The sequence below is a fragment of the Oryza sativa genome, chromosome 3 (assembly GCF_034140825.1).
Source record: "Oryza sativa Japonica Group chromosome 3, ASM3414082v1".
NCBI lineage: Eukaryota > Viridiplantae > Streptophyta > Magnoliopsida > Poales > Poaceae > Oryza > Oryza sativa.
The window spans coordinates 3,167,460-3,304,920 of record NC_089037.1 but is presented as its reverse complement, the minus strand read 5'-3'; the positions used below and the strand labels follow the sequence as shown (position 1 = coordinate 3,304,920).

The 137,461-nt window shown below is 42.2% G+C and overlaps 18 protein-coding genes, 3 long non-coding RNA genes and 1 other non-coding gene across 50 annotated transcripts in view; 10 read left to right on the top strand and 12 right to left on the bottom strand.

The window, feature by feature from the left end:
* Positions 1–4,732: 4,732 nt before the first annotated feature.
* LOC112938383 (small nucleolar RNA Z247) lies at positions 4,733–4,871 on the bottom strand. Its single transcript, XR_003241582.1, has one exon. It is a non-coding gene; the product is annotated as a small nucleolar RNA Z247 (small nucleolar RNA).
* A 13,634-nt stretch (positions 4,872–18,505) lies between these two features.
* LOC4331703 (sulfate transporter 3.1) lies at positions 18,506–24,297 on the top strand. The gene is made up of 10 exons (XM_015777714.3): positions 18,506–18,994; positions 19,094–19,473; positions 20,496–20,561; positions 22,245–22,358; positions 22,471–22,587; positions 22,692–22,818; positions 22,890–23,367; positions 23,472–23,557; positions 23,655–23,731; positions 23,844–24,297. The coding sequence occupies exons 1-10, from the start codon at positions 18,655–18,657 to the stop codon at positions 24,030–24,032; spliced, it is 1,974 nt and encodes a 657-aa protein (XP_015633200.1). The 5' UTR covers positions 18,506–18,654; the 3' UTR covers positions 24,033–24,297.
* A 512-nt stretch (positions 24,298–24,809) lies between these two features.
* Positions 24,810–34,714, bottom strand: LOC4331702 (protein NETWORKED 1D). Its single transcript, XM_026024013.2, has 4 exons — positions 34,375–34,714; positions 28,671–33,073; positions 26,319–28,283; positions 24,810–26,156 (listed from the first exon to the last, which is right to left on the bottom strand). The coding sequence occupies exons 1-4, from the start codon at positions 34,478–34,480 to the stop codon at positions 25,038–25,040; spliced, it is 7,593 nt and encodes a 2,530-aa protein (XP_025879798.1). The 5' UTR covers positions 34,481–34,714; the 3' UTR covers positions 24,810–25,037.
* A 2,923-nt stretch (positions 34,715–37,637) lies between these two features.
* LOC4331701 (uncharacterized) lies at positions 37,638–41,784 on the bottom strand. The gene is made up of 5 exons (XM_066308603.1): positions 41,723–41,784; positions 41,543–41,613; positions 40,892–41,097; positions 38,306–38,395; positions 37,638–38,212 (listed from the first exon to the last, which is right to left on the bottom strand). The coding sequence occupies exons 3-5, from the start codon at positions 41,093–41,095 to the stop codon at positions 38,009–38,011; spliced, it is 498 nt and encodes a 165-aa protein (XP_066164700.1). The 5' UTR covers positions 41,096–41,097; positions 41,543–41,613; positions 41,723–41,784; the 3' UTR covers positions 37,638–38,008.
* Positions 41,785–43,716: 1,932 nt separating this feature from the next.
* Positions 43,717–44,252, top strand: LOC112938218 (uncharacterized). The gene is made up of 2 exons (XR_003241268.2): positions 43,717–43,912; positions 44,017–44,252. It is a non-coding gene; the product is annotated as an uncharacterized lncRNA (long non-coding RNA).
* Positions 44,253–52,909: 8,657 nt separating this feature from the next.
* On the top strand, positions 52,910–53,814 carry LOC4331700 (uncharacterized). The gene has a single exon (XM_015776950.3). It carries the CDS (start codon positions 52,976–52,978, stop codon positions 53,627–53,629), a length of 654 nt encoding a protein of 217 aa, XP_015632436.2. The 5' UTR covers positions 52,910–52,975; the 3' UTR covers positions 53,630–53,814.
* Positions 53,815–54,846: 1,032 nt separating this feature from the next.
* LOC4331699 (type I inositol polyphosphate 5-phosphatase 4) lies at positions 54,847–66,552 on the top strand. 12 transcript variants are annotated; one of them, XM_066308599.1, is made up of 21 exons: positions 54,847–55,032; positions 56,613–56,697; positions 56,792–56,865; positions 56,980–57,131; positions 59,592–59,852; positions 60,795–61,132; positions 61,305–61,587; positions 61,668–61,726; positions 62,171–62,621; positions 62,730–62,826; positions 63,047–63,118; positions 63,218–63,305; positions 63,387–63,494; positions 63,597–64,097; positions 64,211–64,346; positions 64,473–64,663; positions 64,762–64,870; positions 65,149–65,297; positions 65,380–65,689; positions 65,771–65,911; positions 66,012–66,552. In XM_066308599.1, the coding sequence occupies exons 9-19, from the start codon at positions 62,586–62,588 to the stop codon at positions 65,624–65,626; spliced, it is 1,734 nt and encodes a 577-aa protein (XP_066164696.1). In that variant the 5' UTR covers positions 54,847–55,032; positions 56,613–56,697; positions 56,792–56,865; positions 56,980–57,131; positions 59,592–59,852; positions 60,795–61,132; positions 61,305–61,587; positions 61,668–61,726; positions 62,171–62,585; the 3' UTR covers positions 65,627–65,689; positions 65,771–65,911; positions 66,012–66,552. The 12 variants fall into 12 exon arrangements, with proteins under 12 accessions (XP_066164696.1, XP_066164697.1, XP_066164695.1 ...); XM_066308600.1 differs by having other exon boundaries at positions 56,768–56,865; XM_066308598.1 differs by having other exon boundaries at positions 55,727–56,697.
* Positions 66,553–75,572: 9,020 nt separating this feature from the next.
* Positions 75,573–79,780, top strand: LOC4331698 (probable RNA helicase SDE3). Its single transcript, XM_015772279.3, has 6 exons — positions 75,573–75,682; positions 75,799–75,893; positions 76,282–77,072; positions 77,146–77,307; positions 77,422–78,873; positions 78,985–79,780. Exons 3-6 carry the CDS (start codon positions 76,290–76,292, stop codon positions 79,465–79,467), a joined length of 2,880 nt encoding a protein of 959 aa, XP_015627765.1. The 5' UTR covers positions 75,573–75,682; positions 75,799–75,893; positions 76,282–76,289; the 3' UTR covers positions 79,468–79,780.
* Positions 79,781–82,364: 2,584 nt separating this feature from the next.
* LOC9266275 (uncharacterized) lies at positions 82,365–83,275 on the top strand. The gene has a single exon (XM_015774656.3). The coding sequence runs from the start codon at positions 82,561–82,563 to the stop codon at positions 82,843–82,845; it is 285 nt and encodes a 94-aa protein (XP_015630142.1). The 5' UTR covers positions 82,365–82,560; the 3' UTR covers positions 82,846–83,275.
* Positions 83,276–84,098: 823 nt separating this feature from the next.
* LOC4331697 (uncharacterized) lies at positions 84,099–86,720 on the bottom strand. The gene is made up of 4 exons (XM_015775990.3): positions 86,510–86,720; positions 86,290–86,418; positions 84,546–86,130; positions 84,099–84,459 (listed from the first exon to the last, which is right to left on the bottom strand). Exon 3 carries the CDS (start codon positions 86,032–86,034, stop codon positions 85,474–85,476), a length of 561 nt encoding a protein of 186 aa, XP_015631476.1. The 5' UTR covers positions 86,035–86,130; positions 86,290–86,418; positions 86,510–86,720; the 3' UTR covers positions 84,099–84,459; positions 84,546–85,473.
* Positions 86,721–87,336: 616 nt separating this feature from the next.
* Positions 87,337–94,284, bottom strand: LOC4331696 (serine/threonine-protein kinase EDR1). Its single transcript, XM_015776108.3, has 13 exons — positions 93,691–94,284; positions 92,457–92,879; positions 91,891–91,991; positions 89,987–91,248; positions 89,761–89,801; positions 89,581–89,649; positions 89,351–89,451; positions 88,935–89,013; positions 88,758–88,856; positions 88,601–88,669; positions 88,459–88,508; positions 88,039–88,215; positions 87,337–87,930 (listed from the first exon to the last, which is right to left on the bottom strand). The coding sequence occupies exons 1-13, from the start codon at positions 94,132–94,134 to the stop codon at positions 87,792–87,794; spliced, it is 3,054 nt and encodes a 1,017-aa protein (XP_015631594.1). The 5' UTR covers positions 94,135–94,284; the 3' UTR covers positions 87,337–87,791.
* A 1,806-nt stretch (positions 94,285–96,090) lies between these two features.
* On the bottom strand, positions 96,091–96,423 carry LOC136355730 (uncharacterized). The gene is made up of 2 exons (XR_010740044.1): positions 96,285–96,423; positions 96,091–96,185 (listed from the first exon to the last, which is right to left on the bottom strand). It is a non-coding gene; the product is annotated as an uncharacterized lncRNA (long non-coding RNA).
* A 554-nt stretch (positions 96,424–96,977) lies between these two features.
* LOC136355729 (uncharacterized) lies at positions 96,978–98,017 on the bottom strand. 2 transcript variants are annotated; one of them, XR_010740043.1, is made up of 2 exons: positions 97,873–98,017; positions 96,978–97,714 (listed from the first exon to the last, which is right to left on the bottom strand). It is a non-coding gene; the product is annotated as an uncharacterized lncRNA (long non-coding RNA). The 2 variants fall into 2 exon arrangements; XR_010740042.1 differs by having other exon boundaries at positions 96,978–97,725; positions 97,873–98,008.
* A 965-nt stretch (positions 98,018–98,982) lies between these two features.
* Positions 98,983–99,890, top strand: LOC4331694 (uncharacterized). The gene has a single exon (XM_015776180.3). It carries the CDS (start codon positions 99,071–99,073, stop codon positions 99,557–99,559), a length of 489 nt encoding a protein of 162 aa, XP_015631666.1. The 5' UTR covers positions 98,983–99,070; the 3' UTR covers positions 99,560–99,890.
* A 1,330-nt stretch (positions 99,891–101,220) lies between these two features.
* On the bottom strand, positions 101,221–103,587 carry LOC4331693 (uncharacterized). Of its 4 annotated transcripts, none has more exons than XM_015776182.3 (5): positions 103,396–103,587; positions 103,190–103,227; positions 102,411–102,455; positions 102,133–102,301; positions 101,221–102,036 (listed from the first exon to the last, which is right to left on the bottom strand). In XM_015776182.3, exons 4-5 carry the CDS (start codon positions 102,236–102,238, stop codon positions 101,894–101,896), a joined length of 249 nt encoding a protein of 82 aa, XP_015631668.1. In that variant the 5' UTR covers positions 102,239–102,301; positions 102,411–102,455; positions 103,190–103,227; positions 103,396–103,587; the 3' UTR covers positions 101,221–101,893. The 4 variants fall into 4 exon arrangements, with proteins under 4 accessions (XP_015631668.1, XP_015631669.1, XP_066164687.1 ...); XM_015776183.3 differs by having other exon boundaries at positions 103,211–103,227; XM_066308590.1 differs by having other exon boundaries at positions 102,133–102,455.
* Positions 103,588–106,084: 2,497 nt separating this feature from the next.
* LOC4331692 (pentatricopeptide repeat-containing protein At2g30780) lies at positions 106,085–108,900 on the bottom strand. 4 transcript variants are annotated; one of them, XM_066308589.1, is made up of 4 exons: positions 108,597–108,900; positions 107,365–108,209; positions 107,148–107,282; positions 106,085–106,550 (listed from the first exon to the last, which is right to left on the bottom strand). In XM_066308589.1, the coding sequence occupies exons 1-3, from the start codon at positions 108,831–108,833 to the stop codon at positions 107,276–107,278; spliced, it is 1,089 nt and encodes a 362-aa protein (XP_066164686.1). In that variant the 5' UTR covers positions 108,834–108,900; the 3' UTR covers positions 106,085–106,550; positions 107,148–107,275. The 4 variants fall into 4 exon arrangements, with proteins under 4 accessions (XP_066164686.1, XP_015628451.1, XP_015628452.1 ...); XM_026023724.2 differs by having other exon boundaries at positions 106,313–106,553; XM_015772965.3 differs by having other exon boundaries at positions 106,085–106,553; positions 107,148–108,209.
* An 801-nt stretch (positions 108,901–109,701) lies between these two features.
* Positions 109,702–111,147, top strand: LOC4331691 (late embryogenesis abundant protein D-34). The gene is made up of 3 exons (XM_015773597.3): positions 109,702–110,121; positions 110,208–110,525; positions 110,611–111,147. The coding sequence occupies exons 1-3, from the start codon at positions 109,774–109,776 to the stop codon at positions 110,773–110,775; spliced, it is 831 nt and encodes a 276-aa protein (XP_015629083.1). The 5' UTR covers positions 109,702–109,773; the 3' UTR covers positions 110,776–111,147.
* Positions 111,148–116,123: 4,976 nt separating this feature from the next.
* Positions 116,124–117,492, top strand: LOC4331690 (transcription repressor OFP12). The gene has a single exon (XM_015776448.3). It carries the CDS (start codon positions 116,238–116,240, stop codon positions 116,880–116,882), a length of 645 nt encoding a protein of 214 aa, XP_015631934.1. The 5' UTR covers positions 116,124–116,237; the 3' UTR covers positions 116,883–117,492.
* Positions 117,493–119,275: 1,783 nt separating this feature from the next.
* Positions 119,276–125,613, bottom strand: LOC4331689 (uncharacterized). The gene is made up of 3 exons (XM_015776447.3): positions 124,838–125,613; positions 121,136–121,443; positions 119,276–119,910 (listed from the first exon to the last, which is right to left on the bottom strand). Exons 1-3 carry the CDS (start codon positions 125,578–125,580, stop codon positions 119,558–119,560), a joined length of 1,404 nt encoding a protein of 467 aa, XP_015631933.1. The 5' UTR covers positions 125,581–125,613; the 3' UTR covers positions 119,276–119,557.
* A 1,279-nt stretch (positions 125,614–126,892) lies between these two features.
* LOC4331688 (probable serine/threonine-protein kinase PBL16) lies at positions 126,893–130,682 on the bottom strand. Of its 2 annotated transcripts, XM_066308588.1 has the most exons (7): positions 130,367–130,682; positions 129,681–129,858; positions 128,917–129,233; positions 128,654–128,789; positions 128,138–128,274; positions 127,717–127,840; positions 126,893–127,459 (listed from the first exon to the last, which is right to left on the bottom strand). In XM_066308588.1, exons 2-7 carry the CDS (start codon positions 129,745–129,747, stop codon positions 127,110–127,112), a joined length of 1,131 nt encoding a protein of 376 aa, XP_066164685.1. In that variant the 5' UTR covers positions 129,748–129,858; positions 130,367–130,682; the 3' UTR covers positions 126,893–127,109. The 2 variants fall into 2 exon arrangements, with proteins under 2 accessions (XP_066164685.1, XP_015629878.1); XM_015774392.3 differs by lacking the exon at positions 129,681–129,858.
* LOC4331687 (subtilisin-like protease SBT3.18) overlaps positions 130,604–137,461 on the top strand; it is a 13,602-nt gene continuing 6,744 nt past the window's right edge. Inside the window, exons 1-8 of one of the 10 annotated variants that reach the window (XM_066308584.1) lie at positions 130,604–130,746; positions 132,863–132,957; positions 133,247–133,651; positions 133,759–133,941; positions 134,054–134,116; positions 135,503–135,594; positions 135,886–135,983; positions 136,092–136,253. In XM_066308584.1, coding sequence (XP_066164681.1) covers positions 133,930–133,941; positions 134,054–134,116; positions 135,503–135,594; positions 135,886–135,983; positions 136,092–136,253 — 427 coding nt within the window. In that variant the 5' untranslated portion in view covers positions 130,604–130,746; positions 132,863–132,957; positions 133,247–133,651; positions 133,759–133,929. Of the gene's footprint in view, positions 130,747–130,820; positions 131,275–132,858; positions 132,958–133,246; positions 133,956–134,048; positions 134,117–134,202; positions 135,404–135,502; positions 135,595–135,885; positions 135,984–136,091; positions 136,254–136,971; positions 137,128–137,461 lie in introns of those variants that run through there. The other 9 variants (XM_066308587.1, XM_066308585.1, XM_066308586.1 and 6 more) reach the window with 9 other exon arrangements.
* The window catches only part of LOC9271906 (pentatricopeptide repeat-containing protein At3g28660), a 2,185-nt gene continuing 1,765 nt past the window's right edge, over positions 137,042–137,461 (bottom strand). Inside the window, exon 1 of the mRNA XM_015774391.3 lies at positions 137,042–137,461. This exon is cut by the window's right edge and continues 1,765 nt beyond it. Coding sequence (XP_015629877.1) covers positions 137,408–137,461 — 54 coding nt within the window. The 3' untranslated portion in view covers positions 137,042–137,407.

Here is a 137,461-nt window from a genome sequence, read left to right as displayed (position 1 = left end):
CGGTCTCCCGGTGAGGAGCCCCACGCTCCGTCACTATCTTTACCACATTTACAGCTTGGACTAGCTCTATTACAATGGTCTCAGTTTAAACCAGCTACACTTGCAATCTGTTGCACTTTGGACTAGCTTTGCTGTGTGTCAGTCATCACCACCATCGACCAGCACCGTTGATTGGATGCTTGCCGCTCGCCATAAACTCCATTTCCATCCTCTCTACAAGGAGGTCATGTGGTACCTGGAAGGGCCAACAGCAAACCATGCGTTCTTGCATCAAAATCAATGGGAGTGGATGGGTGCATCTTGCAGCTCCAAACTGGTGAGCTCCATCAAGGCGCTCCGCCAGGAATATCTCCTAGTGTGACTTGTCGAACCGCTGCCCATTGTGGAGATGGAGGATGAAGATGGTGGGAGGCACAATTTGGGCTGTACAGAGCTTAAGCTCAAGGCGGGTTCCACAAGGGGGAGCCGTGGAGAAGACCTCCATAATCTTGCTACCAACCTGCTCTTGCACATCCACGAGCATGCTGCTGCTTTACCCTCTTGCTCCCTTGCTATTTGCACCTGCTCCTCCACAAGCCTACCACTTTCTTGTTCATGCTCCAGAATGAGCCACCACCGCTATCATGCTCCTGCTCTCTCCAGATCAAGTGCAAGGCACACCAAACTTGGGGGATGGTTGCTCTTAACATGCTGATGCGGTTCGAGCAGAGTTAGAGGCAAGTGTAGGAGATCAGCATTTAGCAGTGCAAGATAGGTGGAGGTATCAAACATCAGAGGTTCAGAAGCGTTCAACCCTCTCGGGCCGCACCTTTGTTAATCTTATATTAGCGATAATAACCACCGTTGTGGGTTACAGAGATCGGCGCAGGTGGATGGATAGATATGCTCCTATTCTGTTACAACAAACTCAATCTAGCCTTATCTAATCATATCTATCCATCTAACCATGCCGTGTGCATCACACAAATACATATCACATGTTTAACACCCTCCCTTAATCATAACTTTCCTAAGTTAAGATTGTACTTAAAATTCTCCAACTGTCGAACTGACAAAGCCTTTGTAAAACCATCTGCAACTTGATCTCCTGTAGGCACAAAATCAATTTCTAACAATTTCCTTGAAACTCTTTCTCGAACAAAATGATAATCAACCTCTATGTGTTTAGTTCTGGCATGAAACACAGGATTAGCAGAAAGATACTTAGCTCCTAAATTATCACACCACAACTTTGCCATAGATGGACTCTCAACTTGCAATTCTGCCAATAAAGTCTGTACCCACATAATCTCTGCTGTAGCATTAGCCAAAGCTTTATATTCTGACTCTGTACTAGATCTAGAAACAGTAGCTTGTTTCCGTGCACTCCATGACACAAGATTATCTCCTAAGAATACTGCAAAACCTCCTGTAGATCTCCTGTCATCTAGGGAACCAGCCCAATCTGCATCTGAATAAGCACTTACTAACATAGATCTAGACTTGCTTAACTTAAGTCCAAGTCTAGTACATTGCTTCAAATATCTTAAAATTCTCTTAACAGCTGCCCAATGGTGTGTAGTTGGAGCATGTAAAAATTGACAAACCTTATTTACAGGAAAAGCAATATCAGGCCTAGTCAATGTTAGATACTGTAAAGCACCAACTACACTTCTATAATGTGTTGCATCATTTGGTCCTAAAGGATCTCCTTCATTTATAGACAATTTCTCACTTGTAGACAGGGGTGTACTAACCGGTTTGCAGTCAAACATATTTACTCTTCTCAACAAATCATTGACATATTTATCTTGAGTAAGAACTATACCACCAGACACTTTAGTTACCTCAATACCAAGAAAGTAATGAAGATCTCCAAGATCCTTCAGAGCAAACTCCTTTTGTAAATCCCGAAGCAAGGCTGGAACAGCTTCCTGTCTAGAACTGGTGACAATAATATCATCAACATAAATGAGTACAAATATAATCAAATCTCCTTTGTTATAAAAGAACAAAGAAGTATCAGCCTTGGACCCTTGGAATCCCATATCATATAACTTCTTGCTAAGCCTAGAGTACCAAGCTCTAGGTGCCTGCTTTAAGCCATATAAAGCTTTATCAAGCTTGCACACATACCCTGGCAAAGAACTGTCCTCATAACCTGGTGGTTGTTTCATATACACTTCTTCTTCGAGAACTCCATGAAGAAAAGCATTCTGAACATCTAACTGTCTCATACACCATCCTTTAGAGACAGCAATGGAAAGAATAATCCTGATTGTAGCAGCTTTAACAACAGGACTAAAAGTATCTTCATAATCTATGCCATATCTTTGCTTAAACCCTTTTGCAACTAAGCGAGCTTTATATCTGTCTAGACTCCCATCTTGTTTCCTTTTAATTTTATACACCCACTTACAGTCTATAACATTTCTACCTTTCTGAGGTGGAACTAAATGCCAGGTCTTATTATTTTGTAAAGCCATAAACTCTGCATCCATAGCTTTTTTCCAATTATTATCTTTTAAAGCGTCATCTAAATTTTCTGGCTCTCCAGTAACAGTGAGAAAAGTAGTCCTATATTTAACTGTACCATCAGTATAAACTTTTTCCTTACGAATGCCACTTTGCAACCTCGTAGCCGGTCTAGATATTACATGGTGCTGTTGTTGCTGTGTATCTACCTCCCCTGCAACAGAAGCATCAAGAGACGTGGATGGCTCCTGTGAGTTAGAGGAAGCAGTAGGAGACGTGGCATCTGGAGATTGCATGGCCACGGGTGAGTGCGCCGGTGTGAGCTCGACATGCAACCGATCAGGAGAGCAGGAGGACTCTGCGGTGGCCTCCACACGACGCTGGAGGACGCTCGAAGACGCTGCGTCAGAGGTGTGAGGGGAGTCAGCCGCTGGATCTTTCGTGGCAGCTGTGGCTGCGTCCGCACCATCTGGAGCTGCATTATTTGCTGCCGAATTTTCCTGTAGCGATAATTCATCTCCAGAAATTTGATTAGCAGGATTAGTAGGAACATTAGCCACAGTGGTACTCATTTGTTGCACCCCAGGAATAATAGGAATATCAAGATGGGATGGCAATAATAAAATTTCAGAACGCAATTTTGCACCGGCATTGGGATGAAGTGAGGCAAAGGGGAAAACATTCTCATCAAAAATTACATCATGGGAGATGTAAACGCGACCGGTGGAAGGATCTAGACATTTGAACCCCTTATGAAGGGGACTGTAACCTAGAAAGGTACATTGTTTGGAACGGAACTGTAATTTGCGAGCATTATATGGTCGGAGATGAGGCCAACATGCACACCCAAATACACGAAGAAGATTATAGTCAGGAGTTTGTTTAAACAGACGTTCCAAAGGCGTTGCATATTTCAAGAGTCTGCTAGGAGTACGATTAATGAGATAAACAGCAGAAGTAAAAGCCTCATCCCAAAACTTTAATGGCATAGATGAGTAAGCAAGAAGAGCAAGACCCATTTCTACAATATGCCTATGTTTTCTTTCAGCTGAGCCATTTTGCTGGTGTGTGTGAGGACAAGACACATGATGAGTAATACCTATTTTGGTAAAGAAGGAATTAAGTTTCTCATATTCTCCTCCCCAGTCAGATTGCATTGCTAGGATTTTTCTGTTAAACAATCGTTCAACAAGAGCCTGAAACTCATGGAACTTTTGGATAACTTCAGATTTAAACTTAATTAAATAAATCCAAGTAAACTTGCTGAAATCATCAATAAAACTCACATAATACTGTTTGCCTCCAACAGAAGTGGGGGCAGGACCCCAAACATCAGAATAAATAAGTTCCAAAGGATGACTAGATATACTAGATGATATAGAATAAGGCAATTGATGACTCTTTGCCTTTTGACAAGCATCACACACAGACTATTTATTAGACTCAACTAAACATGGGAGATTATTTTTGCTAATGACCTTCTCTACAATTGGAGAGGAGGGATGACTGAGACGACTGTGCCACCTTTCAAAAGATGGCTTGGAGACTCCATAAACTTCTTTGGTTGAGTGTGCATGTGGCGGTGTAGATGGAAGAGCATAGAGACAACCACGGCAGGGCCCCCTAAGCAGAAGTTTCTTCGTGGCCAGATCCTTAAGATTGAAATATTTAGAATATAGTTCCATAAAGGCAGAATTATCAGAAACAAGACGTTGAGCAGAAACTAAATTTTTGTTAGCCTTAGGAACATGTAAAATATTGCGTAAATGAATATCACGACTGGGGGTTTTAACAATAGAGTGACCAATATGGCTAATTTCCATACCTGCACCGCTAGCGGTATGCACTTGATCATGTCCTTTGTAGTGATCACGAACGATGAGCTTCTCCAACTCTCCTGTCACATGATCAGTTGCCCCAGTATCCACATACCAGTTGGTATCGATACCATAGGAGGTGGCTGCAGAACCTGCATACTTCTCATCTGGAACAAAATCCTCATCATAACGATACCAACAGTTGATTACTGTATGTCCTCGCTTGTAACATAGCTGGCACTTGGGCCTAGTGTCGACGCCACCTCCTTGACGTCCTCCATTGAAGCCGCCATTCCCGCGACCACCCTTGCCGCGGTTTGCGCTGTTGTTGCCTCCATTGCCGCCGCGTCCACGGTTGTTCCCACCGCGTCCGCGTTGGCCTCCGTTGCCGCCGGTGGTGCCGCACCCTCGATTCGCCAGGTTTGCTGACGACTCACCGCCGTGACGGAGATTGTTGCACTGCTCAAAGCTGAGCAGTTGAGAGAAAGCCTCCCCGAAGGACATCGGCTCAGATTTGCCGACGATTGAGGAGATCACCGGTTCATACGTGTCGTCGAGGCCGGCAATGATGTAGGAGATGAGATCTTCGTTGTCGACGACCTTGCCAGCCGCCGTCATGTCATCACCAAGTGCTCTCATCTTGGCGACATATTCTGTGATGGAGAGATCGCCCTTTTTGGTGTTGGAGAGAGCGATCCGAGTGTTGATGAAGCGTGCCCTTGTCATGGAGGTATACATCTCCTCCAGCATGCTCCAGGCGGTAGCTGCAGTGCCGCAGGTGGCCACCTGCGCCAGAACATCTCTGGACAGGGTGCTCAGTAGAAGCCCTAGGATCTGCTGATCCGTAGCCACCCATTCATCGTAGGCGGGATTAGCCACCCTGGTGGCCTTGTCGCCTTCCTTCTCGCCTGGCACGGAGATGGTGATGGCCGGCGCTGCTGTGGTGCCAGTGAGATGCCCTTCAAGACGAGCTCCTCTCACCGACGCCAGGACTTGCGCTTTCCATAGCGCATAGTTGTTTTTGGCTAATTTCTCTGAGATTGTGTTTCCTCCGAAAGGATTAGTGGCTGCCATCTTGGACGACGAGCTGGCCATAGATTGGATCGGGATTTGTTTAGTGGAAAGGCTCTGATACCATATCAAACATCAGAGGTTCAGAAGCGTTCAACCCTCTCGGGCCGCACCTTTGTTAATCTTATATTAGCGATAATAACCACCGCTGTGGGTTACAGAGATCGGCGCAGGTGGATGGATAGATATGCTCCTATTCTGTTACAACAAACTCAATCTAGCCTTATCTAATCATATCTATCCATCTAACCATGCCGTGTGCATCACACAAATACATATCACATGTTTAACAGGAGGCAGCGTCGTGCAGTCCTAGCAACACAGAAGGGAGCTGGTCGGGGGCAGGTGAAGGGATAATGGTGCCGGAGTTAAAAGAGGAGATGGGATAAGGTGGACCAAAGTGCAACACTTGGTAAGCTTACTTGGTGTAAAGTGAAAACACTATAGTAGGCCTAGTCCAAGTTGCAAATAAGTGGCCTAATATGCAATTCACTCCCATTTAAATTTTGGCCGCAACCTATGGGGGCTCTGTGGCTAACTGTCTGCTGCACCTCGATATCAGACTTTCCTATGGGCTTTATTGATAGGTAGTGTGGAGAAAAAAGGCCCATATGTCCGTTAATATGGTTGCTAGACTGGGCTATATGCTCTTGAAGATGCACCTAAATTGGGCCGTAAGAGAAGCCCATGTTATTGGGGAATAAGTTCATCTGAGGTCCCTTAACTTGTCAACGAATCCGATTTTCATCCTTCAATCGGAAAACCAGATACAATAGGTCTCTCAACTATTAAAACCAGTGCAGAAAAGGTCCCTCAGTGGTTTAGATGGCGGTTTTGGCTGACGTGGCACTTATGTGGCTAGTTTGACTCGGTCTTCATCTGACGTGTCGTGGATGTGGCGCTTACGTGGCAGTTCGATCCAGAAAAATAATAAAACCCGTGGGACCCACATGTCAGTTTTAGACAAAATAATAAAAAATAGTGGGGCTCACGTGGGGCCCACATGTCATTCCCCCTGGGTTTCCTCCTCTCTCCCCATCTCCCCTCTCTCTCACGCAAGGTTCGGCGACCAGAGTAGAAGCACCACCTCGGCACGTCCGCTGGCGACGGCGACAGCGATGGCGACACGCCCTTGCCGCCGGGCTTGGCCAGCGCTGCCCCCGACTTGTACTCATCGCCGTGGCCGCGCACAATAAGCTCCTGCAGATGCCTCCTTGCCGTGGCCGCCCATGTGCATCCGCAGGTTGTCGTCGCGCTTGAAGCCCTTGCTGTACACGCTGCAGAAGTGCACGTGCGGCGCCAGGATCTTGTCCTTCTTGATCCGGACCACCTAGTAGGAGCCCCGCGGCGAGATGTGCTCACCGTCGGCGTTGGCGCCCTCGTCGACGTCGCTGCTATCGTGCTTGCCGTCCACGTCGTTGCCGCCGCGGTGGTTCTTGGAGATGGAGACGAGCTGCATGACGCGAGCGTGGCCGTGCGGCAGAGCGCGGGTCGCGGCCTCGGCAGTGCGGCCGGCCGGCGTTATATGGTGTTAGGCTAAAAAACACGTAAGCTTAATCGGTCCTTGCGCTCGACGGATCGAAGATCTCCTGCCTCTACCTGCGCCGCCGCGCCGATCTCCATCGCCGCCGCCGACTGCGACCAGCGGCGCCGCACACACTCCCCCCTCCTACTCCTTGCGCCGGGCCCAAGTGGCGTCTTCTCGGCCTCGACTAATCTGATTTTGTGGCATTGCGAGGGAGAGAAAGGGTTGTGTGTTCTAGCGAAGTGAAAGTTTTGGAGCTAGGGCTAAAGAGGGGAGCGCGGTAGCAGTCGGAGCAGGAGCAGGAACGTGCTCGCTGGTGACCTCCTCCTCCGGCCACCTCCGCCGCCGCCGCCGCTCCGCCCGCCTCTCTGCTCCGCCGCGGCCTGCCGACTCACCTCCTCGCCCAGCGCTCCTGCCGGCCGCCGAACCTTGCATGAGAGAGATGAAGAGAGAGGAGGAAGAAGAGGGGGTGAGCATGACACGTGGGGCCCATGTGGGCCCCACCATTTTTTATTATTTTGTGTGTAAAACTGACATTTGGGTCCCACAGGTTTTATTATTTTTCCGGATCGAATTGCCACGTAAGCGCCACGTCAATGACACGTCAGATGAAGACCGAGTCAAACTAGCCACATAAGCGTCACGTCAACCAAAACCGCCATCTAAACAGACGAGGGACCTTTTCTGCACCGGTTTTGATAGTTGGGGGATCTGTTATAGAGAAAATCCCTTATATACCCCTGAAATTTTTCCTAATCCCTTCTATACCCCTGAATTTTGCTTACTTCCTTATATACCCCCAAAATTTGATTTTGATCCCTTGCATACCCCTCCCGTCAGTTGACCGTTAGTTGACCGTGTATTTTCTATAAAAATGACCATTTTACCCTTGGATGAACAAAGAAATTCATGAATTACATTATTAAAAATATAAAAGCTTCTCGCATGAGACTATTATAGTTATGAGTTTGTTGTGCGATGCATTATTTATCCCAAAAAAATATTTTTAGATAATGAAATAAAAAAAATACGTATTTATTTTTTAAAAAAAAGGTCATAAAAATGAGGAGCATTCATATAAAGATAGGTATACCAATGTTCACAACATTTTTTTTATGAATGCTCCTGATAAAAAAATCCATTGTCCTATTAAAATTTCAAATAAAATTTTTAATTTTTTACATTTATTTTATTTTCAAAATTTATGTCAAAATTTTCTGCACTAATTATTTAGTCTCATTAGTTTTATAAAATGCACACGATGTGCACTCAAACAAAATTTTCAATTATTTTTGAAGCTTATATTTAAACCTAAAGCATCAAGGGCAAAAAAGACATTTGCAACCAAACGTAACAGTAAAATGATGGAAAATGTAACGGTAGGGGCATGGAAGGGATCAAATTGAAATTTCAGGGGTACAGAAGGGATCGGGTAAATTTTAGGGGTATGAAAGGGATTGAGTGAGTTTTCAGGGGTACACAGGGAATTTACTCATCTGTTATATCTGGTTTTTCGGTTGAAGGATGAAAATTGGATTCGTTGACAAGTTAAGGGACCTCAAATGAACTTATTCCTATATTTTTCGAGATATTTTCGGCCCATAGCGGCGCAACACAGGGGGAAAGCTCGCCGGCTTTCGCTTTATTCCGACTGATCATCATCGACCAGATATTCATCAATCATCATCATCATCATCATCATCAGATATACAGTTGAAAAAACATGAAATCATCACAGCTAGTGGAGCATCGGTGGTGATGCAGTTGACGCTTGCAATTAGCAAATCAAATGCTGCTGCGCAAGTCAACCGCCATTATCTCCCCATTAATTAGCTTTCTTCTCCTTCTTCTTCTTCTTCCTCCTCCCCCACCACGGACCACAGTGCGCTGAAAACGCCGCGCGTTCATCGATGCTTCAGTTTCAGAGAAAAAGAAGCTCTCCTTTTTGGTCACTTGCCATCTCACCTTTCTGCCAATAATTAACTAGTGGCTTCAATGATCCACCATGGACTGGCCCGCCATATATATGGAGAGATTCCCAGACCACATTTGGGTGCAGTTCTCGATCTTACTGACATACTGATCGATCGATCGATCAGGTGATTTTCAGATAGCTTGTCAGGTTTCTGATGGAATGCTTGAGAGTTCAGAAACATTCCTGCTTGTTTGTCACCATGCACACATTAGCTAGTAGTCTAGTAACAAATGTGAGGCTACTATTTTACCATACATTCCTGTCTACCAGAGTACAGACAGTGAGAACGTACTATGCCCATCTGGCCATCTAGTCATCTTGGTGGCTTAGCTGGAATTTGTCTGTGGTTTCCGGTGTCCATGGAGTTTTGCTGTCCAAGAATGTGTCACCCTCTTCCTCCTCTTCTTCACCAATCTATGTGGCTTGGGCTAGCTGGAGAGTGTTCTTTCGCGCCTTTTTTGGCTGTGGCCGAGAATGCAGCGACGGTGCGTGGCCATGGCTGCGTGGCGCGAGCGAATGGTCGAGTGGACGTCGGTGGCAGCCGTCTGGTCCTACCGGCGTCCGGAGCTTGAGGAGGAGGGGGGAGCAACCGGGCCCTTTCTGACAGCAACCGGTTCAAAAACCAAATGCGAAGAAACGGTTGCTGTTTATCTGCTACTGCTTCTTTCTGACAGAAATGGAGCAGATTCCGGGCTTGAAATGGCCATCTTTTTTACCTGCATCTCTACCAACAGTTTCTGAGATGAGATAAAGAGCCATCGGTTTCAGAATCCAGGAAGAGGATCGATGTCGTTGGGGTGCAGCAACAATTGCAATGTAATGTCACTGTGTGTCAGTTCAGATAACTTTTGCTCAAACAGATGTTGCTCTCTCTCTCTCTCACTCATTCTCTGCATCTCACATTACTAGCTAGCTAGCTTGGTTCTTGAAATGACCAGTGAACTGTTGTTTGTTTTGTATAAACGGGTTTGCATTGCACGCAATCGTTTTCGGCGTAGAGACGTGGAGGGAAGGATATGATGGCCGTCGTGATCTGATTCAGTTGGTGGAGAAAAGAAAGAAGCCAAATCTCTGCATGAGACTATGAGAGTGTGGGTATACTTCTGATGAACAGGGAGTTGTTGCTGTTTGTCGACGCAATCTACAGGAGTCGCCATTGAAAATCTCACCCTTTTCTTGCTCAATTATGCAGCCAACAAATAATTTGTGTCCGGATCTTGTTCCACAACTGCATGATATATATGATGGGCTATAGAGCTGACCTCCTAATAAACTGAAGAACCTATATATTTAGGCTTCAGTGGAGAATGTTTTTCTTTTCTTTTTCTGGATGAGACATTCGGTGGAGAATGTCGTGTGCAGTAGAAACAGTTTCAATGGCCTGAAACCCAGGCAGTACAATAATACGAGCCGAAAAGGAGTTTTGATTCACCAGGAACCACAATTCTGTGTGATGGTAGGTATAATACAGTTTCAGTGTTGATATTATGATATATATGCTGTTCAGCATATCTGAACTTAGCACTTCCAACAGTTCTGCATGGACCTATGCAAAAGATTCTCTGGTGCTTTGCAAAAACATGTTTCCTTAGAAAATCTTCAGAAAAATATCACCAAGTAGTTACATACTTCTATTTTTAAAAAATAAAATAAAATAAGAGATAGCAAAGCTCTGTTGCTTCCTTTCAGTTATCCAAAAGTGACTTCTTTACAACTTACTATTAACATGATGGTGTAAATTAAAGGTCAACAGAAGAATGCATAGTTGACATACTTCGGCAGGCAAATGATTCCTCCAAAAGGGAAAAAAAGAGAAAAAATGAAAACAAAAGATAAAATAAGATAGGATACGTTGAGATGTAGAGGCTGGATTGGTTTAAATTATTTTTTAAAAAAGAAAAAAAGTGGTAGAACTAGAACAAAAGCTCTTGAACAACCACTCTACTCTCTCTCCTTTTCGTAGATGAAGAGGGTGTGAGCTCTGCTTGTCCAGGTCTCACTCTTTTTTTTTTCTTTTCTGACTTTTGACCTTATGAGGCCAAAGCCCTTTCTGATTCAAGTGCAACCGGGGAAGGCAATACTCTGCCTTGTCTAACTTCTCACTTTTCCATCTAATGGAACATTCATCCAATGTTGATGTTTCATTTCAGGAGTCATTAGTCCAAATTGCTCACTGGTTAATCATGCCAGCTTATGTACTACTACCTCTGCATTTTATAATATGACGTAGTTGACTTTTTAAAATTGTTTGATGATTTTTTTTCTTTAATTATTGGTGCAAATAGAAAAATGTACTAGACATGGTTAAAGTATTTTTGATGGTAAATCTGGTTGCACTATTTTTTTAATTAGGTAATTAAATAAATATTGTTGATTAAAGATTGAGGAAAAAAAGACGAGTGCATCATACATATAAAAAATAGAGGTTGCAGTGCTAAAAAGCGTACTAGATAAGTACTAAAAATTTCGTAATAAACTGATTTTATCTAGTTAAATCAAAGGTTGATGAACTCTTACTAACACTTATGTGTCATATTGTGAATACATCTAGATTTCCTATGATTTCATCTAGTTAAATCAAACACAGTTGATACCATAGTTTCTAGTAATAGCTTTATAGAACAATTTAATATGGTTGTAGCATTGCTCTTTTAAAAACTGAATCAAAAGTATTTTTGTGTACTGTGGAGACCGGGAGTTTCTTCCATTAACTGAAAAGTAATGCCAAACTATGTAGAAGTAGAACCGTTTTCTAAAAAGTCATGCCGACCAATGTAGAAACTGAGGATGAAAGTGGTGGAGGAACTGCTCCATTTGCTGATGCATCTCCTCATCTAAACAAAAGGTGCATACACCTTCAGGACATGCACCATTGCCACCATTCAACTTTTGTAATTGACATGGATCTTTCTGGGTGACCTATCCACATGATAAACGAATTCAGCCTGCATGAGAGTTTTTCTGAGGAAGGTTGTAACTTGGAAGGTTCTACTGCGACACTCACCCACTCCAGGTTCTTTTCTTCATTTATAGATAGAAGTACTGAAAAATACATACATATAGAGCATGTTAAAATATGTTTACCTAAATTTTTATGTGAAAGTAAACGCATAATTTTTTTTGATTACAATTGCTTTTATGGTACAGATGTATATTACTGTATTTAGATACAGAAATATTATTGCACACATTTGCATTCTAGACCTTTTTTGCAAATATATTTCAAAATGCTCTAGATGTATGTAATTTTGATGATTCTTAGTAAAATATCGTGCAAAAATCTAGAGTGGTCGTGGCTACACTTGAGTTCAAAAATTATATTAGTATGTACTTCACGTTGCAAATAGATTGTACAGAGTGACGATATATTAATTGGAAGAAGCACTCCAATCACCTGTTGGCATAGTGGTGGAGTCGTGTGTGCATGATTTTACCTATCAAAAATTCAAATGCCAGTGTCCACAAATAAAACCATATGCATCTTTAGTTGCTGCATAGTCTATAAGTAATATTATCACAGTGACACTGTTGACTTTATTTTTTTTAACTTTGACCATTATTTTTCTATTAGAATTTAATGATAATATCTAATAAAATTATAACATTGTTAGGTCCCATTCGTTTCTACTAAAAAGAGGGGATGAAATTTTGGATACACATGGCATGCTTTTCAAACTACTAAACGGTGCGTTTCGTGCGAAAACTTTCTATATGAAAGTTACTCTAAAATATCATATTAATCCATTTTTCAAGTTTGTAATAATTAAAACTCAATTAATCAAACGTTATTATCACCTCGTTTTGTGTGAAATACTTAATCTTTATCTTCATCTTCAGGAGATTCAAACACCACCTTAAACAACCTATAAAGAAAGATCTACCTATAGGAATTTATGTTTTTAAACTAAATATTTTGAGAGATATTGGTGGTTACAGTTTTAAAAGTTTGACTGAACAATTAACAATATCATCATGTATTCAAATAGGGAGGTGTACTTCCTCTGTCCAAAAGAACTGATATATCGTTGTAACACCATCAAATTGGACGTAAGCCAGATCCTGTGCAATATGCATTGAACCTGGTGGGTGATTAGGAGTTCAAACAAATTCTCTACCATCGGTCAGGAGAGGGTTGTTCAGTTGCACCAAACATATATATGATAATCGTGATGAAATCAGCACGTAACACGTCGACAGAGAATAATTCAACGTACAAAAAAGAAAAGGTAAATTCACTGAAACTGAAAGTACGACAGTATTCCATCTTTTCGTCTCAACAACCAAATGCCCCTCTGCATATCGATTCAGTCACCCCACACACATTTCTGACGATTCTTCTTCGCAAGGTGACACCTGCTTCTGCTCCAAAACAATCTAGCAGCAGGCACCCGTGTCTAGCTAAAGCAGACGGCGGGCGAGAATCTAAACACGAAGAACACAGCAAAATCCAGCGAGAAGTGGAGGAGATGAAATGGCAGCCGAGCACTCGTCGCCGATCCAAAAAAAAAGAAGAAAAAGGCAAGCTAAAGCGAGCAAGAATCCTGCAATGTGCTACTGCTCATATCGCTGTCTCCGATGACTCAGTTCGTTCTTGCATTGCCACACATGCTCCCACTGACAAAAATAACGTCAAGCAGCAAAGCAAAGCAGCAGCAATAGCATATCCTCGTGGAGATGTGAACCTGCACTTCTTTAGGACTCGCCGCGATGATGATTCAGATATGCTTGAATAATGCCGAGATGCTTTGTGCCATGCATTTCTGTTCATCATCCAAGAGACGAGATCAATTGGTTTTCTGAGAATGCTACTAACTTATTGTCCTGAGTTCCATGGAGGGGAATATTTTGTGGGCCTTGTAAATTGGATACCAAAATGACCGGCAAAACCGTATTTCTTTCAGATTTAATCTGGATACGAAGATATAAAGATAGGTTGGAAATTGTCAATACTTTCTTGGGCGATGGACAACTCTGAATTTCATTTCCAGAAACCAGAAGTTAATATCGAAATTACAAGAGCTGCTTCTCTTGACGTCTTGTCAGAGTGGACACTTGTCTGATCATTGAGATCAGTGGTTGTACTCTAATCCTTATCAACGACAAGATTTTCAAGAGTTTTATGGGGCTCAAATTGTTCAGTTTTTCTTCTGAAACTGCAACACTTTCTGCATTCCAAATAAGCCAAGACATCAGTGGCTTGGACCAGTAACTTCTTTCTGCAAGCAAAGATGAGTTTGGATTCGTGAGTTGATCCATGGGACCATCCATGGAGATGTTGGTGTGTGGCCGTTTGCAGTTGCGTTCTACTCCCAACCACCCTACAAAAGGTCCTAAGGAGCTTTTAATAGATACAACTTCTTCTAAAATCTTCAGCTCCTCTACACGATCCAGATTCTAACATAAATTATTCTAAAAATTTGTAATTATGAAATTTATAAAAAATAAACTAGAAACAAGAAGCTGCAAAACCCAACTTTTTATATATTGTAGTTGTGAAATTTAGAAAATAAACTACAAACAAGAAGCTATAAAATCCAACTTTTCTATATTCTCATCAACTAGTTTCTCGCCCACTACTTCTCAAAACTTGAACTCCCCCAACAGGGTCAAAAGCTAGTGAGTGCCCTGTTGCTTCTGGCACACCTGCTTTTGTGTGCAAACACTGAGTAATTATCCATGTCCTGTCAAACTGATTTTATTAGCATCCCTGATCTTGATTCTGGAAGCCTCTCTTGATTTGATTAGAAAAGGCACTATAGCTTGAAATGAAGGGAACCGGCCACTAACATGAGCAGTTCAGGAACCTTCTTCTTGGGAACTTATTGTAGTAGTATTTATCAGTAATAAACCTAAAGTTAGTATGTTGGAAGGTAGAATTTTTATCTGAAAGTAGCTAAGGTTGGCAAGGGAACCAACTCCACAGATGCAGTTGAATGTGTGATTAGGCCTTGTGTGAGTGACCAGGTCAATGATGTCAGTTCTTGTGTAGGCACCATGCTATTAGGTTCTGAATTTCTGATAATAAAGTTTTCTGTAAAGAACCTCTTGATCTGCCTTGATACTACATCCAAAGAAAATAGTACTACCTTTTGGTTAGTTTAATTCTTACATTACCTTTTGCCATCATTCAGAACCTTCGGTCAGCACAATTGTTTACTGGTACTGTACCTCATGATTCAGGTGTCTCCAGTCACTGTAACCATTTCTCTGAATTTAACATACTGAGCAGCAGAAACATATCTGGATTGGGAATTCTGACCAGTTTCTACCTAAGAGCAAAAAGTAGGCTATAAGCCGGCTAAATGCTGAGTTGGAGGAAAGAAGAGAGGAGAGAGAGGAGAAGCGGGTTGTAAACTAACAGCCGGCTTGGACACAAGAACCAAGAAACTCTGTGAGAGAGACAAGTGGGCCATGTATTAATTGTGAAGAGCTAACTATTATATGGGTAGGCTGAGAGAAGACTATAAAGAACCTTATAGCCAGCAGATCGGCTGTATTATTAGCCTTGCACTAAGCAGTAATTATTAATTAATTACCCTGCCTAACTTTCTGTTTATGGTGACAAAGTGTGCAGCAGAATTTCTGACAGGAACAGCTCCTGTGATTCTCAGCATGGCACCTCTGATTTGGGGCCTGTTTAGTTCACAATTTTTTTTTCCAAAAACATAACATCAAATGTTTGGACACATGTATGGAGTATTAAATATAGATAAAAACAAAAAACTAATTGCACAGTTAGAAGGGAAATCGCGAGACGAATCTTTTGAGTCTAATTAATCCATGATTAACCATAAGTGCTACAGTAACCCACATGTGCTAATGACGGATTAATTAGGCTCAAAAGATTCGTCTCGCGGTTTCCAGACGAGTTATGAAATTAGTTTTCTCATTTGTATCCGAAAACCTCTTCCGATATCTAGTCAAACGTTCGATGTGACATCCAAAAATTTTCTTTTCCCCACCTAAACAGGTCCTTGATGTGGTAGATGCGTGCAGCCATTTGTGTTGTGATTTGTGAACAATAATTCAGTTATTTCCTCTGAGCTCTGGTCAGAGAGGTCAACGCCTTAGTGCAGCTTTGACCCGCTGATAAGCTGATACGCGTCTAATTAGCTCTTTCGGTGGCGTACACGCGCTGCGCTGCGTATCTGCATCACACTGACCTGTTGCCTTGCACAACGAGCTAACTGATAATTGAGCTAAACAATTAATTCAATCATTCAACCCAAGAATTCAAATCGAAAATGTTTTTGACGCTTTCAAATTTCTAAAATAGCAGGCATTTCGCTATCTATTAATTTAATTAGTGACGTGGAATCGCGTACACCATAACAGGTACTACACACGTTTCAATTACTTATCATTTTTTTTCCTAAGTTAAACATTACTATTTTTATCAACTCATTTAAAAATTTATAGTTTACTAGCATGCGAATTGTGTACTTATAAAATATTGCTAATAGTGAATACTAAAACTCTGTAATTATAGTTTATCATGATGTTAAACTCGGTAATTTTCTTAAAAAATAATATTTAAAGATACTCATGTTTAACTTGGAAAAGACTAAAACAATGAGTAATTTGAAACATAGTGTAAAAATGGTTAGGGTGTGTTTAAGTTGTTTTGGTGTAAAGTTTTTGAAGTATATGGACACACATTTGAAGTATTAAACGTGGACTAATAACAAAACAAATTACAGATTCCGCCTGTAAACTGCGAGATGAATTTATTAAGCCTAATTAAGTCGTCATTAGCAAATGTTTACTTTAGCATCACATTGTCAAATCATGGCGTAATTAAGTTTAAAATATTTGTTTCGCAATTTACATACAAACTGTACAATTGGTTTTTTTTTTCCACATTTAATACTTTCATGTATATGTTCAAATATTTGATGTGACGTTTTTGGCCAAAATTTTTTAAGAATCTAAACAAGGCCTGGCCGATGAACAAATCTTCTAGGGCCTCAATTATTAGGTTTCTGGGCCCGATGCACGTGCACTCATGCAGGGTGGTCAATGATTCGATTAAGACGTCGATCGGTCGCTGGGGCTAATCTCCAATCTCTTGTGGTGTTTTTGGGAGGTCAAGAAGGCAACGCAACGAGTGCAGCAACTGTGGCCACTAGCTGAGCCCAGCTTAAGCTAGCTTTGCCTGCCACTGTGTTGGATACCCACACACTTTGGATGATCAAATTAATCATCATCATTATCATTGTCATTATCATCATACTGCCACTAATTTAAAAGGCGTTTCCAACTGGGGCAGCAGCCACTGATCTTGAGAAAAGGTTAATACGTGTTTGTGCGTCTTAATTGTTGGATTAGTGGGTGTTTAGGCCACGTCGATCCGTGCCGTCTCCTGGGAAGATACTCTAATTAAATGGTCTTTTGGTAGTTATTAGTTAATTGATTTTGTTGTGTGGATTGCATTGGCCTAGCTTTCAGAAAGAGTATCTAGATTAGTGCTCTTTTCTTTGGCTCGATCTGGCCGCAGGATCGCTACATGACGTATACATATATATACACCTTGTCTTTCATTTTTTTTAAAAAAAAATAAATTCAGCACGCAACAAACAGTATAGTTTACATATGTATGAGATTACGTCATCACACAAGTGCTCTCTCTGTTCCAAATGGCAACATAAACCACGTGGCATGCCACGTTGGCCTGATACGATGTTCTATATATATCCACATGCTCTTTGGTTATTTTAGTCAAATTACTGGTCATATTTATGAGTTAGGACACGAGAGATGGACGAGTTAAACCCGGTTTGTATCTGTGGAATGATATCCCAGCAAATCTGGAAAATCACGTACGAACGTGCCAACAAAACACGGCACTATAATCACACGGATGCAGGTGGCCCATCTCATCATCAATCATCATCTCTGCAGCGTGACAGTAACATGAACACACGTCTCAGCCAGACACATATTTACGAGTAATATCTAAAAAAAAAAAAAAGACAAACCCTGGATTTCAGTGTCCAACGTTTAACCGTCCATCTTATTTGAAAAAATTATAAAAAAATTTTAAAAAGACAAGTCACGCATAAAGTATTAATCATGTTTTATCATCTAATAACAATGAAAATACTAATTATAAAAAAATTATATAAAACGGATAGTCAAATATTGGACACGGAAAATCAGAGTTTGTCTTTTTTTTGAACGGATGGAGTATGTAGCGGCTAATAGTCAGAATATACTGAATTTGTGCCTAACAAAAATTCGTCTGAAAATTGTGTTTCACATGCGTCATTTCTCTACTCCCCCCTCAAAAATTATTTTTTTGAACCCGTTTGTTTACCCGATTAATCGACGAACCGAGCATGCAAAAACCGGGAGATTTGCGTAGCCGAGCCACATACGGGTCGGGTCGGGTCAGGCTCGGTCGCACACGAGCCAGACACCCCGTGCCAACCTGCACCAACAGCGACCGGTGACGTGTCCCGTGTGCCCAACTTATCATTCCCCCCGCGTGGCCGCGTGCCACACGTACGCGCGCGTGCCGGGGGCTCCGGGACACGTCTCACTGACAGGTGGGACCCACGGCGCAGCGTCACGCGATCGCGACCCACACGCGGCGGGGTGGTGGGCCCCGCCGCCATAGTAATCGCTCGAGCTCGAGCTCGAGCTCGAGCTCGCCGCGCCGTGGCCGCTATATATATCCCTCGCCGTAACAACGCTCATCTCAAACTCACTCGCTCACACATACAAGCGCAGTTAAGATTAGTTAATCCAAGCTCTAGCTCGATCGCGCGGTCGCCGGAGCTGAGGTAGACGAAGGAGTGCGACGAGCTAAGATGGGTAGTGGAAGCGCGGCGAACGGCGGCGGAGGAGGGGCGGGGGCGGCGAGGGTGCCGATGCCGGCGGCGAAGCCGTTCCTGGAGACGCTGGGGGGGAACATGAAGGAGACATTCCTGCCGGACGACCCGTTCAGGGTGGTGCGGCGGGAGCGCGGGTGCGGGCGGCGCGCGGCGGCGGCGCTCCGGTACGTGTTCCCGTTCATGGAGTGGGCGCCGTCGTACACCCTCGGCACCCTCAAGTCCGACCTCATCGCCGGCATCACCATTGCCAGCCTCGCCATCCCCCAGGGCATCAGCTACGCCAAGCTCGCCAACCTCCCTCCCGTCCTCGGCCTCTGTACGCGCACACACACATACACATACAGTAGCTAGCTTAGACGCCATTGATGCGATGATGCATGACGACCAGGTGTTCGACATGTGTTCCTGGCTGCAGATTCGAGCTTCGTGCCGCCGCTGGTGTACGCGATGATGGGGAGCTCGAGGGACCTGGCGGTGGGGACGGTGGCGGTGGCGTCGCTGCTGATCGGGTCGATGCTGAGCGAGGAGGTGTCGGCGGCGGAGGACCCGGCGCTGTACCTGCACGTCGCGCTCACCGCCACCTTCTTCGCCGGCGTGTTCCAGGCGCTGCTGGGGGTCTTGAGGCTGGGGTTCATCGTGGACTTCCTGTCGCACGCCACCATCGTCGGGTTCATGGGCGGCGCCGCCACCGTGGTGTGCCTGCAGCAGCTCAAGGGCATGTTCGGCCTCGACCACTTCACCACCGCCACCGACCTCGTCTCCGTCATGAGCTCCGTCTTCTCCCAAACCCACCTCGTACGTACCTACACATTAAATTATACTACTCCTGTATATATCCGAGAAACGTTGAGGAGTCTTTTTGACTAGTTTCACAAGATTTTGACTAGTTTTACAAGATGATGGGCTAGTCGACCTGAATTTAAAACCTCCTCCTTTCTAATTATTTAATATAAAGTCATTTTCTAATATTCACGTTTTTTTTAATATCTAATTCGAATACACATACGTATGTACAGTACATGTACTTATGCATGTATACGGATGGATCTTTGCATTAGCCAAGCCAGTGTCGGTGTACATGTGCCTAATTCCTAGGTCCCAAAATATAAAAGATTTTAGGGGTGTATTTGAGAAGAAGGGGATTGAGGAGATTGAGAAGATACGCAAAACGAGGTGAGCCATTAGCTCATGATTAATTGAGTATTAATTATTTTAAATTTTAAAAATGGATTAATATGATTTTTTTAAAGCAACTTTACTATAGAAAATTTTTGCAAAAAGCGCACTGATTAGTAGTTTAGGAAGCGTGCGTGCGAAAAACGAGGTGCTTTTTCCCTCAATGTCCTTCAAACGAACCCTGTCTAGATAGAATATTTTATGTTAGTACGATAAATCTAAACAGACTCTATGTTTAAATTTGTTATAGAAAGTATCTTATCGGTTTAAAATATGATATATTTTGGAATGGAGTGAATAGTATTCTAGCTGCGTCGTGCGGCCACTGGCAATCTGTCTGTCCGCAACGGGGAGAGGTGACACAGGAGGACGACGACGAGTGTAACTGCGACAGGGACATGACCCTGCACCTGCAACCTCGTCTCGATCGATCTGTCCGGTCACCTCTCCTACCTAGGAGTATAGTACTAGACTATAGTTTCTTCTCGCGATGAAAACCGGAGAGTTTTTACAGCTCTAATCTACGATCAATTAAGCTGATTAATTAGTTTTTACATGCTGATTTGATCTACGAGCTGTGTGTGTGTGTGTGTGTGTGGTCGTGACTGAATTGGACTGACTGACTGATTGGTTGATTGCAGTGGCGATGGGAGAGCGTCGTCATGGGCTGCGGCTTCCTCTTCTTCCTCCTCATCACCCGCTTCTTCGTAAGTCCATGCTTAACACTCTCGTTCCTTTCCCTTTACTTTTGCTGTTGTAATTAACTCAAGCTAATTAGACATAGACGCATACTACTTTTTCTTTTTTTTTTTTGAAGAAAAGAACATTAAGGTCTAGATATGCATGCACTTTTACTCGAGAATAATATAGCATATTAATTAGCACATGTTACACTTTCAGTCTTTGATGAAGTGTGATCTAGGGATATACTACTTGGTACTAGCAGAAAAAAAAAAGTAGTGTATTAGCCATAAGAATCGCCGGTAAATGCCTGGTCCAATCATCCTAAAAGCAGTACAGTAGTGTGTATGACGACGACGAGAGAATCCATTCATGACGGGAAATCACACCACACACTAATACCCACGATTGCGACAACTAAAAGCTTAGCTTTGTGACACCATAATTAGGATAGTTAATGGCGATAAGATTCCGTTTTGCATTCGTGCATGTGTGGTCGTGTAGTAAGTAACCCCAAAGATATTATGAGTTGGGACAAGTAAGCCGACGGCAACAGTAGTTGAGCAATTCAGCTTGATTCTAGAGCTTGAACATTTCTGAAACAGTAGATTACAAGTTAAGAAAACTAAGGTAGGTTAGTCTTGTGGTTGAAGTAAAACTATGGTTAGTCTCTCTTTTGCCTAGTGGTTACTTACTTGTAAGATGTAATTACTGCCAAAGTCAAAACTGACAAAGTCTGCCTGAGAGGCATGATTAAGAGAAATTGTCATGTAATGTTTTGGAGTCACATGTCTGTATGTAAGGACACAAACTCGTGAGGCCAAGGGAATCGATCCATTGGTCACTTTTGGATAGCTTGCATATGAGCATATCTGATGACCTAATCCTCCTGTCCCCTATAAGGTTTCTATTGTCATCTTCTCCTTGGCCTGAATATTCCTAGCATGCGTGCAACTTCTATACTGATCTCTAACTTCGTCCTAAAATATAAGGGAGTTTGAGTTTTTATTTGTATTGTTTGACCACTCGTTTTATTCAAAAAATTTGTGTAAATATAAAAAACGAAAAGTTGTGCTTAAAGTACTTTAGATAATAAAGTAAGTCACAAAAAATTAAATAATAATTTTAAATTTTTTTGAATAAGACGAGTGGTCAAACAATGCAAACAAAAACTTAAAATCCCTTATATTATGGGACGGAGGGAGTACTAGTACTACATCCGTGATTTTCCTTTGCGTCTGAAAATGAAAAAACTGTCTTGCTTGAGATGCAATGATGGAGAGCAAGTTTTAGGCGTGCAAGTTGTAATTTTGCAAGTTTTGTATCATGCTGTTTTTTTCCAGTACATTTGACTTTGCATATACTGATGAAAAGTGACAGATAATTCAGTGTCATGGGCTGCTCACAGAATAGCCCAATAATTGCAAATGGCCAAGGTCCACCAACTGGTGATATCAACTTTTTTTCTATAGTAAATCCGTGAGCAACCTTGGAGAAAATAGGGCCCTCATCTACATTCTTGAGCCATGCATATCAGCTGATTATCCTAGATTTACTGATTTATTTCTTCGCGCCATCATCACTAATTTGAGTACTGATTTGACATGTGCAAGAATGAATACAGTCCTTGTGGAATTTAAGTTATGATCCAAGATTCCAATTTTATTTCTGAATTTCTAAGCTAACTGATCAATCTTCCTTTTCTTCAGAGCAAGAGGAGGCCAAGGTTCTTCTGGGTATCTGCAGCTGCGCCATTGGCGTCTGTCATCATCGGGAGCCTCCTGGTGTACCTCACACATGCTGAAAACCATGGCATTCAAGTGGTAAGCACAACAACTGATCAAAAACCTTCAACAAACTGCAAAACATAAACACAAACATGCAGTATAACATGGAACAGTACTAATTTACACGAGTGTTTTTACGATTTTCTAGATTGGTTACCTGAAGAAGGGCCTGAACCCACCGTCTGCCACAAGCCTGAACTTCTCGTCGCCGTACATGATGCTGGCCCTGAAGACCGGGATCATCACTGGCGTCATTGCCCTCGCTGTAAGCTTGAAAAATCGATTGATTTCTGCAGACATTAATTGCAGTTCTGCATTACTTGATCAGACCGGAGTGCTGATGTATACTGTCTGTTTCTACGAATGCAGGAGGGGATTGCCGTAGGAAGGAGCTTTGCAATGTTCAAGAATTACCACATCGACGGAAACAAGGAGATGATCGCGTTTGGAACGATGAACATTGTGGGATCACTCACCTCTTGCTACCTCACCACCGGTATGCACATTCGTGGTAGCCAGGATTCGAACTCGAGACCTCTGGGTTTCTGATACCATGTGTGTATGCAGGTCCGTTCTCGAGGTCGGCCGTCAACTACAACGCCGGCTGCAAGACGGCGATGTCGAACGTGATCATGTCGGTGGCGGTGATGATCACGCTGCTGTTCTTGACGCCGCTGTTCCACTACACGCCGCTGGTGGTGCTGTCGGCGATCATCATGTCGGCGATGCTGGGGCTGATCGACTACCCGGCCGCCGTCCACCTGTGGCAGGTGGACAAGGTGGACTTCTGCGTCTGCCTCGGCGCCTACCTCGGCGTCGTCTTCGGCAGCGTCGAGATCGGCCTCGTCGTCGCCGTCGGGATCTCCATCCTCCGCGTGCTGCTGTTCGTGGCGCGGCCGAGGACGACGGTGCTCGGGAACATCCCCAACACGATGATCTACCGGCGGATGGACCAGTACACCGCCGCGCAGAGGGTCCCCGGCGTGCTCGTGCTCCGCGTCGACTCGCCCATCTACTTCACCAACGCCAGCTACCTGCGTGAGAGGTGAGCAAGATGAACAGAATTCAGCAAGCAGATTCACTCACCTCGTGTCCAGCTTGAAAAAAATTTGGATCTCTTACCATGGTCGACTTGTGATGCTCATTCAGGATCGCGCGGTGGATCGACGACGAGGAGGACCAGTGCAAGGAGAAGGGCGAGATGGGCATTCAGTACGTCGTCCTCGACATGGGTGGTAAGTTGTTCTTGCATCTTGATGGCCATGATTCATCTGAAGCATTGCAAAACTGTAGTAGCATGAGGCCTGATCGATCTGTCTGAATGTGATGCAGCGGTCGGAAGCATCGACACCAGCGGGACGAGCATGCTGGATGAACTCAGGAAGACCCTGGACAGGAGGGGCCTTCAGGTAATTGCCATCTTCACTGCAAATGCATATACAAGGCTTCAGAATCAGCTTTGTTCAGAGTTTCTGCATCAGGAACCCAGGCTGATTCAGTTACCTGCCATTTCCTTTTCAGATTGTGTTGGCGAACCCGGGGAGCGAGATCATGAAGAAGTTGGACAGCTCCAAGGTGCTTGAGGCGATCGGCCATGAGTGGATCTTCCCCACGGTGGGCGAGGCGGTGGCGGAGTGCGACTTCGTGATGCACTCGCAGAAGCCGGGAATGGTCATGGGCAGTGGAGCACCCCATGAGAACCTGGTCTGATTGGAGAAGAACTTACTGTAGTATGGTTGAGTTTGATCAACCTGAGGTTGTCAACAAGCAAAGCCGAGATAAATATAAGCATCTCGAGTATTGTAGTACTAAGTTGTCAAGGAAGTTCAAAGGAAAAAAAATCACCTTTTTTTTTGCAAGGCGAAAATGATGAGCCTCAGAGCCTGTACAGATGCATTGGAGCTACTTCTTTGAAGTATTGACTCAAGATCATACCTTTTTTCCAAATATCCATCCTGAATTCTTGATTCTTGCATGATGATTGTCTAAAGAGAATGAGCGCCTACATGGCAAAAATGAAAATCATCAGGTGTCAGCTCAAAATTCATATACTAGTAATCGATTCGCAGTGCTGAAGGCAACACAAACATGCTACAAGGCATTGAGATTAGTACTCTTACCAAAAATCTGTGTTCAGTCCCAGAAAAACAAATAAGTGGCACTCAATCACTCACCACATCCAAACAAAGCAAGAGAGCTCAAAGTTCCTGCTTTTGATCAGGTAATAGAAGAGGACACTATACAATGCACAGGCATTTGCATCTGTACAATGTACTGCACTATTCCAGCATTCCTATCATCAACTACACTGAATCAACCACAGATATTCATTACTGAGTACAGAAATAAAAGATGAAATTGATATGTACGCAGTTATAAGAGAGCGAAAACTGTGTAACCAAAGGAGGCATTATACTATACATAATGGCGGCTTCATGACAAACACAAATCTTGGTAGCTTCACAGCAATCATATGGAGGCAATACAAGAGGAAACACATATGCACAATGCTTCAATTAATAACAGCATTAATAATATTAACTCATTACACTAGACATCACTGCCTCATTTCAGGACAAGAAAGGGAAATTTGAGTGCACGAGTTTCTTGTTAATATCATAGTGTTACTCATCTCAGAAGAGATCCTAAGAGCATCACGTTCTGTCAACCTATTGGGCTGACATGAATATGTTCCTCCTGCTACCTACTTAATGGTTAAGGCTCAGTTCTTGATTTAATACGGACACAACCACAGAAGGGTATCCTCTTCTTCTTCGTCTTCTGTCCGGCATCATTTTTGTCCTTCCTTGCAGTCATATAATCCCTCAAAAGAACGCGTGAACGTTTCTCAGGGGCTTTAACTCTTTTGTACTCATGCTCCTCTTCAAGCTTCAACAAGACATACTGTATCTTCTGAAGTTCCAATTCCAACTTTGCGACCTTTTCTGATCCTTTCTGCACTTGCTCTGAGATTTTTCTTCTGCTGGAATAGCCTTCTAGTTCAGCACTCACCTCAAATGCAGGGTAATTCTCAGCCTTCTTTGTCACATTACAGTTGAAATCTATCTGCTCCAAGACAGAGCCATCAATCTCCTGCAGCTGAGCTCTGATGCTGCTGTATTCAGAGCTTACGGTAGATTTTCCCTTAGAAGCACCCACCATTTTCTGCTTTATTTCTTCAATGCTGGCTTGGACAATAGACAGCCTCTGAGCATCAGAAGCTAGTTTATCAAGGACATTTTTGCTCCACAATTGCTGAGGTTCCAGGGACACTGCTGATATCTCAAGCCTGTCAATTCCTGGATCTCTTCCCCTTGCTAGTTCAAACGAAGGGTACTCACTCTTCACCTCCTCCACTGCTTGTATGTCATTCTCAGACGATGAAGATTTAGCTGTTTGGTTCTTGCAATCCCTCTCAGCAGTCTCCCACAGTTGAAGCATCTCATCGTCAAGCTCCACATTTGCATCGCCACCAAGAGGGTAGATGGTGGCACCAGTACCATATAGTGCACAAGTAGATACTTGATCAAGTTCGATGTCTTTCATGATCTGTACATGTTTCCCTTTGGAGTTATCAGCATCATACTTTTGCCTATCATCCTCGGTGCATTCTTCCTTAGCATTCGAGCCTTTTCTTGCTTTAAGCTCTTGAATTTCCATATTTGCCGCTTCCAGTTGAGCAACAGATTCAGTAAACTCCTTATCTCGGCGGCCTTTGGCATCCAGTATTACAACATGGAGTGCTTCAACTCTTGCAATTAAGCTTCGCAACTTCAAAGCTCCTGATGAATCATCTTGGGATTCTGGAACATGTCTGTCCTTTTGCACAAATTCCTGAATAAGCAAAACGTTAGGCCAGTAAAAGATAGGAGTAACAAAGAATGAATCAGTCAGCTGTGTAACTATAGTAGAACTAACTAGTTATGCCATAATAGCATGCTAATTGCGAAAACTTTCTTGTTCTATGTTACGAACTTACGACATGAAGCAACTTACCAATTTGCCTTCTTTATTAAGTTCTGACAGTAAAAGTGTGCCGTCTTCTAGCTCTTCCAGCGCTCTTATCTGATCAGACAAAGATGCTACAAGTGGCAGATATGCGGCCAACTCTGCCATCAGTCCTGCATTTTCTCCCCTCATGCTGGCGACCCTTTTCTGCAAGTCATCAACATAAGCATCTCTTGAGGAGATTTCCTTCATTAGCATGTCCTTTTCAGTAAAAAATCTTGTCTCAAGGACCTCACGCTCCATCATCATTTCAAGCACTTGTTCCTCAAGGACCATTGTATTCACTGAACGAGTTATCGTATCACATACCAGCAAAGTAATTTCCCTTTCATGCTGTTCAGCCTCTTTTCTCATCGTCTCAAATGTAGACATCAAACTCTCTTCCTTTTGTTCATGAATGCCAACCTCTACCTGCAGCGTGTTGTTTGCTTCGCGAAGAAGACGGGTCTCATTGTCTTGTACAGCACCTCGTTCAGTTAGTGTTGTGATTTTCTTCTCAAGGTCTACTTTTACTCCTTCTGCATCTTCTACAGCAACCTCAAGATCCCTGAGAACTCTGCACAATTCCTGGTTTCTCTCTTGCAAGAATTGAACTTTCTCATCTACTTTGCGTAATTTATCATCTTTCTGCATCAACTGTGTCATGCTACTGTTACATTCAATTGTTAATTCCTGGCAGATGATTTTGCTTGTGTTTGAATCAAACTCTGAAAGAACCAAGCGACTCCCCAGAGCCTCCAACAAGTTCTCTAGAGTGCACTTGAGGTGCTGAAAGTCCATTTCAAGAATCTTAGCTCTTCTGTTCAGCATGGTAACCTCATGATCAAGTTCATGCCTAACCGAACTCAACATAGCCATATCATTGTCAAGAGAAACCAAAACAGATGCAGACTCAACAGTAAGGTCATGAAAGAATGAAGACAGGAGGTCGAGCTTTATGCATTCTGCAATAACAGCAGCATTCTCATCATCCAAAGCATTGTACTTCTCAACTAAAACTTTGTACTCCTGCAGCAAGGAATCGTATTTTTTAGTTAGGTTGCAAATTTCACTTTGAGAAGTCTGGTAGGACTGTCTCAAGCCTGATAGCTCCTTGCATAATCCCAGTATTTCAATCTTCAACATCTCCTCCCTGTTGCCACCTAACTGCAATCTTTGCTCCAACTGTTCATTCAATTCAATAAGCTTGTGATTTTCCTTTTGCAGAAAAAGCAGTTCTGCTGCTCCTGACTCCACTTCTTCCACAAGTTCACAGTTCTGCTGGTGCAGAGCTCTGAAGCCAATTACTGTTTGTGCCAGAATTGCTCCAAGAACAGATAGCTCAGCATCCATGAAGACATTTCTCTCTTCGGTTTCCTCTTTATGTTTTACATGGTTGAAAGTTTCACGAGACATAGTCTGCAGCATAATTTCATCATGAACCACATCAGTAGGTCCTAAATCTTTACAGATATTGAGGACCTTAATTTGCTCTGAGATCCCATCCCTTAGTTTCTCATTGCGATTCAGCAATGCTTTTTTGTCCTCTTCTTCCTTTCTGGCTTCCTCCTTGAGCTGCGCAATTAGTACCTCTGCAGAATCAGTGGCCTGTATGAACTTCTGGCATTCATTGAAGAGTGCAAGATTTTTGTCTCTTGCATCAACCAAGCTATTTTCCAATATCAATGTGCTGATAGAAGCATCTGCACATTTTTGCTGCTCATGTTCAAGCATCTGATCCATATGACGAATTTTATCTTGCAGAGAAGAAACCATCTCTTCATAATCATTTACCTGCATTTGGTGCAACTTAAGCAGCGCTTCATGCTGTTCATTTTTTATTCCCAACTGATCTTGCATATTCTTTACTTGGTTGCATAAAAGAACTTTCTCTGATAACAAAGATCCATGATTATCTCTCAGATCAGCATGTTTATCCTCCAGGAATTTCAAAGACACTGCAGTGCTTTCCAGCTGACAACCAAGAAGGTGTGAGTCAGATAGGTATCAGTCTGATCAACCAGCTCAAGAATAAAGAACAACCCAATCTAGTATATAATACTAATAGATGATGACGCATAGTTCAAAGATTTAAGTAAAGGGAAACTGTCTAACATGCTCACAAGAAAAACACCTAGCCAACTAAGACTAATCACAGCCTAGAAATTCTCACAAAGAAATAAAAACACCCTCCAAATGATTTGGTGAGCCCGCAAAAAATAAAAAATCTGTCACTGAACCCATTAATATATACCCGAAGTCAAATATTAAATGGTCCATGCTAGATCATATCGCTAAAACGTGAGGGCTAAAGCTCTAGTTTGCACTCAGGAAAAAAAATGTAATTTCGATAAGACATACCTGGGAGAGTAGTTTGTGCTTTTCAGCAAGAAGAGCAGTGTTGTCAGCAAGATAAGACCGAGAGGATTCTTCTGAATCTTTATACTTTACTCTCAATTCTTGAAGCTCATAATTCACATTAGAGAATGAAGTTTCCAGAATGGATTTTTCCTCTAAAACATCAGCACATCTTTTACCAAGGGTCTCTAGTTCTAATGCCAAAGCATCCTTCTCAGTGGCATGCAAGGAGACATCATATTTCAGAGAGTTTTTTGAAGCTTCCAGTTCTTTTACAATTTCCTTCAGGTCTTCCATTTCAACAATTGCATTTGAAAATGATTTCTTCAAGATTGAATACTCTGTGGACAGCTCCTCCATGCCATGAAGCTTTTCCAAGAGGAGTGTCTTTTCAACATCACATGCATTGCATACCTCCTCCAATTCAATGTTCTTACTCTGCAATTCCTCAATTAAATGCTGTTGTGTTGCCACCCTTATGTTTACTGCCTTCAGCTCATGTTCCAAAGAACAGAGATGCTTCTCCAGAATATCCTTATCTTCTTTCTGGCGGGCCAAGTCTTGTTGAAGAACTTCCTTCTCACCAACGTGGATTCCCACTTCATTCTGAAGACCTATGTTCATTTCCGTAAACTTCTCCAATTGATCATGGAGACCTTTAATAGTTAACTCGGCAGAAAGATTTTGCTCACCAAGCACATGTATCTCCTCCGAATGCTTGCATATCATGTTCTTAAGGTCCCTATTACTGTTCTCCATCTCATTCAACTTGCCATGTAGTGTCTCAATCTTCAAAACCAATCCCCTTACTTCTTCCTGAGACTGAGAATGTAGATTTTCCATTGCAAGAAGAGCTACTTCACCCTCAATGCGCTTCTGGGCTTCTTCATTCAGGCTCGCCTGCAAGCTGTCAACCTCTTCTCTTTTCTGTTTGAGTTCTTTATCCAGAATTTGCACATTTTTCTCAGCATTGACTAGTTCAGCCTGCACATCAGAGAGTTCAGATTCCAGATCAGACACTCTCACCAAGGCCTGCTTGTGCTGAAGAACAGTAGTATCTCTCTCAGAATTCAGCAGCAGTATGGTGTTCTTAAGCTCACAAGAGACATTTTCCACTTCATTTAACTTTCTATTCAGCCTCTCAATCTCTGGGGTCAACCTATTCACTTCTTCCTGAGACTGCGTATGCAGATTAGTCATCGTGAGAAGAGTTGCTTCACCCTTCATACGCTTTTGGGCTTCATCCTGCAGACTAGCCTGCATAGTTTCAACCACCTCTCTCTTCTCCTTGAGTTCTTTATCCAGCATTTGCACTTTTTGTTCAGCATTATCTAGTTCTTCCTGCACCCCTGAGAGTTTAGACTCCAGCTCATATATTCTTAGTGAAGACTGCTTGTACTGAATAACACTCATGTCTTTCTCAGAATTCAGAAGCAAGATGGTGCTCTTATACTCAGAAGACTTGTTCTCCATATCATTCAACATTTCGTTCAACCTCTCAATCTCCAGGGTTAACCTATTCACATCTTCCTGTGATTGAGAGTACAAGTTACCCGATGAAATGAGAGCTGTCTCAACTTCCACACGTTTCTTGCCCTCATCTTGCAAACTCAACTGCAGAAAATCCACCATTTCATTCTTATCTGCAAGTTTTTGCTCCATTGTCTGCATCTTCTCCTCAGCCTTCTCCAGCTCCAACTGTATCTTTGAGAGCTGTGACATCAGATCACATGCTCTTTCAGAGGACAGCTGCTGTTGTAGAAGTGCTGCGTCTTTCTCAGAATTAAGAAGGGAGATGGTGTTCTGAAGCTCATATGATAATTCTTCCATTCTCGAATTTCTGCCTTGCAATTCACTTAGCTCATTTTCTAATTTATCAAGATCCATAACTAGCTTACCCACTTCTTCCTGGGATTTGGAATGCAGATTTTCCACCATACTAAGGGCTGCTTCAGCATGCATCCGTTTATGGCCTTCCTCTTCCAAATTATTTTGGAGGTCATTCAACTCATCATTCTTATGTGCAAGGTTTTCTTCCAACAATTGGGCTTCCTTCTTGTTTTCCTCCACTTCTGACAGTGCATCTAAAAGTTGAGCCTCTAAGTAAGACTGTCTCTCCAAGGAATGCTGCTGTTGAAGTAGCATTAAGTCTTTCTCAGAATTAATCTCTGAAATAGTATTCTTAAGTTCTCGTGAAATGTTCTGCAGATCCAGCCTATCATTTTCAACCTCAGTAAGCTGCTCGCTTAATCTTTCAAGATCATGTGCTAATGTCTTAGCTTCTTTTTGTGAATTAGTATGTAGGTCCTCCAATCTGAGCAGAGATGTTTCAGCAAGAATGCACTTCTGGACTTGCTCTTGCAAACTATTTTGGAGTTCACTGATCTCTTTGTTCTTGTGTTCAAGTTCCTGGTCCAGCATCTGAGTTTTCTGTACCATCTTCTCCATTTCTGATCGCACTACTAAAACCTGTGCTTCCAAATAAGATACCTTCTCCGAGGACTTCTGCTGTTGAAGAAGTGCAGAATCTTTCATAGAATTCAGCTCTGCAACCGTCTTCTTGAGTCCTTGTGACAGGTCATGCAATTTCAAGTTATTATTTTCCAGGTCACTCAACTTCTTGTTCGAGTGCTCAACATCTCGAGCCATCTGTTTAACCTCTTCTTGAGACTGGGAATGTAAGTTCTCCAATGCACGAAGAGCTGCTTCCTTTTGCATGTGATTGGAGCGTTCATCTTGCAACTGAGCATGCATGGCATCAGCCTCTTCTCTCTTCTGTTCAAGTTCTTGCACCTGTATCTGTATCTTGCGTTCTAGGCTCGTGACTTCCTTCTTCAGCTCACAGACTGTGTTCTCCAGATTGAGCTTCACCAGATTGAAGTCTTCTTGAGACTGGGAATGTAAGTTCTCCAATGCATGAAGAGCTGCTTCCTTTTGCATGTGATTGGAGCGTTCATCTTGCAACTGAGCATGCACGGTATCAGCTTCTTCTCTCTTCTGTTCAAGTTCTTGCGCCTGTATCTGTATCTTCAGTTCTAGGCTCGTGACTTCCTTCTTCAGCTCGCCAACTGTGTTCTCCAGATTGAGCTTCACCAGATTGAAGTCTTCTTGAGACTGGGAATGCAAGTTCTCCAATGCATGAAGAGCTGCTTCCTTATGCATGTGATTGGAGTGTTCATCTTGCAACTGAGCATGCATGACATCAGCCTCTTCTCTCTTCTGTTCAAGTTCCTGCACCAGTATTTGTATCTTCACTTCTAGGCTCGTGACTTCCTTCTTCAGCTCACAGACTGTGTTCTCCAGATTGAGCCTCACCAGATTGAAGTCATTCAATCTATCATTTGCCATCTCCATATCTAGAGTCAACCTATTTATTTCTTTCTGCGATTGAGCGTACTGTTTCTCTAAAGAGCATAGAGCATCTTCAGCTTGCTTGCGCTTGGCCATTTCATCTTGTAGACTTAAGTGGAAGCTTTCTATCTCCTTTCTACTTTGTTCAAGTTCTTGCTCCTGCACCCTGACCTTCTGATCCAGAGTCTCAAGCTCAGACTGCATTGCGCTGTTTTGTGATTCAGCACATTTTAGCTTGTCAACTTCCATAGCCATATCGTCAGAGAGTTTCTTGAGTTCCATATGCGCCTTAGAAATCTCGCATTCTAAAACTGACAATCTTCTTGTAGATTCATTGTATTGCAGAAGGGTTGTGTCTTTCTCAGAAATCAAACATGAAATGGTGTCCTTAAGGCTATGGATTTCACTCTCAGCCTTGTTTGCCCTCTGAGACTCTGATGAGATTTGCTCTTTCAGACTTTGGCGCTCTGTTAATAATTTGGAAACTTCATGTTGCAAATTCATGATATCATTACTATCATCTTTCTTTCCTTTAACATCTGGGCTTTCAAAGTTGAGACCTTTCCTTACTTTTCCATCAGAAAAATTGACACGCTGGCTACTGTCACTGCCTGCAAACAAATCACTGAACTGCTTAAGACCTTTGCGACTAGACGAAAAACCTATGTCATCAGGCTGTGTACCATTCCTCTTGACAGTTAAAAGGTGTGGTGATACACCAGCTGCATCCTGCAGATCATCCAGATCAAATGGTGCACGGGTGGGCATTAACACTTCCGGTGTACGTGGTTCCACATCCTGGCCAGAGGAGGGAGAGTCTTCAGACATTGACGGCATCTGATTTGGAAATGCTTCTGAGATTGTCCGGTGGGCCTGCCGGAGTGCACCAGTAGCTTGATCGTACCTTTCTGCTAAGGCACGGTATGCTCTGTAAAACTCCTCCACAAGATTCATAAGTTCAGGCCGTTTCTTATAGTACATTTCCGCTCTTCTTGCAAAAGAGTCAGCATCTTCATTGATAAGTTTGATCATTGCTTTGACCATCACGTCCATATCTGTTCACAAAAGGAACTCATTTAGTTACCATACATTTAGTTCAGTTCCAATAAATGCAGCCAGTTTGTACATGATGTATCAAAAAGGTAAATACAGACAAACCTAGTTTTCAAGTATAATGATCCAAGATATGTTTGGTACAATAAAATGCAAAAGAGGAAAAATAATGTAACTATATAATAATCCATACTGAACTCCTGCCAAACTCCCAGCATATTAAGCCAAACAATCCAAAGATTAGCACATAGCAACAATGCATATTTTGGTAATAAATCTAATTCCTAATACTAAATAAATGATCAGGAAATCATGATTTTGTCGTGGAGTGGAATATCACAAACCTATTAACCTGAGTGAAACAGTAATTGCAGAAAATGGATGATAGGTCATGTATAGTAGCTAGAGAGTTACTAGCTTTGCTCAATATCAAGGAGTATTTGATTACTATGACACAAGTGATCTTTTTTCGTTTGTAATCCAGAATAATGTACTATTCTGTATTATTCTTTATTTGTAACTGATAGCTGTACACCAGTTAGTGTTGGCTCAATCTGTGACAAATAAAAATTACTTGAAGATTAAACATAAAATTTGTTAGCTCCATGGATCTGTTCCATTTACCAAATTCCTTTCTCACTAAATATTGTAGGCACAATTATGATGCCGAAACATATTTCAGAAAAAAAAAACATATTTCCAATTGATTGACTCCCAGGCTCCCAGCTGCCAGATGTCTTTGGGAATGCATGAGTGCCTCATAAATTATATGAGTTCTTGCACTGAGACAATGCCCCATGAATGAACAGGACAAGAACCATATTTTTAGTTCACGTTGATTAAGGATCAGAAAAAATACCGCAACCAAACATGCTTTTTTTAGATAATGGGAATTTATAAAACCCGGCTTCTACGCCAACGGGGGTGTATACAGCCACAGAAAATCCGAGCAACCAAACATGCTTACATCCAAACTACTCCAGTTTGTTTCCTTGTATGGTACAAATTTGATAGTAGTTCAAGAATTTTTTTTCAATTATATCAATCATTGTCCTATAATTTACTGAAATCGTCAAATATCTTAGCACACAACCCTGTGGTGTTGAACTATCAATGCTGCCAGAGCCAGACCATAGAACTGATAGATGGTTTCCAAGCACATGCCCTTTGAGTGATCAAAGGTAAAAAGCTTAATGCCAGGCTAAACCACTAAACAGAAAATTATGATCATTTAATTTATATGTATTCATTTCACCACTACTGCATAATATAGCAATTGTATATACAAGAAAGATTAACATACCTGTAACGTTCTCTTGAAGCCATTTGGAATTTTTGGGGCTGATATGGCTAACCCACCACCATGAGTACTGGGTGGGATTTGAATCATGCCGGACCAAAGAAGCCATTGGCACAAATGAGCAAGTAAGCTGCCACAGAGGCACGATGTGTCTGTCTGTCTCAATGTCTTTGGTGCTCAGAATTGAGCAGCAGCGTGGTAAATCATATGTAACAACAAAAGAAGTTTCCACTTCTTCAAAGTATGCATTCAAGCAACAGCAAAATATATCATGCTTCCATGCAAAACGAAGTGCTAGGAGCCTGAAAAGCACACCAAATTTACCCTCCAATTGTGGGCAGTTTACCTGTTACAACGCAGATGCATAGATGGATCAGTAATGGAATGAGAAGAAGAGGAAATGACATGCATCAAATGTAGTCAGAAACGGCAGGAAATATGTTTACTGAACCGTGATACATAAATGTGAGTTCAAGTGATTCAACAGTAGAAACAATTACCTCCCATTCATGATATTCCTAAAGAAGTGCAGAAGAATGGACGAAGATAGATTAATCATGCCACTGCATTAAGCCAAAATAGTGGTCAACAAAGTGAATGAGCAAAACAAACTAAGATGCAAAAAAGAGGGAAAAAAACAATGTGGGAATAGATAACACAGATGTGCTCTTTCCATTTTTTGGTAAAATATATCAGAAAAGTGTGTCAATGCTATGGCACAAAACAAAATCGTTAAAAGGGGCAAAGAGAACAAAATGCCATCGAGATTTGAAGCACGAAACGGATTAGCAACTCGAAACGCTGATGAAAGAATGAAACCTTTCGCACACTCCAATAACTCAGAAGGGCAATGCTCTACTGCAGATCATAGGAAGAGCCCTCCTTTGCAAGAGAAGCCGACATGCTCAAGAAAGGATCTCCCAACCAGAGCAAGAAGAAACCTCATTATTCACCGCCCACTGTTCTTCTTCTACATCCCACCAACCACTGAACCAATAGAACACCAACCAGAAGGCAAAGGCCAACCAACAAACATTCAGAACACACCGGAAAAAAAGACTAGTCTTCGAATCCAAGAAACGGGGAACAGATCAAGAGAGCAACCAGGTTGTGACCGGGGTGAATAAGATGGGTTAGGAAAAGAGAAGAAGATCCAATCTTGGGGTGGAGGGAAGGGAGAGGAGGCGTGAAGCACAGTAGTAGCAGCATACCATGGCCGACGCTCTCAGTGTGGCAGTGACCAGTGGTGGGCAGGCAGTGGCTAGTGGTGGCAAGGCAAGGCAACAAGCAATGCAAGATCCCATCTCACCCCCCATTTGCCTTTCTCTATGGTCACCGGAGTCAGCAGCGTGTAGTGTGTACCGCGCTGAGAAAGGCTGTAAAAGCACAAAGGTAAAGTAGTAGCTCTCGGTACAAGAAGAAAACAAACTGTTACTACAAGAGAAAATGAGAAGAGAAAATTAAACCTTTTTGGTTTCAGTGATAACAATATGGCCTCATTTTCCCTGCAATTATGGGGTTTAATTGCACATTTGCTTTGTTCTGATAAAACGGCAATAAATTAGTGGTATAACTGTGTAAGGTTGCTGTTATATTGGCCATAAATCTGGCTTGGGGTCAGAAACTTGAAAACATTTATCAGGACAGAAACAGTCGTCAGGTTTAATGCCGCCCAAATAAATGCCTGTTTCAGTTTGCTTTCTATTCCCGTTTGCTGCTAATCTCATCTCAATTCTCAAATGGATTATACTAGTCCATAGTACTTTGCTACTATAGCGTTTCATGTCCTGATCTGTAATCTGCAGAAGTTTCTGTGTGCCTCATCCTATTCATGTCAGGCATCTCCTTGCTTATACCAGGGTCTCCAATGACTGCCCAAGTCAACATGTGTGTGTTCTTTCTTGGGTTGAGGCTTCCAAAGAAACATCAAACATGTTACAGGAATCCTATTCATCAAGTGGTTCAGAGTTCAGACACATGGTACACTTGGAGCTCATGTGATTAACCCAGAGACCGAGAAAAGCAAAATGATGAGACGATCCCCATGTCATGTGGCACGCTTGCCCCTGCCAAACTGTCACTTAAGAATTGTTAGAAAAATGCCAATGCTCTCATCATGTTTCTCCTTGTCCCTGCTGCACATTGCAGATGTTTAATTAGCCCAACAATCTGCTCCTGTTCGGCTGTTCCTTGTGCCCAACCACAACCTGAAACGTTGCCAAGATGTTTCTGAAGAACAGCAATTCACTAGCTGGTGATCTGAACTTTACTAGCCGATGCCACATTTTCCCCTTTGACAGGTTTGCAGCGGTAAATCTCTCGCCGTGCAAGCCAAGAACACCCATGACTTCAAGTTCAGAGTTCCAACTCCACATTATATTGCTTTTGCAAGAAGTCTTCAGATCTTCAGAGAAACATTATTACAAGGTTAGCTCATCAATTCACCTCACATGGACCACCACCATTGCAGCAGCAAGGGCAAGTAGAGACTGTAGTAGTAGTAGTCGAGGAACAGTTCGCAGCCGAGCTGGTCGCGACGCGGTTCACCCAAGTACAGCCATCAATTGCCGCTTGCCGAGAAGATTCCGCCATTGGGAGGGGGCCCAAGATCTCCATGGCGCCATCAAGAACGGCTTTTTTTTTTGTGGGAGTAGGAGGAGGGAGAAGATACAGACAGATGTGCCCCTCGCTCACGTGCCCACCTCATGTCCCCTCACATGGCGTGTGCCCGTGGTTGCATCCGTCGGATCTCCACTTGCTTTAGCAGTAGCCAGTAGATGCAGCACGACACCGACGGCCGCCGGCGGCGGCACGGCGGTGGTCAAGGGACGACGGCGCTGGCGTTAGATTGCGGCGGAGATGAGCTTCCGCGGCTGTGGCGGCTGGCGGCGAGGAGTCGGTGGGAGGCGGAGGCTGGGAGACCAGCGGTTAAACGAGAGAAAGGCTAATGTGTGAGTTTGCCGCGGTAAATCTTTCACTATGTAACGGAAGTTCTTTCACCATGCAAGGGAAGACCAGTAGACCACTAGATCCCTCCGTTTCATAATGCTTTGTAACATTTCCTACATCCATATAGATGTTAATAAATCTAAACACATACATATGTAACATTTGAATGAATATGAACAATGCTAGAAAATCTTACATCGTGAAATGGAGAAAGTAGAAACTAGCAAGTCATTGGAGCTCAGGAATATAACGAGGAAGTCAGTATATGCCATATTGTCTCAATGACATCACAAAGTAGTATCAAGACGCAAGTATCATAGCATCACAAAATAGTAGTATCTCGCAAGTATAATAGCAGCATCACAAAATAGTAGTTTCTGGACGCGAGTATCCAGGACTATCAGGACTATCAACGAAAGAGACAAGAGACAGTGAAAGAACTCTCAGTGAACCTAATATCACAACATCACAACGAGACCGTGGCTATCAGAACTCTCAGTGAACCTACATCACAGCATCACAAGAGACCGAAGTATGAGTATAAGCCGGGAGCACAGCGAACAAACTCTCAGTGAACCTAGTATCACAACATCACAACGAGACCGTGGCTATCAGAACTCTCAGTGAACCTACATCACAGCATCAAGAGACCGAAGTATGAGTATAAGCCGGGAGCACAGCGAACATATCAGAACTGTGCGTCAAACTGACTAGGCATCTCCGGCACCCTGAAGCCAGAAACAGTGTAGGCATTCAGCAACTTCTTGGCATTGGTCAAGAGATGACCATGCCGATCCCACATCTCCGCAGTGCGTCTGAGGAATGCTTCTTTCTTAGCTGGTTTAGGAATATATGCCTTGCGCATATAAATGATTTTTCTCAACATTCCGATCTACAAGCAGAAAACAATTTTAGAAAAAATAAAATAAAACACTTCCAATAATAAACATTTAATTAATTATTGGTTTAAAATAACAAAAAAAACCTCATTTAATTTGCGATAAAAGAGTTTATTGAGAGCATCCAGCTTTAAGCATCCCGTCACCTCTGGCACTGAAAAGAAGTACTCATTGAACTATAAAAACAAAACAATATACAAAGTTAATATTATTTGACAACTAAAAAAAAAAACAAACACAAATAGGTTTGGAAGCCCATTTTCAAAGGGCCCATACACAACCCGACCCAATCAAATGGCCCAGATTGAGCCCAAATAAAAAATTTACATCAAATGAAAGCCGAGATTAAGATTAAAGTCAATTTAAAGGCCCAAAACAATATAGAAGTGACTCAAATTTAGCCCATCAGCTTAACTAACAACAGATACAAAACCCAAAACACTAACAAAGATAGAGAATTTGGCTACCAAGAAGAGGAGACAATCGCGTGACTTGCTCTAGAAAAACCAATTAACAACAAAATACAGCATCCAGATCGAGAAAAAAGCATGGACATGGAGAAGAGTGAGAAAGATGGAGATAAAAAAACGCAAGCAGATCAAAATCCAGATCTATTTAGAATCAATTATCTTAGAGGAAATCTCAGATCCACCGAAGAAAGAAGCTTCTCTGCAACAAATCTATTCAAGAAGAAAAAGATGGAGATGGAGAAGAGTGATAAAGTTGCAGGTACAAGAAAACTTCAAAGATCAAATTCAGGAGCAAAAGCAGATCAAAAGTACGAACAATGCACAAGGGGAAAGAGTTAAAATTCATTCTTCTGCCAATTTTAAATAACATTAAAATATTAGAAGAAATCAACATTTCAGTAATCAACTTATTATGAAATTGGTGAGCATGAGTAACTTTTACATTGAACCGTTTGATTAGTAAATGTGAAGTATGATTATAATGTGAAGTATCTACCCATTGTTCTTAAGCCCAAAACAACACAATTTGTACAGATTCCCAAATGTCAATAAACACTACGTCAGGCACACTTACTTGTAATGACATCCAAGTACAAATTAAAATAAAAAACTATCTGAATCTTAAACAACAAATTCTATTTTATAAACATCCATAGAACAGGAAAGGTTTCAGTTAATATAGCATACACTACTTGACATATGGGTTCAATTCACAAAAGAAAAAGAATAAAGACTAGGTTCAGCTAATCGAGAATTCCTAATGTAGCTTAGCCAAATATTATTGGGAGAAAGATGGCATAAGTGAAGTGAAAACACAGACATCAAAATTAGGTAATAGAAGAAAGAAAACACTTAGTTCAGAAAAATCAAATTCAGGTAAAAAAAGATAACTGCATCATTAATCTTTGTTGTATTTTATTTTGTACTCAGAGTATAACACAATTTTTGAAATTTATTTCAGAATCACAAAGAAAACAGAAAGATTTGGTATCTTAAAATGTTGCAAAAATTGCTGACGATAACCAATTCATATCTGCTGAGAAATCAGGTGGTAAGTAATTGTTCAACTATAACTATTAAAATTAAAATTACAGTTCATTTGTTCTATTTTTAGATAGAAAAAATTCTGTAATTTCAATATTAAAATCATGTAAATTGACCCAAATTTATGATTTAGGATATAATCACAAGTGAAAATTTTGTACACACTGAAGTGAATTCCTTTCATAATAAGGAAAGGAAGAGAACATTAGCATTAGTGGGGGAAAAAGCAAATTTCAAAAAATCAAAAGTTTGTTGAAAGTAAGCATGTTCATAACAGAGACATAAGCACAGGTTTATAATTGCATATCTTAAATTAATCAATTCAGCATGAAAAGCACATTTTATGACTAGTGAAATATATGCGAATCATACACAAATATTACATTTTCTATCGTTAGTCAACTCATACTTCATATTATCTAAGTTATTTCGAATTACAGTCAATTTATTTTATATTTACATGTTTGAAATACTGTAATTTTAGTGTTATATTAGTGTAATTCGTATCAGTCATAACTAAATTATATATCTACAGGAATCACAAAACTCACTTCAGAAGCAGATTTTCACAAGCAAATGAACACAATAGTTCAAATGAGTTCAATTAAGTTCATCTTAATATCAACTCATTCTTTCAGCGGACAAGTATGTGAATGTGACATCTATGCTATTTCAGTTAAATTAGAAACATAGAACCATAGGCTAAATCACATAGAACCAAAGGCTAAATCACAAACATATTTATAAATAAACTCACATATAACCATTTTTAGTTAATTTGTTATATAAACTTTTCATTTTTAGTACATTTGTGATACCAGTTCAGCTTTCATGCCCTGTAAACTCAATAACTATTGATTTTTATAAACTCATGTTATATAAACTGAATTGTTGTTGATTTTTATTGTAAGTTACAGTGCGCTGTAAGAGAATATTAAAACTGAAAACTGGACAAAAAAAACAATGAAATAGTTTGTAATCTGTCTATATTACTTTGAACTAGAGATATCAATGTCAAACATAACTAGACTGAAATCAGAATATCAATTAAATATTGCCATCAAATGTAAAACCAAATCAATAAATCCCAAATATCTGCATAACAAACAAATCACAGTAGTAAAAACTCACAGCACAAATCACACTAGATAAACTCACAGCGGGTATGTAAGTGAAGGGGTAGCGGGAGAAGGGTCTCAGTCTACGAGCTCCAGGCGGATTCTGGGGGCGAGGCCAGAGTCGATTCCTCCCAAAATACTTGCGGGGTGCCCTCCCCCATGTCACCCTCGGGTGAGCGAGGGAAGCCTTCAGGGCGAGTCGGGCGAACGCCTCGACCATGGGCTCGTCGATGACATCGGCCATTCCTGTGGATCAAATTTTAAAACCCCTAATCAATTCAGATCAAATCCGTAATATGGGATTTCGCAACCAACGAGAAATTTCGCACAGGAACCAAACCGTACAAGAGAAACAAACACGTTCGGGCGAAAGTAAACAAATCCGGACGAGGGAAACGATTTCGAGACCAAAAATTTAGCAAACGAGTGATTTCACAAAGTAGAAACCAAAACAAACAGTACGAACGAAACCGATTTCGCAAACAAATCGAACAGTACGAGCGAAACTAAACCAAACCCTACCGCACGCCTGACAACGACGGCGGCGAAATGGATTTCACAACGACGTCGGCCAAACGGATTTCGCAAGCAAACCAAACGTACGACCTAAACCGATTTCGCAACCAAACCCTAAGAGATTTCGAAACAAAAAACAGATTTCGAAAAAAACAAACGAGGACGGAGAACGTACCTGTGGAGGTACGGCGGCGGCGGCGGCGGTGGGGAGGCGGGGAGGCGGGGGTCGCCGCTCGACGGCGAATGCTGGGCGGAGAAATCGGGCGGTGGCTGCGTAACAAGTTCAAAATAACTGCGAGATAGACGAGGAGGACCAAATCAAGGAGACGATCGAAGAGAACCTAGTAGAACTTACCAGATTTGATTCGATCGAGGAGATCGCTTCCGGCTTTCCTCCGACGAGGCGACTCGGGGGGCAGCGGCAGCGGAGAGATCGGTTCATATATATATACCGCATCCAGGGCCATGCCCCACCTGTCAGCCTAGCGCCGCGCGGACTCCAGCCGTCCCCGGCCCACCTGTCAGTGAGGGCGATCACCGCCGACCAAAGCGGCCCCCCACCTGTCAGCCTAGCGCCGCGAAGGTTCCAGCCGCCCCGGCCCACTTGTCAGCGAGCTGACGCATCCAGCCGAGGGAGGCCTGCCCCACCTGTCAGGGAGAGCGATCCCCGCCGGCCGAAACCCGTGGGGGGCTGCCCCACCTGTCAGCCTAGAGCCGACTCCAGCCGAGGCCCCCATCCATTGACCGCCTCCCGCGACCGTAGGTCCACTCGTCAGTGGAACAGATCCTCGCCTCCATCCGGGGAGGCCCGTCGGCGACGCACCGGCGCATCCGGGGGCCGCCCGCCGCCGACGCACAGCCGCCATGGGAGTCACCCGTCAGCGGAAACCGAGCAGAGGCCAGAGCGCCGTCGTAGAGAGAGATCCCGCTGCGGCGCACGGCGCCTCTCTGGACCTCCGTCCGGCTCGACGGCACAAAGGGCCAGATCCAAATGAAGAGGGCCACGAGGGAACAAGAGAAAGGGTTTGAGGGAGGTGAACAGATAGGTTGAAGGGGGAACCGGGGAAGATGAGATTGGAAGGAGGAGGAGCTATCTATATAAAAGGAGTACTAGTGCTACTAGTAGTAGTGGCTATAGACAGCTAAAGAATCGACTTTAAAATAGCTGACCGTTTCAACCGATAAATAAGTCATCAATCACGTATTCTAATTTCTCTCTCTCTCTCTCTCCCACCTTCGAATTTTATTTCCAGATCTCACCAAGTTCTTCTACCCTATAATGCAACAACTCATTTTACTCATCATCATTCATTATTGGACAAATCCAACGACCCAAAATCACCATCTCAAATCCAACGAACCAGATCCCTCTCCTCCCTCCCGCACCCACCCACGCGCGAGAAAATTGCATATCTACCATCGCATAAGATTGGCTTCGCAGAAATACCATCACTTAAATCGGCTTCGCTAGAATACCACTCCCAACTAGAATGTCTTCGCCAAAATACCATTTTGGACAAAAATGACCCTACATCTATCTCTTCCACCTCCGACACGAGCAAACGGCAATGGTGCACGGCGCAGTAGCGGCGGGTGAGATGAGGAGCGAACGACGGTGGTCTTCTCCAGCGAGTTCGTCCGTCTCACCTAGCTGCGCGGCCCCCAACGCCTTCAGTCTCCGCGACGCGTCGCCTCCGTCGCCGGCGAGTTCGACGAATCATCCCCATTGCCGGCGAGTTCATCTGTTGCCTCGACACACCGCCCCCATCCTCGTTCTTCCGTCACACCTCAACGCGTCACCCTCATCGCTGGTGAGTTCGTCCGCTCCGCTTCCGTCGCCGATGAGTTCGGCCCCATCAACGTTGATGACGTCGGCTATGGCCTCCTCTTAGCGCGGCGGGCATAATGAAAAGGTGGGGACGACGAGGAGGGCAGCGCCCCCATCGTCGCTGACAAGGTGGCACCGGTGGCTGCCGACGAGCTCCTCCGACATTGGTATTGGAGGAAGGGAGAAGAACCAGGGTCATTTTTGTCCAAAATGGCATTTTGGTGAAGCCGTTCTAGTTGGGAGTGGTATTCTAGTGAAACCGATTTAAGTGATGGTATTTTTGCGAAGAGCAATGGTAGATATGCAATTTTCTCCCCACGCGCTCCACCCAACGCTCCTCTCCCCGTAACTCCCGTCCCCCACGGTCGCCCCAAATCTCGCGAAACCGCCGAAGAAGCTGTCGGGCTCGTCGTCGCCAAGCCGATCTCCTCCGCGCCGCCAGAACTTCGTCGCCTCTTCTAGAAACACGACGCGCACAGACAGAGAGAGAAAAGAGGAGAAAAAGAAAAGCGGCAAAAGTCGGGAATCCCAAGAGCAAGGAGCGGGCGTGCTTGGCCGCAGTTGCCGGGGACCCCCAACGTCATCTTCGTCGGCACGGAAGAAGACGGCATCTTCGCCGTCGAGCTCGATTCGCTGAGCGTCAGGAAAGTGTGCGAATTGGACAAATCACAAGACCTTTTCTTCCCCTTCGTCAGCTACTACGCCGAGTCATTCCTGGTATTCATCTCATATTTCTCATCTGTTCGACTGTTCATGCAAATTTGGTTGCAAATTTAAAATGACATGGTTTGCTGGTTTTTTTTTTATTTCTATTTTTACAGCTGAGCCTATCAAGCAGCAAATTGCCAGCACCAGCGGCAAATTAATCCACCATCTTGCAGTCTGATCGATGTTCTTCGGTGATTTGTTTCGTCTGCGGAAAGTTCAGGGAGACAAGTAGTTTAGTTCGATCACTTGGTCAGTTAGCATAGTTCCTGACGATTTTTTTGTTGTGGTGTTCTTCTTATCAAATTGTGACCATGGATCGAACACTTATTTCAATCGATCAGTTTCAGCATACGCGAGTCATTTTGTTTCAGTCAATGCCTGACACAACCATCAAGTGTTCTGAAAAATGAATCGTTGTGGTTCAGTCTCAGTCGGATTGGGGGGAATTGGGAGGGTTTTGGGTCTAATTGGTGTCACTTTTCTGATCATCGAGTCGTCGTCCGCGGAGAAGACTAATATCACTCATGAGTTAAATTTTAGTGGGAGTTAAATTTTAACTCATGGTGACGTGGACGAATCTCGGACGTTCATTTCTCGATCCAATGGTATAAGGTGAGAGTTGCATAGTTGCACTGAATTAGGTGATTGCACCGGATACTTCCCCGTGACCATGAGACTTTGGACATGGTGATTTAGTAAGGAGAGCTAATTTTCTGCTGTTGGGACGTGGTAAATTCTCTTCTACCAAACCATCTGATGTGCTAGCTCTTACCGTGCTTGTCTATATATGCTAAAATCACTTCTAAGAACTATATGATGTTTCCGGCAAGAGAGTCAAATCGATATTGTTCAGAATCAAGATACATGAATATTGATCTCTGCAATCTTCAGTGAGTGTTGAGTTCTGTGTGAGGATGTAAGTAGGGGACAAGCTCTATCAGTCTAAAGAAATAAAGAATAGTATTAATCTTACTTTGATTTAATAGTCGATATGCCCTCTGTGTAAGCTGTTCCTTGGTTCTTGTAAAAGAAAGAAATGCACCTCGCTGGCTAGGTTAGCATTTTTATCAGAAATTTTTATCTGAATTGATTCCTAAATATAGATACATGGTGCACTATTTTTGGTCTAAAATGGAGTTGATTCCTGCTTGTCTGTACTTGGAGCAAGCAGCTCAGTCCATGGATGCCTTGCTACGTGTATTGACACGGTATGCACTCAACTATTTTAGTCTTTTATATGACCAACAGATCTCTTGCCGAATTGCATAACAATGTTCATTCTATGTCTCTGTACTTAATTAAAGTTCTTTCTTTAGGGAAAGTGAGTTACAAATATCGTTTGCATATATCAGAAAAAAAAAAGAAGGAAATGATGGTGGACGTCTTCCCGGACGAGATTATCTTGGCGAATGACAATGTGGCTCCGCTACTGCTCGACCGGTCTGATGATCTATGTAAGACTGTTTTTAATAGCAATGATTGGATTTTTTTTTTGTCCATAATGCTCCGTTGATAGAATCAATGTGATGAGATCCATTGCTACATAAAGCGGATGTCTAATTATGTGCAAGTTAGCAGGATTTTTTTTTAATTTAGAATCAATGTGATAAGATCCATTGCTGAAGGATAAGATTCTTCATATTCAAAGGGATATAAAAATTGTTGGTGATTCTTGTTTAGATTTGTCAACAATTTTTGAGCTTCAGGAATAATAGAAAGCATGTGTGTGGAAAGAAGATTCAGTTTTATGCACTGTTTCGTTGAGACCAGTGTAACTATTTTTTGTTCAAAAGAAGCCTAGATACAAGCTCGCGGAGGTATAAATTGTTTTAATCCTCCAATAAATTTATAAAAATATAAAATTAATCTTTAGGACAAATATAGTACACTAATGTATAATATCCTTGCTTGGTTATTTGTATTTTAAGATAGTTTAACATTTATTTTGCCAAAGTATATATTTTATAATTATATAATTTGCATTACTAAATATCGCCGTAGCGTTAGCACGTGCATATTACTAGTATATAGTAATAGTAGTACGCGTTTACTAGCTAGAACGGATTAATTTCCTATCCTAATACTACGGGAAGAAATACACTAATAGGATACGGAGTAATACGGAAAGAAATAAGAAAAGTCTAATTTTAACCGTGCCATATTTAGAGCTCGTTCACTTTGCTACCATTTTCAACCTTACTAAGTTTTGGCATTGCCAAATTTTGGTAATTGGCAAGATTTCTTATGTATTTACTAAAATTTAGCAACAAACTAAATATAGCTACTTTTTTTTAATAACTTTGTCAAAAAAAATGTAAGGTTGAAAATGATAGCAAAGTGAACAAGCCCTTATATATAGGGATGGCAATTTTACCCATGGGTCCGGGTATCCGTGGATACCCGACCCGATGGGCACGGGCGTGGGTGTGACTTTTTACCCATGGGCATGTCCGACCGAGACCCGAAGACGTTATGGGCAATAGGCGGGTTTGATTTTTTACCCGTGGGTAACCCATGCCCAACCCGATACATATGTATTAGCTAAGTTTGACTCATTTCTTAATTCTTATACCATTTCTCTCGGTTCATTTGTGATGCTAACTGATACTAAGTTATGTTGTAATTCAAATTATTGTTGATAACCAATAATTTCATAAATTTTTTATTTTATTTCTCTTTGTTAAATTACATATCTTTCAAGTTATTATTCAAGTGAGATCCATTGGGTACCCGCCGGATATACCCGCGCCCGCTGGGCATGGGTACGGGCACGGAGTTTTGCCCGCTAACTCTAGTGGGTAGGGTTTGGGCGGGCAAAGTCGGGCATCGGGTCGGGCATGGTTTTGCTCTACCCGTGCCCAACCCGACCCACTGCCATCCCTACTTATATAGTACGCGTTTATACCAGTTGTAACAGATTAATTTGCTATCGTAATAATACAAGAGGAAATAAGGAAAGTCCAAATCTCACCGAACCATATCCGAGAAACACCCAGGAGTCTTCCGGCTAGCTCCACAAGGTGGTGGACTAGACGACCCTTCTAATTATTTGATATTACTACACTGGTGGAGAAATACTTTTTAGTCCCGGTCCGTAACCACCCTGCCAACCGGGACTACGAATCCGGGACTAAAGATCGCTATCTTTAGTCCCGGTTCCCGGTTGGTAACATCAACCGGGACTAAAGAGAGGGGATCTTTAGTTACCAACCGGGACTAAAGAGAGGGTTGCGGCAGTGAGATAATCCCATTTTTCTTTTTTTTTCTTTTTTATTTTCTCCCAAATCAAGTGGGATACATATCCCAAATCAAACCCCCAGTCCACAAATCGAACTAACATCTTAAATCTACATCACAAATCAAAGTTACTTATACACACAAATAAATACATCGCAAATCAAATACATCACAATATCCTAAGAAATTACTCAAATACATCACAGATCCAAACAATGAATCACAAATTTGTAACTTCTCAGTCAAATACATCTCAGTGAATCATCACAAATTAAAAAAAAAAAGAATGCCGCTGCGCCGCCGGTCGCCATGATCTACGGGCGCGGCCCCACCGGCAGCCGGCCGCCGCCCCGGAACCGCCGCCCACCGCCGCCGCGGCCCCGCCGCCCGCCGCCCGCCGCCGCGCGCAGCGCCGCCCGCCGCCGCAGTGCGCGGCCCAGCCGCCGGCCGACCCGCCGGATGGGAAGGGGAGGCCGGCCGGGAAGGGGAGAAGGAAGGGGAGAGAAGGGGGAGGAGAGAGGAGGAAGGGGAGGAGTTGGAGAGGAGAGGAGGAAGGGGAGGAGTTGGAGAGCTAGAGAGGATAGATCTGAGGAGAGGGGTGAGATTCGATCTGTTAAGTTGTAACGAGAGGATAAGGGATAGGGATTATATACTACGTGTTTAATTTTAGTCCCGGTTGGTAGTACCAACCGTGACTAAAGTGGTGATCTTTAGTCCCGGTTATTGACACCAACCGGGACTAAAGATCCTCGGCCCCCTGACATTAATCTGACAAGGGATGAACCGGGACTAAAGATCATCTTTAGTCCCGGTTGGTAACACTAAAGATCAAAATTTTTATAACCGGGACTAAAAACAATCTTTACTCCCAGTTCTATTTGGATCCGGGACTATTGTGGATTTTGCCGGACCGACCAAAGATGGTTTCTCCACCAGTGCTAGCAAATGTGCCCGTGCGTTGCAACGGGAAGTGTACAGAAAATTGAGAAAAAGTTAAGAAAAATTTACATTATGTAATTAATTAAAATAAAAATTTGCTAAAATATTTGGTATTTTTAAGTAGGTAGGTGTATAATTAAATCAATTTACAAGTAAAGCAAGTGCGAAAAATAAAATGACATGGTTAAATTTAATTTTATTAAATTCTTCATGATTAGTTAAGTTATTTGGAATTTTCTTGGAATTATCAGAGCTTAATTACTAATTTTTAATAATACAAACATCATTTAACAATTATTTAATTGGAAAAAGAATCAAAATCCTCCTTCCTATGTTTGGGCCGAATATAGAAAAGTTTATATTCCCTCCCTTTGTCTATTCTATGTGTCGCCCTGTTCCTTTCTCCGTTAAAGTCCATTTTACGTCCTCCATTCGGTGGCCCAATAGGCCGGCGGCCCGACGCGGGAGCAGCTGGAGCCGTCCGATCGAATGGACGGTCCAGATTAATCCTAACCTAAATAAATACACCCAAACCCTAAGCATTCATTCCCCCCCCCCGCCCCACCCCCGCCCCGAGCGACGACTGCGGCGCCGCCCCCCCTCCCACTTCCCCCAACCTAAGCGGCGACGATCGCCCCACCCCGAGCGACGACGGCGGCGGCGCCCCCCCTCCCCCACCGAGCGGCGACGGGCGACAGCGTGGAGCAGCGGCCGCCCTCCTCTCCCTTGCCATGGGGCCCCATGAGGGCTCGACTGTGGCGAGCGGCGGCACCCTCCCTTCCGGCGGGAGGGGAGGCGGCGGACAGGGGCATCCAGTGCCCTTCCCTCCGCCGGATCCAGTGGGAAGGGAGGCGCCGGCGGCCTGCCGGCATCCCAGCGGCAGCGACGCCCCTCCCCTCCGCCGGATCCAGCAGGAGGGGAGGCGGCGGTGGCCCGCCGGCGTCCAGGCAGCCGCGGTGCCCCTCCCCTCCGTCAGATCCAGCGGGAGGGGAGCTGGCAGCGGCAGTTTGGCGGCGGCGGCGGCGGCGGTTCGACGGCGACCTCCCCTTCGATCTTTATATATATATATATATATATATATATATATATATATATATATATATATATATATATATATATATATATATATATATATATATATATATATATATATATATATATATATATATATATATATATATATATATATATATTTGTGTATATGCTTCCTCTGATTTTATTTGTGTGATTGAATTCCGATTGGGAAATTTTTTGGGTGGGAGTGATTGAATTCCGATTGGGATTTTAGGGGGGGGGGGGGAGGTGGCGGACGAAAAATTGGTGTATGGATGTGGTGAGGACCGGAAAAATACGAATATTTATATTAGTTATAGAAGTCCTTCTCTAATATTCGCGTCTTCACCGAGCCATATTTATATAGGAGCACTCCCTCCGTCCTAAAAAAAGACAAACTTTGACTGTCCGTCTTATATGAAATTTTTTTGTAATTCATATTTTCATTGTTGTTAGATGATAAATATGATTAATATTTTATACGTGCTCTCAAAGTCCTCCCGAAGTAAATCAATGGTCTAATGATGTCGGCTAAGGGCAATTCCTGTAAGCATTTGAATTACTGCTCCTACCAAGTAAATCACAATCAAAAGAATAGTGATCGTGTACTTACATTCACAATCTTCATGTAGGATCGTAAAGGGCCTTTCCCACCTCAAAAGCTAGCCATTGAGGTGAGGGGCTCCCCCACTTATATCTTAGGTCCTTTGCCCTTCCACAACCAATGTGGGACTATTCAACAATCTCCCCCTTCACACATTGGTGTCCCTCAGCCCTTCACCACCCCTTCACCGTATCCGGGCCCCCACCGGCCCACGGTCCATCAGGTATACATGCCCCGCAGGCACCCACGGTCCATCAGACCTTCACACGTGTCCATTGGGCCAGAGATGTTAACCTAGCCTGGCTCTGATACCAATTGTAGGATCGTAAAGGGCCTTTCCCACCCCAAAAGCTAGCCATTGAGGTAAGGGGCTCCCTCACTTATATCTTAGGTCATTTGCCCTTCCACAACCAATGTGGGACTATTCAACACTTCGCCCGTTCAGTCGAGGGAAGGTTTCAAATCGAAGTCGAAACATTGTCGACCATTGATGCCTGGTCGGTCACGATGGCTTTGACACGCTCCTTCATCACCAGTGGCGAACGCGGCTTTAGAATATAGATGGGTGGAGAATGGAGATGTTCACTCCATAAGAACAATCGAACACACAACACATATCATATTAATGGTCCATTCATATAAGTGTCTCAATCTGTTGGGTGTTTATACCTTGTTATACCTAATTTTGATGTCCCATGACTACTATAAGGGAATAAAGGGGTCTTAAAAGTATGGGGCAACACGAGTCGTAGCCGAGTCGGTCGACCCACCCCGTCTAATGGGTTGAATCTAATGATGTGCAAAAGCCCCTACGATTCCATACCCATCAGACCACGTCTCAGAATATCTTTACTCTTCCACTTAAAAACCTTTAGTGCATGTACAATAGCAGACTATAAGCCAGCTATAAACATATTTTGAGGAGATAAAAGAGGAAAGAGAATAGCAGTGGACTACATATTTGTAGCTAGCTGTAGCACGGATTGCAACTTTACAAGACACAATGTGTGTATAATAGGTAGAACCAGATGACAATAGTGTAGTATATATTTATAAATAACTATTGTATGCATTAGCTATTAAATTGACTATAGATGATTTGGAGCTAGTAGTTGGCTATACTATTACAGCAAGTATAATAGAGGGCTATAAGAAGGCTGAATGCTAAGGTGGATAAGAGAGTAGATGAGAGAGATGAGAAGCGAGCTGTAATTTTATAGCCGGCTTAGATACATGAACCAAGAAAATCTGTAAGACTGACATGTGGACCGTATATTTATACTGAGAAGTTAACCACTATATAAGTGAGCTAAGAGATAGGCTATAAAGATCTATACAGTAAGCGGCTGGCTGTATTATTATCCTTCTCTTAACTGGTTTTAGAGGGGGCCAAGTCCCAAGACACTTGTTGAGTTGGTTTATCGACAAGTGGAAAGACAAAGGGAGGTAGTTTCTGTGTGGAGATAAAATCATTTCCTCCAACCTTTTTCCTATAAGCTAGGAACTGAAAGAGATGTATCGCTCTTTCGTTACTAGTAGTGATACCAATGGTTTTTTTTTTCTTTTTATAAAGCTATAACTAGCAAATATGCATGTGCGTTGCAACGAGATATCCAAATTATGTGTGTTATTCCTATTTGTAGTGTAATTTATTTTTTCTTTTCTTGTACGATAGCGGAGTGACAGATGATTGACATGTGATGTGGGGATTTTTTTAAAAAAAATGTTTGGCGTGGGTCTAGTATGTGTGATAGATGGAACATACACAGAGATATGGGTCTTGCCTAGGGATGATAATAGGACCTAAGGTCAATTAACGTATTGCTAGTTCTAATGATTCGTATTCACTTAAAGGAGTTGGCTGAAATCACTCCATGGACTTGATGATAAGCCTGGGATGGTGAATCAAACTCCACCCCTGTACATTTTAATAAAAAGATGTGTAGTATTTGATTATCTAAATTTTAATAAAATCTATTACATACACAACATGTGAATCAATGAAAAAGCAATCAATTAATAGCTAAAAGTGCTACAGGGAAAAAAAGCACAACACAAACGTCATATCAAAAATGCACGGGTCGATAAAATTAATAAAATTTACTTATACATTATGTAAAATATCTCATTGGAATTATTTTTACAGTGATAAATTGGTAAAAGGAGAGTATAGAAAAGAAAGAAAAGTAAAAACGAACAGTGTAGCATCGCCTTGGCTAGCTGTTCATACCACTTCGCTAATCCGCTCACCTTGCCTCGTTACCCACCTCTTGTGGCTCACCGGCACCAGGTGGTTGCATCCGACAGCTATAGGCCATTATATCCACCGAATTTGACGCCCTGGTGACTAAGAATGAAGAAGATAATTTGGAGTCAACCTTGATAAATAGGGAGAATCGAGACTATGCTCAGAGAAGAGCCAATTTCCACATGGTCCGAGATATTGGGTGAAAAATATTTATATTAAATTATGATAAAAAAAATAAAGAATATGTAGAATTGGAACTATGCTAAGAGAAGAGCCAATTTCCATATTGTCTGAGATATTGGGTGAAAAGATTTATATTAAATTGTGAGAAAAATATAAAAATCGAAAGAGTGGGGAATAATTTTATTTTTGAAATGATAATTGATTGATGATTTTTTTTTAAAAAATATCTTGATGATTTCAAAATAAAAATAAAATTCTCATGCAGCCAAATGGGCCTGATGCCCTACCAGACTGCTTGTGCATGACGCGGACCATTCGGCACAGGTGGGGGGCCTAGTGAGGAGCTGTCTCAGACTCGCAGTTGGGGGCTATGGACAGATGGCCCAGCTGGCCCAGAGAGGAGATCAGCAGCGATGTTTTTTTTTTTTTTTTGAAGGGAGATCAGCAGCGATGTTGGGTTGAGAGGATATGCGCATCACGGGCCCAACTCTTTCGATTTTTTTCACGGGGGGTAACAGATAAAGAAAATCGGAGACGGATAAAAAAAATTGGAAAGATCAAAAACAGAGCTCGAATCACATCGGACGGCTCTGGATCTAACACGGCCGAATTACACCCGGAAGACGGTGGGGTGGAAGCGTATTCGGACTTCGGAGACCGATACATGCGAAGGATTCCGAACCCGATTTTTAGTGGGGGCCGTATTTGGTGTACATATATCGACGCAGACCCGCGACCCGTTAAGCCTATCTCATCGATCTCAGATCGGGAAAGGGGAATAAGCGGAGGGCAAATTCCGGCGCCGTCGATGGACTCTCCGGCGACGAATCAATCCGTGGAAGACAAAGCTCCAGCAATTGATCCTTCGGAAAGGCATCCCTTGGAGGAAGACAAAGCTTCGGTGATGGATCTTTCGGGCAAAGGTAAGGCCTTGGTGGTAGATCCTTCGGACCTAGGAGTATGTAGAACCGAAGTGAAAATCCCGGCGTCTGCGGTGAATCCCTCTGGCGAAGGCAAGGCGCCGATGGAGAAGAAGAAGAAGAAGAAGACGAAGACGAAGATGGCGCGATTTACCCAAGCGCAGATCAACAACTGCATGGCTTTCAAGGAAGAGATGCCCGACTTCGACAACATGCCGAGTATCATCGAGATCCTCGGCGACGACCTTGCCAAATGTTCGCAGGAATACATTGATGAGCTGAAGGCGATCGACGACAGCCGAGAGGAGGATAAGAAATTCTGGATAGAGATGAACCGCCAAATCCGCGAGGAACGGGAGGGCATCCTCAACCAGTACTACACCAAAGGCTACGCCGAGTACGAGGTCGACGACGACGAAGACGAAGACGAAGGCAATAAAGGTCATGCTCGAGTTGCTGCTACCTCCGGCAGGAGAAGGTTCCGTCACGGGGTCGCCCTGAAGAAGAACCAATCAGGAGGAGGAAGCATTAGAAAGATATGATGAATAAATATCAGTGTAGGCATCGATCCAACTTAGTGAACTGAATAATCATCAGTGTTGTTGGCATCGATCCAGCTTAGTTAGTGTGGGGGATTTTACTTACCTTTTATTTATCAATACAATAATGTACTGTGGGTTGACTATGATTTGCCAATTTTCGTACTATGCTTTGATTTTAACCTCTAGTATGGTTTCACCCTGTTCAGCATTGATCCATTTTCCTGTTCAGGAACCAACACAGTTAGAGTCTGTTGTTTAGACTAGTTTTGTTGACTGCTCTCTTAGAGACACACCTGAAAATGGTATTTGCTAATGGTTTCAATTTGGAGCCCTCGAGCCAATCTAGAAATTCTATAGACTAGTTTTGTTGATTGCAAAAGCTTTTGACATGTTTTCTTTCTACGATTCTCTAGAGTCACATGATAAGGATTCCAATGAACTCAGAACCTTTTTGACAGTCATATGAGAATAATGGCTCTCTGCTACCACCATTAGTTTCTCCAAATGCCTGTGCAAGTAGGATCAACACCTGAAATGAATGACTTCGGTCAGGCAGTGTGCTTGAGACAAACAGACATAAAATTGTCAGTTAGCTTGCAAACCGTGAGTGGTTCACCGTGTAGTATCAGGTCTTGCGAATTTGTTGTTTTTAACTCATATCAAATTTGTGTGACTGGCTGCAGTGAAGCTTGTCTTAATGCTTCAAGTTATCTGCATATGTTATCTATGATATGCAGTGGACCTGGAATGGCGCTTACATATTTCCTGTATGATTTTTTGTTTGAGTATTCTCTGTTGATATTACTTTCATGTGAATCTGCAGTAACTCACACATATCAAAAATGAGTTTTTACATTACATGATACTTCAAAATCTTGAGCAGATACTACTGTTTTGAAGGTCAAGTTGTTTATAATTGTATTTGTCTTAAATTTTTTGAATGGAATTTTTTATCTTTTGTTTTATTACAAATCTGAACCTTACCAAGAGCGGTTTAGCCGATCACAAGGCTCAATTCCTGCCAGCAACCGAGAACAAACAAGACTTGAGACAAAGAGAATATGAAAATAATTGCTAATCTAAAAGGCACACAAATAATAGGGTGAGGTTCTGTAACACGCGTTGTAGTATGTATGCGCACGGAGCTAAACTAATCTAAATAAAACCTAAATTGACACGAGGAGATCCCACCAATATTTCATAATACCTCATTCAGATTGAGGCAGTTTTAGGTTTCATACCAAGCCTAACACAGTTTCATCTGCCTATCCTTGATAACCATGCCAGCTTTTCCTTTTACAGGTTTGCAGCAGTAAATTTTTCACCGTGCGAGTGAAAGAATAGTAGAAAAACTATTTCGCAGGAAGTCAACGGAGCTCAGAGAAACATCTACAGCCTTACAGGTTATGCTCAACTATACTCTCAACATCTCTGTTTTTTTTTTTTTGAGAAAACCCTCAATTTCTCATGGACACAAACCGTACAGCCAAGGGGCTAGACTGTTCATGGATGGGCCGGAATTTTAGTCCAATTCCACGGCTCTTACACGTGTATGGTCCGTAGCTTTCAAGGTGACTACCTGATGCTATCGATCGAGGATACTTGATGAACAGCAAGACTAAAGGCCAAAACCATAAATAACAAAGAATAATACCTAGATGACCTTTCTGCGAACTATACATGCTCTCGGCCTCAGTGGGTTGTCAATGAATGACTGAATGATTCTGCCACTCTTAGGGGTTTGCATTTTATAAAATGCAGGATAATTGCTTATTTGCTCAGTGGAAGATTTCGTCACGCCAAAATATGTTTATCAAAGGAAGCTGCACCAGTCAACCTGTAATTGATTAAAATATCTTCAACAGGCTGCTCCATTTAGTTTCCGCTTAAAGACTCAGGATAACTGGGCTACCATTTTTATTTTTTTGGGGGAACTTTTACATTTTATTGAGCAAGATATTATTGGTCTTGACCTTATCCCTCACAACAAGTGAGGAACATGTGCTACAGAGAGTTTTGATATCATTGCATTCATCATGCTTAGGTGTGGTAAGCTGAAATACTGAGTTGCCATGTACTCTTTTTTTTTTTTACCAGATCCCTGTCTCTTCAACTGCATGACCATACTCTCCAAATTGGTCTTTTATCCGGATATTGCCCCTTTTTATCACTTCAATTCTCAAAAAAGTGTGTTCATGGCCATGTATGCAGATGTTGCATCTAAAATGCTTGCTCTCATCATATATCAGTGAATAGTTTGTCTTCATGCTAATACCAGATCATGGTTCATATTGTTCTGTAATGGGGGATATATTACTGTGTAAAAGAAGTTCACTGTTCAGAAAGTATATTTGTTTAAGTACAAGCTCAGGTCAATTATTGCCCATTTGTCTCATGGATCGCTTGGCTATTTCTTTCGGTATGGTCATTCGTATCCACAGAGTTCTCGACAGCTGACACCTTCTATCAGCACTGATTCTTGACTTATATGTGTTTTACAAGTCATAGAATATATTGACGTATACTTCTTTTTTTTTTCCAAACGGCCAAACAGATTAATTGGCATTATATTAATAGAAGGGGTTTAAGTACACAGCCAAAGGCTGAAAGAAAAGGAAAAACTGTATACTTTTGTTTCATCTTTGAATTATGAGCACATTTTTATGCATATGCCACCACACTCTGCTTGTTATGTACCATACACTGTCAGTTCAATCTCACTTTTGCTGTCCGAAATTCTGATGTGAAGAACAACTTTGATCCTATGATGGACCAGAAGAATATAGTCTTTGCTCAGTGCATAGAAAAAGCTTCAAAGAAATGGTCCTCCAGTACAAAATAACTAGCTCAATCTTAAAATCCTTGGTCATGCTCATGCACTCATGCTTTATTGTACTGGTCCTGCCAAGTATGCAGGCATTTTTGTTGTAACCTGGTTTACTCATTTCTGGTTTCTGCCCAACTTGATGCTGGACAATGGCAGAAGCTGATGATGCCTGGATAGAAATTCTCTTGAGGCTGCTGGGAACTACTCTTGGATTTATTCAGCTCCTACAACCATCAATAATGTACTCTATTTCTAGACCTGGAATGATATTATTTTACTGTGAAATGGAAAATGACAGAACCCATTTATAGCTGCTCCCCTTGCTACACATTTAGAGATCAAATCTTCGCTCTCACTTCATCTTCAAGTCTTTCGTATTGGCTGCTGCAATTCAGACGCAGGACTTCTGGTCAGTTGTCGATGCTATAACTGGTGAAGTTTGTTACAATTCTACTATACATGTGGGCTCGGTGTGTATCACGCGACACATGTAACTAGTCCTTGTATACATTGCTGGTTGCAGGATTGGTTTTCGCCTTTAAGCTGGAGCGTGGCACTGGCAGCTGCGGTGGTTTCAGAAGTTGCATGGACCACTTGAGACGGTTTTTGTTGGAAGCTTCAGAGATGGCGAGCATCCAACCCTCGCGTGGCTGTACGTGCTCAGGGGCACTGTAGGTGAGGAAATACTGTCGCCTTGCTACTAACTCTGCTCTGACTCCTCCGCTCTTAAATAAAAACTCTGTCCTGACTCTGCAGCTTGTGTTTTTATCTCGCATTGCATTGCTGCAACTTGATTCTGTGCTTGGAAATCTGTTTGATTGTATATTCATTTTGTGTGGCACACCAACTTTCTTCTTTGCTTTTGCTGGGTAATTTTTTCTGTATTCGATGTTATTAAGCATAGTGCTAACTACCAGTAGTACTCTAGTAGGGCCTTCAAGGATGCTGGTTAAATGCTACTCCTATACACTGGCCGTGAAACATTTAGCACCAGTTTATAGAGACCACATGCTTGTCACCTCATTGTTTTTGTGTGAGAGATCATTAGTTGCTGGAATATCTTTTTTTTTTCTTTGGTGTAATGGGGGGGTGACGGGAGTATTGTAAAGGAGGATATGTACGCTGCACGTACGTAGCCTTTGGGCTTTGATGGGCATGCTCGTGTCGCCACGAGCTGTGGGCCATATTCCAAGGTTTTGTCAATGATGGTCACTTGATGCGTTTATCAAGGCTGGGGCCCATCTGGAGAAGAGGAGCTTTTGACAGCAAACAAAAATGGTGGATGCAGAGCTGCAGGCTGCAGGGACGGAGAGAGAGAGAGAGAGAGAGAGAGAGAGAGAGAGGCGTGGGAGTGGGACAAAAGGGTGGAATGGCTGCAGAGAGATTGAGAGAGCGTTGTATAAACTGTAAAGAGGAAGACAGAGAAAGAGAGGAGAGAGAGAGAGGTACTACTATGCATGATCTAGGGTTCGATACGATGGAGTATTTGACTTGTCCTCCGTGTACAATAACATCCCTATCAATAGAGGCTTTCAGGCAAAATGGCACGAGGGGAAGAGGGATGCAGCGTGCATGACTCTCACTTCTCAGAGTATGGTGATAGTAAGAGTCTAATGGCAATCTGGCATAGCAAAGGTTATTTAGTTATAGAAGAGTTCCAACACACACTTGCTGCTCTATGATTTTCTTGCTCTACATTCATAGTTCATGCCTTGACCTTCGGTGTTGGCCCTGTTACCGTTAAGAGGGAAAGGAAGAGAGAGAAGGCAGGCGGCTGCAAAGCTGAAAAGCTAAAGACAAAGAAGGACACTTTGGCCAAAGCATGAAGCATATAGATCCTGTTTTGACTGCCTTCACAGTCTGTATGGACTATGGACGCCTTGCCATCTCTTCATTTCGGTTTCAGCAATTAGTTACCCTATGGAGTTTAGATCAGTACTTAGTAGTGGTACTTAGTTTCTAACTTAATTAAGTTCTGCTATGTGCTTAGGATTTCATGGTCCTACTTGTACTTTACCATTTTTTGCTGGTTTCATATATCCTTCTTGTGGCCTGATTTGTACTTTGCATGCATCTGATATATTTTCTTTTGACATGGCCCACACTACAGTTTATCAGGCATAAAGTTATTGTCTGTGCAAGTACTAGGCACTAGCTTAGTATGTGTTTAGTTTAACATTTCTAAGTATGTTAAAATCATATAAGCGTCCCAAAGATACATTTCCATCTGATGCAGCTCTCTCAAAATGATTCTGGAAACTGTGATGAGAGCACGAATCTTTACAGAGTAGTGCCCATTTTCTTAACAAGTAGATGCCTCGACTATCAGGAAGGCACACACAGGGATGCCCTTTTTTGGAGATTTGGGGAGAGCATGCATGTCCAAGATGGCCTTTATAGCTAATCTAGACCCTGAAACCTGCTTTGCCCTGCCATTAGCCTGACAGATTTATTTTATGAAGCCAATCATTCAGGCTTAATTCCCCTTGTGATCATCTAACTAGAGTAACACAAGTGCTCTCTTGTGTTACTTCAAGGTTGAACACAAGGCTCTATGAGGTTTTCAAACATTATTATTGTGTTGAGTGGGTCCACCAACCAGTGAAACAGCCTTCAGGATAGTAGTATTTCCTCATGCCATATTCTTGGTCAAGTATGCTCTCAATTCAAGAAGATTGGCCTTGTCTTGGGGAAGGGAGCAAATAGGCATGACAACTAGCCAAGGATGTACTTTTTGATTTACTACTAAACCTAGGCACAAGTCTAATCTCAAAGATTGAGCCAGTCTTGCTGTTACTATTTTCACTAGCGATCATTCTGAAGCTAACCATCTTTCTCACCCGCTCGTGCAACCTCTTCTATGAAGATGGGTCCCAAGAGCTAAATTTGCCATGCCTGCCTAGTAGGATCAGCTTATCATACAGTGGCATTGGTATATACTGCTCCACTGTACATATATTTTACTATTACTACCTTGTACATATGAATCTAGCGTGTGCACAATTGTTTAAGGCAAAGTGTGTAGCTTGGCCATGATTGGGGCACTAGTGCAGTATCTGTATTGATAGTATGTTATTTAGTCATGATCAACATGAACTTGGTACAGGGATCGATAACAAATCTGCTACTATTCAGGATTACTTTCTCTGAGCTGCCATGCATCCGTGGGAATTTTTGGGATAAACTAAGCAGAAAGGATGGGGCTTTGCACGACTTTTGACGGAGATAACCCCGGTCGTGATCTCTTGGTTCCAGGATTATGATGCTAATTGTTAATTATTGGCTGTGGCTTCAGAGTTCAGACGGATTGGCCAGTTCTGGCAAGAATGCTTACATTCTCTCCTGCCATCTGAGCAAATGATCATTGGAAATCGACTTCACGTGATTGGCATACAGGTTTTATTACTCTCTCTCCCTCTCCCCCCTAACCTAACACCTGTCCTCATGGTGTGATCTTCTTTCCAACTGATTCTGATGTTTCAACTCGTGGAATATGCACATGGAAAAATTCTCCAAAAAAATGCTGGATCGTTAATTCTGGATATATCATGGCTATAAATAAAAATATTACCTGTGCCCCGAGATATAAGCGTAGCCAAAATCCCTTATACTTTGGATGAATGTAGTATATATTTCCTACGTGAAGTAACAGAAATGAGCATGTGGGAACTGGACTAGGGTACGTTTAGCACGTGCCAGGCTCAATCAATTATTACTGCTCACTGCCAATAAAGTGTACGTTCATCCGTTAATCTACTTCTAAAAGAAAAATTCAATGCGATATTAACTGCAGAAATTTTACTGCACGGAAACCATTTTATGACAAGTGATGACTGCTTTGGCAGTGGACGGAGAAAGAACCCAGATGAATTAGACCATAACTACGGGGCAACAACCGAACCTGGCCAGTCAAAAATGTCATCAGAGGAATCGACCTGCCTGTTGTTTATTACAACCTGTGTCTGTTTTATTGCTGAGATCAGCTATTATTTCCATGTCTGTACTGAGATCTCACGGTCCGTTCGTGTCCTTTTGGTATAGGCTGCAGCTGACTTGTTTAGTACCCAGAAAGGTGGTATGAGCGTACCACGAGCATAAAAACAATCTAGAAATAAAAGTCACCAGATAATGACAGATAGTAACACTCTAGTCTATAGTGGTACTAGCATTTCTGCAGTAGGAGAGAAAGGGGAGTTTGCAGCATTAGGTGTGGTGATTTTTGCAGATAGAGGGTGTATTTTATTCAGTCAGTCAGGTAGTCTCCCTGGTTTTAAAGAAAGGAGGGCCGTATCAGAAAAGAAACTAATGGCATTTCTCTTTTTTCTCTCTTTTGCCAAGAACTATGTTCTTGAACACATCAAAAGCAACCAAGGAAAATAAAAGGAGTAGCTAGATGGGGGAAATAGAAGATGGTATTGCTTGTTGGACTGAAGGTGCAGGGTGCAGACACCCAATGGAAAATCTAGGAGGTAGAAGTGGGAACCAATGTGCAATCTCTTGCATCCAGATTCCAGCATCGCCTTCGAAAGGCATGCTTGGCGTGCCCAAGTACACACACGACAAGAGTCCCCTCCTCCCAACATCTCTGAAACTGTCAGCTACTCAGCTCCACTCCTAGTAGCCCTCCTGGTGAACTGCACTTGCCAATTGTCATATCTGATGAACTGTGCATTGAGGTAACAACTTCAATTGCCTTTCTCTCCTCTCTCTCTCGTAGGACTAATTAGATAATGAGTATTAATTGTGTAATCAAGGATACATTAGCAGTAGCATATCTGCTTTAATTTTATAACTATAGCTAGGAACAGTACTAGTACTAATTCAATTGCAATGTCTTTTTCCATGCAGAAAGGTGTGCATTCCAGCTCAGATTACATACATTCTCTTCGCCGTACAAGAGCACAAAATCTAGCAGCAGCCGAAGAGGCAACGACCAGTCCACCACATTGGAATCGAACACTCCTAGAGCCACTGGTCTCCTCCTCTCCGATTTGGAGTACCAAAGCTTGTCAAAAGAAAGGAACAAGAGCAGGGAAAAAAAGAGCATGAAAGGGACAAAGAAAAACAAACAAATTAGGGGCCGTAGCATATCGGCACCCAGCCCAAAAACGCAAGAAAAACGTCTTGGAAGGTAAAAAAGTGAGATCTCTCTGAACAAGTGAAACGCCCTCTCCTTCCTGACTTTTTTTTTTCCTTTGGTTCTTCCACCAGCTTCTTTATCTGCTGCCTGAGTGGCCAATGGGAGTGAAGGATCAAAGGAACAACAACAGGTCAGTAGTAGTAGTAGTACACTGTTGCAAAGGTGTGCCAACATAATATAGTACACTCCTATATAAATGAAGCTGGACTCAAGTTCAGATGCCAGTAAACTGATAATATCCTGAAATTTTGAGTTCTGTTTATACACACATCCTCTAAAACTTCAAGTTTTTTTTTTAAAAAAAATCTAGTACTTTGCAGTAGGAGCTATACATTGCACGGAATACCATGTGTTGAGTAGTAGTAGCCCTTCACAAATTCACATGCATAAATACCGCAGTGCTTCTTCCTCCCAAGGGTACTGTGTCTGCCTGTCTGTGTTGTTTGCCCTTCTTCCATTTGCGCTCCTTCTCTTGGTTTTGCAAGAGCAACGAAAAGCAGAGACTGACCATCCTAAGATTCCTCTACACTTTATTCTCTCCCATCCTCACACGTATTTCATTTCACCTCCATAGACTGAAGTTTTTGAAGGAGAGAGACCTCCCTCTCAGTCTTTCACTCGTGCTGCTGGCTCAGCTCAGCTCAGCTCAGGGCCTCTTCCTCCAAGAAGCTGAAGGCTAGTAGTAGCATCACATTTGTTCTCCTCCCTTTGCTTCAGAAGCCAGCTAGAACATTAGTGTTACCAGCCTCTTTCCTCCAAAGAGAATCCAGATTTTGTTCTCATTCTCAATCCTCCTCATCTTCTTTCTCTCTCTGTGTGTGTCTCTCTTCATCCTCTTTCCATCAAATCACAATCTTTGTTTATAGAGAAACAAACAGTGGCCAGCCTCATTGTCTTCTACCTCTTCTTGGCCCCTACCTGCCATCAAACTGCCCATTTCGCTGCAACCAACAGTTTGTTTGGCTGCATGAGTGTTCCCCTGAGAAACAATGAGAGATGGCAGCAACACTACCAAGAAGAGCAAGGTACATCTTCATTCTTGGTCTCTTCCTGAGCCTCTTCATTGTGATTGTAAATGCCGTGTTTTCTGATTCTTAAATGTGGTGTTTCTTTATGTTTGTCACAACCTGTAGCTGTCATGGTCCAAGAGCTTAGTGAGGAAGTGGTTCAACATCAGGAGCAAAGCCCATGATTTCCATGCTGATGATGTAGCTGCAATTGGGAGGAGAGGTGCGCATGCGTTTGGGTTTGCGAGTGTGTGTTTTTTGCGTCTGTGACCCTGTTTGCTCCAACAGTGAGCTCGCCATGTCTCTCTTTCAGTCTTTCTTTGCCCTGTTTCTATCAACTCTCTTTTGCCACTTGTGGAAAGCACTATGGTTTCCTGGTTTTCCAATATATTTTTTTACAGTTTGTTAGTACACATTGATCAGGCAATCTGTTCTGATTGCAGGAGGTGATGATGAATGGAGGGGAAGCAGCTTCACCCGGAGGGAACCAAGCACAGTCAAGAAGAGCAAAACAGGTTAGCAAACTACAAAAGACTGAACAGTTTCGTGTTTTTTTCGTCTTGATTGTGCCATTTCTCATTGCATTCGCCACTGCCGTGAAATGGTTTGCTCAGAGAGGTCGTCGAGGAGGAGCCATGAGCGGTCGAGGCGCGGCAAGATCGACCTCGACGCCGCTGAGGCCACCGTAACATTAGACTATAAGTAAGCCTCTGCACTCGCAATGTTGGTGACACCCAATTCTTCCCACATTTGGGCTGCGCGTGATCCCTCTTGTTCTTGAAGTAGGATCTTTGTTGCCACATGGAATGTAGGTGGCCGATCACCCCCAAACACCATGAGCCTCGAGGACTGGCTCCATGCTGCACCTCCTGCTGACATCTACGTCCTTGGGTACTTGTTCTTGTTTCATCTCGCATATCTGAATTCGTGTCAGATATCACAACTCTGTTGGTTCGATTTCAGTGATAATTTTGATGTTGTCATTTTGTTCAGGTTTCAAGAGATCGTCCCATTGAATGCTGGGAACGTTCTTGGGACAGAGGACAATGGCCCGGCAAGGAGGTGGGTGTCACTGGTCAGAAGAACTCTGAACAACTTGCCGGGTACTAGTGGCAATGGTAGCTTTCGGACGCCATCTCCGGCGCCTGATCCTGTGGTGGAGATGGATGATGACTTTGAGGGATTGTCATCGAGGCAGAACAATGCGTCCTTCTTCCACCGCCGGTCATTCCAGGCCGGACTTAGCCGGAGCTTGAGGATGGAGGGTGACATTCTTGCACCCCAGCCTAGGCTGGAACGGCGGTACAGCGTCTGCGATCGAGCTATCTATGGCCGTCGGCCTAGCGACTACGAGGCCACCTGCCGGTGGGGTGGCTCATCGGACGATGAGAACAACACTGGTGAATCGCCAAGTACAGTTTATTCACCAATGTCGTATGGATACGGTAATCCGTCATCTCTGGAAGAAAGCCATAGACCGGCTGGTCATACTAGGTAATTTTCAAGCATTAATTTTGTATTCCTCTTTCATGAAATTCAGAGGCCCATTTTGGTTTCGCTTCAAACAAAAAAAATGTGGCTCATGTTATTGTTAATATGGTGTCCAGATATTGCCTAGTTGCAAGCAAGCAAATGGTAGGATTGTTTCTGATGATTTGGGCCCGGAAAGACATAAGGGATGACATTAGAAATCTGAAGGTTTCTTGTGTTGGGAGAGGATTGATGGGCTACCTTGGAAATAAGGTAATTCAGAGTTTCCCAATGTAGTATAGCAAGTGTGATTTTTGACTATTTACCTTGTATGGCTTGATTGCAACCAAGAAACTCTTCTTAGCTTAGGTATTCAACGGTAAAGGATTTGTTTTCCAGGGTTCGATTTCGATTAGCATGTCATTGCACCAAACAAGCTTCTGCTTCGTCTGCAGCCACCTGACATCAGGACAGAAGGATGGTGATGAGATGAGGAGGAATTCAGATGTATTGGAAATCCTTAGAAAGACCAGGTTTCCAATGGTTTATGGACAGTATGAGCGTTCACCAGAAACTATCTTAGAGCATGAGTAAGCAACGAACCTTGGCACTTAGCACAGGCTCTTAAAGCTTGTTCCATATTCATGTGTTATAATTTTGGGGCCTCTTCTTCTGCCTTTTATTTCAGACGAATCATCTGGCTTGGGGACCTAAATTACAGAATCGCGCTTTCCTACCGATCGGTGAAGGCCCTCGTGGAGATGCGCAATTGGAAAGCATTGCTGGAGAAAGATCAGGTGAGGGTTTGTAAACCTTCTTGAGTACAGTATCGGAATGAGTGTGTATGTAGCGTTGAACCCCTAGAAAGCAGTAAAATTCTTGTGCCACAGGCAATCAGGTGCTTTCTGTCTTGTCATTCTTTTACTTTATCATGTTACTAGATTTCTGATGGCTTGGCAAAAAGCTGGGGAGCTGTTGTTTTGAGTTTGAAAAGAAAAGGACATAATGTTTTCATTATAAAATTGATTCTGAAATAATGTATGATCTGAAATATCGAAAAACTTGACACTTTCAGTTAAGGATTGAGCAAAGAGGTGGGCGAGTATTCGTTGGGTGGAACGAGGGGAAAATATACTTCCCGCCAACATACAAATACTCGAATAATTCCGACAAGTACGCTGGGGATGACATGAACCAGAAGGAAAAGAAGAGAACGCCTGCATGGTATTTTGATTAGACACTATTGGTTCCAGAATTTTTGCTGGATTTTGTACAGTAATAGTAAATTTAATGATTTTTTGTGCAGGTGTGATCGTATTTTATGGTATGGAAGGGGCCTTAGTCAACTGTCATATGTTCGAGGTGAATCTCGCTTTTCAGATCATAGACCGGTCTACAGTGTCTTCAGTGCAGAAGTAGAATCAATCAATCATAGTAGAATCCAGAAGATGAGTTGTTCAAGTTCACAACTGGACATTGAGGAATTGCTGCCCTACTCATATGGATATACTGATATTAATCCATATGGATACACTGACCTGAATTTCTACTGAAAGTATTTGAGAACTTTGATTGGCATCCTCTGAATGTTTACTCCTGCAGCTATTGATGAAGTGGTATGATTGGGAGAGTGATCTTAGTTCTAAACTGAAATGTCCGTGTTCCATAGATACTAATCCAATAATTTCCAATGGCAGGCTGCATTGTTGATGGAGATCAGAGGACCAAGTGAACAGGTTCACATTGAATGTAGCAAAATCCCAGAACAGCACATTGCACATCTTCAGAAGTTCACCAAGCATTTGAATAGTTCGCAAGATCGATTCATTGTGACAAAGGTACTTGTGTGATCAATCTCATGCCAAAATATCTACATGACATTTTTGGTGAAGGAGAGTTGTAACGAGCAATTTTGTCATGTTCCTCTCTTTTGTGCAGCCAAGGTATGGACCATGTTTCACTGAACCCTGAACAAAGTTAAATAGATGCTGCAACTAGTGGGGATGGTGTGACTCAAATTATGAAACTGACTCCAAAGAGAATAAGGAACCGAGATGACCACTTACACAGCAAAAGGAGAGGAACAACGGCAGATAGGACGATCACTCAATCATAAGTACAGCAGACTTTGGCCACCAACAGCAAAGATACTACTGAGTACTGACAACAACGGCAAGCGTCCACCAGAATTTTCATCTGTACATTGTAGTGCAGTTATTTTTTCTTCTCTTTTTTCTCCTTTTTATTCCCTGGTTTTGGACTGTAACGAACAAGTAGAAACCATTTGCAGTTTTGCACAGTGCATTGCACTTCTTTGTGTGGGTATTTTAAAGCTGTAAGAAAGGGCTATGAATGCCTGCATTGTCCATATCATTTCCATGGATGGAAAAAGGATGTATAGGCTATCATTGTCATGTTTTTGTTTTCATGAGCATTGTCTGATCAATTGAGCTGACAAAAAGGCTACCAGTCACATACATTTTCACCAGCCTTCATTCACTCTACAGGGCAAAATGTGTTATACTACTACTACTCTATTCCTTTTGCATCCTTCCCACTGTTCTCATGGCTGGAGCTGAGAATAAAAAGGCAAGAAATGTGTTGTTGGGATCTGCAGAGACAGTGTGGACTCTATCGTCCGTCCTTACTCCCTCCGTATCACATTATAAGGGATTTTAATTTTTTAATTGCAACGTTTGACCACTCGTCTTATTTAATTTTTTTTTGCAAATATAAAAAACAAAAAGTTGTGCTTAAAATACTGTAGATAATAAAGTAAGTCACAAATAAAATAAATAATAATTTCAAAAAAATTTGAATAAGACGAATGGTCAAACGTTGCAAGTAAAAACTCAAAATCATTTATATTATGGGACGGAGGGAGTAACTTCTAGCTACTAATGGAGATATAGCATATATAGATTTTCGTAGCCATCATAGTCAGAAGTTGTTTTTTTTTTAATGGCGGAGGAAGTAAATCTTTGTTCTTGTGTTTTGTTGCGACTTGTGAGTGCACGCGCACGCGCTGATGAGGTCTACCTTGGAATGATTTGCTGCTTCTTTTGCACTGCACGATGGCCAGATTGAGTGCAACACTGCATTGCTGCAAAAAACACAAATGGTTCAGACCCAAATGGTTTCAGTTTAAAGCTACTACCATGCAGTCTGATTCAGTGGCATCAGTCCTGGCAAGGTTCATGCATGCACACCAATAGTTCTCGAGATGCTAGGTGATGATACAGAGAATCAGATATTGCTTCCTGAAGCAAATCATTGTCCACTAGAACAGGAGAAGAAGAAGAAGAAGAACAGAAGAGGACTGATTAGCAAAGGTGAAAAGCTATCAAATCTCTGAATCCTAACGACCTAACCCAGTCTCTTCACAGGGAAAATGCAAAGTTCTAGGCTGCTTTAACCTCAATTCCAGCCGAAGAAACCGACCTTCTTTTCACTTGACAGTGTCTCTTGCTTAACAGAAGAAGATAACCCTTGGCTGTGCCTCAAAAGGAGTGAGTTGGAGGAAATGACAGCCATCTTTCACCTAGCTAGCTCCTTTTCTGTGGGCGGCTAAAGAACTGTAAATTTTACCAAACCTATACAACAAGGTAAGTAGGTTGCTGCATGCATGTGCTTTGTTAATCTGGCACATATCCATGATCTGTCTTAGCTAGCACTTCAGTGAATATTTGTGCTGGCTAGGTATGCTACCATATGGGTGTCTCAGTGTCTGTGGAAGCTGTAAAGCTGTAATAATTCCCATCAGTGAGAAAGAAATGAATCTGTCATTATTTTTATGAGTCAATTTTATAAAACTACATATTCATCCAATCTATTGCAAAACTATAGGTTTAAGTACATATATCATAAAAATAAAAATACAGATTTAGCGTATCTGTTATCATAAAACTACATATATTTTCTCTAAAGGCAAAGAACTAGATTCAGTTGGTCATAAGATATTACTATCTCAAATATAAAATGCAGAGAATAATATATATCATAAAAGTAAAATTTTAATACTACAGGTAATTTTTAAGGAACGTAAAATTTCTCTATTTCTGAATACTGAGAACAAGATAACAAATTTGGCTGAAATCTTAGTAGTTTGACAATATTAATTACACCCAGAGATCAAGCAAACAATCAATTTCTTTCTTCGGGGCCTGTTCACTTTGATGCCATTTTCAACCTTACCAAATTTTAGTAAAGTTGCCAAAAAAAAAGTGGCTTCATTTAGTTTGCTGCCAAATTTTGGTAACTATTTAAGAAATTCTGGTAAAATTTTGGCAAGTTGCCAAAATTTGGTAAGGTTTTTTTTGGCATCAAAGTGAACATGCCCTTCTTCTTTTTAGTAAATAGAGGTATTTAATTTCCTGCAAATAAATCAATTAACTGATCTGTATATACAAGGAGACAGGAGTACGTACGTACACAACGATGGGGCCTCATCGGCTAAAATTTGAATTTTTAATCTTAAATTTGAAGCTGATTTTGAGGTTTTTCTATCGGAGTTTATTTCTCAGCATTTACTTTTAGATATCTAAAAACATATATATAAAAGTTTTATTCATAAATTATGTTTTATTTATAAATATGTCGTAAGCGAAACAATGGGTCCGCGAGTGAACTGATCGGGATGAAGAATCTCAGTGCGTATGGAGCAAACCGGGCATGGCATCGCATTGCATTGCACCCTTTGGACACTGAAGTGATTGGGAGAAAGAAAAGCGTATTGCGTGAGAAGACGCGACGGCTGATCGAACGACATGGCTTCTTCGAGAACCCCAAGCTCTCTCAAACTCAAAGCAAAGCATTCATGGCGAAACAGCCAAGGCCAAGGAGCCACGTTTTCGCATGGGGCCAGACCCATCTTATCATCTTACCGACGCAGCAAGTAGTAAGTGCATGCGCAGCTGTCAAGATTCATCAATCTTTCTAGTAATTATTGATGATTATCTATGTCTCTGCTAATGATTGGATAGAGTCACGATCTCACCTTTTTCGCTTATGCTTATACAACTTATCAGCTAAAATTTAAATTTTTAGCCTTAAATTTAAAACTGATTTTAAAGTTTTTCACCGAAGTTTATTTTTCAGCCTTTGCTTTTAGATCGTTAAGAACATGTATATAAAAGTTTTATTCACAAATTACTTTTCGTTTGTAAAATATGTCGTTTTGCTTATTCCACGAATAAGCGAAACGATGCGACCATCACATAGGCATGATCGATCAACCTCCTTTATCAATTATCAAGTTAGATTAAGAGAAAATTACCTGAACTTTTTCAGAGATATGTTTGTTAGCTTTTAAAGTGCAGTAATTGAGCTAGGCTTAATTAGTTTCCTCTTGAAATTGTTATCTGGTTTGACATCATTCTGATATGCATTCATCACTGAAACTCGATGGGAACAAAATAATATGAGTAGATTGCTGCCAGGGGGATAATGAATGATCACTCTCCTCCCTGCAAATGGACAATGCTGCACTTTTTCATTTAACAATCTTTTGCATGCATGGAGGAAACAGGTACCTAAAGGTAAGTACTATTATCATATCATGCAAAAGAATGGATATATATGCATGGAGGATAGCATCAAAGTTAGGAGGTTGAGGGGCCTGACCAGGCATGTCTCACCACCATACTTGCCATTGAAGCAATGGCTGGTGTTTTTACTGCAATGCTTCAACGTGAGATAATGATACAAAGTGGTTGAAGATAATGCTAAAAATTACCATGCACATGGAGTAGTAAAAAAGTTGGTAATCTTTACCTTTATACTAATTATGCACTTTAAAAGCTATCATACATATGTTATCCATAAACATATGGACTTTGATTAAATAGATTGTATTATCGTATACGCCGTATTAAGAATTCATGTTAGATGAAATAGGCAATTGTAAATATCATGGAGTCTTCAGGTTTTTTTTCTCCAAATTTCATTAACAAATGTAAATTCAAAATTAATAAAAAATGAAGCTATATCCATATATCTTGACTATTAAATTATTTTTAAAAGTAATAATTAGCTAGTCGTAGCAGATGTGGACTTTTCTAAATCTAACTTATTACAATTAGAAACAACCAACGTATGAAGCACGTATTAAACTTTTTATATTGCGCCAATCATATAAACCGGTACAATGTATGAGTTAACGATTAGTATATAAAATTTGATGTGTCCTCGCCAAAAAAAAAAAGAAGATGTGGAGTAGTCTTGGTTCCACATTAATAAAAAAAAGAACGTGAGAATAATACTACTTCAATCAATTTCATTTTTTTCTTTAAAGTTGTTACCATAGCATCGTCGTTCATATATAAGTCATAACCACAAAATTCTACTTTAAGTTAAGTCCGAAGTTAGGCAAGTACTCCCTTCATCTAAAAAAAATATTTTTTTTCTAAATTAATTTTCAGAAAATTGTCTTTTGCTGTCTGAGACAGAAAGGGTACATATATGCATACACTGCAATTAAGGCCTGGTTTAGTTTCCAACTTTTTCATCACATCAAAACTTTTCTACACACACAAACTTTAAACTTTTTCGTCACATCGTTACAATTTCAATATGTGTTTAGTTCCACGCTAAAATTGGAAGTTTGACTAAAATTGAAAGTTTAAAGAAAAAAGTTGGAAGTTTATGTGTATAGAAAAGTTTTGATGTGATGGAAAAGTTGGAAGTTTGAAGAAAAAGTTTGAAACTAAACAAGGGCAAACTTCCAATTTTGACGTGAACTAAACACACCCTAACCACTAAAGTACTAAACTATCTTTCAAGCAAACAATTAATCTGTCGGAAATTACCGATGGATAGCATGCATTTTCTAAAAAAATGTACCGATGGATAGACAAGAGTAGGAGCATCTGGAGCAAGGAAGCTGGAAGCAACCAACACATCATCGATCAGGCTTAGCTTTCGCTTCGAAAGCCGCGGAAAAGACCTTGGATTGGAAATGAGAGCAACCGAAGAAGACGATCGATCGAGAAGCCTATACACATGCTGCCCTTTTCCTTTGGAAATGCCCATCTTTTTGCGTGGCTCGGAAGCTGTCAGAATGAAGAACGATCGAATCGAACTATGGTACGTGTACTACAGTACAGTATATCCTCTCGATCTCTTGCATAGTTTCATGCGTGCATAGTGCATACATAAGTATGCGACGAGTTCTGACTCCAGCACAGGCAATGCGATGCACTACACAGTACAGTAGTACACACATTGTGCAACTGTAATGCATGCAGCTTGCGTAAATGGTGTGTACAGCGGTACAGTGTAGACAAAGAATATGCATATATGTTGTATACATAAGTTTGAGAAATTTTATAGTAATTGAAGAGATATCAAAAGGTACTTAAAAAATTTTTAGTGTAGATTTACATACCTCACAATATTAAAGATACCAAATTTTATGTTAGAAAATAAGGTAACACTAGCGATACTTACTTAAGAACAACAAAATCACTCACATAATTACCATGGTTCTTGTTTTTTTTTCCAGCTACTTTATCAAATCCGTAATTTTCTTGGCGGTCAAAAACCACCAAGTATAGCATGAAAACTGCCAAGGTTCATTATTCCGTCGACGGACCGTCAAGTCTAGAAAGTCAGGGATATTCAGATTTCTTGGCTGCTAACCATAAGAGAAGAGCAATTATACGGTCATTGAGGAGGTACCATGAGGTACCAAAAATTTAGTGTAAAATTTGGTACCTCATAGTAACTAGGTACCAAGAGGTACCAAATTTATAATAGAAAAAAGTGGTACCTCATGGTACCTTCTCAAGGACCATAAAATTGCTCATAAGAGAATGTTTTCTTAGCGATCGGACTGCCAAGCAAATTAAGAAGATTGCGAATGTTTGAAAGCGCCAAGAAATGTAACATTATCGGTCTAGATCGGCATGAATATATCTTTCCTCTAGGTCTATAAACATATTTTTTTAAAGCATTTTCTACCGCATTATTTAAACCACTTGTTCTTACTTACTCCTTCCTATAGCAATTCTAGCAAAAAGAATACAATTCTAGAGAACTGATTTCCCCTCTAACCACTCATCATTTAAATTTATTCTCAACTTACCACCAATGACCCTCCCACTCCCAAACACCATGATCAAATGGGTAATTTTTCTTCCTTCCTAATTTATCTTTTAAACGTTAGAATTGCACTTTTTATTGGGACAAACTAAGTGTACATGTTAAGTTTATTTTTCAAATATTTAATTTATCCATACCATTAAGTCGATAATTAATTAATACGCTGTAGATTCTAGCTAGTTTTTTTAGAAAGTTATTGGTCGGTTTTCGACAACCGACAGGAGCTAGTCGTTGTGCAGTCGCATATATACATCGGTATTTCATGCAGTTTCGATCGATCGAGCACGAGCAGTGTTTTTGTACCGGTTATGATCTGCACATATATATACATATATATATATATATATATATATATATATATATATATATATATATATATATATATATATATATATATATATATATATATATATATATATATATATATATATATATATATATATATATATATATATATATATATATATATATATATATATATATATATATATATATATATATATATAGTAAATTTGTTTGGTGCTCCATGGTGCCCGGGCACCATTGTTGAAATTGAGTATATACCCAATTCAAATGAGTATGAAACTTTTTCAATTACCTAGGTATTAACATTAACTACTTTACTAACTAGTTTAAAGCAAGTTTGAACTGAATTTGAACTTGTTTTTGTTAGATTTTGATTCTAGGTATATAGCATCCATACATATAATTAGTTAGGTATGTAATCATGGATTGTGAAATAAAGTTAAATTTGAGTTGTTTTGTTGATAAGTATAGGTATGAATCAAATTATTATAACTAGGTATATACTCACAATTTGAAAATTTTGAAAAATTTGAGTGATTTTGTGCATTAGATACCATGGTGCCCGGGCACCATGGTGCCCCATATGAGTGTCCTATATATATATATATATATATATATATATATATATATATATATATATAGGCGTGTAGAGTTGCATGACATATGGTATATATGCTCGAGCTGCAGCAGAGAGCAAGCTGGGGTCGTGTCGACCGACACTCTAGCTAGCTCGATCGGTCGGTGTCAACCAATCTACTCCTATCACTTAGGTAGGTACGGGTGAGTACGTATATATGCGTGAGTGACGAGTCACGTATACCGTTCGTTCATAAAAAGTTTACTGAAACTGTAAGCTAGCATCTACAGTGGCTGAGAATTTTCGAGCTTCAGTACTACTGTACGTGACACTGTTTATATCACTGTCGCAAAAGAGAAAAGAGACCGTGTAGCACGAGGGAATGAGCAAGGCCGCGCGTTTAGATGATACCAAAATTAGAAGTTTGGTTGAAATTGAAACGATGTGACAGAAAAGTTGGAAGCTTGTGTGTAGGAAAGTTCTGATGTGATGGAAAAATTAAAAGTTTAAAAAAAAACTTTGAAACTAAACACGGCGCAAGTGAACAAGTGAACTATCGACTCGCCGATTATATAATCAACAAAGATATGTAGTAACACGATCGAACAGTCACATCTTCCAAAGGCCAAAGGACGCTACCTGTAGACTGTAGTAAGCATTTGAGTAAATTGCAGAAAAGTTGAAAAAAAAAACACATGCATTATACCCCTACTCGTATTGTGAAGTGTTTTATATTTTTTTAAATTATTGACGTGCAGCGCGCACAGTGCATTTACTTGAATTTTTCATCTTATAGGGTGTATATATTTTTTGTAAAAAAATATAACTTCTCAATATAAGTGATTTCCTTAATTCTTAATATTTGAACATGGTGGGGCTCTATGAAACCCTTAGACAAGTTCTAAACTTGATACGGGTGTTTACATTTACGGCTAATTATTCTCGTAAACAGCGAGATGCGTATAATGATCTAGGGAATCTCAAGATATATCAGTATAGTCTTCGGAAGTGTTTATAGGAGTAAGGTGTATGTGAGACTACGCGTGCACGTTTATAGGGATGATTGTATATATGTTTATATGAGTGCCAGCGTCTGTACTGTGTTTTCTTAAAAAAGACTGGTTATAGGTCAAAATCCAAAATACTCATGGTTTTCATAATTTTGACCGTAAAATACGTCTTTCTTCTGAAATTCACTTTTACTTTTTTTTTTTGAAAAAAAAATTGTGTCACACGAAAAATTTCCTTGGTAGGGGGGTTCACACGAAAAACGGCCTCCTCGCGGTCGCGCCGCGGCCCAGCGAAAGCCCGTGCTACGCAATGCAAAGCACGCGTCGCGGCGAATCTTTTGGGCCCATGCGCGTGCATGCGGTCCGCGTGATGCACGGCCTCACGGGCCGTTGAACGGATCGCGGATGATTCGGCCCGTGCCTCAATGGGCCGTGGGCCGCTAGGCGGCGCACGTAACGTACCAAGCGCTTTAGCCGTAACAAATTTTCGGAGTTTTTGATTTGCAATTCATGTTTCTATCTCCAAATCCTGGCAAATATGGTGTAGGTGGGCAGATAAAATTGTTGCGATGGGGACCAAAACATCAAAGGGGATATGAATGGTTTGTGACAGTGGAAGGTAGTTCGAAATCGTCTACATTTGTTGCGAAATCATTTACAATTATTCACCCGTGTACTTGCAAGATTTAGTATCTTACCTACCGAAAGGTAATTGTATCTTCAATACTTGCATTCAAATCTGAGTCGTGAATTGCATTTAACAGGATAAACTTTGTTAGCAAGGGTTTACTTTCATTTTATTATTACCAGTATTAATTGAGGGATAATAATTTGGCAAATGCATTTGTCGCCAATCTGATGGCCAAAGTTTGGCAAAAGTTTGGCATGATATTGCACGGAAAAGGAACCATCAAACAGAAAGTCAGAAACCCCACCGAAAGATGAGGGGGGCACTAATCATGCCGGTGCATCTAACAGCATTTTTTCCGTCTTAGCCGTTTGATGAACATTCAACCCTGCGCATCCTAATTTCGTGAGCACTCTTGAAAACCTATATCATCATTTATTTTGAGATTAACGAAATCATCATAGACGTTTCTCTAAATGCGAGAAACTGTGTCAAAACCATAACTTATGCCTAGATTGGCTGATTACGTCACAAGGAATCTAACCAGTTGAACTCGCTCGCTTAATATATATTGACACTTTACAAAATAAGGCTTATTATTTGACACGCCAATTGTCATTAACTCACATGGTTTCTTTCATATGCGATTTTTCACTTTAATACTTCACATAATCAAAAGTGAATAATGTCAAATCATCCAACTTTTTTCTCTTTGGCCCGGTTCAACAGGTGGTCCAAAAAAGGCGCAGAGATTCATTCACATCCAAGATTCCAAAGTTCAGAGAGAGAAGAGTTGCAGCTTGTACAGAACAAACAACTCATGAATGCCACTTCTTCCTTCCATGATATTACTATCTCCTGTGGCCTTCTGAATTTCTGCAAATTTGCAATCGAAGCCATCAACTGCTCATCCTCCTCCCCTCGCAAAACCTCTCCGCCTCAAACCCTCGCCGATCGATCGGCGGCTGGGCTTCTCAGGACGAACTGGGTGATTTGCCTCCTTCGTCTTCTTCTGTTGATAATTCCGCGGCATTGCGAGTTGTTTCTGTGTTTTCCCCCCTGATTTCGTTCGTGGTTTTGGTTTGATTGCGCCGTGGGATGCAGTAGGGTTTAGCGAGCGAGCGAGCAAGAGATCCCCCCCATCCATCCCGCGAGCGAGGGGTGGGGGCGCCGTCGTTCGTCGTCCGACGAATATCGCGGTGAGCATCCATCGTTTACGCGCTTCCTCTTTCTCATCCCTCTACAGTCACTACCCACGCGATTCTTCCTCCAATTTTTTGCGTTAATCCCTAACCTTATTATGTACAACTGTTCTGTTTATTCCGCAAAGCCCCCCATGTCCCATGTTAACGAAAAAGAAGTCCTGATTTTCTTAAGTATTTTATGCTCCTTTCGATTTAAGATAAGATTATTACAGTTAATTTGATTTTCGGTTGTGCTAAACTGCTACCAGTTCATATGTTTGATGGTGGACAGCATATTTCACATTGTCTAAAATGGCTCTTCTCATTTCAGAGTTACATCGAGTGATTATGTTTTCATATTAAAACTGGTACTAATTTGCCCAAACATTTTTTTTTATGTCAGGATTCAAGATGGGCACTTATGTTAGGAACTATTCAGATGATGAATTCTCTGTGGCTGGCGAGAAGCCAGATGTAGAGTTCATGGACTATCAGAATGATGGCTCTATTCAAGATTATTCACTCGAAGATGCCCCTGTGGTTGTCACGGTTCCTTTCCCTTTCATCGACGGCAAACCAAAATCTGTCCTTGTTGGAGAAACATCTGCCGACACCATTAGCATAGAAAATACCTCTTCTGAACCCGTGAATTTGTGGAGTGTGAGAATATTTTCTTCCAATCCAGAAGACAGTTATGTGCTTTCTATGATGAAACCACCACTGAATGATACTGATGAGGAAGCAAAGAGGAATTTTCTTGGTTTGACTTCTGTGGAAGATCGTACACTCCAGCCTGGACAAACCCTTACAATTTGGCTCTCCTGTACGCCAAAAGACATTGGTTTGCATACATCAATCGTCCATGTTGATATCGGTGATGAGAAAATCGAGCGTGTGGCTTTTCTATTGGCCGATGATAATGTTTCCCAGGCTTTATTTTCTGACAAACCCTATTCCAGGAAACACACTCAGAAGAAGAAGTTTGAGTGCAGTTCATTTGTGCCAGGTTGTCGACCAACTCGGCAGCATAGTCAAGGATTCAAGTTCAAGCTCCCTCAGTTTGCAATACCTGCAGACATCCGCGAACTCATTCAAAGTAAACAGAGACCTGATGTCCTATCTGAAGAGCTGAACATGACAAACTATGCAAAATTCTTTAGCACTCTTTTAGTCATGGAAGAGATAAATTTGGAGGTATTTCAACACCTGTAGTAGTCTTTAATTTTATGGTTTTCCTGCTTTGCTAACTTCAGTGCGCCACTCGCAGGAGGAGATGAGATCATATGACATGGAGCGTATCTTAATGAGGAGGAGGGGTCTCGAATTTTTGTCACTTGAGGTCCCTGGCTTGGCTGAGAAAAGGCCTTCACTAGTCCATGGAGATTTTATATTTGTCAGACATGCTGGAAGTGATGCTCGGCCTTATCAGGTTCATGTTCTTTCGTAGACATTCAAATATTTCTTGGGCATTCTTAAAGATGAAGTGAAGAATCAAAATTCTAACTGCTATCAATTAGTAATGATTTGTTTGCTTCTCCTCCAGGGTTTCATTCACAAGGTTGAAGCGGATGAGATATTTTTGAAATTTGATAATCAGTTCCACCTTGCTCACCGTGACAGGAATCAGTACGATGTTAGTTTCACATATAATAGACTGAACATGAGAAGGCTTTACAAGGCTATCCATGAAGCAGAACTTTTGGGACCTGACATTCTATTTCCCTGTCGATCATCCTCCGGAAGTGTGAAGAAGGGGCCGTTTAAACCTCTAAATCCACATATAAACACTGAGCAAGCTGATGCAGTTGCAACAATACTTGGCTGCCGAGGGGTTGCGCCATACGTGATATACGGACCTCCAGGAACTGGGAAGACCATGACCCTTGTGGAGTCTATTTTGCAGCTTTATACAGCCAAGAGGAGGGCAAATGTCCTCATATGTGCTGCTTCTAATAGTGCTGCTGACCATGTATTGGCAAAGCTTCTTCAGGCTAGCTATCTGATTCGACCAAGTGACATATTTAGGCTAAATGCTGCCAGCCGTCAATATGAGGATGTCGATCCTGATTTTATTCGATTTTGCTTCTTTCAAGATATGGTGTTCAAGTGTCCTCCATTGCAAGCACTATTGCGGTACAAGATAGTTATATCAACCTACATGAGTTCATCGATGCTGCAGTCTGAAGGCATTCGTCGGGGGCATTTCACACACATTTTTTTGGATGAGGCTGGTCAAGCCTCTGAACCAGAGGCTATGGTTCCTTTGTCGGGTTTGTGTGGAAGAGACACTGTGGTTGTGTTAGCAGGTGATCCCATGCAATTAGGGCCAGTGGTTTATTGTAAACAAGCAGAGAAGGATGGTTTGGGGAAATCGTATCTGCAAAGGCTGCTCTTTGAATACGAGCAGTACAGCACAGGGGATCCTAACTATGTGACAAAGCTAGTGAGGAATTATCGATGCCATCCAGCAATCCTGGAATTACCATCAGAACTTTTCTATGGGGGAGAATTAATTGCCTGTAAAGAAGATGAAGTGTCGTCTATTTATGACAGCATTGATCTTCCTAACAAGTCGTTCCCTGTTCTTTTTGTTGGCATTCAGGGATGTGATGAGAGAGAAGGAAATAATCCTTCATGGTTTAATAGGATTGAAGCTAGTAAAGTAGTAAATATCATTAGGAATCTGACAAGGGGTGGTGATGTTCGTGAAGCTGACATAGGAGTCATTACTCCATATCGACAACAAGTTGTCAAGATAAAGAAGGCACTTGAGACATTTGAAATGCCTGACTTGAAAGTGGGAAGTGTCGAACAATTCCAGGGTCAGGAAAGGGAAATAATAATCATCTCCACAGTCAGGTCTACAGTAAAGCATAATGAGTTTGACAAATTCTTCAACCTGGGATTCTTAAGCAATCACAGAAGGTTCAATGTTGCAATCACTCGTGCCAAATCTTTGCTAATTATCATAGGAAACCCTCACATTATCACTAAGGTGTGTTTGCGCACCGCATATTTATGGCTTTTTAAGTTTGATCATGATGTCTTGCTTACATAATGCAATCACTCCTTGCTTTTCTTTGCAAACTGACAAGCCTCACTGTAGGATCGGCATTGGGATAGGCTCCTGAGGTATTGTGCAGACAATGGTTCTTACCAAGGATGCCCACTTCCACCACCAGAAGAGACCCAAGTCTCTGGATTTCGTGACAGCCAAGACGAACCTGCTAGGTGGGGTTACAACCAACAACAAGAGTCATCTGCTAACTACAGCTACAAGCAAGACCCACACGACTCTGGTTCCGAACATGTAAATGGTTTGCCCTCCACTGAAAATGAAGTGGAATGGTCTGAGAAGACGCTGAATGAGGAGCACCAGCCATGTAGCAGTGCTGCTGAAGCAGACTCTCCTGAGTTCATGCTGAAGCAGAAGGCTGAGGAAGAGGAACATGTTGAGCAAGATGGCGTACAGCCTGAGCAATGTCCAGCCAAGGACAACAAACTCCAAGATGCGTATGCAGCGAAGTACTCCTTTCCTCCTGAATGGTGTGATGTTTCAAATATCCCTGCAACAGGATGGGATGATTGATCGGCCCGGTGAGTGGCCGCCTTTTTTTTTTTTTCCACAAGAAAGTATTTACCTAGGTGCATCTGGTCGAATAAATCGATATCAACCTTGTAAGGACTAACATTCAGGCACTCTGTAGCCTTTCCTTGAAAGGCTTTCAGCTCACCCTCAGTCCCATTCTTCTGTCTGCAGTCTGTAGCCTTCCCTTGGATTTCTTGATGCCATTATCTACCTGGTGTTTGAGTATACGGGAACAAATATGTTCCTGTGAAAACTCCGAAACTGATTATCTTGCTAGCTATGGCAATATATATAGCATCCTCACTTGCTGTTATCATGAGTATATTTACCCTGTCTCAGGTTGCAGCCTGTGCTGATTATGTGCCATGGCTTAGAATACATGCAGTTAATACTTTTTAGAACGTAGATAAAAGTATTTAAGATTTGTGGGATAAAGAATTCATCGACGAATTTTTCGTCCTTTTTTTCCTGTTACATTTGAATGACTAGTTGGATAGAATGGAGATAGTAGTAGGACAAGTGCATGTGGTGATCATGTGGGAAGATTGGAGAGCAATCAGTATCTGGTAGGAATTGGTGCTAATCTAGTTTCTGATGGATGAAGGGTAACAGACATTTGTGAAGAATCATTGAGGTAGTTGATTATTAGTCTTCCGACAGATTCATAATTGTAAAGAGACTAAGAGCATCAAGCATCTATGGTGTTGTGATTTAGTAAAGCTTACTCACAAAGGGCATACCAAAGGTGGGGCCTTCAGCAATGAAACCTTGCAACTTGAGGTCCTTCCCTTCTTGTTCTTGTTCCTCTTTCAGTTGTTCTTCAGTTTCTTGCACACCCACCTCTTCCTCAAGTTTGTTGTTTTGTCAGTATCAAGCATGCTGCTTACTCTGGCACACTGCAATGCTACAATGAGCAGAATGAAGCTCTGAGTTGAGATTTTTTTTTATTTATCAACCTTTTTATTTTTATTTTAAAAACAAACCCTCTAAAAACTTGTTTTCAAATTTAAACTTTTCGGCCAGGATAACATTGCTAGCGTGGCAACATTGTCCTGCCATGTGGTCAAAAAGTTTCAAATTTAAAAATAAGTTTATCGGGGGTTTAGTTTTAAAGTTTAAAATCAATGAGGTTCATTTTTTTTAAAAAAAAAAACTAAATTGATGTGGTGTGCTCTCATTACACTCGTTTCTGTTGTGTTTAGCTTTCATGTTGGCTATCAAATGTAGATCGAAAGCAGTAAACTGCCCTCTACACGTAGAGAAGAAAAGAAGACAAGCTTTCTTTGTGTGCTCCATTCTCCCATTGCACTTCTTCGTGTTACCAGTGTACCATTGCCCTGTGATCTTGGGACAAACAAACAGTGGTGTCAAGCATGTCCAGAGACCATCAAATTGACAGCTGGTGTTGCCATTCTCCATTGGGGATGCTGAATCAACCCAGCTGTACAAAATGACACCAAAGAAGGGATTTGCATACTTGGACCAATAAGTATCACCAACCTTTGCAGCTAATCAATTAGTACAGATATCCATTATACACACTTTGAAACTACTTGATGCAATAGAGTTTCTTCTGCAGTTAGGTTAGGCTGTCCAACCAAGCTCCCCAAGAGCTGTGTATTCTAGCATTTGGAACAGATGGTAGGGTACTGGGTCCTACATTGATGTAGAAAAATGAAACCTGAGACAACCTGAGTTATCTTGGCCTCTGTTTTGGATAATGAATAATTAGCTCATTTAAGTCCAAGATGAACTGATCTTGTCGACGAAAACCCGGTTAAGAGGCAAAATCAGATGTGTTTTCGTCATAATTTTTTCACAGGTTATGAGCATGATTCAAACCAAGTAACAACCGATCCGACAAGGCCAGGTGTGTCGTGTTATGAACAGCGGCTGGAATCCAGCAGAAGGGGGCCAAAAAGTGTTTGTTCTTGGTGGTCCAAAAACGATAGCAACTACGTTGTTCTGCATGGTCCCTGCTCAAGCTTTATGAAACATGAAGAGAACAAGAATCGGGAAGAAATCTTTGTTGATTATGTCTTCCTACCCACTTGGTGCTGGAATTCTGTTCCAACAGTTTCTTATACAACTTCAAACATTCATATTAAGATTACTTAACAACAAACAAAATATTAAAAAAAATCTGGTAAACTACCCTGTCGTCAGAAAACTACTCATTGTGATTTCTAAGCCAAAGGTTTAGGTGAGTACTTCAGCAACTTCAGTTTGACAAATCAGTCGTGTAAGCTTAAAAACATGCATATCAAGGAGGTCAAGTAACTACAGCCATATTCTTTTGATTTTATTTACCGGATTATTGAAACAGATTATTTGTTCCATGCTTCAAAAAATATGTTTTCTTTAAAAAAAAGTCCTTGTACTGCATTGCTTAGATCGCTTAATTTAAGCTTTTTGTTAAGTTTGTTTCTTAAAAATATTCATTTTATCACTACAATAGAGTATAATCCGCTCAATAATCTAAATAAAATTAGGCCGCAAAACTTCTCAGGGCCAACTGTAAATCTGCAAATTTGGAACCATGCAAGAATTTCCAAAACCGAGCAAGATTAGCAAGAATGTTCAGGTTCCAAATCAAGCCAAGGCAGAGTTAGGTGTCACTTTCCATGAGCAAATGGCACAGTACTAGAGCCAGAGGCCCAGAGCTAATTAGACCACTACTGAATAATGACACTTTCCACTTGGATGATGCATCACAGTTACAGATTCAAAGCCCCATCGGTTGGCCTGATAAACCAAAGCAAAAGCCAAAATTTAAATTTCCGAATTTGATTTTAAGATATTTTCAACGTAAATTTCTTTTTAAGTATTGGCTTGTAAATCGCTATGAACAAATATATAAAAAATTTACCTATAAATTAATGTTTTAACTTATTAGGGAATATGGACAACCGATGAGTCTCTCGGAGTACAGCCACAGCCATAGCCCCAGAGCTAAGCTCAGGTAAAGCCTATAAACTAACATGCCGTGCCAGCATTTCATTTCAGAACAGAAGTTCAGAGAGAGAGAGAGAGAGAGAGAGAGAGAGAGAGAGAGAGAGAGAGAGAGCTCATCTCTTCTCTGAATTATCGGCAATGGAGGTGGAGTCAGCGGAGTGCGAGTGCTGCGAGCTGAGGGAGGAGTGCACCAGGGGGTACATCCTCGGCGTGAAGGCCGACTTCGGCGGGCGGTGGCTGTGCGGCCTCTGCTCGGAGGCGGTGAGGGACGAGGCGGCCAAGCTTGGGAGGAACAGAGGCGGCGGCGGAATGGAGGAGGCTGTGAGGGATCACATGTCCTTCTGCGGCAAGTGCAGGAAGAACCCGGCCTTCCGGGTAGCCGACGGCATGCGCCAGATGCTGCTCCGCCGGCGATCAAAGTGATGACACATATTGACATTGCACTTGCATTTGCGTCAATGCGTGATGTTTTACCGGCAATTGATCATCATCATTATCATCATCTTCTTCTTCATCTTCATCTTGTAATCGAGTTCTGAGCAAGAAGACATGAGCAGGTCGTCAGTATCTCTGAGCTAGAGTTCATTCAAGTAAAATGTAATTAGTGTAATAATCTAGCTAGATTGACTGTCAGTCCTGCCTGAGCTAGCAGTTGAAGGTTATTTTTTGCTGATGATGGAGCAAAACTGGAAGTGGATAGAACTTACACGGTGGAGGATTAGTAGAGGGTTGATGTAGAACTCTTCGTTTAGAGGATGTGATCGAAAATGTGATCAAGTACTCATTGTTCTATGTCTTGCAACGAATTGCCATTTCTCTCTGAAATCACAGAAAGTTCTGCTCTTTTGGCTCAGTTCTTGAAGCTAGCAACCAATCGTCGAGATAAGTGCTTTATGCTTAAGAGTTTTCACGTGAAATGTTGCCAGCATGAACCTTCAAATTGAGACGAAGCAATGCAAAGTAGAAGCATTTCCCCGTCTCTTATGGGTTTTTTTTCTTCATGAGCTCGGAATTTCCTGTTGATAGTTGTACATTTTGTTTGAAATTCGTCCGCTTCGAACAGGGCTTGTACTGTACACTAGGCAAAATGTTATAATAGGATGAGACTACTAGTTCTCAAAAAAGAAAAGGGCGAGACTACCATTTGGTTCAAGTTCCAGCATCTCATGATATGCCATCCCGTGCGGTTGACGCTAAGAGAATCGGAGAAAGATTCCTGGTTGTTAGCTTGCTGTCATGGGATACACAATTCACCCTCATCAATCTCAAGAGATGTGATGTACATAATTCAGACTGTTCATCTTATTCTTATCAACATGAGATGGCATTCTCGTACATGGATATTAGCCATGGAACATCAATCTGGGATGACCCAGAAGGTTGCAAGTAAAATTTGGGTGTGTATAAAAGTTAACTTCCCTCTAGGATATATTGACAATTTTGCGTGCAGCAAAGTCTCCAGAAGCATGAAACCATGTTACACGATCAACCCAGCACAAACGCAGAACGAATATGATCAGGAGTATGCAATGAGGTTGACATGTCAAATTCAAGATAAAGCAAGTCCCATGAACTAAGGCAGGAAATTAACAGTTCACGTTAATTCTGTTCAGGAGTAACTCTTCAGCAAGTATATAATAACCTGGTCACCCATCAATCATCAAGACCACATCAACTGGTGAAAAGCAGTTCACATTGCACATATAAGAAGTTAAGTGCTACAACATTAACATCCAAATATATCATAAAAACTCGGAAGGCAGTGGAAAAAGGTCTACTTTTAAGTATTAAGCAAGCTGATACAAATAGCCAGGCAGGTACTACACTGCCAGCCCAAATAGACACTACGCTAATGTATCAAGACATCGACAAAATGTTATAACAAAAACAGTACCAGGTACAACTAGCCAAGCAGGCACTACACTGAATTGACGTTCTAGCATATGTGCTGCCCGTCGACTACGAAGATTATTCAAACTTGATGGTGGCTACGAGCTCCAGGGATGAATACCATGAAGCGCACTGTGATAAGCAAACCTGTAGCACCACAGCACAGGATCACATTAGCATTAGCCAAAGAGATCAGCTGCATAAGAGTAACACAACAAACAGAAGATAGTTACCGTATTTGGGTCTGCATGCTCAAAGGTCTCTGAAGTCTGGCTTGTCCATCATATAGAAGAGAGTAGAACTCCAAATACGTTTCTTGGACATAAACAAGGACTAGGAATTATTGATGGTGCCCTAAAAAAGGCATAACACTACTAGACACAATTCTAGTTGTAGAGGCATGAAAGAAAGATAGGAGAGGTCTCACATGGTAGCTATGGAACAAACTAAAGAAAAGGAAAGGTGCATGGATAAAATTAGTAGTGTCATATGGAGCAAGAACATGGAAGATTGGAGCTTCATGAAATCCCACTGCGCCTCTTCCTTCCAAAAAACAGAAGAGACATCTAGGAGAGATCATAATGTTCCTTGCAGAACACCAGAAGCAAGAGTAGAGTGAGCCAGAGGAACCAAGGAATGTCTACAAGGTGAAGCAAAATGCATGCACTGCAAGATATTGCTATCCTACAGATATTTCACACATGGATAGCTGCCAGATAATCAGATGCAGACATCTAAGCATTTGAACAGTACTAAGACACTATCATACCCTGCCAGGCATGAACTACCAGGAACAAGGACAGACTACGACTAAAGGTTAATGATGTGAGACCATGGATAATGGTGATCTAAAACCTAAAGAAGGAATACCCAAAAGGCTGAAAGAACATTAGTAACATAGAGGTGACCACAAGCTACAAAGGCTACCCAGAAACTGCTGTGCTCTCATCCAGACAACCAACAGTCTCACCACCAAGTCATTCACCGCAGTTTCACGCTGCCATGCATACTTGAGGTGCTTTGCCTGCCTGAAGTACCTCCTGTTGATGAACTATGCAGAACCACCATCCAGGTGAAAGATGGCCATTCTCGGTTACTCTATACACACTACCAAGGTTAGTTTGCAGATAGCCTATGTACAAGGACCTGCCCATCATCCATTCAGTGATCAGCGATTTTCAGGTGGAGGATTCTCCTCAGATTCTCAGTCGCGATAGCAGTATCACTATCACTAAAGAAGCTGACACCTGAGCCTGCGGTTGGCGACGAAGGCGCTGACTTAGCATGCAAAGGCACCACCACATCATCTGATCGGCCAGCAGGTGGCAACTCGAGTGAAACACTGCGCTTCTGGTGGAGTGAGAACTTGGGTATCGGCAGCGAGCTGGGAGGCGGAGAGTTTGAGAAAGCGGGGCCAGCCCAGAGCTCAGGCCGGGATGGCGGAGACGTTGAAGGGCTTATAGATATTGCCCTGCTCCGCTTCTTCCCGTGGTGTGGCTGCGACTTGGGCGTCTTCGGCTCCGGGGAGGAGTAGGTGCGCGCTGGGGGTGGAGGCGGGGATGGCAGGATGCCAATGCTGACGCTGGAGTGGAAGGCTCGGCAGTTGACAGCATTGAAGCCACGCATGGACTGGGGTGACGCGAAGTGCGACGATGGCTTCCTCCGGCGATCGGATGACTGCTGCTGGTGACTGCGCTGCTTCGAGATGACGAGAGCAGCCATGGCCCGAGGAACAGGTGAAGGTGGTGGAGCTGAGCGCAAAAGCCCAAGACTTTCCTGTGCAACTCACGAAGCTCGAGCAGCAGATCCCACGAAGCCCTAGTACCAAACAAATCAAACGCGAACACATCAAAACAAGCGATTTTGATCTCGGAACTATCAGCAACAATTATATTACACAGCAAATGCAGCTCTAATGCGAAAACAGTAATATAAACGAGCAAAATATGCCCATTTCATCGATCTACAGTTAGTTACCTTCCAGATCTACAGCCCAAGGAGCAGATCGAAACAAAATCAAGCACAGAAATGGCAGGTCTCCTAATCAGATCGATTCGATTCGCCTCCACACTTCACTCCTCTCCTTCACCGTCCCCAAAACACACCCTGCATCCACGAATCGCGCCGCCATCCAATATCAAAAAAAAAAAACCCGCCTCAAATCAGAAACCTCGAAACACACAGCTCCCAAACTCACCGATCCCCGCCGCGCAAAAAGAAAGGCAATCGCACCGATCCGAGAGAGAGAGAGAGAGAGAGAGAGAGAGAGAGAGGTATCCACGGGACCGTGGGGACGAGGCGGGGGCGATCGGGGCGGGATCTGGCGGCGGCGGCTGCGCTCCCCGTCGAGATCTGCCTCGCGCGCGCGGCGGAGAGGGTGGTTTGCGTTGAGATGGGGGTTAGTGGATGGTGGAAGAAGGGGGGAAAGGGCGAAACTACTGGTCGAACTAGTACTAATCAACTACGGACTTGAAACGGGACGGCGCAAAGCCAGGTTTAAGAGAGAGCCGGACGCGTCCGGTCCACGTCACGTGCCTTTGGGTATGGGGGATGGGATGTGAGCCGTTGGATCTGGGCGGCCGGCGGGAACGGACGGTGATTATGCAGGACGCGTGGTGGGGTTGGTTGGTGTGTGTGATAGTACTAGGGAAGTGGGAAGAGTGGGCTCGGGAGTTGCGAATAATTTCGGGGGATGCCACTGGGCCGTGAACTACAACAATCAACAGGTCTTACCGTCAGGTCAGGTACGGCAATGGTTTGATTTTTTTTTGGTTTGATGAGCTAAGCTCACGGTCCTACCTGCTCCGTCCGATCAACCCTCAAATCGATCCTAGCCGTTCGATGACATTCAAGCGTAGAAAAAAAATAAACTTGGTTTTAAAGTTGATTTTAAGGTTTTTCATAATAGTTTATTTTCCTGTATTAGCTTTTAGTCGCTAATAACAGAAAAAAAATTACCGATAAGTTGTTTTTATCGAGTGTTACAGCTATAATTAACGAAATGAATGTGCTGGTCTGCTGGAGTACTGTTACCATCATGTTCATATACTGCATTCGAATTGCAAGTTTAAAAAAATTGCATATTACAACATTTTTAACTTCCAAGATGTCATGTTCTGCAGCAACAATTATCCAATCCACTTGTAAACACAGTCAGACACAGATCCTTCTTAATCCAACGCCACGAGCTCTCACTGCTTTCCAGAGGGCTCGAATCCAAAAGGTTTTACAAAGGCAAACTGGGAACATGAAAAATGAGATGCCACAGACTGGATTTCTTCTTCGGGTCATCGTTTTGGTCGATGACTATAGTCTCTATACATACTCTACTGCTGGGTTCTTTTGTCGCGGCAGCAGGGATGTCTACCATTAGGGCCGCTAGAATCTACAGTGCGCCCACATTTGCAGACTTGAACAAACTTAACAGCAACAATCATCAATAATTACTCACAATTTTGAGAGTGGAATGCCCCTCAACATCAAGGGGTGGAAGAATTCACCCATATTTCTTGAGGCACAGGAGGGCTCTGGGACTCCTGGTGAGAAGGGGTTACTAGCCTTTGGACAGTCTTCAAAGCACTGGTTAACTGTGCAAACGAGGGCCGCAAATTTGGATCCCTGAGGTTTAAAAACCAAATATTAGCTCGGATCTAGCAACACAATTGATAGTTGGAAGAGAGTACTTTATTGATGCAACATAAAATAGGTTTGTTTCTAAACACTCACTTCTGCCAGCATTCCCATATGATCCTTGCAACTAGAGGATCAATTTCCTTGGGAATATCGAGCCGCTTGTCCTGGAAGCCGACTGCCCCAACAACTTGCATTGGATTCATTCCACTCCATGGCATCCTAAGTGTTGCTAATTCCCACAAGATGACACCAAAGCTGTAAACATCACACCTGCAGAAATTTCAGGTGATGTCTGAGTGAGATTACTGCCACACCAATCAAACAAGGAAAGCTGAAAGGTTTGTGAGGGAGATGGGTGTTCCATTTCTACGAGTAGAGACTGGAAGATAAACATAATTTCTTCTGTAATGCTGAACAACTTTGAATGGTATGCCCAGAATGAAAAAATAAATTGAACAAGCTAGGGCAAAAGCTAATAGTTATTGAAACAAAAGCCATCGAGGAATAACTTACTTTTCATTTGATTGTTCATTCCGCAAGACCTCAGGTGCCATCCACTCCGGCTGGTGAGATATCGAAAACAGAAATAGTAAATGTTTAGTGATGATCAAAGAAGGAGAGAACTCATCCTACTATGGTCCGGTTTAGTACTTACAGTTCCAGCAGTGGATTTGGATGATAAGAATGTACTGTGCTTCAAGCGTGAAAGTCCAAAATCACAAACCTATTTCACATCATTGGTGAGCCAATCGATCAGCACGCTCATAAATACTTATGACTGAATGAATGTAAAGGTAAAAAGAGCACAGTACCTTCACATTCCAGTTGTTGTCAACCAGCAAGTTTGGTGATTTAAGATCCCGATGAACAATTGTTGGTACACTAATATGGAGGCAATTCATTCCTTTGGCCTTTAAGAGAAAGCAACCATTTTCTCAAGCAGATACAAAAATAAACAAACATGCCAAGAAAATATAGAAAATACTTACCACATCAAGGGCCATTTTAATTCTACGCTTCTCGTCAATTTGGCAATTAGGACGGTGAAGGATCTTATATAAGCTTCCCCTGCCAAGGACAGGAGAGTAGTCAAGGGTGAGCCATCAATTCGTCGAACATGACCAGTACAATAACTATAGAGCATGAGTTGCACTATAATATAACTACTATAGATAGATGCCAGTATGCCACCTCCCATGCACAAGTAAATCATTAAAGACAGGTATTTCAACTACAGCATGTTGAACCTCCAGTGTTATGTTCCATTCTAAAGCTAAGTTGTTGAGAGAGCTTTTCTTTGTGGTCCTTCCAGATAGAATGTTTTCTATGTTTATCTACACCATGATACTTTATCATAAACACCAAAAGATCTTCACAAGCAAACAACAGTAGAAAATTGTTATACCTTGGAAGATACTCAGATACAATAGATAAGTTTGGAGGACGAGTAACAGCACCCATGAAGAGAACAATATTTGGATGACGCAGTCGACGCATAATCCGCACCTTGTAAAAAGAAAGTATATGGCAAATCAAAACATTGCAGCAAAAATCAATTAAAAATGACAAATAAATGAATCCACGCTATAGCCAGTAAAGCTCTAAGATATATAAAATATATATAGTTTCACCTACTTCACTCCGGAATTCATCCAAAGCATCACCATAGAAATCTTGATCCAAGAATTTCTTGACAGCTACTTCCTGCAAATAAACAAAAATGTTTTTTGACAGAAGCAAAACAATAAAGAATTTAACCTCTGGGAAGAATGTTTCTATGGCACAATATGGAAATAAAAGCAAACAGTTTCTTACTGTTCCATTCCAATCAGCACGGTACACCTCTCCATATGAACCTGTTGGGAGGAGGAAGAAGTTGGTTCAAGTTTGTGCAACAAATTGGCATCAGATAGTGCAATGAGTTTACACATGGCTGAGCTATAATAATATAGTTTGACAAATTGTTAAAGATTTGTCGGTTCAACTTGTTAATGTATAGAGAAGCAAGGATCATGTCAAAATCTTAGTTGAGGAAAAATACCTAAGCCAATCCTTTCACCAATCACAAGATCTTCCCAATGAATTTCACATTCAGACACATCGTCGAACATGGTGTCTAGCTTGTGTGACCTAGCAAAGGATGGTGAAACGGATTCAGGGTTCCTTGATGGCATTGATGTGTCCATGAATCTGTCAAGTGGGGATTTCTTTGGATCAGGATGTAACTTCTTATTGTCTTGCTTTCCATCGAAGTTCTCCTTGTGTTCTTTTGCTTGATTGTGAACTGTGCCTGTTGGAATCCTTCCTTCTACAGAATTGCCCCATTTATGTCTTTCTATCGGTGGTTGATCCCCCAGTCTAGAATTAGTAAGGCCCTTGTCCAAATCACCGTACAGAACCTTATCAGGAACCTTCCCAATCCCAGCTGTAGAAGTCATCTTCATTGCAGAGGAACCAGCCATACTATTATCATAATTATGAGCTGCCATGTATGGTGTATCAGTGCGCACTACAACATTAAGATTAGTATTTTTTGCAGATGGCCGTGGCACCTGAGATGATGATGCAGCATTATCACCAATATTTCTACGTGCAAATGAATCCTCAACATAATTGTACTGCTTGTTGTTGGAAACATCATTGTAAGGAGACCAGTTTTTCATAACTAATCGCTGCTGGGGTCTTCGTGTGCTAGGGACTACATTCTCTCTGCGTCTTTGCAACTCATTATTTCTATTATCTGGCCCATTTAATGGCACTGAAGTCCTTTTGGGCTCCCTACCCCCAAAAGGATTAAGGTCGGCAAATAAGTTGATGGACTCTGAATTCCCTTGTAAATCTGAAACAAGTTTTATATTCTCATTTCGCGCATTTATATTCTCATTCCATGGATGTTCTCCACCTGGAAGTATAACTTTCTGCTGTGCTGACATACCAGCAGAGGTTGATGGATCATCTGATTGTCCATGAGAAACTAATGTCCAAGAACTATCAAAAGCGCTTCCAGCAGCAACAGATGTTGTGCCACTTGAAGAGGCCTGTGAAGATGTGGTGGCTCCATCTTTTTCATATCCAGATTGACTGGCCGATATCCAATCGCCACTGCTAAATAAAGGCAGTTGGCCACCTTTATGTCCGGGTGGTAATGCATTGGCACTGAGATTAGAATCAGTTGTACTTGATGACCCAGCCAATGGATTCTGGGTGAGTCTTGCATTAGAATTTAATGAGTTGCCCTTCCAACTTAAGACATCTGATGGAATAAGAGTACCGGGAGCAGCCATGAGATCAACCAAAAACTCCCTGCAAAAACAGCACATAAACCCACTTAGAAAATGTAAGGCAGCAATACCAAATTATTTAAAAATATATTTGAAACAAAGGTAGCAGACGAATAAATAAATAATGTATTTGGATTGTTTTCCCCATAGTAGAAAAAACCAGACCGGACCGGCGGTTCGACCGGAAAAAAATGGGAACCAGACCTTAGCACGGTTCGGTTTGCTTCAAAGACCGGACATGCATTCAAACCGCTTTGAACCGGCTGAACCGGCCGGTTCTTAGGCGAACCGGACATTAAACCGATACTGGTTGGACAGGTCAACCTGCAAATGGGCCATAAATGGGCTGCCTGAGGCCCATTTCATCAATGCTTGCTGTGGCTGTCCCCTTTTTTTCCGCAAAATTGGCAAGGAGTGGCGCATTTGGTGGGAATCGAACCCTGGGCAGTGTGCTCACGGAAGGATGGCCTAACCCTTATGCTATTGCACCATATGTGAGTAGGAGGGAATAACAATATACATGTACACATGTGAACCGTGGTTCAACCATCCGAGCCACCGGTCAGACCGGTGAACCAGAAGGTCGGCCAGGTCACCCACCGGTCCGGGTTTTTTTACTATAGTTTTCCCCCAGAGAAACAGCAATGATCAAATACATCAATACCTTTCATTCATCTTTATTATGTTGATAGCATCATCATCATCACCAGTATAATTACTCCCTTTGACAAGCTTGCAAGGAATGCCAACACTATCAGCGAGAATCTGCACGAAGATATACAGTAGCCATAAGCGGACATCTATATATGTTGGACAAATGAAGAAATCTAGTGCTTACATTCAATGTATGAGCATAGGCCCATGCAGCAGTTTGGGCATGATAAATTAGGAATAAATCATATAAATATAGGAGATTATCTAGTTAGGAAAGAGATGAAGTTTATTAGAAAGTTAGAGATAGAGATTGGATTGGTTTATATAATACTAGAGATTTAGTTCCTTATGTGTCTAGTATGTCCTCCCTATAAAGGGACCCCCACGTACTCTATTATCAATCAATCAATGAATCTCTAAAGTTAGCCCTAAGCCTCAAATCCTCTTTTAGCTCAGCAGGGAGAAGCCCTGCCACCGTTATTAGAAGGCGAGTGCCATATCCCCTAGTCTTTGAACCCTTACCCTAGACAATTCATAACATTCAATATATTGAGGATTTTCTGAGAGAGAACTGACCTTGAAAAGTAGGGCACGGTGACGAGACAGACCTATCTTGATGCAGCCAATAGGCAACAAACTTGTGTGTAGTGAGGTTCTTAGCTCAGTGCTTTTCTCTAGCCATCTAGTGAGCATGTCATTTGCATCTTTCACAGGTCCACCCATGTGATCTGTAACAAGCTCGGCTATTCTTTGAACTAAGGCTGCAATATTTGCAACAGGAAAGTCAAGCAGGATACATTGTGCAACTTGTTCCATCTCCTGTAAGGTGGTATCAATGGCACGATTGATTACGATGACTTCAAAACCCAGGTCGCCTATGCCCGTTTGAAGATCTGCTAGTGATGGCATCTTCCCTTGCTTTGATGATTCCATAGAGGGGCCAAAAATGTCATAGAAGCCATCAATAACTTTCTCATGGTAATCAAGAAAGTTGTAGTCCTGAAAGTCAGAATAGAAGCACAGTGATAGAATGTCAGACAATCCAGCAAGCAAATATACTTATCATCCCCATGTTTGAGCTTAATTGACACATCATGGAAGGAAAAAAGTGATCTACCAAGCAAAATATCTACAAATATGAAATATCACTCACTAAGTAACAGAATGGAATCAACCCAACATGTAAAAGACATAGATTGATGTAACCAACAAGCTACAAAGCTACAATTGCCCGCAAAAGAACCTCCAGTCTAGAAAATCTCGCTGCCTTGTAATATCATCTACTTCCCCGCCGTCCACAGAAACAATAGTCCTTTATTCCTGGGCAATATCCAATGCAAGACTCTGATCTGTAGGATTCTATCGCAATGCACCAGCAAAAACATGGCAACGTATATTGTAGAAGTATTTTATTAATACAATTGTTTTAATGGGTTGATCACCGGGAACCTGGAAGAGACCAAAGGAGGTAATTCCAGTCCACAGGAATGAATACATGTAGATGCTAGATAGGAGCCCTTCCCTATTCTATGTGTGATTTTCCATTCCAAGGTGAAGATTCACATTTACATGGTCTAGACATAGCCACGGAAGCTACTATCCAATCCATTGGTTGAATTTGAATTCGACGAGAACAATGGTAGCATGGATTATAGTAGTAACTGGTAATCATAACATGTAAAACAATCCTTCCCCCGCAATAAGTCTACTGTTGTATGGCAATGCAAACTAAAATCTCACTAGTCACACGGTTGCATAGTTTAGCATATATAATCCATCTCGAATCGAATCCTTGGTCATGGCGACTCACCCGGTAGCGGCGGGAGAGCGCATCCGCGGTTTGCTCGTCGTCCCGGACGGCGGCGAAGCGGTCGCCCCTGCCGAGGCTTATCAGCTTGGCCTTCCTGATCTGCTCCCCGTCCAGGTCGCCCACGCACTCGCTGTTGGACGCCGACAGCGCCATCGCCAGCTGCATCTGGAACTCCTCCTCCGACAACATGTAATCCTCCCCACCCGTTCCCCCACCCCCACCTCCCGCCCCCGCCGCAGCAGCCCCCGTCGGCGTCGCGGCGGCGGAAGGGGACGACGACGATACCGTCGACACGGATAGCGCAGGCGGCCCCCCCGACGGGGAGCTCGCCGGCGATGGCGACGGCGGCGTCTGCTGCGGCAGCCCCTGCCCCTGCCCCTGCGACGACGCGGGGTCGTTCGACCGGTGCTGCCACTTGATCTTACTCTTGAACAGATTCTTCATCTCGTCAACCACGTCTCCGCTCGATCCTCGCTACGCCCCTCCCCGTACTCCTCCTCCTCCGCCGCCGCCGCCGCGATCGGAGAAGGCCGCGTGAGCAAGCGAAGGACGGCGAGGTTGGGGAAAGGGAAGAAGAAGAAGAAGAAGAAGCGTGGGAGGAAGGAAAGGAAAGGAAGTTTCCGAGGGGTTAGACTGCAAAACGTACGCGCGGGGGTGGGGGGTTAGTTGTTAATGGGGGCGTGGAGTTGGGGGTTAATTACCGAAGGAAGCCACTCGGGTGGGTTTAGCGTAGCAGAAGCGGGAGGGAGGGACGCGGGATTACGCGGCGGGGGCGCGGAGATTGGGACGTGACGTGAGTGGGAGGACGGGCAGCCGTCGATCGTGGGGTGGCCCACCTCCCTCCCTCCCTCCCCCTGTGGGGTAAGTTGGCGGCAGAGTGGGAGGATGTGTGCATGCACCGGGGAGGCAATCCTGACAGTGTGGGCCCGCTTCACCAGTCTCACATAAATGTTCATCGCGTAAATTTCATAAACTCTGTCCCTTCTGTTAAAAATATTTTTCACCAATTTCACACATGTTGGTAAAAATATTAATATTCTCACTTTATAAAAATCCTAATGTAATTATTCATCTCTTTAGCTACTTTTGAAAACAGTTACTCACTCCGCACTCGTAAAGGAAATCGTTTTGGACAGCGACACGGTCTCAAAAACACAATTTTGGCTTCTTTGTTTATATAAAAATATTTATTGAAAAGTGATATATGTATATGCTTTTATGAAAGTATGAAAGTATTTTTCAAGACAAATCTATTTATATAATTTTTACATTTTCAAACTCAACAACTTGAGAGTTATTCATGATTTATATTCCCAAGGTTTGATTTAAATATTGTCCTAAACGACTTTTTTTATGAGTACGGAGGGATTATCTTCTAATTTCATAAACTTCGGTACAATGATTAGTCGAAAATAAACTTATTGGAGACATGAATGAAGATGGGAGAGTAGTTATTTGATCGAAACTATTGCTTCACTACAACTTGTTTGGTATTTCACATAACTACAACAGTAGCAAATGGCTTTATTAAAAGGAAAAAAAACAGTAATTTTACCCGTACACGATGAGCCCAATTTGCAACCGGCCTTTTGATAAAATCATAAGTCATTATTGTAATTCTTTAAAATGTTTAGCTTAAGTGGCAGCATAGTGATAGTATCGAGTTTCAACAAACTAGTCGAGGTAGCAATTGGAATTACTCTTGTTCATCTAATGGTAACAGTAACACTCGCTTTGACTGGTCCATTTGGTTAGTGGACTAAACTGACTATGTCATTTGCATTTCTTTCTAATCTAATCACGATCAGTCGTTCAGAGTGCGTGCCTGGAGATTGGTTCATTCATGGCGATGGTACAGTAGTGCAGGTACCGATACGACCACTGATGTTAGAACAAGAGCCAAGTGAAGTAGTGAACTCACGATCACAAGCGAAGTGTCCCCTCAATGTGCAAGGCTCACTTGGTTCGCTGCAAATTATAATTCAATTTCATATTTTAATTTCTGATGGCGATATGAGTTCGTATCGTTCCGTTATGAAATCTCCATACTTTTTTCAGGAATAAAAATGAACATATCTGCCTGTGAGGCCGGAACCTTCAGCTACGAACGGCAGTAAGGAAAATGGACAGAAATTGTAGTAGTTCAGGCGAAGCTATCGGCGACAGGATCATGAGAAGCTTCGTGTTCATGGTGAAGAAGAGGCGAATTAGCACTCTGATTCTCTCCATCTGGTCGGCGATTACGCGTGTAATCTACCAATCCGACTGGAGAAAGCTTGTGTAGCTGTATGATCCAATGCATCCATGTCGACGAGCAGGCAGATTTCTGATCTTTTTTGGACGCGGCAACTGCTCCAATCCCCTCCATTGGGTAAGGAAAGAAGAAAACGACCTGGCGATTGATTGGTACTTGCACGACAATTGCTTGATTTTTATCTCTTTTTGTTGGTACACAGCAGCATTCGCCGTCAAACGATTCCATGGTGAGCAGCTACCTGCCGGAAACAAGAATATGTGCGATACTTTCATCCGATTCGAAGGGTAAAGAATATCCTTGTTGTTCAGAGTTCAGACTGCTCTGTGAGATTGCCCACCATGGCGTGCACCATCTTTGTAATCTCATGGAAAAGAGAGAGAAGAGCACTCGATATTTCGGTGCGTGAATCTCCAAGTCCATTAGCCATACTTGGTTCATTCTGTAAAAAAGAACAAAGAACATAACAGAACAAGGCCAGTGAGAAAGAAAGATTGTATAGCTAGTACTCCCTCCGTTTTAGGTTATAAAACGTTTTGGCTCTGGTTAAAGTTAATCTACTTCAGATTTAACTAAGTTTATAGACAAATATAGTAATATTTATAATATCAAATTAGTTTCATTAAATCAGTAATTGAATATATTTTCATAATAAATTTGTCTTGTGTTAAAAATATTATTATTATTTTTCTATAAACTTAGTCAAATTTAAAGCAGTTTGACTTTGACCAAAGTTAAAATGTCTTATAACCTAAAATGGAGGTATTAGTTTTTTTGGATAATGAAGATTTTATATGTAGTACAAACTAAGTATAAACCAATGTGGTTTTTTTGCCCCTGAGTGGACACTATGTAGCCCCACACTTTCAGGTTTCAGATAAGCAAAACAAAAACGACAAGCACCTCACGTCTGCCTTCCAGCTGAACCTGAAAGCCACAACTTGGGAGAGAGAGACAGAGGCTGTGTTTAGATCTAAAGTTTGGATCCAAACTTCAGTTTTTTTCCATCACATCAATCTGTTATACACACATAATTTTTCAGTTATATCATCTCCAATTTAACTAAAATTTAAATTTTACGCTGAACTAAACACAGCCAGAACATCATGATCAGGCACTAGCAGCAAAAGAAACAATATTCCTGTTTACTCACTAACATATCACCAGGAAAAAGAATAATCACTCTAGCTTACTGGTAATCACTAGTGAGGAGTAGTATACTAGTAGTAAAGAAGACCACAACGGCGCAACCACCGCTTGTGCTAGTAGTGCATATCCAGATTAGATGACGCACAGAAATGTGTGAGCTGACGAGACAAAGAAAAACCCTGTACGGCGGCTCAGATAAGCTCTGAATGTTAAGCAATCAGCGCTTGCTCACTGGTGCATATCCAAACAAAGCTGAGACAAGCAGTCCAAGTCGGCTAAGTAAATTATCTTCGATTCCTATCAGTTCTAGGATTTGAGTCACTTGACAGTAACACCAACTTAACTTACCACACTTGACGCTCCACCCATATCGGTACAGAATAGTGTTCCATTTTACCCAATTTACCTGCCCAACCCGGTAAATAAGGCCGCAAGCCGTATCTGACCGGGCAAAAATACCTTCCCTGCATGTAGGATATCTTCTTTGCACTCTTACCTGAACCACAAGTTGCCTGCTCCATTCTTTTCCTTCCCAGTTTCCCTTCAATCACATACAGTAAACCTTTCCAGCCAGTTTCCAACCCATTATCAATCCAGCATCTCATATTCTCATATCATGACCTGATCGGTTACTATTACTGGAGTAAGTAAATATAACAGCCAGAATTAAAAACAGCAAAGTGTCAAACTGATTATGTTAAGATTCCGTATCCTGAATTCCAAACCAGAAAGAAAACACACAGAGATAGTAGTAGTACCTAACCAAAGGGATCACTCACCAGTGGTGTGGTCTGAAACCGTTGGAGCAGCGCCCCATGTTTGGGTCGGCACAGCGGCTGGAAGCCTAGGATTGCTGGGGAAACGGCCAATACCGCCCTTATCTTCAACTCCACCGGAGCCCACCCCTCACCCGCGCCTTGACGTGCCCCGCCCGGCGCCCCCACGGGCCACGCGTAAAGTTGGTGCGTATCACATTAGATATTATATATGGTATCAAATAAGGTATTCAGGTACTATAAAAAACTAATTACATAATTTATTAGTAAACTGCGAGACAAATTTATTAAGCACAATTAATCCATTATTAGCAAATGTTTACTATAGTATTACATTGTCAAATTATAGAGTAATTAGGCTTAAAAAATTTGTCTCGTAAATTAACTACAATCTGTGTAATTAGTTATTTTTTAGCCTATATTTAATTTTTCGTGTAGGTGTTTAAATGTTCAATTTGATAGGGTATAAAATTTTGGGCATGGATTTAAACAGGCCCAAAACACAGGCACGGACACCGGGACACGCACTCCTATCAGCGTCTCCAATCTCCATCGTCTCACTGGCTCCTCTCTTTTGCCTCTGCCTGAGCCGTGTGATCCATCTCCTCTCCCTTCGGCTTATCTCCCTATCTGCACCGCACCACGAGACACGTTAGAGAAAGCTTATAATTATAAGAAGCGATTATTTGGTACTACCACCTATATCCATTCTAAAATATAGCTATCTAGCACAGAATATCTGTATAGATTCATAGTACTATAGTACTAGGTAATATCAAATCCTGTAGTAGGTAGCTATTTTTAAGGACGGAGGAAGTACTAGTTAGATTATGAGAATTTAAAAAAAAATCGAGTTTCCCAGCTCTCGATCTTTAATTTATTTTCTAGATTCTATAACTATAACTCATCAAAATCTTAAAAAAAAGCTTTTTTTTTTTGAAAACTTCTTATTTTAAGAGAAATTGTTAGAGAGTTTTTTATTTTAAGAAAAGCTATAGCTGCAGAAGCTCCCTGAACACACCCAAGAAAAGAGAGAAAGAAACAACCTTGTGACACCTGCTTCTGCTTGGCCTTTACCTATAAATCCAGAGCCCCCTCTCCACCCTTCGTCTTGCCCAACCAAACCAACAAACCAGCAGCAAGAAAAGAAAAGAAAAAAAAGGAGAAGACAGTGAGAAAAAGAGGAGAAAGAAACATACACATGAGGATCCACCCATCACCAGCCACGACCGCCGGCGGCAGCTGCGGCGGCAAGAAGGATCTCCGGCGGCTGCCGCACGTCTACAGCAAGGTGCTGGAGCTGCCGTTCCCGGCGGACACCGACGTCGCGGTGTTCGAAGGCCCCGACGCGTTCCACTTCGTCGTGTCCGCCGCCGCCGCGCTCGCCGGCGAGGTGCGCGTGCGCACCGTCAGGATCCACCCCGGGGTTGTCAGGGTGGTGGTGCAGGCCGGAGGAGGAGGCGTACACGACGACGGCGACGACGACGACATGGAGCTCGACAAGTGGAGGTCCCGGCTGCCGGAGGCGAGCTGCCCGGCGATGGCCGTGGCCGGCTACGTCAACGGCCAGCTCGTCGTCACCGTGCCCAAGGGGCGCGGCGGCGGCGAAGGTGACAACGACGGCGGAGAGGAGGCCTGGAGGTGCTGCAATGGAGGGAAGATTAGTGGCAGGCTGGTGGTTGTACAGTAGAGAAATCATCAGTAGAGTGATAGCCCTTTGTCTGCGCTAATTGTTCATCTAATCTACTTATTATCTAGTAATGTCTTTGCCATCTTTGTTTTTGGGTAAAGATGGGGTTCTTTGATGTTTCTCTTCCATCATAGTTCAAGGAAGAGCTGTTTCATATGCTGTCTTTCAAACAGCTTTTCTTGAGGCAAAGGGAAGGAAGCTACTGTAAGTTTTGTAAGTTGTAGCTTCTCTTTGTTTTTGTTTTTGTTTTTGTTTTTTTTCTTTCCTGAAACCAATTGTAAATACAGGAGAATATGTGATTAATTTTTATCTTGATTTTTCTCTTGATTCAGTTTGGGTTTAACAAACCGTGTAAATCTTCCCTAGATTTGTCAGGTTATTTTATTAGTTTCTGAAGGTCAGTTGCCAATAGGCCCACTTGGTTGGTGCAGCATTTCACATGGATTCATCAAATCTGTCGTATTTTAGTGGCCCACGGTCTGCCCCGAAGTGTCTGGTAGTAGTAGCTCTTATCTGCCACAATTATTTGACACAATTTTTTTTTTTTTGCTAATGCATCCACAGAAATACTGAAAATGTTTTCCCAACTTCTGCAGACATTGAAGGAATTGACTAATTCCCATAAGATTTCTACAGAATTTCGAGGCCTAGTATGCATTAGCATACTGCCAGGAGACTGTTCGAAGAGTATTATCTTAGAACCATCTATAACTGAAAAATATATCACTACAATATGCTTTGTGTACCATAAAAGTTGTGTCAGTTGACAATCCATGGTTTATAACAAACCTATAGCTGCATACCCTTTGTTTGATCAGTGTATGTTATTTTATTTCTACTTGCAATTTTCTTCTGTGACTATCTGAACTGAAGTAAGTAGTGATAATCTTATCAGGCTATCACTCTCAGTTCAAATTCAGAGTATTAAAAAAAAATTCGCCAGGCCAGCGACGGAACGAAGGGCAATTTAATTTCAAAGTGTTTAAATTATGATAGATCCAGAATATCTGTACATGTCTAAACAAATTTCAGATCAAGTTGCAAACAAAAGGAAATAGTTTGGTATGTATAGAACGCCAAATAGCTGGTGCAAAGCAAATCAAAAAGGGGAAGGAAAACCGGTGCCTAACAAAAGGGAACCCGGTTCGTTAAGGAGTCCAAGGCATCATGGACAAGAGCAGATGAACCCTATCAAGATTATATGGACCACACAAGTTGTGTTGTTGGGACTTGGGAGTATGCATCATGTATGCATGAATCTTTGTTTAGTAACCAAACATAGCTTTATGACGATGATCCTTCTCTAAATGAATGAAAGCATTTGATAGTGATTATTTGTACCAATGTATCAGTACTACAGGCAGCTTCACATGGGTTGTCTTTTTTCTTAGAGAATCACTTCATTTTTAAGTAAGACAACATAATCCAAAATTCCAAAATCTAGAGTAGATTAACAGTGTGAGCACCAGCTCAATCGATGGTGATAGTGAGATCCCCACAAATTGGGTCCGGAAAGCACTAAAAACAGCGATTGTCACATAATAAGTTACCTAATGGAAGTAATGTTAGCAGGTATCCCTTCATTTGATATGATCACAACAAAACAAAAGCTTAAGATCATGGAGCATATTTTTATATACCAGCACGGCAGGACCAGCATATATTACCAAGTATCTTTATTGTGGCATATAATGAAATAGTTGGAAAGAAAGTACATGTTTAATGACCTCATCATACCAGCTAAGAAATTGCAACGAAGAAATGGTAAGAACATCAGGACTGAAACATGAGGTCAGTATCTCAAATATGAAAAGTAAGCCATCGGGTCTGAAAAAGTTGAACATCATCGCCTCAAAGCAGACGTACCTAAACGACAAGTCAGATACCTTTCTTCAGCTTAATCCATCTCTAGCTGCTATTTTCTCAGATGTAACACCTGGAAATTCAGGGTCTCAAGATAGCATCTAAAGAAATCCCAATTGCTTCTAAAGCTCGCTAGCATATCTTGACTGAATAGATGTGTGCAAAATCAAGCATGATGCCTCGGTAACTGCATTTTCGTCCCATATGCACGCACACCATCGATGATCTACCATGATAATATATCTGAGCCTGATATCTTTCCTATCCCCTGGATAGAACGAGGCAAAGAATCTGAATGGGTCCGTTCTAACAAACTCTAATCCAGGAGGCCACAAGTTCATGTGGCCTGATGCCTTATGGGTTCTGGAAATATCAGGTGTAGGAGGTCACAGAGCAATGAATGTTTTGCAGGAGCTCATGCAAACCCAGCTTCCGTGTAAATTGAACCTCATATCCGACATGAAACTCAGGTTAACTATTTCCTGTCATGTCAAGCATCTCATCAAGGCCTTTTAATCGTTGCAGACCTTCACTGATCAAGAACTTAATCTTCTGTTTATCGTCGCAACGGCGATTTTTTTCAATCTCAGCTCTTACAGTTTGCCTCAACTCATCTGGACAAAGAACATTCAAGGACAGTTATTAGTTGTAACTTCAAGAGTAAACATTAGACAGCAAAGATAGGAAAGCAAGGTTTAAAAATGTCTGACCGCATGCATGCACAGGAGCTCGGCGAGTCATGCGCAAGGCCTGCCTATAAAGCTTTAAAACACGTGCACGCAGGATGAAAGCCCGTAAATCCATGAAATGGGCCATTGAATGACACTCTAATAGAACCTTAGCAAAATATGATCATGCCATGCAAACTGTCCCGTGACCCTGGAAATTCAGGAGAAAAAGCTGCATGATGTACAATTCTGTGAGACCTACCGGTGGGGCATGGGGGTTCAGCTGAACCCCCAAGCGTTTTGGGGGAGAAACTTGTTACCTCTCCCTCCCTCTCCTTCAATTTTTGACTACACACCGAGCCTCCCTGTTAAGACACACCATTAAAAAAAGTATAAGCTCTTGGATCAAAGGAAAAGGGGTAATGACCATTAGATATATGAAAAGCAACTGCCTTTGTTGAGGAAGTTTGACACGTGATTAAGTAAGTAAATGTCAAGGCAAAGCAGCCAAACCAACACTGTTGTCCGTAAAAAGGTAAAGAAGCCAAACGACAATGTTGTCTGGAAAAAATTGAAGCAAAAATATGTTGCGACTCTTGCCAATAGTCAGTAACTAACCACAACAGTTCGACAAATCGTTTGCAGTGCATATAAAGAACGTGCTAATTTCCGTTAAAACCCTCCTCATAATCTCCTTTTTTTTTCTGTACAACAAAAGCTCTTCCAAGGTACACATAAAAACCTTCCAACGTTGTGTTTGCACATAGTCATACTACCAAAAATGTTAAGAAAAAAAACAATCAGAACCATGAGTTAACGTTGAGATCAATTTCAGGGGCGGAGCCAGCTTGAAGCCACACCTAGGGCTTAGTTCTATTACCTTGTCCATTTGCATAATCACAGAGGAGGTTTAACTTTAGGTCCTTCGGTGGTTTTTGACCCGGTTTTGTCCTAGGTGGCGGCTGAGTCCTAGGTGTGGCTTCAAGCTGACTATTGGCAAGAGTCGCAACATATTTTTGCTTCAATTTTTTCCAGACAACATTGTCGTTTGGCTTCTTTAATTTTTTTTCCAGACAACATTATCGTTTGGCTGCTTTACCTTTACGCATAAATCATAAACCTTGTTCTGTTGTCCATCTACAATGCCAAAGGTTGATACACAATCAGGCCTACTACATTCACACACATATACATGGACAGAGATGCATACAAGATATAAAAATACAAACAAATAAGCATAATACATCAGATCTGAACGAACCCATCACCAAACAACAACAAACAAGCTCAGATCTGGGAGTATACCTTTGGTTTTGGGAGATGAGTGGATGGAGAAAATCGATGTTGTAGCCTCAGCAAGATACCGCCTCTTCAGCTGCAAGCTCCGGCGCCGGACACCGCTCCCTGAACCGCCGAACGCCGCCACCCGTGCGCCTCCCGGGCTTGAGGCCGTCGCCGCCAGGGGAGAGGAAGGGAGAAGCTAGGGTTTGACCGGTTAGAAAGGAAAAAAAAAAGAGAGAGAGAGAGAGAATTATGCCACTGAATTTTGTCACACGTCTACGATTTACCATCGGCTTTGTCACGTTCTACAGTATACCATCGCTGTCCGGTTAGCCTATGTTAGTACTACAATTTTTGTCCAAATGACTAAAATACCCCTAGAATAGAAACTTCTAAAATTTGGATAAAAAATTCAAAATATCATATTATAAACATAAGATTGTAAACATCCAATTTTTGGCCAAAAACTTAAAATCTTATATTTCAGAATTTTTATCCAAATTTTAAAAGTTTTTGTCCCAAGGGTATTTTGGTCATTTTGACAAATTTATACAATACTAACGGAAACTAACCGGACGGCGATGGTAAATTGTATAAGTTAAGCAAAAGTCGATAGCATATTGTAGAACGTGATAAAGTCAGTGGCAAATCGTGAACGTATGATAAAGTCAATGGCATATAATGAGTTCTCTCAAATAAGAGGAAAAAAAGGAGAGGACAGAAAGAGAAAACGAGGGGAAGGAGGTGAGCGCACGTCACTTTTTTCCCTAGCGTGCGCTCGCCCATCCCTGGATCGCCTCATCCGCGAATATTCTCTGGGGTGGTGGCCATATCCCACACCGCCCAGCGACCAAACAGCCATCTCCTATCCAGGCAAAACCCACCATCCAAACACACCCTAAGTTGAGGGATGTCATATATTTGGTTTTGTGATTGGAGGACGATTTTATAACTCGATGACAAGTTGAGGGACCTTCGCTACACTTTTTCCCCGTATGTTCCATCCAATCCCAGCCCGGCTCAAACAAAAAAGGAATAAGTTCATCTAAGGTTCCTTAATTTTTCACCAAATCCAATTTTCGTCATTGAACCCCAAAATCAGATACAACCGGTCCCTGAACTGTCAAAACCGGTGTAAACGAGGTCCCTCGGCGGTTTAAAAAGTGGTTTTGGCTGAGGTGGCGCCTACGTGGCTGGTTTGACTAGGTCTCCATCCCACGTGGTATTGACGTGGCGCTAACGTAGTAATTATATCTCAGAGAAATAATAAAAACCGTGAGCCCACATGCCAGCGACACGCAAAAAATAATTTAAGAATAGTGGGACCCACATATCAGTTTAAAAATATTATGGTGGGGCGGGCCCCACATATCATTCCCTCTCCTCCTGTCGGCTCTCCCTCTTTTTCCTCGTTGCGTCGTCTTCGGTGCTGCTCCGTAGCCGTCGCCGTTGTTGTCGTCCTAGTCCCCGCCGCCTCTGACGCCGCCTCTGACGACGACGATGGTCGAAGCATGCCAGCAGAGCGGCGGGGAGGAGCGGAGGGGCGGCGGCCAGAAGCCTCTCTTTTTTTTTTAGCCGGTTAAACAGCAGGAGAGGCTCCTACTATGTTATATTAATAAAAGATTAAAGATATGTACATCCTCAGCAGGTTAAGCCTCTCTTCTCTCCTCGCCGCTCCTCCATCCTCAGCAGGGCCGCGGCCGGCGCTGTCGTCGAGCTCCTCGCCCCGCTCCCAGCCTCCTCCTCGTCTACCCACGCTGCTGCCGCATGGTGGCGCCTAAGGCAGAGTCAGGCGGGGAGGCGGGCGGCGGAGATTGTTGTAGCCTGTATATATTGCCACATTGGATTAGTGAAGTTGAATCTCAAACATAAAATACATCTAAATGTTTCTGTAATCACAAATTCGCAGTGCTCACGTGCATCTGCACAAGTAGTCGAAATTCTCAGTAATTGGTTCTTCAGAATATACTAGTCTATAATTGTATTCGCGCGACAGTAACCTCCCTTATGTGTAGTTTAAAATCATCATAATTACAATCAAGAATAGTTGTTCTTCCTCACAAAGATCTTTTATTTGAATGGTTTATGTAAGAATAATTAAAATCATTAAAAATAGTTGTTCTTCCTCACATAAGGTCTGAAACAATCATCAAGAATAATATGTACAAAGCTTTTGTAATATTTTTAAATGGTTTATGTAAGAAATGGAAATATAATGTGCACAATCAACCTACTTCATGTTTAGGTGATTAAATGAATGGTAGAACGTTTACAGCTTATAAAATTTTCTTGATGCACATGCGAACTTGTCGAGGATGAATGCCAATGTGCCAAGAAGAATAAAAGAAAATTGCTACCTGAGTTGAAACTGAAAGTGAGAACAGAAAGGGAAAATAGAAAGGGGAAACTAATATAGGAGTATGAATTAATTGGTGCATGACACCAAAGCTCGGCTCCACCAGAAGCTCACGAATTGGCTAGGTATGAAAGTCTTCAGTCAATTGATCCCATATATTTGTTGGATAATGGGAAAAGATCATGCATGTCATCCTGTGAGTCTGAATCTTGTGTTCATGTATAGATTCATCGTCCTGAAACCTCATGATAATCAACTCACGAATGTGGTTACCATGAACAGTGTATTCAAGAAATTGCTCACAACGTCAGAATTTATCAACTCATAGAAGGTTTCTCACAGTTCCACCTTGAGACATGGCCACAGCAAAGCTCGAAACCTTTTTTGAAAAAAAAATCAAAGTCAATCCTGGAGCAAGGTACTCCAAGCTCTGGATTATACCGTCATTCAGGTGAAAGCAAGTCAAGCATGTTTGTCGGCATGGTTACATAACAGTATAGTTCTATCTAAGTTTTGCATTTCAAATTAATTTTCTGACTATGCTTAATGGCTGACAAATACTTGGAAAAAGTTTAGAGACATGACTGCAGCTGGTACGTTTTTTTTTTCCTATTAGGAGAAGAAAACAAGTTGATGGTTTGTACAAAACTGGACCTGAGATTCTGAAAAGTAACATACAAACAGGTTTACTAGCTTGTTTTGCAAGGAACATAAGCATCATGGAAGTATTAATTAATTCCTGTCATCGAGGCGTTGTTTTCATGAATGAACAGGAGGCAATGCTTTAAGCTCAAACTTTGCATGAAGCTTTCTGACATGGAGCCTGCTGTAAAAGAAGAGCACAATTCAGCACTTATAGATATTTTGAGTTAAGAAGTGAGATGCACTATCTCTTATGAATAAAACCGAAGGAAAATTATGCAAGCAAGATTAATCATGTTTCAGTGCAGGAACTATCCATTCCACATACTGGAGCAAACTTTTGTGACTGAACTTCTTTAAGGTTGTATTGTGTGAATTGTCTTTCTTGCATCTTAAAATATGTTCAGACTCCATATATATAATACAATAGCTCAAGAAAATGTATTCAATTACAATTAGAAGGGTAAATTTTATTCAGGCTAATAATGGAAGCAGTAAGCGCATATCAAACCTATACACTTAAAAGTTGTAAGCCAATTCAACTTGTTGAAAGCACAAACATCCTGTTTCAAATGCAACATAGTTTCTGCACTTCTCTTTCAGATTTCAGTTTGTTTAGCCGTTTCCCAGTTTTACAGTGAGTAAAGAATAAAGTACAACATCAATAATGAAGTAAAGAATGATTAGTTTATCAAAGGAGTTAGCAACATCGTCAAATGACATTTAACAAATCCAAAGTACTGAAAGCACGGAATTGTTTGTATAAAGAGGACGCTACCTTCTTTTCCAAAATCCACAGGAAATTTGTTTTTAGGAGGTCACAGAACAATGAATGTTTTGCAGGAACTCATGCAAACCCAGCTTCCCTCATATCTTTTATGGCCAAGTCGAGCCTTCCGTGTAAATTCAACCTCTGATATCCAGAAATCAATATATCATAAGTAGACCGGGTGAGCTTGTACAAACTCCGTATTCGGTTTAAGAATAGATCCAACCTATCAAAGTCCTTGTGACGAAAATAAGAACAGATAACAGCCTCAACATCCTCTGAGTGGGCAAAAACCATGCCATTATCCAACATCTGGAAAATTGCATGCTCCATATCAGACAAGCGATCAGCATTAGCATAGAATCTGATAATTCCACAGTGCAGCTTAGTTAAAGAACTCGTGTGCATGCCTTGTACTAGGGAAAGTAACTGGTCCAGTTCACCAATTTTGTCTTCGTACAGGCATAATCTTGTTAACCTCTCAACTGTAGCTTCACTCAACTCTTGATTCCCATCGCTTACAAGTTCCAAAAATACTTTTACCCTGTTAGGGTCTTTCCTTCTTGAAAGCAGCTCAAGCTTGGCCTCCAGTATAGCAAAGTTTGGCTTAATTTCAAAGCAAATCATTTCTTCAAATACCACTTCAGCATCATCTAGCCTGTCCAACTTCACAAAACCTGTGATCAAATATTCAAAGGCCTTAATGCTAGGAGTAAATCCTGCATCCTTTGATGCCAGGTACCAGCTCATCATTGCATGGCCACTCCCAAGCCGTGAAAATGCAGAAATGAATGCATCATATGTAGCGGAGTTGGGCTTGCAATCCTCTATGTCTTCCATAGCCTCATATAAGGTCATTGCAGCAAGGAGATCTCCTACCGACAAGAAAGCATTGATAAGGGCATTGAAAATGCCAGTGTTCAGCTGAATTCCAAGCTCCTCCACGAATTCAAAGACTTTCATTGCAAATTCTGCATTCTTTGTCTCTCGGCAGAAACGGATTATCACTGAGTAGGGCTCACAATCACGGATCCCTTCCTTGATTAGCTTCTCTAGCTTCCATTCCAAGACCTGAATCAATGTTGATTCTATCTTAGCACGCAATTACAAAGATCTCTCACTAGAATGCACAAACATGTATAATTCGGTAAAATCGTCATGAAGACTACAACAGAATCAGCACCAATGTACTCACTCCAACAGAATCATATCAGGGCATCAGGCTATCAATAGCTTAGCTCTTTGCATTATATAATCATGCACCGCAAGCTCGCGATCCAATAGTTCTACTCCACTCTATAAGCTAAATCATGGTACCGCCAAATGCATCGCAGATCTGAACCCGACCTAGTATACGAGAAAGGGGGAAATTTCTCTGCGCCATAACGCTGATACTAACTAAACAAAACAACAGCTCAACTGACAGTTAAGCGGGGAGAAGAAGGGTGTCTCACTCACGAGGTTTGCCTTAGTCGGGGACGACGCGCGGAGGAGGGCGGCGGCGAGGGGCTCCCAGAAGGCGGCCGCCGCGGAGGAGCCGCCGCTCGCCTCCTCCATCGTCGCCTTCACGCGGTACTCAGGCTCGGCGACAAGGCGCGCGAGCAAGGCGCTGGTGTCCGCTTCCACCCCTACGGAGGCGGCGGCCGCAGTCGTCAGCCCGCGCCACAGCCGCCGGCGCGCGGCGGCGATCGCCATCGGTGATCGGCGGCGGTAGCTTCTGCTTCGCCAGTGAATCGCGTGGATATAAATGGGCCTCTCATCCACCGTAACACAATTACGGCCCAAAATTTATAGTCCGTACAATACGTTCTTCCCAATAAGTATGGGCCACACGTCACTAGAAAAGCGACAGTAAGTTCACTTATGATCCCTCCCTTTCCCTCCATACACCTTAGGTGGTGTTTGAATCTCCTGAAAATGAAGATGAAGATAAAGATTAAGTGTTTCATGCAAAACGAGATGGTAATAACATGTAATTAATTGAGTTTTAATTATTACAAACTTGAAAAATATATTAATCTGGTATTTTAGAGTAACTTTCATATAGAAAGTTTTCGCACGAAACACACCGTTTAGAACTTAAAAAGCATGCCACTAGTATCCAAAATTTCATCCAACTCTTGTGGGAGAAACGGACACAGCCTAAGTATAGACCGCCCGTACTCCGCAATCTCGCTCGAGCCCAATAAAAAGAGGACGCAATCCTGTTCGGGCCTAATAAGTATGGGCCGCAAGTTGTCACGTACACTGCAATCAATATGGGCCAGGCCGGGACGATGACGTAGTCTCCAACCGCCAACGGCGTCCGATGACAGCTAGCGTACGTGTTCATGGGAGTGAGTTTAGTCTGCATGCACCGCCACCGTGGTCGTCGACACGCGGAAAGACCAGAGAGGTGGCGGAGGAAGAAGCGAACAAACAGCACCGCTCACACGCGCCACGCATGCCGCTCCCATTCGCGCGCGACACGAACGCGCCCACGTCGCCGCCGTCTCCCACACCTGTCCCCCGTTCTACCCGGCGAGCCGCGCCATATATGACCTCGAAATCGAAGATCTCTCTCACACATTCACAGCGCAGACCACACACGATCTCACTACAATAGTGCTAGCTACGACGAGAGTGTACTAGGACGATGAGCCAGGAGCAGCCGAGGAGGCCGTCGGAGAAGGCGGCCGGCGGCGGCGGCGGCGAGCAGGGGATCCGGTATGGCGACGTGTTCCCGGTGACCGGAAGCCTCGCGGCCAAGCCCATCGCCCCGCGGGACGCGGCGACGATGCAGTCGGCGGAGAACCTCGTGCTGGGGAAGACGGTCAAGGGCGGCCCCGCCGCCGCCATGGAGTCCGCGGCGAGTCGTAACGAGGAGATGGGCGTCGTCGGGCATGACCAGGCCACGGACGCCGCCGCCGAGCAGGGCGTCAACGTCTCCGACACCCTCGTCCCCGGCGGCGGCCGCATCGTCACCGAGTTCGTCGCCGGCCAGGTCACACACTTCGTCGTCGATCGACGTCTCTCCGCTGTGCGTGCAGCGTGAACGATCTCCCTTTTCTTTCTTTTTTTTTTTTGCAGGCGGTGGGTCACTACGTGGAGCAGGACGATGGCGCCGCCGTGGTTGCAGGAGTCGTCGGCGCCGCCCCCGGCGCGGTACGGGTGGAGGAACCTGCGAAGATAACAATCGGCGAGGCGCTGGAGGCGGCGGCGCTGGCGGCAGGAGGGACGCCGGTGGAACGCAGCGACGCGGCGGCCATTCAGGCGGCCGAAGCAAAAGCCACCGGCACGGACACCTACATGCCCGGCGGCTTGGCGGCGCAGGCGCAGTCCGCCGCCGTGGCCAACCTCTGGACGGCGCGCGACGCCGACAAGACCAAGCTCGGCGACGTCCTCTCGGTGCGCGCTCTCTTTGATCATATCGATCTTGCAAGCTAAGCTAGCTAGGTAGGTAGGAGTACTATACTAACATTGGTTCATGCAGAACGCGACGGCGAAGCTCGCGGCGGACAAGGAGGTGGAGAGCGGCGACGCGGCGAGGGTGGCCGGAGCGGAGATGCGCAACAAGCCCGGCGCGGCGGCGAGGCCGGGCGGCGTGGCCGCGTCCATGGCCGCGGCCGCGCGCCTCAACCGCGGCCCAACGACATGAGTGGATACGATCCACGCATCGATCCATGTGTATCAAACAGCTCGTGTCGCGACGCGAGCGCGATGTAAAATTAACACGCTTCGGTGTACGTTTTATATGCTTCCATCCCTTCTAGTTTCCGTTGTTGCATTGCATATGGCCATATGGGTGGCTGAAGCTATGTTAGAATCTGTCAGAAGCCGTTTCTTTTCAGTTAGCCTGTAGCTGTTCTCTAGCTAGTTCTTTGGTTCGGTTGGACTGAATTGGATCGTGGGAGTACGGTCAGGAGTGGATCCAGATCAATCAGGTGTTTTTTTTCTGTTATGCATGTAACAAAGTCTGTAATCGAGGAGAATAAATAGAAAAACCAGAAAAGCTTACGCTGCACCAAAACTCTGCTCGTTCTACTCTGTTCTTCAGCTAACTGTTCACGTTCGATAAAAAGTTCAGAGATTCTCGTTCTAGTCTGTTCTTCAGTTAACTGTTCACATTTGATAAAAGGTTGACAGATCGTGAGAGCGAGAGTTCGTGAGTTTTGATTCTAACACCACTGATCACAACGCTTTAAACTTGTGTTAAAACCGCGGCGACGGATGGCGCCACGGCGTGACATCGCGTGCTCGCCGCGCGCGTGTCCGCCCCGCTCGCCGTCGCCGGACATGCGCCCCGCCATGGAATTTATGGCGGCGCGAAGAGGACAAGCACGAGACGCGGATCGTGTCCGCGTGCACGCCGGCCGCCGGCTGCTCCGCGGTGCCGATCTGAGCCGAGACGCGGGGGGCAAAGCAGCAGGCGCGACGCGGTGACCACTGCACTGGCAAGGTGGAGAGCACATTGGGGCCCTGTGTGTCACTTATGTGCGATTGGACACCGTAATCTAGTAGTTACAGTGATATAAGGTCTACGTGCGAATAGTATCTTAAGGATCTGAATTTAAATCTTCATATGAACGGATTTTAGAACGGCTTGTTAAGTGGCTAGGTTTTCAATTTAAAAAGATCGTATATATCGGTTGGACGTATAGATCAGGCCCGGGTGTCACTTACGTGCAAAAGGACATGTAGTTTAGTACAGTGATCTAAGGTCTATATGCATCTTAAAGTTCTGAATTTAAAGTTTTGAATTTAAATCTTCGTACGAACGAATTTTAAATCGACTTGTTTAAGTGGCTAGGTTTCTAATTTAAAATATTGCATATATCCCGTTAAATGTATAGATAGGGTAAAAAGTACCCTTCTCAAATGTTGTGTGTCACCTGTGTGTGTGCGGCATTAATTGTCCGGAGAAACAGCGAACTGGGGGCCCTGCAATTTTCTGCGTTTCGAGGTTGTTGAGACAGATCGAGCAACAACTCTGACCTCTCCCAATTGGTGCTTCGATTCATCAGTTCACTTGTCTTCTCCGGTTTAGTTGTGAGTTTCTGAAAATCGAAGCACAGGTGCAGTGTATGAACACGGGGTTAGGAGATTAATTAAGAGTAAGCTTAATTAACAGCGTTAGCTGGTACACCTACACCGGCCTTTTACATGTTACTACAACTTACAACCATGAATTCGCTGCCTTGAGGAGGCCAGCTTGATCTTGTTGCGAGGAGATGACGAGATCCACAAATCAGTTGGCACTTATTGCGCGATGATATGATTTTCAGTTGCTTCCATTGCTTTGCCAGGCGCCCTGGCCTGTGTTGCATCTGCATGACAGCATGAGTTGCCCATACAGCCATGCTCTCATATGCTACTCCTACCGTTCCAAAATATACTCCCTCCGTCCTATAATATAATATAAAGTATTTTGAGTTTTTTCTTGTATTGTTTGACCACTCGTCTTATTCAAACATTTATGCAAATATAAAAAATAAAAAGTTGTGCTTAAAATACTTTGAATAATAAAGTAAGTAAAAATAAATAAATAATAATTTCAAAATTTTTTGAATAAAACGAGTGTTTAAACAATACAAGTAAAAACTCAAAATCCCTCATATTATGGGACAGAGGGAGTAGCAATCTAGGATGGGATAAGACCTATCCTAAAACAATGTATCTGGAGTGTCTAGATGCATTGTTTTAGGATGTGTTTTATCTCATTCTACGTTACTATATATATATTTTAAGACGGAGGGAGTATCAACCATGGGATTGGGAGATGCTGATCCTGGCTGCACCTACAAAAGTGCCTATTTAATTACTCCTACTTGTCTATACTCATCCAGTGCATGTAGCTAGAATCCTAGGCTGTCTTTACTTTCCCCCTATTTTTAACTTTCCATCACATCATATCACATTAAAAACTTTTCTACACACGTAAATTTTTAACTTTTTTTTTCAAACTCCTAACTTTCTTCAAACTTCCAACTTTTTTCAGGAACTAAACACACCCCTAGACATAGTCTCGTTTATATTTGTAAACCGAGCCAGCTGGATCCTCTATACTTTACTTAGATCCATTTGAATCAAAGGATTTATGGGAAAATTTGTAAGATTTAAATCTTATATAAAATTTCCGTACTTGGTCCTTTGATACAAAACATTGAAGCATTCAAAATTGAAATTCCTATAAAATGGCTCATTGCACGTAAATTTTAGAAGAAACTTAAAAAAAAAATATCCAATCTTTTAGAAAATGAATCTATCTCTTTCATCCAATTTTCGTGTTTTCCTGTTGCCTAATCAAACAACCAGTTTCGAGATGGGCGAGCGAAAGGCCGGTGAGAGACACAGACGCGATACAGATCGAGATGGGCGAGCGAAAGGCAGGAGATCACGTGTAGTGTCGATGTAGACAGTCGAGTATACCTCATACGTACGTACGTACACTGCTCACAGCTACGTATACCTTCTCCCAGATTGTGACAAGAAACCTCTTTCATCAGCCAGCTAGCCTTTTTTTTTTTGAGAAACTCCAGCTAGCCCTTCGATGGCCCTTCGATGTCGTCTAAAAAAGTCATAAAAATTTTTAGAAACATTAATTTGGTAAGAAAGATCGATCAATAGGTAACGCATCACTTTATTATATAAAGTTCAAATTCTTTTTTTTGCGGGGATATAAAGTTCAAATTCGATACGTATAATTAGAGAAAAATAAATTTAACTACGAATTACGCGCCCTGTTTAAAGTCGAATTTGTTGTTTTTGTCTTCAATGCTTCTGAAGTTGTGTAATCTGTTTTCTATTATTACTTTTGACTTTTATACAGTGAATAGTATGCAGACATAAATATTTTATCTGTAAATGGGAGTAGCTTAATTAAGACTGATGCTGTAAAAAAATCAAAGAAAATTCAGCGGTGGCAGCTGAGTAGCATACGTATTAAATCTGACGATGTGGGGCCACAGGCCGGGGATACATCAGGCAGATAATACGGTACAATGTACTAATAATCAATTCGTTCTGGTCGACATTTATACAGGGCTAACTACTACCTGCAGTACGGGCATACATGTGTATACTATACATGAGTACGCTTCAATTGACCCGTCAGATCGATCGACTTGAATGTGTCGTTGCATATCGATATGCTGGTAGCAATTGGTCATGTGAACCCATCCATGCACACAGCTAGCTAGCCACGTCGTAGTACCAAGTACCAACCAGGTCACGTACGTATAGTACACGTACTCTCTCGTCATGCACGATTATTGCACGCGCGCACCGTATGGCACAGACATGAGTACGTATATACTAACTTCGTTTTTTAATACATGACGTCATTCACTTCATACGTTTGGCCATTCATCTTATTAAAAAAATTACTTAATTATAATTTATTTTGTTGTGAGTTGTTTTATCAGTCAAAGTACTTTAAGCATAATTTATATCTTATATATTTACATAAAATTTTTGAATAAAACGAATGATCAAACATGTGTTCGAAAGTCAACGACGTTATTTATTAAAAAATAGAGGGAGTATTGTGCTAGTCACGTTTGGATTCCAGACTCTCTCTCTCTCTCTCTATATATATATATATATATATATATATATATATATATATATATATATATATATATATATATATATATATATATATATATATATATATATATATATATATATATATATATATATATATATATATATATATATATAGACACACACACACACACACACATATACACCTCGCGGTTAAAGATTGTTGCTGTATTTTTCTATAAACTTTATCAAACTTACTAAAATTTAACGACTTGTTATTAGGAGGAAAAAAACACGACCAAACAATCTACATTTTGAAAAACGGAGAAAGTACCCTGATGCTCAATATAATACATGTATATATGTACATATATAGAGGAGGGGGCACTAACGTGCGGTCAGCCGCGCGCCCACACCCGTGGATGGTACATATATAAATATTTTATATAGAAACCTTGTACGCGTGTGTATATATTTTGGATGTAAAAAAGTTCACACACATACTTGTATAAAATTTCACTTATATGCTCACAAACTTTATACGTATGCACATAAAGTTATACGTACACGTATACATACAAAGATTCGTGGGCTCAGAAAGCAATCGCGCGCGGCTAATAGCTGATTAGCGATTTTCGGTGCGGGGGCATGTGTACGTACGAGCTAGCTGGAATTGCGTACGTACGTACGTACTTACGGCGACAAACGGACAAAATGCGTGGCGAATTGTTACAGCGCAGTTAGGACCAGTCACACAAGTAGCTAAGCAGAGATGTACTGCGAAGCAAATGCGGTAGTTGAACGCGTACAAACTCTCAATACATTTGCAGGCTAAGTTTCTGTACATGCGTAGCTGATCGATCTGACCAAGTACAAAACACTGTGCTTTTTACATGTAGTAGGAGTATCATGCAGTAGGAATAAGCCAAACGCGTATTTGCAAACGAGAAGTAATTTGTGAATAAAACTTTTATATACGTGTTCTTAACGATCTAAAAGTAAAGGCTGAAAAATAAACTTCGATGAAAAAAATCTCAAAATCAACTTTATATTTAAAGTTAAAAATTTAAATTTTGGTTGATAAGTATAAGCATAAGAAATAGATGGGGCTGGTTTGGACCTAATCACACTTGGATTACTAACTTGGAGGAATAATACAATGATGTGATAATTAATTAGTGTCTGAGACAGAATGCATGGTAGTATGATATTTTCTGCTGCTCATTTACTTTTTTTTATTTATAAACGAAAAAGGCACTATCTCCTGATGATACTGATCATCCACGTGTTGCTAATGTTGTTAAGTATAGGTAGGACTTTAGGAGTAATTAATCCGAACAAATAATGCATGCTTAGTCAGCTTGGAGTACTTAACTCGGTTTTGTCCAGCAACAGGTGAGCCACTGAACAGCTGCAAACGCCTCCTCTCCTATAAACTCCTCACAGTGCACAGCCCACAACGTCATCGTGTTCGTCCTTAGCTTAGCTAGGACTAGGAGTAGTAGCTACCTAGCTGAAGCTTAGCTGCCTAGTGGGGAGTAGCTTAGCTTAGCTAGCTAGCTAGCTATAGGCGAGATGCTGGGCTGCTTCTCCCGGCTGCGGCGGCCGGCGTCGGCGGGGGCGGCGCCGGCGCCCATGGCGCAGTCTGACGACGCGTCGACGTCGACCTCGGCTGGCGGCGGCGGCGGCTGCACCGCGGAGACCTCGCCGTGCTCCTCGTCCTCCTCGCTCCGGTGCAAGAACTCGGGCGGCGTCGGCGGTGAAGACGACGACGATGGTGTCGGCGGCGGCGGCGCCGTCGTCGCTGAGAACGCCTCGGCGCTGTCCGACTCCGGGCTGTCGTCGGCCATCGCGTCGCGCCGGTTCTTCCTCTCCTCGCCCGGCAGGTCCAACTCCATCGTCGACTCGTCGGCGCACGGCGCCGCCGTCGGCGTGGGCGCGGCCGGGGTGGCGGTGCCGACGTACTCGCCGGACCCGCACGCCGACTTCCTCAGGTCGATGGAGGAGATGGTGGCGGCGCTGCGGCTGGACGCGCGCCGCCGCGGCGACAGGGCGCGGCTCCACGAGCTGCTCCTCTGCTACCTCGCGCTCAACGACCGGCGCGCCCACAAGTACGTCGTCAGCGCCTTCACCGACCTCCTCCTCCGCATCACCGCCGCCGCCAACCTCGACGACGGCGAGCCGCCGCGCCATGGCCGCCACCTGCACGAGTCACATTGAACCCTTTTGCTTTCTTGATTTCTTAATTCTCTTCCATTTTTTTGATTTTTTTTTGGGTCTCACTTTTCTATTTGAATTGCTGCGTACGAACAGATTTTTGGTACGAGATTCTTCGAACGATCGACTGAAAATCTCGTTGCATGCAAAATCGCAAGCAAAATGTTTTGTACTCTAAAATGTCGGGGTCGTCTAGCTAGCTGTAAATATGTCTGGAAATTTCGTACCAAAGTTCAGTTCGTATGCAAAAGCTTTTCACTTTTTCTAAGGCGTGAGCGTGTTGGTGAAGACAGTATGATATCGGCTTCCCCAAATGTGCTGCTTTGTGTTTGCCTTTTTGGCCATCTTTGTGAGTCATCTTTTCACTGTTTCGCTCATTTCATCTTTCCTGCTCTCTCTCTCTGCTGGTTATCTGAACTTCCTACTAATTATAAGGCTGAATTTGTTGTTGTGTGGTTGATGTTGTAATAAGCTGTACTAACCATTATGATTGCTACTAGTACTAAATATTTGGGATGTGTATGTACAATCTTATTGGCTTTCCATCACAATCTCTGCCACTAATTGTATATGTCTTCAGAGAATTCAGCATTCTGTTTACTTCTTACCTGTCCTTATCAGTGTTAACACAAGTTGTAAACTACCCTGTAAACGAGGTCTCTTCCCTTGAGAGGAGTGAGGTCCTCTTTGGATCCAGCCACAGTTGGCAATAATAAAAGCAGGTGCCGTGCAAAACAGAAAACCAATTGGCACAGTGCATGACCTCTGTATGTGTTAGTTGGACGGATCACATCTGAGTGACATCAACATTTCTCTCCTTTCGTGACAAAACTCATGCATCGTGATAGCAAAAACCTCTAAAGAAGAAAAAAGAGTCCTATTAGTGACGAACTGCAAAGCAATTAAGCCTGTGAGGAGAGACATTGACATTGCAACCGAGAAGAAAGATCAATAGATATATCTATCTGCCTTTCCCATGAAGACCTCTTCACTCACTGTACCAACCTGATCTGAACACAGATGAGTTTCGCTGTCTCTACAGAAAACTTCATGTTTTTTTTGGGACCAGTTCAGTTGCTTACTGACTAATGTATGTCACTGGAAAACAAAGCCAGTTTGACATCAAGATGTGAACAAAAGGACATTGTGCATTTGTGCAGCCATGTTGCGATCCCTGCAGCAGCAACAGAAACAGCGCTGGAGCAGCAACCAACAAACACCGGCATCTTGCACAACAATACAATCAGAAACAAGATCTGGCAAGTCCACCACCGGCCAGCAGCACTACACTTCCTTTCTGACCGGCAGCGACGCCGACATACAGGTGAAATGACACGGAGCAGAAGATGGCATTGCGACAGGCACAAGCACCGGCAACGCTCCCAACAAGAAAAGATAAAAGCAGATTTTGCACTATCATGGAGATGGACTAGAGTCTGCACTCCACACCACAGGATATGTATATCATTATATATGTATCCATGAAAGAGCAGTTTAGTCTAGCATAGTACTCCCTCTCTATCTTAAAATATAGCTACTTCTAGGATTTAAATTTAGAAGTATTTAAATTTATCTCAAATACAGCTACTTCTCCACCTATCTCCTCATCTCAACCAATCACAATTGTTCCTTACCGGTTACCGCAACCTTAATCTCTTAAGGATGGCACAGGTAGTTGCATTTTGAGATAGAAGGAGTAGAAGATATTTATACATTTTGCGACATAGAAAGAGAAACTGTACCACATTATTCACACCTTTTTCTCTTTTTTTTGCCCTGGAACAACGGGCAGGAGCTGGTGGTGGATAACCTCACTACCTGAGAGGCTGGGGCATCTTTTTTCTGAAAAGAGATTCAAATCTATCCAAAGCAATCGAATGGCAGAACAAATATACACAAGTGTTCAGGTTATTAAATCAAACCGCATCACTTTCTAATCCTATCCATAAATTATAATGTCTAGTACTACAAGGGTGGAATGTCATGACACAGATATACCAACTATGTGCTCTGAATCTTATCAGCTTCCACAGCTGCCCAAATTGCAAACACCAACTAAAATGAATAAAGATATGCAGCACAACAGGAATGGTGTTTAAGTGGCTTACCATCATATAATTGAACAAAGAAGATTGCAAGAGGGTATACATATAAAGATCAATATTCAGTACGGAAAGGTACAGGGTGCTGTCTAGGAGCATGGCAAGTCCCTCCAATGAACACAATGGCACCAAAAAAGTGTATTGATTCCCCCACCCACGCCTTTACTCTGAATAATGAACTAACATCAATCAAGACCAAACAGTGTTAGGAATAGGGACAATTGCCCAATGATATCATTGAGCCAATGTCTTGATCTAGGCACTACTAACATCACAGTTCAAATTAGAGGCAACTGATCACACAACAGACATTTAGTAATCATAAAATTGGAAGAATAAATACTCTTCAGGACAACCATTCAATCAGTAAGCAATGGACGCTTTCAGAAAACACTTGCTGAGATATGTAGCTTCGAGCAATAACGATGACAATCATCCTAAGTGCAGGTACTATTTTCAAAGGTAATATTTCTAGTGCACAGCAGCATATTTTGTAAACCAGCATTTAAGAGAAGGTACAGAAGCGTCGCTTGAATTAAATAAACTGACAAGGAGATGTGCTTTTGTGAGAAGAGGCTAATCAGATGGGTCAAATTCTCTCTTGCTCTTGAGGGAAGCCCTTTTCCTTGAATCAGAGTCTAATTCATCCATATCAGATGAAATTGCTAGGTACCCATAAAGTATCCTCCTTTTCTCGCCTGTCCTGTTATCTGTTTCAACCAGTAAAGGGCTATTATCAGAACCTACAGACTGGTTGGCTCGTGCATGCAACCAACCAATACGTCCATGATCTTGCCTCTCAAGGAAATCAGCAAGGCGCTCAGCCTCCTTCAAGCCAGCTGGGCTGTTTGCAAACTTGATAAGTGTCAAACCCAAGTGCCCTTCCTTTCCATACAAGGACTTCGACTTGCCACCAGCAAAACCTAGTTCTGTAAACAAAGATAGATTGACACAGCAAATATTACTGTGATATATACGGCATTATTCCACGAACATATGCTCCGCAGAGCAAGAATTGCATAACTGGGAAGTGGGAATGCTATTTCTCAAGTGATCTTATCTCTCGATATCCAAATATGCCGCAATTCTAATTTGTAGACTCAAACAGCATTGCTAGATTAGATGTCTAGTTTAGCAAAAAAAAGGTGAAATGTAAACTGGCGCTGAAATTCTTCAATTACAAAATGGGTGGCAAAGACAAGTATTGGGCAGAGACCCTTTTTTCAGATCTATCAAGAATGCGGCATGGCCCACTCGAAGTAGTTTATCTGTATGATGGACTCGACTGAGAAGACAAGATAATTGAGTTCCTTTAGGTCAGGACATAGTTAATGTAACAGGCAAAGGTGACCCAGGCGCCCTAGTGTTGCCTAAACGTTTGGCTGGACATAGTTTTGCATGGACAGTGTAAGACCTTACGGTTTGTGCAGTATTCCGGGAATAAGTTGCCTTTAGTTTAATGCATATTTAACATTGGATGTAACTACTATTTCTAGTCAAACATAGCACCCAAAGATATGCCCACGCCCAAGGGACTATTGCTCCTGCAGAGATAAAGCTTGAAAGAATGCATCATCAAGAGTCAAGACTAATGCCCCAAGGTACTGCCTAAGCAGTATGCCCAATCAGCCAAGGCAATTCTGCGTTGCAGCAAAAATAGAATGACAGCAAACCACTACCTGCTAACTTTTTTTTTAAAAAAAAATAATACAAGGTTGTATCAGGACAGCTAATACTGGTCTAGACATTAGCAAGCCAATACACCTAGTCAATCTTATCACATGGCATATTTGCCCAAGCAACAGATAATAATGAGAAATGTTCAGCGCTCTCCGATCCATCAGTTTGGGCAAGATATAACAATGGTCCTGCTGATTCACCTGCTATCAGGCTATGGCATTCCTGGGTTAATAGTACTGTTACACTGAACAGAAATAGATGACTTCTAATTATCATTTAGTTGGAAATAAAAGCTCCGGTTAAGCGGGCCTTCGAAGAGTCAGTATATAAAGCTGCTGAGCTTCCTGCCATAAAACCCCTTAATTTTCTTCATGCATTTATCCAACTAACATGAACTATATATGCAACAAGTGCTTGCACACAAACACTACACTGTCCATGTAAGAAGTTTGAGATAGCAACGTACAAGTATACCTGAAATTTTCTTATCCATTTCTTTATTCCCCAAACCCTCAGCGCGGCCATCTTTCTTCCTCCCTGTAGCAGTGTTGTGAATGATAACAGTTGGTGGCCATATGATAAGGTCCTCCCTACTTGCTTGAACAAGGTCAGGGAGCAATGACTGGTATGCCTTAGAATTTTCAGGGACTTTTGTATAATCCCATCCCATAAGGACGCATAGTGCCTTGTGCAAACCAAGATGGTCAATGAATGAATCCACATTTGGTGGGTTGTAAGCATGCATGACAAGTCCATGCACATCAGCAAAGTCCTTAGAAGACCTGGAATTGTGCACATTGACCAGACATAATCACAAACAAATTAAGATTTGGTGAACATGAGCTGAATACTTGCAAACTTAATGCAGCCTTCATTACATATGTTATCTGACCGTGTCTACACATGCCCAAAAAAACATCTTAACTTTATTATACCAAGCCACATAATATACATATAAAAAATATGTCACATGAAAGCAGGAAGATAGGATTCTAATGCCAAAGGATCCATGGTAGCAAAAATAATGCTGACAGGTTTGTACTGTTTAAATAACCCACACCAGCTGCTGTGTCCAAAGTTCTAGGACACCCGATCTTTGTATGGCATTAAGCAGCCAAGTCACAGAAGGGATCCTATGGAGCAGTCTGAGGTTGAGGCAGCTAGTAGCAGACATAGTAATAATTATTGCTAGCCGTAATCTCAAGGTAATTTCTACTTTCTACTCCATCTCCTTCAAGATGGTTCATTTGACTATTGACTATTCAAATTGAGCACTGACATACTAAACTATGTGCTCACGTGAAACACATCAAGGAAAAAGCATCAGAAGCTGCACAACACATGCACCGTTAATGCCTAGGTGCTAAAGCACACACCTCCTAGCATAACAAACTACAGATAGCAAAATTTTAAAACTAATTATTGGAAGAAAAAGTTAACAACTGTTTTGCAATGATATTTTCCTGATGTGGCATTTTGACTGGTGTTTTTCAAGAGGATGATAATCTTGAGGAACAGATAAAGAAAATATTCTACATGGAAAGTACGGCTCAACCATGGAAATGAAAAAAAAAAGATTGTGTAAGAAATCCGACTTATAAGTCCACCGCAGCTAGGCGAAGGAAGCCTGGAAGCGTTGCTTAAGGATCAGTGAATACATGGAGAAGGTATAGAATAGATAAGCAAGACAGGCATATGGCTGAAAAAGAAGCCTGAGCGACTATGAGGGGACCACTATCTAATATTCCAATGCAACTTATATACCTTTTTCAGCACAATAATTTTTTACCTAAATTTTCTCGCATTCATTTTTTTTCTTTATTTTCCTATAGAAGGAATAAATCAGAAGTAGCCAGCCAGGTTATAAGTGGTCCCTTTACAAACATTTGTTTGACCTTTCAAATATCAAAAGTTCCCATTTTCCGCTACTTTCTTTTGAATTGCTTTATGGCATTATGCACCCTCACTATAATATTCTAGAGCGATGTTGGTGATCAGGTCCTCAGTACATAAGAATATGAAAATATTCTGTGCTTGGTCACAGATGCAACGCCCATTTTAAGTGTTGAATCCATATAGTAGACAAGTTGGACCAGAGGGTGAACCATCTAAGCTCTTGGTTCATCAGTCTGGCATTCAGACCGGCCGATTGGGCAGTTAAACCATGGACCACGGTTCGGAAACATTCATCTAAGATGCATGTTTCCTTCTACACTGCACCAAGTTGGTGGTAGGATGGCAACGTGAGGCTGCCCCAGCGTGAAGACCTAGGGTCGAATCCCCACCCGACAGCCCTTTTCAGCATTATTTTTTGCAAAACAGATTATGTTGCAGGCCTTGATGGAAGGAAGTGGGCCTTGGTTTGGCGCCCCACTCGCAATTAGAAACACTCTTTGAGCCCCACCCAGTCCAACTGATCCTAGTTTAATGCCTAGTTCACCTGAAAACCGTCAGGTTTGAGCGGTTCAAATCAGTCCGAGTACACAATTAGTCTTCTCAAGCAACCAAACCAAGCTGAGATCGACTTCTAGGTTTTTTTCTGATTAAAACGCCAGTATGATCCATCCTTTTCAACTATGGTTGAATCTTGCAATGAGATCCTTTCTACGTCATACTGATTTTTTTTGTCCATTCAAAATATTTCGTCTATTGGCCCTTCAAAATATTTTGTCTATCAGTGTATATAACATGTCTCCTCATTAGACATCAGATCTAAGAAGGCGTGCTATTTTACTAAAAATATTCTGTATTGTGCACCAAAAGTTTGTTGATTGATTATCGAGCATATTCAGTTCATTTCTAATGTCGCCATAATGTTTCGGTAAACACACGTAAAGTCAGATCATCAAAATCAGGGCCAAACTTTGGGTAGCAAAAGGCATTCTCACCAGAGTCTACAGAAAAGGCAATCCACACATGTGCAGCCATGAATAAACATTGAAACTTGCCTAAATATGAGTCTAATAAAGTATGTTACGAGCCAAACAAGCCTGAAATGTTTAGTTGGGCAGTTTGTCTACTGTTGGCATTTGAGGCAGGAGGTTGAAAGATCGAAAATCAGTGATCGCAGCGTATTTTTTCTAATTTAGGTGGCATGGGAGAGAGGACAATGGGTCAACCTGGTTTATCCATAACTGTACTCCAAAATCTAACGGTTCAACCAGGATCATCTCACCTATCACAAGCTCATTACCATAATTTACCACACCATCCATAAAAGTTCAGCTAGGGATAAACTAACTTAACACTGAGAATACTTATCCACAACCAAAACTACACGATATTAGTGGCAAATCTTTACGGTACTTGCCACTTGCTAATATGGATAACTACCCTGCAGCAAGAAGTGGAACAGGACATGAAATTTATATGATTATATCTAATATCAGAACAGTGTTCTTTGCAGTACACAGAATCAGAACTCTTAACACAGCAATGCAGCTCTCAAAAAATGTAGCTATGTATGGATACCTCACAAGGTTCACAGTAACATAAATTTCAAACAACAGTGGCATAAAATTACTAAACTGAATATAGAAAAGAAAGCATTTCGGTTCTATCTATAATTCTAATCACAAAAGTAAAATACCACTTTACTCTGATCTTCTGAGGCCAGAAAGAGCCAAAACAAACCACAAGTGTTAGCTGTGGGGGCAAGGTCCACAAACAGTCGAAAGTACAAATGAACTCTATAAGCCGCAGTAACAAATTACTAGTCCAGTAGAACACAGTAATGTCAACTCTTACCACAGAAAAAAAATCTTGACTAACGGGAAATAATTTTAGGAACCATAAGGGTATGATGCTATACTAGAACTACAGCTCGCATCAACATTCCTAGTATCACTACCGGTATCTAGAGTAGTCATCCATTGCCCAGCTATATAATTCGTGCAAAGTAAGCAGCATGGAAAAACACAGTCCTATCGGGTAGCATTTTCCACCAAAATGAAATACGGTGGTGTGGATATCTCCATTCAGACAGGCAGAACATAGTATGAACGTCAGTTTATGTCAAAAAGAAACAAACAGCAAAGCAGTAAAGCCATGCCAAGTCAAAGAGTAAGAGTAAGAGCGAGCTCAACGATGGAAAGAAACCAGCGCAAGAACCTGACTACAAACAATACAAGAAAGCTTGCCAGGAAGGAAGTGACAAGCAATGCGGGATCACCAAACCTGCCGCAGGCAAGGCAGGGGACGCGTCCACCTTCAAGGTAGCTCCGCCTCTGCGCCGCGCTCTCGTTGAGCATCTTGGCGTACTTGAGAAACGCCCTCCTGAGCGCGTGCCGGTCCACCGCGGCATGCGGTGGCAGCTGCTGCTGCTGCGGCGGTGCCGCCTCGAACCGGGGTTGCTTGGGGTGCCTGCTGTGGAAGCCCTCGTCGTGCTCGGCGAGGTGCTTCCGCTTGGCGTCGTGCTGCGCCAGCTGCAGCTGCTGCTGCTGCGGCGGCGGCGGCGGGTGATGCGGCGGCCAGACTTCATGGCCGGCCCCGCGCGGGAGGTGCGGGAGCTGGGGCAGAGGGGTGAGCTCGAAGGGGTAATCAGGCGGCAGGGCGAAGTAGGTGCGCACGCTGCCGTCGGCGAGGAGCATGGTGCGGCGGTCCAGGTTGTGGAAGCCGTACGACGGCGGGGGAGGGGTCTCCACCCGCGGCTGCTGCTGCGGCTGCGGCGGAGGACGGAAGGCGGCGGCCGACGACGCGGCGGGGTTGCGCGCGCCAGGGCCAGGAGGAGGCGGATGCCGCCTGGGGTCGCCGGCCGTAGACGGGGTCGGGGTCGGGGTGCGCGCGGAGGTGGACGCCGCCCCCGCCCCCTTCTCCCCGGCGGGCGGCGGCGGGCCCCAGCGCGACTTGCGGGGCGCCATCGCGGCGGCGGCGGCGGAGGAGGAGGAGTGCTTGGGGTGAGGAGGGTTAGGGTTCTTCATCGGATTCGCGATGGATTGGGGAATTCGGGGAATGGGGGGGATTGGGGATTTCGGTTTTGGATTTGGAGCTTCGCTGCTGCGGAGCACGAAGCTGTTTCACTGGAAAAGGCATGGAATTGGAAGGCGTCTCCACGACTTTACGCCATCCATCGTGGAAGGCGAAGGCGTATTTCTGTGGTCAACCAGCTTAGGTTTCTCTCTCCTTTTTTTTTCAACCGATATTTTTTTTAAAAAAAAAAACATGGTACTCGTGTGTACACTCACTCTCATAAACATACGCGCATAATCATCTTGTTATCGATATATATGTTGTCTATCACAATTGACTCGCTTTTTTAATAAATAATAATGTGTGAAATGCCTTTGCTTGATGCCGTTTGTCAATTGTAAAGCAAAACATTCCCTGAGCAGCATTGTCAACAACTATATAGTGTCAAACACATTATATATGGCCTGTCAAACACATTCTGAAAAATTGGCGCATCAAATGGAAAAGTGATTTTACACACCATGAAAAAAAAAGATAAATATATACTATGAAAAGTGCTTGCCCTATTCACTATCATATCTGTCGTTTTTATTTCTGGCTTTGTGTATGAAGTTCGGACTTCATTTTTTATGGAGGTTATGTCAATATAAGTTATATTGTCAAATTTTAATAAATTTTAATAACAATTTGTATTGTATCCTATCTTACTATAAAGTTATCCCCCACTAACTCCTTAAACTTAACATGCAAAGATGTCACATCATCATTCACTAACAAGATGGCACATCATCATCCACTAATTAACAAGATGATACATCATCATCCACTAACAAATCATCACATTTAAACATTATGCAAACATGCTATATTTTTATAGTTATTATAATTTAAGAGCTTTTCAAATATAAACATGTTAAATTATCATCCAACATAATTCACATAATGTTTTAATGTATATCTTATATACTTATATAGTTCATCCTCACTTAGTTAGTGCTTAAATGATTAATCTATGGTCCAAATTATCTTTCTCCTTTTTTCCTCTAATTAAGTCATATCACATCAATTGGTTTTAGCCTTTAGATGATTAATCTACAGTCCAAACTATCTCCCTACTTTTTTTCTTCCATAAAATCATACCACCTTACTTTTTACGTTTCAATCACCATTTACATACTATTTAAATTTAAATTATCATAAACCATATTAATTTACTTAATCTGATGTTATCTAGCTATCTTACACGTTATTTTTTTTGTTATCATACTAAATTCCCGCAGCAATGCGCGGGGTTTCACCTAGTTTATAAAAGGTAAAGGTACATAAGATAAGAGGACATCTCCTCGAAGGGTAAAAAACCACTTCCCATGTCAAACATTAGATACACAAACAAACCTAAAATGATACTATATTACATATACCTTCTTAGCAAAACTCAATTACCTACTATATACAGACCAAGCACTCAATTAGCTACTATGATCAAACATATGGTGATATGGCATCTTTGTTTCTCTGAAGTCTGAACAAGATGAAGCTCTCACACTTCAGTGCCACTAACCAAACTGATACTGGGATCCTCCTCCATCTGCTGAAGAGGCTCCAAGGTGGCGACAATGTCGCGCATCAACGGCCTAGCCTTGGGGTTGCGGTTGAGGCAATGGTAGGCCAGCATCGCCGTCTTCTGGACTGCCTTCACCGGGTAGTCCTCGGCGAGCCTGGGGTCTACTATGCCAAGAACCTTCTTCTTCTGTATCAGCATTGGGAATGCCCAGTCTGCCAATGTCTGCTCCCTGACTGGCCTGGACTTGTCCAATGATTTGCGCCCTGTCAAGAGCTCAAGGAGCACGACCCCGTAGCTGTATACGTCGCTCATCGCTGTCAGATGCCCTGAAGTAGCAGAAAAAACAGAACATTGGTCAGGTGAAGTAGAAGTATATTAGTCTGTTCAAGATTCAGATACTGATCTAGCAATGCCCTTTGTTTTGTTCAGTGTCAAGGGATCAGGTCATGTCTACAGTGGCAGGCCAAGTTCAGTTGGCATTGAGGCATTGAGCTATTGGCATCAACCTAAATTGGCTAGGATGTTAACTGGTGATAACTAGGCTTATTGTTCATTTAGAGATGCAAGATGAAGATGGCACTACCTGTCATGATGTACTCCGGGGCTGCATAACCGTAGGTTCCCATGATTCGTGTTGAAACATGTGATTTGTCGCCGACTGGTCCATCTTTTGCGAGCCCAAAGTCAGAGAGCTTCGCATTGTATTCCTATACACCAAATTAGTTCAGGAATCAAACAAGAAAATGGCAACCATATGGTCCATGAAAAATCAGACAACAACACTTTACTATCAACTATAGGACATTTTACTAGAGAAAAATTTCTAATTCTAATTTATGCCCCATTATCATTAAATTCAGTTGGCATGAACTTTCTTGAATAAGAACATTTAAACAGCAGAACCGAAACAAGTGTAGGTTCTCCTTGCAAGTTGCAAGAAATTTTAATGTTAGGCAAATGAGATATGACATGACGGTTAAGATAAAAAAAAAAACTCCATCTACCTCATCAAGTAATATATTTGATGTCTTGAAATCCCGATAAATGACTGGCTTCTCAGCTTCATGAAGAAAAGCAAGTCCTTTTGCTGCACCTAGTGCAATTTTCATTCTGGTGAACCATGGGAGTGGTACCATTACCCCTGTGTTAGTAAATATCAGTACTTGAACAAATAACAAATATAGTGGCTGATTTAAATGAACAGATAATGCATAATTGATCATCACATTGGTTATGCAGTATCTAGAAAGAAAAAGGATTGTGATTCATAGGTAGTAGATGATAGGCACAACCTAAGAACACGTCGACAACAGCATATTAAAGTATTTATTGCATCTGTCAAAAGAAAAATGATTTATTGCATAGTGTATCATATAAAATGGAAATCCCATTTTAATTCTCTCGTATCTGAATTCTGTTCCACACTCGCACTGTTGGACTCATGTAATCAAAAGATAAAGTGCTACATTATGAAGGTAAAATTGAAATTCAGCAAAACAAGCAACATGGTTTAGCCTTACTCGAAAACAGGTGTGATTCCACACTTCCCAGGGGCATGAACTCATAAACAAGTACTCTGTGGTCATCTTCACAACAATACCCGATCAACTTCACTAAATTTGGGTGAGAGAGCTGCCCAAGAAATATGACCTCAGCCTGCAAACAAGAAAAATAATTTTATATCTGACAACAAGAAAGCAAAGAATGGAAGAACATATCAAGATAATAACTTGATACAAATCATGCTTTTATCAATATAGTACTAATCAGAAAGGCCAATCACCAGCCACTCTCTATGCCCCTGGAAACTATTGTCTCCATCATGGACCTTCACTGCGACTCGCAGTGGCTCCTCTATTGTTAATCCTTCGCGAAGATCACTGGTGATGTATCCTTTGTAGACTCTACCAAATCCACCTCCCCCTAGTAATGAATCCTGCCTGAAATTTTTTGTTATCCTCTTGAGCTCCTCAAATGTGAATGCTATCAGAGGGTTCCGAGCCGACTCCCTTCTCAGTTCCTCCACCTCTTTCGCGTTCGACGGCAGCATGCTGTCATCCTTTTCTTTTCTCTCAGATGGGCTCTGCATTTTAGGTGATTCTGTAACAACAAAAAGATAAGCATGTCACTGGCTTGATAGTACCTAAAGCATAGATTATAAATGATTAGGAATGCTTTGTGAAGATAGGCTAAACATGAGTTTCTCAAGATAAACAAAATTTCACATGGCATAATGAGAACTTATGGTAATTGACTTGATTTTTTTTTTAAAAAAACACTAACAATAAGTATAGCCACCTAAAAGGATCAAACTAATTCTGCAGGAACGGAATAGTAATTTCATTATGCATTGAGGCAGGCATGTCCTTCGAATTATTAGGATTTCCTTTTTGCTAAAATCGGCAGCAGTTTCAATTCATTAACAAACAGTGCAAATGAACATGTAGCTCTCTATATATTTAGGATCAAACAAATAATAGAAAGTATTGCACCATAGAGCTGCAACTTCATAATCACATAGACCAAACCAAGAAAGGACAGTGGTACCTGATTTTGTTGCATTGGAAGAAACCCTGTTAAAGTATGGATTCCCTTTAAACCAGCAGTTACCCATAATACCCAATTCCGCGCTTTCAAAAAAAATAATACCCAATTCCTAAAGAACAACTCAGCTTTCTCTGTCTGACCCAGAACACCAAGAAGAGGAGGCAGCAGGCAGAGATGTCTGCAATGAGAAAATGGTTTGATGGCTGATTCTTTGACACAGAAGGAGCCTTAATACTATCAGGACTAGAAGAAGAACAGGCTCTCTTAAATAGAAGGCCCAGCCAAAAATGGGGATAAATCTAGAAGAAGAAAAGAACCACCAAGAGAAAAGATTTTGGGCTTTTTGTTCTCATATGAGAGCTTTCTCAGAAGGAACAAAACGCAGAGATGAAAACGAAGGTCTCAACCGAAACATCCCTGTCTGTATTTATCATGTGTTTAATGAGGAGAAACCGAAGGGTAAACGCAAAGGGGGCAAAAAGAACGGAATGGCTGAACAGTTCAATTCTGGTAGTCCGTTTCCTTTTATACATAAACACATCCTTTACAGCAACGGCATGGATCTTGCATTTAAGAAGGGTATGGAAGATTTCTCTTTTTCTTTGGATTTTTGGTTTTGTGGAAGGGGATAAAAAGGGGAGTAGGAAATGCAGCAATCAGACAGCAGATAAAGGCAGTACACTCACCACCACCAAGAAAGAAGAAGAGGGGTGCACTTGAGTTTGAGTGGGACAATGGAGAGTGTAGTGGTGGCCATCTCTCCTCCATGTCTCTTCCTCCTAGATTCCATTGGCTTTTGGAGTTGAGACTTGAGACCCCTTGACCTTGGTTGGGTTTGGTTGGGTTTGCTTTGCCCTCACTCCTTTCCAAACTGCTTTCTTGGTTGTGGTTGGGAGTTGCAAGGAATGCACTCATCTAGCCTCCATCTGCTGCTTGAATCTTGATCTTTCAGTGAGATGGATGGATGGAATGATGGGGTTTCTTGGTGGACTTGGATATGGTGGTGACTAGTGGTGCCCATCACCACCCACTAATCACTACTCCTACTCAGTAACTGCGGCCACAGGTAAGACTTATGACTGCACTAATCCCCATTTCTTTGCTGCTAGAAGAATAAAAATCCCTCCTTTTTCACCCCTCCTTGTGGTAGTAGCAGTAGCAGCATTCGCTTTCTTTCTTTCTTCCTTTCTTTTCCTGGTGATGATTAACCTTTGTTGATGGAGGGCCAAGTGGATGTCTGAATCACAGTGCCAGGTTTGCAATCCCCAAAAAAAGACTTTTTTCTCCAGGGGGGAGAGGAGAGGTTGCAATCGCCGCAAGAGTTTGTGTTCTAGTGGAAATTTTTCTTGGACTTGGCCGCTGTTCTGGCTGGGCATGAGGATGAGAGAGAGAGAGAGAGAGAGACCTGGACCAGTGCCAATCTTCCAAGCCCAACACCCACCAAAGCCATCACCAACTAGCACCACCATTTGATGAGTTCTGCTCCTTTCCTCCTCATCCCATTAGGTACAAAACATCTGCTCTTTGTCCAATTTGGGGGTGTCACTGTCTCCCTCCATCCTCTTCTTCATGTCCAGACAATTGTCATGCCCAGGTTAGCCTAATCTTTGCCTTAGTTTATGATCAAGAAATGTGGCTCCAGATACAGCACAATGGGGCCTGCACCCACTAGGCCACTAGAGGCAGTTACAGTTAGGCTGTTCCTACATGTGCATCATATAGTTACATCTTGAATTATCTACTAGATTAGGTTGGTGATCCTGTCACTCTATTAGATTAGTCTTTGGAGTTCTCTGACTAGGGGAGGTGTCCATGTCCCCTTGGGGCTCAGCAACACAATGTGAAATGTGAATTGCTTGTTGCATTGTATAGGAACAGTTTCTCGTTTGATCGAATGCTAAACCACGACATTAGTGAACAAATAAGCATGTCGGTGTGACCAAACAATATATACTTCTATTTGGATCGGTGTGGGCTGTCTGCTTGAGATTAATCTTAATGCGCCCGCCAAGTGTTCGACTGATTGCCTGTGAGAGTAGTGGTGCTGAGCTCTGTATGTTTGTGGGTAGTGCGCTATTAGGTTGCCCAATTTTGATCTCACCAGTGCTTAAATAAGGCTAAATTCTAGGTGATTGGATTGTGTGAGCTCCAGCTGGTGTTGCACTTCTTCTTGGCTGTCCATTTTGTGCTAGTCCTAATTATGTCGACACCGGCTGCTAGGATGTATAAATTCGGATTGTCTTTGGATTTTGTATGACTATTTGCACCTTGAGGGTGCTGACAGATTCGTCTGTGGCTGGTGTGAAAGAAGTTAATTGACTAGAGTGAGCATACTTTGGTGTGACATCTAGGGGATATTTTGTTTAGGTTCGAATGCTGCTTGCAGCAACTCACAGTTGGCATATCATCAAAATAGTATGATATCATTGTCATGCTAATTTAACAGATTAACATCTCAAAATCTATTACTCATGAGAGTAGCCTTCACCTACAAAATATCAAAGAAAAGGGACATGATAGTAAAGAGCTGATTCTAGGGAAAGTTAAGATTTCACTTTTCTCTCAGCCATCGAGTTGGAGTAGTTAACCATCTATATGTCATGGAAGAATACACTCTTCGGAAATTCAACACCTTAAAATAAAATAGAAAAAACAAAACCTGAGTTCTTCTTTGAAGCAATAAAATCAATAACTCCTATTAGCACAAGTCTGTAAGGCTTTGTGTAAAGTTTTGTTACGTCAAAGAAACGGGGTCCACTTGGGCTTCCATAGTTGTCTGGTCCTAGAAAGCCCTAAAGGCAAATAAAGTAGTGCTTGTTAATCTTGTCATTTGGCAATTAAAACCCTAATTTTTAACTCTTAGTTTCTAGTCTTTATTATCAGCGTACTGTGTGCTTTTTGTAAGTCCTAATTGCAACCTATCAGCTACAATAGGCTGATGCATGCTCTTATTCATTTTACTTTCTATTTTTTTATTATAAATCTTCTGTATTTGTTGATGATTGTTCTTATTCTGTTATTACAATAGTTCATTATGTAGTTGCAGTTTCAGTGTTTCAGCAAATTAATGGTTTTTACCTTGCCATGAACTCCCAATATAGTCAAACAGTTCTTTTTACTTACTTTAAAAGGTATAGTTCAGATTAGACTTAAGTATTTGATTCAAGACTTTTTGAAGCCAGTGGTGGTGGACTAAACTTAGGTACAAGTGGCCAAGTGACAAAACAAGCACAGTTAATACATTTCTGACAAGCCAGTGGTGGTGGACTAAACTTAGGTACAAGTATGCCTGAACTGTCCAATTGATGGAAGTCTATTTTTCTGAATCGTAGCATTGACTTTTAGAAACTTGTGGAAATTATAAAAAAAAATAAATGACATTCTCATGTTCATTTGCAATTTTGTAGCTTATATAGGATAGGATTCTGGCTTCACTACATGATACAGAGCTTGATCTTACTAGACGCGGCATAACTTGAATTTCATGCATAACCATAATCTGCATTCTCTCAGTTTGTTCCTATAGATGATTATCATTTTGAGTGCTATTGACTTTTTAAGGTCAGATTTTTCAGGAATACTGGGACACTTTGCCCTCTCTTCGAAAAATCTTGTCAATGCGACTTCTCTAGATATCACAGCTGACAGTGATGAGTTTGATGCTTTGCAAGGCAGGTTGGGAGGACAGTTCAATAAATACTCCACAGTTTCCATCCCATGTCTGATGAAGGTTCAGGAGTTCATGTGTTGGAAAGCCTACCTGCAAGGCTGCAACTGGCCATAAGAATCCTCCTGCAAAAAATGTATACTCATTTTTCATGAACTGCGTAGAATGGACAGTTGCCATCATCAATCCATCCTTGCCAGTTGCCACCCAGATGCCAGAAAATGATTTGGCATCTGAAGTTTCATAACTATACAAAATATGCAGAACTTAAAATTGATAGTACACCATGCAGTAAGCTTCTACGGTGAGTCTAAAAACATGTACTCCTGTATCAAAACCATTGTTCTGACAATACCGACCAGCCTCCCAAATCTCAATTGGATGGAACATCATCAATTGACATGAATGCAGGCAGCCACTGAACATGAATGCAGATCCAACCCATATGGAACCCATTGTTTGCTCTGTTGTATCCAATGATGCAAATTTACATATTATAATGCACAGAAAAGGCAAGATTGATGGTCGGTGAAGCATGGTTTTTCTGTGAAGTGAAGAAATGTGATTGATTGAATTCATGTCATGGGGTGTTCGGTAAGCTTCATACTGTATGTATGTCGGATACTTCAGGTTCTTCTTTATATACCTGTAATGATTCTCCATATTTCCTTCTGTAAACTATTATCTTTGCATTACTGAAGTGCAGGGCACATATCTACTGGATGTGATTCAAGATATCCTGCTAAAATCGTACCACACGATCAATCAGGTTTCTGTTTGCCTCCATGTTCTTGAGTGTCTATAATAGCATGTAAAAAGGATATTTCCATCTTATTAAGGCCCCCTAAACAGTTTATTCATCATCAGTTAAAAAGTTGCAATGAGGTTGGCTCTATAAGCATGCTCTTTAATTCTGTGCAATGCTAGATGATATGCCTACCACTTAATTACTACGCATGCTAGATCTACACAACCAGCCACTTACAAGTTACAACCATCTGAAATATATTAGTTGATTGAGTGCAAGTGGTTGAATGCCTGTAAAGTAGGGCGTGAAGGATTATACCATACCAAAATAAGCATGGTCCATACAGATTAGGAACTATTTTTTTCCCTCAAAGTATGATTGTTCTGTATTTTTTTTAGATTTGCACTGCCATGAGTGTTCACGGATTAAGTAATGGTTAGTGAGAATGTAATTATTGGCATTAGAAACTGTACATAAAAGTTGATAGTGCATGGCTACTATGTTGATATTTTGTTACCTTTTTACTTATGCTATAAATGGTTGACAAATACTAGAAAAGAGTTCAGGGGAACAATTACTAGATATTTTAGGTTCTATTCAAGTATTATGCATTTCTCGCTGTAGTTTGCTGAAACCTCGATGCTGATGGTAGGCATAAGTTTATCTTGTCATTAAAGTATATCTTCAAGGTCTAATGATTTGAGCACAATGTGTTGAAGACACCTTGTGTATTTAATTGAACTCTAAACCTTAGAGTTTAGCCTTTTAGCAGCTATTTAAACTGAAAACCATGAGGTTAGCCTTTACAGGATCTCAAAAGCTGGTAGATGGGTGTCTTTTTGCCAGTTATGTCTAACAGAGCACTAGATAAGATGATTAAAACACGAGTTCAAGAAGGTTAGGCCTCTACTAACAAACCAAACCCCTTAGGTTTGTTATCTTCTACTGCATTGTACAGTAGCTGGACTCTCTGTACTTAAACTCTATAGATTTAATCATCGCATCAGGCATCTATAGACTAGATCACTAGATGGACAAGGCTGAGGCATGATGCAGCCCATGGAGGATTGTCAGAGCCATTTGTTAGCTTTGGAAAGCTTGTCTTGCAAGCACCCTACAGCATGGCACAAGCACGTCCCCCACAGAATCATATGTTCTGTCCTCTGTCTACCTCTGTCTATATATATATCTCTTCTCCCGTTGCAGTAACTTCATCGTGTAAAGGCAATGGCTGTTTTTCTGCTTCTTCTCATTGTTTCCTTTCTCTCATATCATCCCATTCAATCCACTCAAGAATCACATTCGCATGTAGATTTTTCTTGCAGATGTTACTACTGTTTTTTCATCTTTTTGTGAAATCATGTGTTTCATGTTATAGTTATACCTGTGCTTTCTATTGTCTTTCAGGTTCATATTGTGTACTTGGGCCACAACGATGGCCTCAATGCTTCCCTTACTGCAAGTCTTCATCTCCAACTTCTATCAGGAGTCTTTACAAGGTAATTGATTGTCCTTTTTTCTACTCAAATTAAAGACAAATAACAAAAGACACACCAGGTATACTTGAAGTTGAATGTGCCAAAATAGTCATATGGAGTGCAAAAACTTCATCATCTCACATGAGCTATTGTTGCGCAACACTGTATCTAGATTAAAAAAAGGCTAAAGTTGAATTATTAATTTAGAAAATTCAAACCCCTTAGCTTAGAGAATCTAGATATATTTGTTCTTATTTGGCGAGAAAATGTGGCTGAAGAGTGAAGCGTCACTTGTGAGCTCAACTTTTGTAGGTCGGATGAAGCAAGAGATGCTATTCTGTATAGCTACAGCTATGGATTCTCTGGTTTTGCTGCAATGCTCAATTCAACGCAAGCTGCCAAATTATCTGGTATGCATTTACCTTTATCCCGTTGACTTTGTTCTCAGAATATACCTGTATCTACCTAGTTAATTTCCATGAACTTACCAAAAACTCCAATGATCATTATATGAGCAGAAGCAGAAGAGGTCATATCAATATTCAGGAGTAGGATGCTCGAGATCCATACAACAAGAAGCTGGGACTTCATGGGCCTCAGCCTGCATATTCAGAATGAACAATCAGCCGGAATGCAATTGAAATACGGAGACGATATAATTGTCGGTATTCTTGATACAGGTAAATTTCCTGACAGTTTCATATACCTGTAATTCCAGTTTCACTCTCATATATTTGTTGCTCTATATTCCCAAACATGAAGTGCATGGTGTTCTAGCCGGAAAAACATGTGGTCCAACCACATCGCGAGAAGTTCGAGCTGATCAGCTGAATGGTGATCGATCCCTCTGACCTTTGTGTTCAGACAAATGAAATGAGCAAACTTGAGATGAAAGATAAAATCATGTCTTGCATCTTGGCATGCGATGCGAAGATCTGAAGCTAGCATTTCTTTTACTACTCATTCATGTACTCCTACTGTGAAAATGCGCAGGAGGGCTCGAAGCTAAACAAACGGTCATTCCAGCCGCGCGCCGGGCGTACATCCCCAAGCAAACCTTCGCCTTCTGCCAATCCCTCCTCTCCTCGCGCCTCCTCCTCCCGTCCGCCGCCTCCCCCACGGCGCCGGCACCGGCCCTGCCCGTGCAGGCGCTACTCACCACCGCTGGCCTCCTGCCGCACCACCCCGACCTCTCCCTGGTCGCGCTCAACTCGCTCCTCCGCGTCCTCTCCCGGCGCGCCTCCTCCCCGGCCCACCCGCTCCTCGCGCTCCGCCTCCTCCTGCTCATGCTCTCCCCCGCCTCTCCCCTCCCGCCGCCCGACCACCTCTCCTTCCCCTTCGCACTCTCCGCAGCCATCTCCCCGTCCCACGGGAACCAGGCGCACCCACAGCGCATGGAGCAGGTGTCCCCGCATACACCTGCTTCGCACCGGACCGGAATATAGTTGGCAAAGCAGGAGCGAAGATCGGAAAAAGAATCGTATCATTCATTTCTTTTAGAATTTGTAAGACTTACGGTGCAAAACTGAAGCTAAGGCATGCAAACAAAAAAGTGTGAGTTCTTGCAACAAAAATTCTTGTTCCCTCTCTAAATTCTGATGTTAGGGAACTATTCATACATTACAGCATCAGCGAGCCTACTTATTATCTTCCTTCTTCTCTAATGGCCTGAGATCAATGTGTAATGTGTTGATAAACCTCAGCTCCCACTAGATTCTTTTCCTCCATAAATACCAGCTGCTATCTCAGGCTCTCAGCTCTTTGTGCAGTTGTGTTTGATAAAACCTCTAGGGAAAAATCAGTTCGGCTACCTACTTCTCTCCGATTCTCCCTGTCACGAGAGCGCGGCCATGGCCTCCTCCTCGTCCGGCTCCTCTCCCATTTGGTC

Bases quoted from the DNA above. Each gene is read 5' to 3' on its own strand.
- LOC4331703 (XM_015777714.3), top strand. From the start codon at position 18,655: ATGGGTAGTGGAAGCGCGGCGAACGGCGGCGGAGGAGGGGCGGGGGCG. The intron at 18,995-19,093 runs GTACGCGCACAC...TCCTGGCTGCAG, and splicing joins CCCTCCCGTCCTCGGCCTCT to ATTCGAGCTTCGTGCCGCCG. The intron at 22,359-22,470 runs GTAAGCACAACA...ACGATTTTCTAG, and splicing joins AAAACCATGGCATTCAAGTG to ATTGGTTACCTGAAGAAGGG.
- LOC4331702 (XM_026024013.2), bottom strand. From the start codon at position 34,480: ATGGCTTCTTTGGTCCGGCATGATTCAAATCCCACCCAGTACTCATGG. The intron at 28,284-28,670 runs GTATGTCTTATC...CTTGGTTGTCAG, and splicing joins AGCACAAACTACTCTCCCAG to CTGGAAAGCACTGCAGTGTC. The intron at 26,157-26,318 runs GTAAGTTGCTTC...TTGCTTATTCAG, and splicing joins TTAATAAAGAAGGCAAATTG to GAATTTGTGCAAAAGGACAG.
- LOC4331701 (XM_066308603.1), bottom strand. From the start codon at position 41,095: ATGGCCGATGTCATCGACGAGCCCATGGTCGAGGCGTTCGCCCGACTC. The intron at 38,396-40,891 runs GTGAGTTTATCT...TTGTTTTTATAG, and splicing joins CCTTCACTTACATACCCGCT to TTCAATGAGTACTTCTTTTC. The intron at 38,213-38,305 runs GTTTTTTTTGTT...TTCTGCTTGTAG, and splicing joins TTTATCGCAAATTAAATGAG to ATCGGAATGTTGAGAAAAAT.
- LOC4331700 (XM_015776950.3), top strand. From the start codon at position 52,976: ATGGACTCTCCGGCGACGAATCAATCCGTGGAAGACAAAGCTCCAGCA.
- LOC4331699 (XM_066308599.1), top strand. From the start codon at position 62,586: ATGAGAGATGGCAGCAACACTACCAAGAAGAGCAAG. The intron at 64,871-65,148 runs GTGAGGGTTTGT...TGACACTTTCAG, and splicing joins CATTGCTGGAGAAAGATCAG to TTAAGGATTGAGCAAAGAGG. The intron at 65,298-65,379 runs GTATTTTGATTA...TTTTTTGTGCAG, and splicing joins AAGAAGAGAACGCCTGCATG to GTGTGATCGTATTTTATGGT.
- LOC4331698 (XM_015772279.3), top strand. From the start codon at position 76,290: ATGGGCACTTATGTTAGGAACTATTCAGATGATGAATTCTCTGTGGCT. The intron at 77,073-77,145 runs GTATTTCAACAC...CGCCACTCGCAG, and splicing joins TGGAAGAGATAAATTTGGAG to GAGGAGATGAGATCATATGA. The intron at 78,874-78,984 runs GTGTGTTTGCGC...GCCTCACTGTAG, and splicing joins ACCCTCACATTATCACTAAG to GATCGGCATTGGGATAGGCT.
- LOC9266275 (XM_015774656.3), top strand. From the start codon at position 82,561: ATGGAGGTGGAGTCAGCGGAGTGCGAGTGCTGCGAGCTGAGGGAGGAG.
- LOC4331697 (XM_015775990.3), bottom strand. From the start codon at position 86,034: ATGGCTGCTCTCGTCATCTCGAAGCAGCGCAGTCACCAGCAGCAGTCA.
- LOC4331696 (XM_015776108.3), bottom strand. From the start codon at position 94,134: ATGAAGAATCTGTTCAAGAGTAAGATCAAGTGGCAGCACCGGTCGAAC. The intron at 89,452-89,580 runs GTAGGTGAAACT...TCTTTTTACAAG, and splicing joins TGGATGAATTCCGGAGTGAA to GTGCGGATTATGCGTCGACT. The intron at 88,857-88,934 runs GTAAGTATTTTC...TTTCTCTTAAAG, and splicing joins TTAAAATGGCCCTTGATGTG to GCCAAAGGAATGAATTGCCT.
- LOC4331694 (XM_015776180.3), top strand. From the start codon at position 99,071: ATGAGGATCCACCCATCACCAGCCACGACCGCCGGCGGCAGCTGCGGC.
- LOC4331693 (XM_066308590.1), bottom strand. From the start codon at position 102,238: ATGGCCCATTTCATGGATTTACGGGCTTTCATCCTGCGTGCACGTGTT. The intron at 102,037-102,132 runs GTCAGACATTTT...TTCTTTGTCCAG, and splicing joins AGCTCCTGTGCATGCATGCG to ATGAGTTGAGGCAAACTGTA.
- LOC4331692 (XM_015772965.3), bottom strand. From the start codon at position 108,833: ATGGCGATCGCCGCCGCGCGCCGGCGGCTGTGGCGCGGGCTGACGACT. The intron at 108,210-108,596 runs GTGAGTGAGACA...ACATTGATTCAG, and splicing joins CCCCGACTAAGGCAAACCTC to GTCTTGGAATGGAAGCTAGA.
- LOC4331691 (XM_015773597.3), top strand. From the start codon at position 109,774: ATGAGCCAGGAGCAGCCGAGGAGGCCGTCGGAGAAGGCGGCCGGCGGC. The intron at 110,122-110,207 runs GTCACACACTTC...TTTTTTTTGCAG, and splicing joins CCGAGTTCGTCGCCGGCCAG to GCGGTGGGTCACTACGTGGA. The intron at 110,526-110,610 runs GTGCGCGCTCTC...TGGTTCATGCAG, and splicing joins AGCTCGGCGACGTCCTCTCG to AACGCGACGGCGAAGCTCGC.
- LOC4331690 (XM_015776448.3), top strand. From the start codon at position 116,238: ATGCTGGGCTGCTTCTCCCGGCTGCGGCGGCCGGCGTCGGCGGGGGCG.
- LOC4331689 (XM_015776447.3), bottom strand. From the start codon at position 125,580: ATGAAGAACCCTAACCCTCCTCACCCCAAGCACTCCTCCTCCTCCGCC. The intron at 121,444-124,837 runs GTTTGGTGATCC...GCACAATTCCAG, and splicing joins CCCTGCCTTGCCTGCGGCAG to GTCTTCTAAGGACTTTGCTG. The intron at 119,911-121,135 runs GTATACTTGTAC...CTTTGTTTACAG, and splicing joins AATGGATAAGAAAATTTCAG to AACTAGGTTTTGCTGGTGGC.
- LOC4331688 (XM_015774392.3), bottom strand. From the start codon at position 130,595: ATGAGTGCATTCCTTGCAACTCCCAACCACAACCAAGAAAGCAGTTTG. The intron at 129,234-130,366 runs GTGAGTGTACTG...TTGTTGTTACAG, and splicing joins CTTCTTCTTTCTTGGTGGTG to AATCACCTAAAATGCAGAGC. The intron at 127,841-128,137 runs GTAGATGGAGTT...TTTGGTGTATAG, and splicing joins CAAATATATTACTTGATGAG to GAATACAATGCGAAGCTCTC.